This window comes from Elephas maximus, chromosome 17 (assembly GCF_024166365.1).
Source record: "Elephas maximus indicus isolate mEleMax1 chromosome 17, mEleMax1 primary haplotype, whole genome shotgun sequence".
Classification (NCBI taxonomy): domain Eukaryota; kingdom Metazoa; phylum Chordata; class Mammalia; order Proboscidea; family Elephantidae; genus Elephas; species Elephas maximus.
In genome coordinates, this window is record NC_064835.1 from 28,114,381 (window position 1) to 28,258,559 (window position 144,179).

Genomic DNA, 144,179 nt, shown 5'->3' on the forward strand with positions numbered 1-144,179 from the left:
GAATGTGAGTGTATATATGTGTCTGAGTCATGTCTAAGAGTAACAAACACTGTTAAAGCAAGGAGATTGTAGGTTCGATAATAGTCTGGACTGGGGAAAATGTCTAATTTTACCAAAAGAACAAACACTTCAAAAATGATGAAGCTGCAGAGACCTTTTAAGGGTGAGAACAAATGATTTGAGCTGTAGTATTTTGACTGGACATTACAAACTTAAATGAATACAAGGCATGTTACTGGAAGTGGGGCTAGGAGAGGGGAAGGTTACAGGACATCTCAGAAACAGCTTGCTGAAGTGAAATTTTTCTTGTCAGCAGTTGCCTAGGAAACCTAGATAAGAGTCAGCATCAAGGTCTTCTTTCTGGGACACTGTTTCAGGAAGGCTCTTGATAGCTCCTGTGAAACAGGCCACGGACTCTATGAAGTGGCCATTTTAGTCAAGTGCCTCAGTTTACTTGCTCCTACTCAGTAGTGATGGTATTGGCTGCTGAAACTTCCTCCCCTCCCCTTTCTCAGCAACACTGTGCGTGAGCGTGGCATTTTGTGTCAAGGAGAGATGCAAGTTAGGGTAGGGAAAGCAGCTCTCTTTGGCAGGTATCTTACAAAGGGGTAGGCTGATGAAGTGTGGCAGGACTGCTTCCTGCTTCTCCTGAGAGAAGCCAGTCCACTGCTGGTGAGGAAGATTTTGGTTCTACTGCATCAGTTGTCTTTTAGCTGGGCAGTGAAGAGTCTTCTAGCTTAACACTGACAATCACTTTAGGCCTAGGAATACTCATTCACAAAGTCAGGGATTTAAGAAAGGGTAAAGCCTCATGATATTAATGATATTGTGCGAGAATTTCCACATTCTGCTGGATCACCTTTTTTCGGAATGGGCACAAATATGGGTTTCTTCCAGTCAGTTGGCCAGGTAGCTGTCTTCTAAATTTCTTGGCATAAATGAGTGAGCACCTCCAGTGCTGCATCTGGACTCAGAAGAGAATGAGGAATATCATTGCAGATGTCAGATGGATCTTGGCTCAAAGCAGAGAATAGCAGAAAGAGATTTACCTGTGTTTTACTGACTATGCAAAGGCATTCAACTGTGTGGATTATAACAAATTATGGGTAACATCGTGAAGAACGGGAATTCCAGAGCACTTAATTGTGCTCACGCGGAACCTGTACATAGACCAAGAGGTAGTTGTTTGAACAGAATGAGAGGATTTTGTGTAGTCTAAAAACAGGAAAGGTGTTTGTCAGGGTTATATCCTTTTACCATACTTATTCAATCTGTATGCTAAGCAAACAATCCAAGAAACTGGACTATATGAAGAAAAACGAGGCATCAGGATTGGAAGAAGACTCATTAACAACCTGTATTATGCAGATGACACAACCTTGCTTGCTGAAAGTGAAGAGGACTTGAAGCACTTAATGATGAACATCAAAGACTACAGCCTTCAGTATGCACTGCACCTCAAAATAAAACAAATATCCTCACAACTAAATCAACAGGCAACATCATGATAAATGGAGAAAATCTGAAGTTGTCAAGGATTTTATCTTATTTGGATCCACAATCAATGCCCATGAAAGCAGCAGTTGAGAAATGAAACAATGTATTGCATTGGACACATCTGCTGTAAAAGACCTCTTTAAAGTGTTAAAAGCAAAGGTGTCACTTTGAGGACCAAGATGTGCCTGACCCAAAAAAAAAAATTTTTTTTATTTATTTATTTTTTACCCAAGCTATGGTATTTTCAATCTCTTTATATGCATGTGAAATCTATACAATGAATAAAGAAGACTGAAGAATTGATGCCTTTGAATTATGGTGTTGGCAAAGAATATCGAATTTACATACCACGGACTGCCAAAAGAACAAATAAATCTGTCTTGGAGGAAATTTTGGAGAAAGTACAGCCAGAATGCACCTTAGAAGAGAGGACTGGTACTTTGGCTATGTTGTCAGGAGGGACCAGTTCCAGGAAAAGGACATCATGCTTGGTAAAGAACAGCGTCAGCCAAAAGGATGAAGATCCTCAAGGAGATGGATGTCAATGAGCTCAAAGATTAGTAATACTGTGAAGATGGTGTAGGACCCGGTAGTGTTTCATTCTGTTGTACATAGGGCCCCTAAGGGTCAGAGCTGACTCAGACACCTAACAAAAATAACAATGCCCCGTGAAATTCGGGCTCTCTTGTCCATCAGAGTTTATAGCGGAGCATTGTAGAAAACAGCTTTTGAGTGAATAACCAGGCAAAAACAACAAAACAAAACAAAAACCAAAAGCCCAAACCCGTTGCCGTCCAGTGGATTCCCGATTAGTTGCTATGAGCATCAGACGAATCCTCTACCAGATATAACGGTCTGGACCAGGAAGCGTTTGCATTTTCATTGAGAATATATATAAAATTTTCCCCTCCTCTCCCTTAATCTTATATTAGATAACAGTCAATTTCTTCCTACCACCCCCCAAAAAAACATTCCCTGAAAAACGGGCACGATAGCCTTCTCCGCCATTTTTATTTGGGGGGATTTGTACTTCCTTACTGTTTCCCGAGCTAGTCACGTGACTTCGGACACGGCCACACCCCCCCCAATTGCGACTTCTTCCGGGTCCGCAGAGCGACACGTCACTGCTCGGCCCTCAACCAAACTGCTCGGAGCACGTTCTTTCTGCGTTCTTCGCTCTCACACGCGGGCCTATGACTGCTCGGCCGGAGCACATGTCCCCGCCTCTAGACCTCTAAATGACACCTTTCTTGTCCAGTGAAAAATGGAGAGTGCGGTATTATTCCCGCCTCCGGTTATGACAGACAGTAACACTAGCCTATCGCCTTCTAGAAGTGCCGCATCGGCACTGAGCCGGCCAATGGGGAGCGGTGCCGGGCGCCGCCAGGTTTGTGTGCGCCGCTGAACCGATGGCAGAGGGCGCGGAGTAGATTCCTGAGAAACGGCGGCCAGGTGAGAAGGCGGTAGAAGCTGACTTGAGCATTAGCGGCAGTACAATCTAGAGCGTTGGTAGGGCTGAATGAAGTGCAGGCGGTCGGTCTCTAAAGGGAAGGAGCCGAGCTTGGGCCCTTGCAGGGGAGGGGGTGTGGGGACATCCTGGAATGGAAAGATGTGAAAATCTGGGAAGGGAGGGTAGGGTGGAGAGTGGGATGGGGCTTACGTTTAGGCCAGGAGGGCATGGGGAACATTGGACTCGGGGCCTAGTCTCGCAGAGGAAAGGGCTTAGGATGCTGAGGCGGTGGGGTGTTCCGCGGTGGGTGTTGTCAGAGGTATTCTGTAAAGGTGGGAGGGGGACGGACCTGCAGGAGAGCAGAAGTGAGGGGCGTTGAGGGGCGCAGGGGTGTGAGAGGGTGTGGGAAGATGGCTAGGAAGTGTGGGGGGTAGGGAAGTTGCAGTCCTGGGAACTAGAACTAGGATGGGACAAGGATATCACAGCTTGCGGGTCACGTTCGAGGAGGAGAGCAGATGGTACGTGTTTTAAGACAGGTGTTTTTGCCCTTATTTGCTTTCCCCGTGCGTGAAAATTACCAGAGAGCACACGAGGAAAGCTCCCCTAGGGCCCTGCCCTAAATTACCAGCTTCTTCACTAAGCTTTCAGGTAGAAGTTCTAGTGCTCTCATTTTCTCTGCTGCCCTTCCAGGTGTGTGGCTTATACCAGCTCAGTGGTGTTAAATTTGTTTCCATCTTAGTCTTTCCATAGAACAGTCACAAACAAACCAGAGGCATGTAGCTGGATTGTGGGCTTCGGGAGTTAGGTGTTTATTATGGATGCAAGATAAGGGTTTCCTTTGGGATTATAATTAAAAACACATATGTAAAACTGGGAAACCGCTCTTCTGGGACAGTTAATTATGCAAAGATGCTTGACTTTCCAGGTTAGAAGATGAGAAAATATTCTTATGCCTTCCACCTTACCCAGTGTTATCCCTCCCACCTTTTTTCTACAGTAACAGTGAAATAAATAAAGGTCAGGAGGATGCATATTATTATTTTTTTCTGTGTAATCTTGAACAGTGCTACCTATTCTTTATTGTATCCTTCATCATTTAGCCCGTGGCTAGTTTATGACTTAAGAAGGTAGAACTGTATTATACAGAAGTGGCTAACTTCCTGAGCATTTTATTTTATTCTATGCCCCACCTCCCTGACCGCCCAGCTTTCTCTGCTTCAGTGGGAAAAATTTATTTTCTCCGCCCTCCAGATTCTCATCTGGTGCCATGAGCCATCTCTGTGTCACGGAGCAGTCTTTTAAATTAGCAGTGTCAGTTACAGAGATGCCTAGAGACAGCTGATCGGAAGAGGGGCTAGATGGCAGCAGTGGTTACAGTGTGATATATAGGATTTGAAGTGTAGTGATCTCTGTATGTACGTTTCCCCGTCTTTTTTAGCGCATGATTATAAATGGGTTAGTGAGCATTCATGCGCTTTAGTTGACCCTGCAACCCCACTGGAATTTGGAATAGAAGGAAGCTTGTAGCCAGTCAGTTGAAGCCTAAATTTAGGGCTGGAAATTGTGCTGATTCAGCTGTGACTTCTGTTTTTTCTGTTTCTGCTGTGACATCTATCCTCAATATTTATTCCTTCCTTTCTTTCATACCTTGCTGGCTTTTTCCAAGTGCTTTCTTGCTCCATTTTGTTATTTCTTTCTCTGTTTCTAATCTTATTGTATTTTCTTTGCATCCCTTCTCCCTACCCTCTTTTTCCTATTCCTGTTTCTTCTTTACTTCTGTTGCACCATACTGTTGGCAATTGTGCTTATATATACGTGTTAGCTATGAGAGAGTGGGAAACGGAAATATGGGTGGTGAATTCTGATCACTCCTTTTTAGTCCTGACACATAGACCTGACTTGTGCCTACTTCCCTGCCAGTAGATCATACTTAAGACAAGGCTTAGGTGCTAGTATTTGCCCTGGCCCTCCTTGGTATATTGGCTAGCTCATGTCTCTTTCTGGTGCTCTGCCACCATAAAATATGAAAGTTAATTAGGTATTTAAAAGGCGTTCAGTATCCTATCGTCTTGACTTTTCCTTTTTAGCTGTTTGAGTGTCATCTATTGCCACCCATTGATGTCAAGATGACTAAGCTGGGATTTTTGCGGTTGTCCTATGAGAAGCAGGACACGCTTCTGAAGCTTCTCATTCTGTCAATGGCTGCTGTGTTATGTGAGTGTGCACCTGGGCCTCTCTCTTTGGGAATGGAAAGGAGAAAATTTTGAATTTGACGAGAAGGGCTTTTTAAAAAATACCTGGTTCATTTTCAACAGGTTATTATGCTTTCTTTTTACCATACCCTATCAGTATAATTTTGTGAAGGCAAAGTAAGCACAAGAAATGTAAAAGTAAGGGCTAGTGATCCCCTGGAAGAGAATGGCAGGCATGCTGTGCTAATTCTGTTTTCTCAGAGACCTGAAAGAGGTGCTGAGGACCCTTGGATACTGATTTTTGTAAAGGATAATTGTCTTCAATTTAGATGCCTACCTTAGTATTTATAAATATATGGAGCCCTGGTAGCGCGGTGGTCTGCAGATTGAATCCACCAGCTGCTCCAGAAAGTTGGCATTTGGAATCCACTAGCTACTCCTTGAAAACCGAATGGGGCAGTTCTCCTCTGTCCAACAGGGTTGCTGTGAGTCGATGGCAGTGGGTTTGGTTTATATGTATGTATATATCTATTTAATTTTATTGTGCTTTAGGTGAAACTTTACAGCACAAATTATCTTCTCATTTGAAAATTTTATACACAAATTGTTCAGTGACACTGGTTGCAGTCCCTGCAATGTGTCAGCACTCTACTCTTTTCCACCCACGATTCCCCATGTCCATCCAGTTTTCCTGTCCCTTCCTGCCTTCCTGTCTTTGCTTTTGGGCAGGTGTTGCCCGTTTGGTCTCGTATACTTCATTGAATTAAGAAGCACATTCCTCACGTGTGTACCTTAGTATTTTTGAAAGTCTCTTGAGAATTTTATTTTTTAGATTTCCTGGCTCTTCGTGAGTCATAAGTATAGTCTTGATTGCCTTACTTCTGAAGTTTACTCCAAGGTTAAGGTCAGTTTGGTAGGGATAGTAGTCAACATATATAAAAGGTGACCATGTAAGTTGAGTGAAGTGTTAGTAGGTGGATATAATGTTATAGGCCTTGTGTAAGTAGTTAAATGTGTCCTAGTAGGTAGGCAATACAGATGTCATTGTCAGGGGAAAGCGAAATTTGTTTCCTCCATGTGGGGAGGGATGGATAAATACCTTATTCAGGAATCATTTTATATTTCCAGTGACCTCTTTACTGATAATAGTATTATCATTGCTCTTTCATTGCACATGGCCCTTAAAATGTTAACTCTCTGGTTTTTGCAGCTTTCTCCACTCGTCTCTTTGCTGTCCTGAGATTTGAAAGTGTTATCCATGAGTTTGATCCGTGAGTACCTTTGATTGGTCTGGTATGACTTCCTTTGGGGAGGGCCTTCAGGTTCATGGATTTCAGATTCAAATTTTAATTAGCTCTCAGTGATGGAGATGTGCTTTCAGCAAATTTAGGAGAAAAAACCCTGAAGTTTTCCAGAGGAGATGGTTTCTCCTTTGGAAACATTTTTGTTAGAATTGGCCAAGTGATTCTCTCAAACTCATAAAAAACGTGAGAGGCATTGCTGGTATGCGTGCCTCAAGGTCTGGGTTGGCTAAGGGAGGACTGGCTTCTCCACTTGGTCAGAAGTTAATGATGTACATCCAAGGAAATGGTCCTGGTGAGTATTTAAAATTCAAAAGAAAAACCACAAGTCATGAACTTGAGATCCCTAACACGGTGTTTTGTTGTTTTTTTTTCCTTTGAACAACTTATATGATAGGAATTGGGCTTATCAGTTAAGTTTTAAGGCGTTGAGGAAATTCGAAAGCTAGGAATTTGAGTAGAGTTTTTGTTAGATAAAACAGATATAGGTGAAGGTTTTCAGCAGTATTAATAGCTAACATTTACTGAGCATCCATTTTGTTCCAAGCACTTTTTCTTATTTCTTACAGATTATCTCTAAATCCTTATAGCAGCCCTATGAAACGTAGGTACTCTAATTCCCTTTTTACAGATGAGGAGAATGAGGCCCAGAGAGGCTGAATTGACTTATCCAAGGTTACACATTTAGTAAGTGGAGGAGCCAGGGTTTGAATCTAGTTTTTCTGACTCCAGAGACTAGTCTCTTAATCACTGTGTTATATTGCCTAAAGTTAGGACTTAATAAAAAATTGGGAGGGACAGAATTACAGGTTCTTTTTTTAAATTGTGGTAAAGTGTGTATAACAAGACACTTGCCATTTGAAGCATTCAGAATTACAGATTCTTGAAGTATCATTGAAACCTTAAAAATAGCATGTTCAGCTTGTGAAGCATTAGTTCAAAGGCATAATACCTAACATATATTTGCAAATTTATCGTTTTGTGTAGACATTTGAAAGCACCTTGGAGACATGCAAGTATTTATTTTGAGGTCCCCAAAATCAGTTTATATTTTTTCTCCCAAATGAGGAGATTTATATCCTTTTGTCCCTTTGTCACCAGTCTGTTAAGGCTTCTTTGTCAGACTCTCTGAATGAACAAATATTGAGGGGAGGTGATCAGGGGAAGCGAGAATATCACTGTCTGTAATCACAGAGCGGGAAGGACTGTAAAGATCATGTGACTTGACACTTCATTTTGCAGAGGAGGAAACTGCAGCCCAGGGTGTTAGTGAGTTGCTTAAGATTTAGTGACATCTGGGACTAGAGCCCATGTTTCATTATCCTATTTCAGACCTATTTCCACTAACTTCTACTTGCTCTTTCTCCTCTTTCTCTCCTGTTGTTAGGTAAAGGACACAATTCTGACACATGTTGAGTGCCTGTTCTCCTTATTCTTCCTGTCTCTCTGGCAGTTACCAAAATAACATTTGTCAGTGACAAATAGGACAGAGATTTCTGCTATCTGCTGCTTCTACTTATTTCCGCTCCTAAAACTTGACTGACCAAGGAGGAAATAGGGCTGGGAAGGGGATGAGGAGGGAGGGTGGTTAGTCATGATTATCTCTAGTAATTAAAGTGTCCTTAGCTTGAGACCCTTTTACTGATTTTTTCCCCCTTTCTTCCTTCAGAGAAGGGGTTACATAGCTTTGGACCTAAAGAACTATCTGTTTCCATGTATAGCTCTAAGCATTTTATCTCAGGAGTTTTTTGATCTACCACCATGCATGGTAGCATTCAGAAATACTTTAAATAACAATGTGAGTGGACTCATAAGTTTAAACTCTCATTAAGAAGTTAGTTTTGTGGATTAAAAAATTTTCGTCTTGTGTGTAACACGAGCCTGAAATTATCCCTGTGTTCTTGCACATGGTGCAGAAATACTCTTTTATATATTCCTGTCATTTGAAAGGAGCCAAAAATCCATTGTTGCCCACATCTCAGCTGTCTTTTCATTTGAGTGCTTGACTAGTCCTAATGCGTACCACATGGTGGTTTGGAATATCCTGCTTATTCCTTTGTCGTAATGTTAAGACTTCAGTTTCATTTCCTTATGAGAGAGGTGGTACTTTCGTTGAGACAAGTGTGGCACTAGACGTGAGGAAACCTCTGGTAATGTAAGATGATTTTCGTGGTTGGCATAATATTTGGTACCAAACCAAGTTTCATTAGAGTAACGGTTTAAGTGGGCCTTCTGGAAGAAGGGTCCTCAGTGACGTAACCTGCAGTGCCAGATCTGCTGCAGATTGGCTCAGGTATCTGAGTGTGAAGAGGCGGAGACGCAAATCTTTTCCTTTCTTGCTGTAGATACTTTAATTATCGGACTACCCGGTTCCTGGCTGAGGAGGGGTTTTATAAATTCCATAACTGGTTTGATGACCGGGCCTGGTACCCTTTGGGACGAATCATTGGAGGAACAATTTACCCAGGTAAGGGGAACAGGATTTTTTTTTTTTTTTAAAACATTTGTAGAGTGTTTTAAACAAATTGGTATTTGTATATTATAGAACAGTTTTTTTCATTTCAGTACGTTCGTTTTGAGACACTTGTAATTTTTATCCTGAGTACATGGGGTTGCCATGAGTCAGAATTGATTGGACAGAGACTAACAACAACAGCACAGATTGCTAAAAGTGGATCTTGTACAGATAGGAGAAATGGGTGGGACACTGGGAATGGGTGGTTTTTATACATCCTGGAAGTCTTCTTGAATCCTTAGGAGAGAAATTTGTAGGCCTCCTGTATTTGCTGTGTTAGTGTTTCTGGTGCTTTGTCCAGACCTGCACAGTTACTTTCTTGATAACTGGATTCACCTTCTGTCTCATGTAAGTTCCTTGTCTTACTAGGTCAGCCTAATGGAGTTTCTCTTCCTGTTACAGGCCTGATGATCACCTCTGCTGCAATCTACCATGTACTCCATTTTTTCCACATCACCATCGACATTCGGAATGTCTGTGTGTTCCTGGCCCCTCTCTTCTCTTCCTTCACCACCATCGTCACGTACCACCTCACCAAAGAGCTCAAGGTGAAGGATTTGGGGTGATAGGAGGCTTGGGAATGAATGTTGTTGACCTTCTCTAGTAGAGGCTAAAGGGTGGGGGATTGAGAACCTTGAGAAGGGCAGGGAGACAAAAAGGCAGCTTTTGCTGGGCAGAGTCATTGGATCCATTCTCACCCCTCCCTAGAATGTGTAGTTTTTTATCATTAGGAACTGTTTGTCCTTATGAGAGAACATTTGAAGATCAAATGTAAATTGCTACATCTAAAAGAAAACTTTTTTAAATGTACATGTAAGGTTTAGATTTTGAAGTCCTCACGATCTAAGGGAAGGAAGAAAAAAACGATGGGAAACTCTCCAGAGTGATTTGTTCTTTTCTCTTCTAGAAGTAAGCACTTAGCAATTGTTTGTTGTTTTTTTTTTTTTACATTTACTTTAAAATTCTTAAACGGTTTGGTTTTATAGTGGATTCCATAGTGCTGACTCTCTTTCCGCATTTCAGCATTGCTGACCCTGTCTCCTTGGATGCTATTCTTAGGTTATAGTGTCAGGGAGATACCTGAGAGGTGATAAACTTTTAGGAGAACTTGGGAAATCTCATTTTAGTTTGGAGGCCACTTCAACCTTCTCCTTGCTGTCCTTGTCGCAGGCTTGACTCTTAGCAACAGAGAAGTCCTCACTCTTGGACTGTAGTTACGTTTTGTTACTTCTTTCTATTGAGCTCACAGACTGCCTGTAATAGTCCAACTTCATTCCTTCAACTCCCGGCACCTTCAGTCCGGGTAGGTTATCGCTCTCTTGGTCATCTAGTGCTGCTATAACAGAAATACCACAAGTGGATGGCTTTAACAAAGAAAAATTTATTTCTTCACAGTGAAGTAGGCTGAAAGTTCAAATTCAGGGTGTCAGCTCCATGGGAAGGCTTTCTTTCTCTGTCGGCCTTCTCGTCAGTGTTCCCCTGGACTAGGAGCTTCTCCACACAGGGACCCCAGGTCCAAAGGGCGTGCTCTGCTCCCAGCACTGCTTTCTTGGTGGTATGAGGCCTCCTCTCTCTGCTTGCTTTCGTTTCCTTTTATCTCTTGTAAGATAAAAGGTAGTGCAGGCCACACTCCCGGGAAACCCTCTTTACTTTCGATCAGGGCTATGACCTTAGTAACAGTGTTACAATCCTATCCTAATTCTCTTCAACATAAAATTACAGTCGTAAAATGGAGAACAACCACGCAATAGTGGGAATCATGGCCTAACCAAGTCGACACATATTTTGGGGGACATAATTCAATCTATGACAGTCACGTGCCTTTGTTGCCTTTTTAGCACAAATAATAATTCTTTTCTTTTGTCTGTCTTTGCATGACTTTCAGAGGTGTGACTAGTGTTCCTGTGATTTAGGGATAGTACTGGACCGATGAGCCTGGCACACTGACAGCCGAACAGCGCATTCTGGGGCAGTTTCTGGTGTGTGACAGCTCACCTAGTTTGTCTGTCTTCAGCATATATGTACTCAGTTTCAGATTTGATACCGTGACGGGGTGTTGGTTGTGAACTTTTTAGCTTTCTTGTGCTGTGAGCTTTCCCAGTCATCTTACACCTACCTTGGAAGTTGTTGAACTGTTCTCTGGGCCCAGTACAAACAGAATGGACTAGCTGGATCCTCTCCTCTGTGCTCTTATAGGTGTATTGGTGTTGATAACTCCCTACTGTCCCTCTTGTTATAGGATGCAGGAGCTGGGCTTCTTGCTGCTGCCATGATTGCTGTAGTTCCTGGGTATATCTCCCGGTCTGTGGCTGGCTCCTATGACAATGAAGGTAAGACTTCAAAGTAGATCTGTTCACTTTGCTATCCAATACAGCTTCATGGAGCACAGTAGAATCTGGGTTCAAATCTGTTGCTTAGCAGTAGCAAAAATGGTATCCGGGTGAGAAAAGTAGAAATGGCAAGGAAGGAAACCTTATATAAATTTATATTCTCTCCCTGGCATTCCGTTTAGAAAGGTAGCTGATAATCTACAGGCCACTGGCTCGTTTCTAGACTCATAAAAGGAGAGTTAATTTTTAGTGTTGAAAGGCAGTATTGTTTTAACATTGTAATCATTTGCTTTCTTTTCCTAGATAAGGGCAGTGAATGTCTTTAAAACTGTAATGATTTCTTGGGCTTATTTTCAACTCAGCATATATTTATTGAAAGTTATTGACAAAACACAGTATTAACTATTATAGAGGTAGTTAATGAATATAGTTTTGTCGCCTTAGAATTTATTTAGGAAGGTAAATACGTACCTATAAAAATAACCCTAATAACAGTCAGATAATGTGTACCTATAAAAATAACCCTAAGAACAGTCAGCCAGATAGTAGTATGAGCCATACTATGAACTGAGTACTTTGGGAATGTGGGGAAAGGAGAGATTAATTCAGATTTGGGGATCAGGGAAGACTTTTTGGAAGTCCCTGAAGTTGGGACTTCATTAGGCAAATATTGAAAAGAAGGGCATTCAGGGTATAACGACCAGCTTGTGTTAAGATGTGGAGGCAGGATGGTGCATGATAGGATGGGATGTCTGTAGGGCTGTCCTAGTGGGGAATTTAGTTCTTGGAAAGAGCAATAATAATAACGGCCAGCACTTGCTAAGTGCTTACGGTATGCCAGGTACTGTTTGAAGTGCTTTACACGAATTAGTAACATTGCCTTCATAACAGTTTTATAAAGTAGGTACTGTTAATTGCTTTCTTTTTATAGGAACCTGAGACAGAGAGATAAAAATAATTTGCCTAAAATTATACCACTAACAGGTAATAAGGAGCCCTGGTGGTACAGTGGATAAAGCACTCGACTGCTAACTGAAAGGTGGGCAGTTCAAACCAACCAGCCACTCTGCGGAAGAAAGATGTGGCAGTCTGCTTCTGTAAAGATTTACAGTCTTGGAAACCCCATGGGGTGGTTCTACTCTGTCCTTTAAGGTTTCTGTGAGCCAGAATTGACTTACTGGCAACGAGTTCGTTTTTTTTTTTTCCCCATAGGTAGTAGATCTGAGATGGAAATTCGGGCAGTCCGATTCCAGTACAGTGTTCCTAACTACCATGTTAGCATGATCTGTTCTTGAATATTGGTGTGTTCTTTCTGCAGGGATTGCTATCTTTTGCATGCTGCTCACCTACTACATGTGGATCAAGGCAGTAAAGACTGGTTCCATCTACTGGGCGGCCAAGTGTGCCCTTGCTTATTTCTACATGGTAACTTTTCACTCCTTCCTTCCAGGAGTCTCTCTAAGTCTGTTGGGAGCAACTGATAGAAGTTGGAAGTAGTGCTTGGCCTTTGAATTCATTGACTAGAAGCTAGAAGTCTTTATTGTCTCTTGTCTCCACATAAAGCCTATTCTAAGGCAGGCATGGGTGTTCATTGTGTAATAGCAAGATAGAGATAATATTTTTAATTTTTAAAGTTCTTCAAATATTGTGTTTAAGTAAATATTGATTAGCCAACCTTCACTTGCACCTTCTTCCTTAGCTGCTTACATTTGTTCACCTTTCCTAGATGTCCCTAAATCCTCTGTGTGACCTTCAGAGTAGACTGATGTCTTATCTAGACTAACCTGCAGGGTTGAGGTCTCTTGTTATGTGATCAAGATTTCAGTAGCCACAGGGAGCAGGGGCTTAAATTATGGTAATGGGAGCCACTTGGAAGATATAAAGTTTGTAGTTGCTGTGGAGAGAGGTACTTTTATTAAGTCACAGGTGATGTCCTAGGGTAGAGTGGCATGGTCTGGAGGAGTGCTCAGAACCTGTTCTTCCCTGTCCTGTCCTAGGTCTCTTCATGGGGAGGCTATGTGTTCCTGATCAACTTGATCCCTCTTCATGTACTGGTGCTGATGCTCACAGGCCGCTTCTCCCACCGCATCTATGTGGCCTACTGCACGGTGTACTGCCTGGGCACCATTCTTTCCATGCAGATCTCCTTTGTGGGTTTCCAGGTGAGTCCTAGACTGAGTGGGTTAGTAGCTTCCTCCACTTTTCCTGAACAGCTCCAAATAGATTAATTGATCTTGAATTCTGATAGAAAGATGTAAACTTATCCTCAGCTCTGAACTTGGACTGCTTGTGTTAACTAAGGCAAGGGACTCATTGGCCAGTAAGTCGCCTTCAGGAATGTGTTACTATTTGCTCCATGAAATTTGAGATTAATGACTCTTACTCTGTCTTAGGTTTGTGGGAGGGGGGTGGATATTTTGGTTGAGCTGAGTTGATAACGCATGATCAAAGTTATTAATACTAGTCCTTTTTGATGTTGTGACCCCTAAACTTCTTACTGGGGTTCAATATAAGTCCTTTAGGAAGCAAAGCACAAACCTTTTAACCACATGACCCCATAGGGTTAACACAACTATTAAAACAGAGAATGTGGTATGTTTGATTTCTCATGCAAAATTCTCATAAAAGTGGAATCCTGCTTCAGAAGGTCAGCAAGTATTTCTTTACTGATCACCTACTGTATGTACTTTATCAATCACTGTGAAATGTAAAAAAGCATAAACAATGGCCCTGGTTTTTAAGGAAGTTACAGACATATTGGGGGGAAGAAATCCACGAAGCCTATGGTATAGTGGTTCTGCAGATGTCGTTCCTGGACCAGTAGCATCAGCATCATCTGGGAAGTTGTTGGAGATGTCCCATCACAAACCTACTGAATCAGAAACTCTTGGGATGGGGCCCACCAATCTGTTTCAAAAGGCTCTCCTCACTCCCAGCCTGTGATTGTGATACCCATTGGAGCTTGAGAACCATGGCGTAAGGCAAAGAATGATTACGTGCTAGAGGAGATACAAAGTGCGGCAGAACATTCAGGAGGGAGTGGTCGATTCCGTTTTGGCAGATGAGGAGGAGATGGTCTTTGCATTGGGTCTTGAAGGATGAGAATTTCAGTGAATGGAAATGAAGGAAAAATTGCAATCCAGGCTAAGGAAATAGCCTGAGCAAAGGCCAGAGATGGATAATGATAGTATATGATATGCTTTTGGGAATGGCAAGTGATCTTTGGAAAATGTGGCAGGTAAATTAGAACCTCCCTTAGAGTGGTGCTGATTTCATGGTGGCCTTAGAACTCATTTGACCCTTTGGTCTCAACTAGGTGAGGAAAATTCAGGTCTGGACTGGATCCATTCGTTTTTTTTGCCTCTACATTATTTCCATAAATATGCTTTCACCTGCAGCCTGTTCTTTCATCAGAGCACATGGCAGCCTTTGGAGTCTTTGGTCTCTGCCAGATCCATGCCTTTGTGGATTACCTACGCAGCAAATTGAATCCACAGCAGTTTGAAGTTCTTTTCCGGAGCGTCATCTCTCTGGTAGGCTTTGTCCTTCTCACCGTGGGAGCTCTCCTCATGCTGACAGGTAGGGAAGACTCACGGTGTTTAGTATTAAATGCACATGGGTGTGGACATAGAATAAACTCCAAAAAGTCTGGGTATTTCCTGACCAAAGAAAAATGCTCTCTTTGCTTCCTGTTTCTCTTTTCATTTCAAGTATACAAAATACCACTTCTTCACATTCAGTTTGACACTGACCCTAACCATGTGAATTCAGCCTAGCAGAGACTGTTTTGTTAGAGCAGCTCCTAATCTCAGAGGAACCACACCTGGTGAAAGAACTTTGCCTTACCTTTCTAACCAATCTCTTCTTTATTTCTTACATATTGGTAGGGTGGGAGAAGTCTTAATGTTTGCTGTTCTCTACAACGTCACGTTCTCGTAACCCTTTATAGACTAAACCATGGCTGTCTAGTTTGGGCATGTCACATTTTCTCTCTTCTCCATTTTTGCCAGTTCTGCTTTTCAGAAGTGAGTTTGATTTTGCCCAAGTCTCTACGTATTGGCTAATTCAGAATAGCACTGGAAGACCAAGTTGACTTAGTTTCTGGAGTTGGCCTTGGACTCACCAGATTTGACTTAAGACCCCTCCAGGAGGCATGTCTGCCTCCATTCTTCTGAGTTTTACATGCAGCCTGACTTTTTTCTGCTGGCTGTGCTGATAAAAAAGCCTCTCAAGTTTCAAAGAAAGGAAGGAGTAGACCTCTGAAAGTATTGGTGGCATTTAAACAAAAACTTAGCCCTTCTTTTGTTTCTGAGAATCTTCTTAAAATGGAAAGCTGTGATTAGTTAGGATTAGATGTTAGTTTGTTTCTGGAGTGTTGGTGAAATATGTGTTGTCTTTGCTGCCAGGAAAAATCTCTCCCTGGACGGGGCGTTTCTACTCACTGCTGGATCCTTCATATGCTAAGAACAACATCCCCATCATTGCATCTGTGTCCGAGCATCAGCCCACGACCTGGTCCTCATACTATTTTGATCTGCAGCTCCTTGTCTTCATGTTTCCAGGTCTGTGTTCCGATGTGGCCCGCTTCGTGATAATCACCATTTCATTCAGAATACTTCAACTACCCTTATCCATGTTGTTGTTTGTCCGTTTATCCTATGCAGTATGAAGGATGGCTAAGCACGTTTTTCTAATATTTGAAGCAGAGTAGAAGTCAGAAGCCTAACAGTTGTAGATACTGGCAAGTTCAAAGCCTCATAGTTAATCCTGTTTGTTTTTGTCATAATTTAAAAGTCAACTCTAATTTTTATAAAAAAAATTTTTTGTAAAGTACTTCTAGCGTTCTGCCCTCTCCCCATTCCCCTTCTGCACACACAGACAGACAGACACACACACTGTCACTCATTGCTCCTCTTGGCAGTATGGAAGTTCCTGATTAGGCATAACTGATTGTAAATTGTAAAACCTCTTTGTCAAAGAATCTCCTAGCTAATCCAGAAATTCTAAAATCCAAATTTTAGAATTTACTGGTGGTAGTGGTCTTTTTCTCTTATAAAATAACTTAGTTATTTTAAATCAAACCAAACCCAGTGCCGTCAAGTCGATTCCATATGAGTCGGAATCGACTCGACGGCCGTGGGTTTGGTTTGGTTTTAATAACTTAATTATTTTTATTATTGTTATTGTGAAAGGAATTTAACTATTCCAAAAACTATAGACAAGTGAAAAAGAAAAAGGTAAAAATTTTAGACATTCTCACCACCCATCTGTAGCCACGTTTTGGTGTATAGTCATCCAGTTATTTAATGAATAAAAATGAGATCATACAGTTTTCTTCCTTGATTTTTTTTTTACGTCATAAAAAAATCACAGTAATTTTCTGTCATTTAGAATTACTTTATGGTAATAATATTTAAGATATATATTTTCAAGAAGAGGCAAATGGTCTATAATCTCATAGAGCAGTATTTTAATTAGTAGTATATATTCCGTTTTATAAATATAATAAACCAGTGCCTTACTGTTGGACATTTAGGTTGTTTCTAATTTTTTGCCATTTTAAAGAGTGCTGTAGCACACATCTTAGGATCTCAGTCTTTGCATGTGTCTGTGATTGTTTTTTCAGGATAAATTCCGGGAAGTGAAATTGCTGGGGTAAATTTGTGGAATCACCCACACATATAGTGAAGATGCTTTTTGTTGTAGGTTTCTACCTACAGGGCTCAGCTGCTTACTTCTCCTTCCCTCTTTTGTAGTTGGCCTGTATTACTGCTTTAGCAACCTGTCGGATGCCCGGATTTTTATCATCATGTATGGTGTGACCAGCATGTACTTTTCAGCTGTTATGGTGAGAAATGCCCCCAGTCCTAGCACACCTTTCCCTCCTTAATTCTGAGGTGCTTTTTCCTGCCTGGCATGATTCAGAAAGTACTGATGGTTGTGCAGATGGTTCCCTCTGAGCATTTGAGAGGCTGAGTTGTAAAAGCTGCCAGATAGTGTTGATCCTTCCCAGGAATGTAGGAGACACATGTACATTCTGGTTGTGGGCTTACCTCTCTTGGATTCATAATGTTGTGATACAGAGGCTCTTTGGCACTTTGTTGCGAAGAATGTGACCTCAGGCGTGTTACTTCCCCTCTCCTTTTCAGTGTCTTTTAAAGGGAGATGTTTTTTCTTGAAGCTCTTACCCAGTGCCAGATTATTAAAAAACAGAAGGGATTTTCTATATTGTAGTAAGACATTGGAGTCCCTGGATGGTACAAACTGTTAACATGCTCCACTGCTGACCAGAAGGTTGGAAGTTGGAGTCTACCCAGAGGCACCTCGGAAGAAAGGCCTGGTGATCTACTTACAAAAAATCAGCCATTGAAAACTCTATGGAGCACAGTACTACTCTGACACACATGGGGTCACCATAAGTTGGAGTCCACTTGAGGGCAACTGATTTAGTAAGACAGTGTGTTACAAACTGTTTTGATCCTTAGAGTTAAAAAATACATCTTGTATCATTATTCAGAATACACATATAGGAAGTATATAACTGAAAGCAGTTTTAAAACATATGTACTTCCGTTACTTTAAATGCATCAAGTATATTCTGTTTTTTTCCAGTTCATTGAAAAATCATGTTGGTTGAAACCCCCTAAGTTGATGTCACGATCTACTAATAAGTTGCAGCCTGTAATTTGTAAAACACTGATTAGAATGCGATCATGCCTCTGTCTCTTTTAGGTTCGTCTAATGCTAGTATTGGCGCCTGTCATGTGCATTCTTTCTGGCATTGGAGTCTCCCAGGTGCTGTCCACGTACATGAAGAATCTGGATATAAGTCGTCCAGACAAGAAGAGCAAGAAGCAACAGGATTCTACCTACCCTATTAAGAATGAAGTAAGAATCAAGCAATGCTAAGAACAGGCTTGGGAGACTCTTGTGTGTGTTTGTGTGTGTGTGTGTGTGTGTGCATGTGCACACAAGCATGTAAAGTTTTTTGGGCCGGGAAGTAGAGAGCTGTCATTAATGGTCATAATTAAACGGTCATACAATTTTTTTTTTTTTTACTTGTATAGCCCCTGACTTGTTTTGATTCATCTCATCTTTATTAATGTGAGAAACTGTCCTGTGTTGTGTAAATCTAGTTGGCTTACTACACAATTCTTCCTTGTTTAGGTGGCAAGTGGGATGATCTTGGTCATGGCTTTCTTTCTCATCACCTACACCTTTCATTCAACCTGGGTGACCAGCGAGGCCTACTCTTCGCCCTCTATCGTGCTGTCTGCCCGGGGTGGGGATGGCAGTAGGATCATTTTTGATGACTTCCGAGAAGCATACTATTGGCTTCGTCACAATACACCTGAGGTGAAGATTTGGGAGTGGTGGGGAAGAAGGGAAGGGGGAGACATTTGATGTTATAGTAAGTCATATAGCTTTTAGATGGTTGCAAAACTTGGATAAATTGCAACTATAGAACTCTGCTCTTGAAAGATCCTTAAAGGCCCTGTAGCCAATCTCTACACAATTTAGGGATTTCATCGATAGTGACCTTACTCTGAAGGAGCCCTGGTGCACAATGGGTAAAAGCTCTTGGCTGCCACCCGAAAGGTCAGCAGTTTGAACCCAGCAGCCTCTCCGAGGGAGAAAGGTGTGGCATTCTGCTTCCGTAGACATTAACAGCCTCAGAAACCCTACGGGATCTCTCTGAGTTGGAATCGACTTGGTGGCAGTGGGTTTTCTGATAATCATCTGGACTCTGCCTGGACATTTGTGTTGACAGGATGTGATTTTTTTTTTTTTTTAAGTAATTTTTATTGAGCTTCAAGTGAATGTTTACAAATCAAGTCAGTCTGTCACATATAAGCTTATGTACACCTTACTCCATACTCCCACTTGCTCTCCTCCTAATGAGTCAGCCCTTCCAGTCTCTCCTTTCATGACTGTTTTGCCAGCTTCCAACCCTATCTACCCTTCCATCCCCCCTCCAGACAGGAGATGCCAACAGTCTCAAGTGTCCACCTGATACAAGTAGCTCACTCTTCATCAGCATCTCTCTCCTACCCACTGTCCAGTCCCTTCCATGTCTGATGAGTTGTCTTCGGGGATGGTTCCTGTCCTGTGCCAACAGAAGGTTTGGGGACCATGACCACCAGGATTCCTCTAGTCTCAGTCAGACCATTAAGTATGGTCTTTTTGTGAGAATTTGGGGTCTGCATCCCACTGATCTCCTGCTCCCTCAGGGGTTCTCTGTTGTGCTCCCTGTCAGGGCAGTCATCGGTTGTAGCCAGGCACCAACTAGTTCTTCTGGTCTCAGGATGATGTAAGTCTCTGGTTCATGTGGCCGTCTCTGTCTCTTGGGCTCATAGTTATTGTGTGACCTTGGTGTTCTTCATTCTCCTTTGATCCAGGTGGCTTGAGATGAATTGATGCATCTTAGATGGCCACTTTTTAGCATTTAAGACCCCAGGCGCCAGATTTCAAAGTGGGATGCAGAATGCTTTCATAATAGAATTATTTTGCCAATTGACTTAGAAGTCCCCTTAAGCCATAGTCCCCAAACCCCCTCCCTTGCTCCGCTGACCTTTGAAGCATTCATTTTATCCCGGAAACTTCTTTGCTTTTGGTCCAGTCCATTTGAGCTGACCTTCTGTGTATTGAGTATTGTCCTTCCCTTCACCTAAAGCAGTTCTTATCTACTAACTAATCAGTAAATAACCCTCTCCCACCCTCCCTCCCCCACCCCTCGTAACCACAAAAGTATGTGTTCTTCTCAGTTTATACTATTTCTCAAGATCTTATAATAGTGGTCTTATACAATATTTGTCCTTTTGCCTCCAACTAATTTTGCTCAGCATAATGCCTTCCAGGTTCCTCCATGTCGTGAAATGTTTCACAGATTCGTCACTGTTCTTTGACAGGATGTGATTTTATCATAAGATAGACCATCCCAATTATAAAAGCTCTTCTTAAAAGAAGAAAAAAGTTAAGTAATACACGTTCATTGTGGGAAATTCAGAAAATAGAAGAAAAAAAATCTGTAAGAGATCACCTAATGAAAACCACTTTTAGCAGTTTATATCTTTGAGAATCTAAAGTGATTAGCTTTCCCTTGCAATAGTTATTGGGAATGTTAGGTGCCATCAAGTCGATTTTGACTCATCGCGACTCTGCGTGACAGACCAGAACTGCCCCATAGGGTTCTCTAGGCTGTAATCTTTATGGGAGTAGATTGCAGGCCTTTCTCCCGCAGAACCACTGGGTGGGTTCTAACGCCAACCTTTTAACTAACAGTTGAGTGTTTACCCATCACATCACCAGGGCTCATTCTACTGGGACTGGCGCTTTTACATCAGGTATTTTAGGAGTCAAACTTGAAGAACTTTAATCCTTGTCCATTGTATTCTATGATTTGTGTTTTCCCCCTGCCCTTATCATAACTGATTTTTGTGATAATATTAAAAAGTCGTTTTATTTAATAAAATTATCTGATGCTATTGGGCTGTTTATTTGGAAATATTGCACAGCCTCTTACATTATGCTTGTTTATATAAAGTGAGTTTGGAGGGAAGTATTGGGGATACTGAATTGTCTAATTTATACCAAGACTTGGCGATCGTGTGTAAATGCAGGACCAGGTGCAGAGATCTATCTTTGGTAAAGTGTGCGTTACTCTGTGAAGAAGCTGATTTAATTGGCCATGCCTCAATTCTTATCAGTTCAAAGATGCCCGTTCTCTCCTTGCATTTGCTTTTTGACGACAGCAAGTACCCCTTATTTCCATTTCCCATTCTTTCAGGATGCAAAGGTCATGTCATGGTGGGATTATGGCTACCAGATTACAGCTATGGCGAATCGGACAATTTTAGTGGACAACAACACGTGGAATAATACCCACATTTCTCGAGTCGGGCAGGTGAGGTGAAGTGTATTTGTGTTTTGAGTGTTTGGTGCATAAAGTCTAGTGGGAAATATTCTTCCCTGGGGGAATCATATGACCTGGGATTTGCTCTGAGAAACATGCATTTATTTTTCTAGGCAATGGCATCCACAGAAGAAAAAGCCTATGAGATCATGAGGGAGCTTGACGTCAGCTATGTTTTGGTCATTTTCGGAGGCCTCACTGGCTATTCTTCTGATGGTAATGTACTGGTCTCTGTGTCTAGCTAGAGAGCTTAGATTGTAAGAAAACTAGATGAATCTCCTATCTCTCTTGCCTTTTACTAACATCAAGATATTTTGTCAGTTGGGGCAGTTTCTAAGTATTGCAACTTGAAGCTCATTACTTTTTTTTTTTTTTTGATTTAATTTAAAGGCTTTTATTTTCTTTCTCCAGGTAGGAAGGTTACAAAGTTAGAAATTTTACAAAGACTTAATAATCCTTGATTCTTCAGAGAAATGGGCACAGGCTTTTCAACTCTGGATAGTCCTCAAACTGAGCACAGAGTAGCCCTAGTGGGAGTTGCTTGGAGATTATGCTATACTTTTGGATTGTTGAAAACATGATGATTTGACAATTACTCTGATCTAACTATGAAAGCTAGATTTTTTTTTTAAAGGAGTAAAAAATAACCAGTTACTGTTGTGTCAATGCAGACTCATGGCGACTTCATTTGTGTCAGAATAGAACTGTGCTTCGTAAGCTTTTGTGTTTTTTTTTAGTAACAATTTTATTGGTATAATTCACATAAAATCCACTCATTTAAAGTGTACAATTCAGTGGTTTTTAGTGTATTCATAAAGTTGTGCAACTGTTGTTAGATGCTGTCAAGTTAGTTTTGACTCATAGCAACCCTGTGTGATAGAACTGCCCCAGCTGTTTTTTTTAAATAATTAATTTTGTTGTTGGTGAGAATATATACAACAGAACATACACCAATTCAACAATTTTTACATGTACAGTTCAGTGACATTGATTACATTCTTTGAGTTGTACAACTGTTCTCACCCTCCTTTCCTGAGTTGTTGCTCAGAAACTCACTGCCCCCTAAGGTTCCTACCTGATCTTTTGAGTTGCTGTTGTCAATTGATCCCATCTAGATAGATCTTAAAAGAGCTCAGTGCTCAAGGCAGACATTATTTACTAGTTAAGCTATTGTTTGGTTTTGAGAAGACTTTGGGGAACATTTTTTACTTAAGGTTGAAAGATTATCTCAGGGCAGTAGTTTAGGAAGTTCATCCAGCCTCTGTGGCTCCAGAAAACCTGGATTTCATTAGGGTATGAAATTCTATTCTGCATTTTCCCCCTTTTGAACAAGGTTCTGTAGAATCTTTGATCAAACCATAGGGTTTTCTAGACTGTAGCCTTTATGGGAGCAGATCGCCAGGTCTTCCACAGAACCACTGGGTGGTTTCAAACTGCCAACCTTTTGGCTAGCAGCCTAGTTCTTAACCATGGGGCCACCAGGGCTCCTCTGTAGGGTTTTCATTGGCTAAGTTTTTGGAAGTAGATCATCAGGCCTTTCTTCTGAGATGCCTCTGGGTAGACTCGAACCTTCAACCTTTTGGTTAGCAACCGAGTGCATTAACTGTTTGCACCACCCAGAGACTCCTTTAAAGAAGGTTGTTTTGTGCCAATGAGTCAGTTCTGACTCATAGCGACCCGTAGGACCGGGTAGTACTGCCCTGTAGGATTTCCTAGGTTATAATCTTTGTGGGAGCAGATCACCAGTCTTTCCTCCGGTGGAGCAGCTGGTGGGTTCGAACCACTGATTTTTCTGTTAGCAGCTGAGCATTTAAGCGTTGCGCCACCAGAGTTGAGCCATCAAAACAAAAGTGCAAAGCACTGTCAACTATCTAGACCCATGAAAATCACAGAAGATGACAGTACTGATTTTTTTTCTCATATTGAGTGTATTTCTCAAGATCAAGTTGTTAGACTTTATTACGTAGGAATTCTGAAGAATTTGAGAGATGCCGTGCAATCAAAAAAGCGAAAGGAATGAACGCAGAGCCTAGAGGTGATTATTAGTATTATTTAATCCTGATAACATTCCAGCGGGTGCCTTCTGTGAATAATTTTGACATTTTAAAAACATACATACATACCTAGGCACACATATATGCACACACACAAATACACACACACATACACATGAAAGACACACACATAGGTGCCTAAAAAAAAAAACTAGATTTCCTTGATCATCCTCCCTCCCCCAACTTATCTGCAGTCATTATTCTTGACTGTAGATCACTTCTGGCTCTTTCAAAAATTTAAATCTACTCTAAAAGAATAAAGATTTGCCTCTCCTGAGTTTACAAAAATAAAAACATAAATTGGGCTCTGAAGGCATTTCCAAATGAGAATTCCAAAATGTCTTGGGCATTTTTATGCTAAATGATACACGCTCCAAAAATGACATTTTCTAAGGGGGTTAAACAGGCATTTGCTTATAAAAATTCAGTTTGTATTTATGTTTCTGGAATGTCCCGAATTTAGCTTCCTTTGAATGTTAGGACAAGATTTTGCCCTTTTGCAAGTCATGTTTATTTCATGTTAATAAATTTCTATTAAATGCTTACTTGAATCTACATTAATATATTTAGATCTGATTGTAGTCTAGGTTGTCTTATACCAGGGTATGATACAGTATTACACTTCTTTAGCTTTTTTTATTTTGTAGCCTACATCTTTGAACAGAAGGGCCTCTTCCACATAATTTGTTGCTTTCCACTCCCCCGTACTTAAAGCTTGCCAGGTTTTTGCTTCAGACACATCTGTTAGGAAGCTACAATACACAGGTCTGTGATAGCTGAGCTGGTTCTCAGGAGTTTTGTTTTCGGTTGTGTTTCTGGCTGGGTGGCCTGGCCAAGTCATTTAATCTTGTGTCTCAGTTTGTCCATCTTTAAGATGAAGGTGAAAGTGCAGACCCTACATGAGGATAGTAATATTATTTATTGGATGCTTCGTGACAGGCAGTATAGTCAGTTCTTGTTGTGCTCTCACTCATGTAATACCATAGCAGCCCTAGTGTTGTAGATAGTCTTATTTTTCTAATTTGATAGATTTGGAAACTGAAGCACAGAGAGGTTAAGTAACTTACCCAAGGTCACTCAGCTAGAACTGACAGTGCTGGAATTCCAGCCTAGGCAGTTTTGATCCAGAGTCTGTGCTCATAACCACTGTGATACCCCCTGAAACCATTTGCAGTAGTGTAGTAGGAACCTTATTCTTCTGGGTCTGTAATACTTAAAAAAAATTTTTTTTAATTATTGTGCTTTCAGTAAAAGTTTGCAAATCAATTCAGTCTCTCATACAAAAACTTAAAAATACCTTGCTATGTACTTCTAGCTGGTCTCCCCCTAATGAAACAGCACGCTTCTCTCCACCCTGTATTTCCCGTGTCCGTTCAACCAGCTCCTGTCCCTCTCTGCCTTTTCATCTCTTATCTAGACAGGAGATGCCCACATATTCTCATGTGTCTACTAAAGCCAAGAAGCTCACTCCTCACCAGTATTGTTTTCTGTCTTATAGTCCAGTCCAGTCCCTGCCTGAATAGTTGGCTTCAGGAATGGTTTCAGTCTTGGGCTAACAAAGGGCCCGGGGACCATGACCTCTGGGGTCCCTCTAGTCTCAGTCAGACCATTAAACCTCGTCTTTTTATGAGAATTTGAGGTCTGCATCCCACTGTTCTCCTGCTCCATCAGGGATTCTCTGTTGTTTTCCCTGTCAGGGCAAGTCATCGGTTGTAGCTGGGCACTGTCTACTTCTTCTGGTCTCAGGCTGATGTAGTTTCTGATTTACGTGGCCCTTTCTGTCTCTTGGGCTCATCTTTACCTTATGTCTTTGGTGTTCTTCATTCTCCTTTGCTCCAGGCAGGTGAGACCAATTGATGCATCTTAGATGGCCGCTTGCTAGCATTTAAGACCCCAGACACCACTCACTGAAGTGGGATGTGGACCGTTTTCTTAATACATTTTGTTATGCCAACTGACCTAGATGTCCCCTGAAACCATAGTCCCCCAAACCACTGTCCCTGCTGAGTAATACTTTTTATATTAGCCATTTAGTGAATCATATAGCAAACTGATTTCCCCAAAGCCTGTGGTTAGGTGGAGGCAATACAGAGAGTGACATATTCTAAGAAAATATCCTGAGTTGATGGTGGTATCAATATCAGTGGAACCTGATAGCGTGTTTGACATGGAAATGTTAACTTCTCATATATATGCTTCGGCAGGTTTATAACTTCTCAGCTGTCTGTCTTTGTGGGTCCCTGTGTTTTTGGTAAAGCTGCTACTCTCTAGATCAGTGCTGTCCATAGAAATATAATGAGAAACACATACGTAATTTTAAGTCCTCTAGTAGCCACATTAAAATACATAAAAAAGAAACAGGTGAAATTAATTTTAATAATTTTACTTAGCTGAATATACCCAAAACATTATTATTTAACATGTAATCAATATTAAAAAAATTACTGATATTTTACCTACTTTTTTTTGTTTGTATTGGGCGAAGGCTTAGAAATCTGCATGTATTTTATACTCACAACACGCCTTAATTTGGTCTCTGCATTTCACGTGCTCAGCAGTCACTACATTGGACAGTTCAGCCCCAGTGAATACTTAGGACTAAGGAACCCTGGTGGCATAATAGTTAAGTGTTGGGCTGCTAACCAAAAGGTTGGTGCTTCCATCCCACCCAGTGGCTCCGAGGGAGAAAAGACCTAGTGATCTGTTCCTGTAAAAATTACACCCTGGAAAACCCAGTAGGTAGTTCTACTCTGTCACATTGGAACGCAATGAGTTAAAAATCAACTCGACAGCACCTAACAACAATACTTAGGACTAATTTCAGTTGTGGCTTAAGCCTGGACAAGTAATAATAAGGTTTCAGGAGTCTAATCTATAGGAAAAGTTGTACATTTTGAGGAAAAGACTTGTGTCCACACATTGTCAGGGCTTTGAAACATAGTATCCTCTCTTTCCTATTTTTGCAAATTAGACTTAAAAGGTACCATTCTCGATTAGAAAAATATCTTGAGAAATTTCCTTATAGTGACCTTTTCCTTAGGTGATTTAGCTCCCGCAACCTTGGTGATACAGCAGTTTTTTGTTTTTTTTTTTAATTCATTTTTCGTTGTTTAGAGTATACACAGCAGAACATTCACCAATTGAGCAATTTCTACAGGTACGATCCAGTGAGCAGTTTCTTTTTATTCCTAGATATCAACAAGTTTCTGTGGATGGTCCGGATTGGAGGCAGCACAGACACAGGCAAACATATCAAGGAGCACGACTACTATACTCCAACTGGGGAGTTCCGTGTGGACCGTGAAGGCTCTCCAGTGCTGCTCAACTGCCTCATGTACAAGATGTGTTACTACCGCTTTGGGCAGGTCTACACAGAAGCCAGTGAGTGACTCATGATTGTGTCAGTAACAGCACTGATAGCCAACACTCATAGAATGTGTCTCCCTTGTGCGAGGCACAGCTGTTAACTGGTTTAGTCCTCACAGCAACCCGAAAGGCAGATACTGTTATTATTCTCACTTTAGACGTGAGGAAATTGAATTACAAATAGGTTAAGTAACTTCCCAAAGTCACACAGCTTGTGACAGAGCCAGGATTTAAAGTCAGGGATTCTGGCTTCAGATTCTGTGCTTTCAACACTACTTTTTATTGCCTCTCAATAAAGGGCATTGTAAAGGGGAATGGAATGAAGGGGGATGGAATGAGACAAAGGACTTTCAGTTCTTCAGATGACTAGTTTGAGAGTAATTTGATCAGGTCAGGTCTTTTCCTTCTGACTTTAATTTCTTGGTTCTGTACTAGGGAGAATTTCTGAAGTGGATTCAGGCCTTTGATCGCTGCTAGTTTTTCTCTGCCCTATGGAAAGGTTACTAGTAGGTCCTGGAGGCCTCTGGATGACAGTCCTCAGGAATAGAGGGGCTTGGGTGTCAGCTACTATCTCGTAGAAGAGATAAGCTCCATGGCTCCACCAGGCATCATCTTGGAGAGATTGTGAGTTAGGCTAACACTTGATTTGCTCTTCCTACCTGACATCCTCTTCTGCACATCTTACTCTCCAACCAAACTACTGACTGAGGAATAGCAGGCCAATTAGTAGCTGATGTACTGGATTGATTTACCATCTCCTTAGGAAATCAGCACTGTATAAAGACGTGTGATTCCTTTTTTGGCCCCCTCTAGAGCGTCCACCAGGCTTTGACCGTGTCCGAAATGCTGAGATTGGGAATAAAGACTTTGAGCTTGATGTCTTGGAGGAAGCATACACCACAGAACATTGGCTGGTGAGAATATACAAGGTGAGCACATGGTACCCGATCTCAGAAAGCAGCTCTTGTGTTTGCAGAGTGGTTCTGATGCTTGAAAGATGGGACATGTAATTTCTCACATAGGAACGTATCTAATGACACCTGTGCCTGAAAAGTAGCTTGTAACTTAGAATTCTACAGTCTTTATTTTAGATTGTTCTTTAACGTCCCATTTTGCTGTCATTTTAGTAGTTGCTCCAGTGATATTTTTGTAGTTCGGGCTTGACTCAGTCTGTTCCAGTGATTAACAGGCCTGGGGTGGGGCGGAAGAAAGTGTGTGCATCTGTGTTTTCAAACTACGTTTTCTTCTCTCCCACTGAAGAATTGATGCTATAGAGAGCCATATAGTAGCGTGCAAAAAAAAAAAAAAATTTTTTTTTTTTTTTTTTTTGTGTGTCTCTTGCAGAAGAAAAGATTGAAAATCCTTGGTTATTTGGAGGGTAGATTGTTTACACTGTTCCTCAAGAGGGACTCCAAAAGGCTACGCAGAGAGTCACTAGCCTCTAACCAGTGCTGGTTCAGTCACAAAGCCAAACCAGGCAGCAGTATCCAGCATAAGCCCTTCCCCTCGGGTGAACCTAGCTTAGTGGCAAAGCTTTCCTCAAAGTTGAGCTGACTCAAGATCCTAACCTGACATTTTTATATTGCAGGTAAAGGATCTGGATAATCGAGGCTTGTCAAGGACATAAATGTCACATCACGGCCAGCTGAGTTATGCCTCACACTGAGTGCGTCGTGTTTAGGACGCTGAAGATGTTTTTTATATGCAGTTTATAAGACCAGAGCACGATGTGATTAAACTTGTCTGGAAGTTTTGCCCACGGCAGTAAGGGCTGGGCCAAATGAAATGGTTTTTATAATTCTGAGCAGGTTACCAAATGAAATGCCATGGCTTTACTTTGGTCAATTAAAGGGGAGATTTTTTAAAAATGTGCCTTATTTGTTTTGACTTATGGTGACTGACTTCAGGAAGGCTGATAGGAGAAGACAGTGACCGTCTCCATGCCCTTAGCTCCCTAAATGAGCCAAGTAGGTATCTTGTCTTTCAAATCAGTAAAACTATCAAGAATTAGCTCAAATTCTACATACACAATTTTGTCAGCCTTTCTGCATTGCGGCACCTAGTACAATGCCTAGCTCATAGTGGGTGCTCAGAAAATTTTGTGGAATGAATAAATGTTTGTAAGACCATGGGAGTTTCATTTCTTGGCAGGAAAGTTGCCATGTTACATACCATCATGTCTTGTTCTCAGTGTCTCTTGTTCTTAGAGACTCTTGACTTAAGAAGGGGCAGAAGGTAGCTAGCCAGACTTGATCTCACAAATACTTTATGGGACTAGCCAGGTTTTTTTTGTTTTGTTTTGAGCAAGAATAAATCAAGCATGACTAAATCAGCAGTTTAGAAGACTCCAGGCAAACAATTAAATTATTCTCAATGGAGAGGAAGAAACTCCAACACTATGTAGAGAGCTTGATGGTCATACATTTTTGAGTAAGCTTAAATATAATCATACGTATCTATTTAAAATTCAGCTTTTCAGTACGCTCACCCATGAGACAGTAAATGGCACTTTGCTCATTTCCTGTAGACTGCACTAAAACTCTTGTAGTCATTCAAAGGTGAGCTTCTTTATCCTTTCGCCTGTTGTATACCACTAGCAAGCTTGATTACCTGGTTTTGAAGCCCTTGCCAAATAAGCTACAAATTAGAAGGGGGATGAATTGCAATTAGCAAGTACCTAGAGAACTGTGCCAGTCTGGCTACAAGAAAGGAGAAGAGAAACTATAAAAAAATTTAAAGTACAGTGATCTCATGCATATTTAATGTCAGGACAAAAAGCCTTATGCTCACCAGTATAGAAGGATGTACATATTTTACAACATAAGACATGTATCACTGATATATACAAATCCTGAGTCATTAAAAATACATAAGGTAACTGTTCCATGTTACCTGCTTAAGAAAACGAGGAATTACATGGCTTTTAGATTATAAGTCAAAATGGTGCTTCTTAAAGAGTATGCTTGGGAATACTGGTATACCCAGAAAACTTGGCCTTCCAAACCAATTTATATACCAAGTGCTGTGGCTGAGATTTAGATTTGATATAAAATTTGATTTACTATATGTAAGTACATTATTTATATACAGAATTCCTTCCTAGTGGAAGAGGTTACCCTGGGTTTTATTTACTAATATGAGTTACACCAGTCAGAGATCATTAGTGATCTGTTCTCTGTAGTATCAATGGGATAACCCTTTAACTTGTTACTGTAGCTATTACTGTTTGAATTTTATCATTTTCTAGGGTACATGAAATTTTTACTTTTCATTGCAGCTAGTGTAAAAAAAAATAATTCTAAAAAGCAACACCATGCTTTCCATTCCCCAGTGGCAACCACTTTCAACTCTTTGCTGATTCTTATGTTATTTACTTCCATATTGTTATTGTGCTCTATTTTGCTGCTTCTTGGTTTTTCAAGCTTAGGTGTTATCTATGGACTTTCTGGTGTGGAAGTTGAGGATTTTGCTTGTTTTCTACCCTGTGGATACACATAGTCTTACTATCTTCCCAAAGTCTTTTGTAGCTATATCATAATTTAGATTAGATCAGTATTGGGGTTTTACCTTGTGACTGTTTGTAGCTAGCCCATGTTATATACTGTTATTGCATAACTTTTTTTTTTTTAGTTTATTGCCTTTTTTTAAATTTATTTTTTGTACTTGCCACACATTTCTTCCCAAACTCTTAATTTGTGCCAGCCTCCTTTTAATATGTTCAAACACATAGTATTCATTCTTCACACTGTCTTCTCTTCTGATATGTTCCAGTTTGGATTAGTTTACTCTAGGTTGCTGCACCCCTCTTGCCTTGGTGTATCCCTTCAGTTTCATACTGAGCAATGTTTTTGTTCTTTCTTTTTTTGGTTGAACTGATTGTGTGTGTGTATATAAATGTGTGTGCTAATCCCTAGAGAAAGTGCGTGTAGGAGGTGTATTTTTTTTAAAGATCTTGCATGTGTTTTCCTCATACTTGATTAATAGTTTGGGTATGGACTTACAGGTTGTGAATAATTTTTCCTTAGAATTATTTTGAAGGCATCGGCTCATTTCCTATCTTCCAAATGTTAAGAAACGCAGTGCTATTCTGGTTCTGAATTTTTTTGTATGTATTCATTTCCTCCCACCCTAGACCTCTTAGGATCTTTTTGTAATGTTCTAAATCTTGCCAATAATGTATTTTGGAGTGGGCCATCCATTGTCCTGGTTACTGTGGACTTTTCAATACGGAAAGTTCTCCAGTTCTGGGAATTTTTCTTGAGTTATTTGTGGATTCCTCCAACCCCCTTGTCTCTTTCTGAAAATAACAATTATTTGGATATTAGACTTCCTGGGTTACTCTCCTAATAGTATATTTACTCTCCTGTTTACTATCTTCTCTTCTTCCTTGTGGGAGATTTCCTGAGTATTATTTTCTAACCTATCTACTTTGTTTTGTTTTTCTCTGCTATCGTATTTTTAATGTCCAAGACCTTTTTTGATTGAATATTCCTTTGTTTTGACATCTTACGTATTAAAAGCTTTCTCAAATTCTTGGCTGTCTGCTCTTTTTTACGAGTGGGACCCTGAAAAACTGATTGGAAGATCTATTGGGGAGTAGGGTAGGAGGGAGGTTACTGACTGTGGGACTCCACTGTGATCTGGCTGGGTTGTTATAATGGGGAATACATTCTTCAATTCTTTTCCCTTACATACGGAAGATTCCCCTGAGAAGGCTTGTGTATCCTCTGTAAGCCAGACTGCCAGTTTTCTGGAAGTAGTGTGGGGAAGGAAGGCTGAAGACTCTCAACTTTCAGTGCAAAAACTTAAATAATCCTGTTTTCAGTAAGGTACCCAAGCCTTTAACTGTGCCTGATGTACCTCAGTTTAGATACCATCCGTTTACCTTCTGGAGTCCTGCCAGCTTTGGGGCAGGGCGGTTCTTTGGGTGCTTGGAGGAGGGAGAGCATCTAGAGGTCTTTGTTTCTTATGCAGCCTTTCAGTTTACCCTTTTCCTTAGCCCCGCTTTCACCTCCACCTAGTTTCCTAGTGTCAACAATTCTAGAGCTTTTTGGGAGTTCTGTGATGTAAATCACATTGCTTTTTTGCTTTCCCAATGCTGGCTTTGGGATTCAGCTTTCTTTCACCTAAATAAGTTACTTTTCATTTTCCAAAATTTTCTCATATTTTATTCTCACCCTTTACTATTATTTCAGTAAGGTTTTGGAAGGGAAGGAAGGCCACTGTGTACATTCGTTCTCCCGTATGCTATCTTTAACTGGTGTTCTGCCTGAAATGTTTATTTTTTTCAGGCTAAAAAATATAATCTTAATTCCATTCATACACAGCCTTTTCTTCCTTTGTTCATATTCTTTGCAGCACAGTGAGGAAACCAGAGAAAGAGGGGTAAAAAAAAAAGACCCATAAAATTTGCTTGATTACATGAACCCCTGTGATGTCATGGTTATAACCTCAGGTATACATGGTTTGAAGTGTTCTGTTCTTGATTTCTATGCCTGATGTTGCTTCTTTAAAACATATGTGCATTTTTGGTGTAGTATATTTTACTCTAGTATAATCAGTAGCTACTTCTGCTAAGTGCATGTGGCCCAGTTTTGAGAACTGGAGAATATAATGGAAATGATGCTGCCTGGGCCCTGAGTTTGCAGTCTACTGTCGAGGCATTACCTATTTTTTTCCAGATTACTGGTTCTCAAGCAAGTCCCCTCGCCCGGAATTTACTTCCCTGCTCAAATTGGCTACTCTACTTTTTTTCATTTGCGTTGTAAAATGAGGCCTTTTTGGCTTCTACCTACCTGTTTCTTAACACATTAAGGATGAGAAAGGGGGTAGAACTAAGCTATGCAGATGCTCTTCCTTCAAAAAGTTTTGAGCTAAACTTAGGTCTTGTTTTGGAACGTGTTCACAGACAAGGCAAAATTGTTTCTCCTGACATTGCCTCAGACTACATTTTTGATGCTTCTCATGCCCACCACGATGTTCGAGTCATTCTTCACAACATCAATTCTCAACAGCTGTTCCTAGCTTCCCAGCTCTAGTACTGTCTGAAGAGCAGTTTATAAGGTTTAGGAAGCGCTTTGCAGTCCTGACTGAACAGGATCCCCGCAGTCCTGTCAGGCAGCTGGACACGGTGCTCAGAGGTCAAGGGCTGGTCGTTTACAAAGGTATCCGTCCAGCCTTTCCGGCCACGAGCGACCTCGGGGCGCTGCCCCAGAAGCGGGCGCTGGTTCCCGAGACAGGTTTCGGTGCACTGGCTCCCCTTAGGAGCGCCCAAGGGCGGCCTGCGGAGGTTCACACCGGACGCCCATTTCACTTGAGCCCTCGGAGATCAGTTCACATGGATGCGGCCAGCGTTCTTAAACCTCTTCAGCCAGGAACCCCCCACCCCCGACTCCAAAGTAACCCAGGTCGGACCGGCTCAAGCGAGGGAAGAGGCGGCAAATCCGCTCTCTCCTCTCCTGAATGGCCAACCTTAGAGCCGGACACGGGGACGCGCGCGCTCTTGCTTTACGGCTAGGGACGCGCGCGTTTGCGACAGCGTGACGCCAGCGAGTTTTGGCGGGAAAACTGCTGCCTTTGGATTCGTGTGGTGGCGGGCACAGGACAGTCTGGTGAGGAGGGGCGGCCGGTAGGGTGGGAAGGAGTCTGGACAGGGAGTTCGGGGTCCCCATTCGTAAGGAGGGGCACGCTGAGGGAAAGTTATCGGTGAAGGGCGAAGGGGTCAGGGGAGACTCCCGCGGAGGAGTGGCGTCGCGGGCGGCGGAGCGTGGTACCAGAGTCCCCGTTGAGAGGGGGACAGGGGAGACCACCCTTCCGCAGGTTAGGAACGCCAGAGGTTTGGGGGCCCCGCGTCTGTTTCCCAGCCCTTCCTTCCGCTTCTTGGGGCGTTTTGGCCCCGCCCCGGGCTCCTCCCGGCCCTTCGGACCTGGTGGGGGTGGGAATTGAAGCTGAGCAAGGAGGGGAGGAGAGCTGTTCTTTTTCCCGCCACTGGCTCACACCCTTTATTCCGTTCCCTGTCACTCCATCATCCCGTTACTCAGTCGTTCACCATAAAGCATTTGCCCCTTTCCTCCCCCCATACCGCAACTTCTCAACACAACTCATTGGATTTCCCCTGGGGCCTAAAAGAGGCGGAATTCTGACCTTCAGATTGCGTGAGGATGGGAACTGATTTACACAACCGAATGCCTAAATATAGGAAACTTGCTTGTGATTTAAAGACCTGGATGAAATAGGAGTGGGATGTAAGGAGAAGCCAAGAGTTGTTATTTGTATTGGGGAATCATGGCAGAGCTCAGTGAATTTGCAGGTGATTGAAGCTTGCACTCATCCCCCTTCCTTTCTGGTACCCTGCCTTTTACAGCCAGCTGTTTAGTGGAGTCATGGCAGTGCCCTTTGTGGAAGACTGGGACTTGGTGCAAACCCTGGGAGAAGGTGCCTATGGAGAGTGAGTTCAGTCTTTTTACCCCACCTGCACACTTGCTTAAGCTTTCTTTCTTTTTTTTTTTTTATTGTACTTCAGATGAAAGTTTACAGAACAAACTAGCTTCTCATTAAACAATACACATATTGTTTTGTCACATCGGTTGCCAACCCCACATGTCAACACCCTCCCTTCTCAACCTTGGCTTCCACATTGCCAGCTTTCCTGTCCCTTCCTGCCCTCTTGTCCTTGCCCCATAGCTGGTTTGCCCCTTTAGTCTTGTTTTGTTTTATGGGCCTGTCTAATCTTTAGCTGAAGGGTGAATCTCAGGAGTGACTTCATTACTGAGCTAAAAGGGTATCCGGGGCCATACTCTCAGGGTTTCTCCAGTCTCTGTCAAGCCAGTAAGTCTAGTCTTTTTTTTTTTTGAGTTAGAATTTTGTTCTACATTTTTCTCCAGCTCTGTCCAGGACCCTGTATTGTGATCCCTGTCAGAGCAGTCAGTGGTGGTAGCTAGGCACCATCTAGTTGTACTGGACTCAGTCTGGTGGAGGCCGTGGTAGCTGTGGTCCATTAGTCCTTTAGACTAATCTTTTCTTTGTATCTTTAGTTTTCTTCATTCTCCCTTGCTCCCAATGGGGTATCTTAGATGGCCACTCACAAGTTTTTGAGATCTGAGATGCCACTCACCAAAGCAGAATGTAGAACATTTTCTTTATAAACTATACTATGCCAATTGAGCTAGATGTTCCCTGAGACCATGGTCCCCACAGCCCTCAGCCCAGCAATTCAGTCCTTCAGGGAGTTTGGATGTGTCTATGGAACTTCCATGACCTTGCCTTGTACAAGTTGTGCTGGCTTCCCCAGTACTGTGTACTGTCTTACCCTTCGCCAAAGTTTCCACTTTGCTTAAGCTTTCTGTCTGTTGTCTGAGTACACATATTCATTGTCTTGGAGTTCTTTATCCTAACGCAGATATTTGCATTTGAAATCCAAAACTTTTGGGAACTGACACTGCAAAATCTTTTGTAAGGATTAATATTTTTTTCTTTCTGTCTTTTACATTTTGTTTGTAAAGAGCTGGAAGAAACCTTTGAAGTCGTTATCTTGTTTCCCACATATTCCTTCCCTGTGTTTAAGCATAGTGGTTAAATGAGCAAATGAACAGACTTTGGAGACAGATTACCTGGTTTCAAATCCTGGATGTATCACATGCTTCCTTTTTTTTTCCAAATAGACTATTTTTTAGAGAAATTTTAGGTTTATAGAAAAGTTGTGCAGGAAGTACAGAGAGTTTGCATTTATCCCCTCCCCCGATGCATATTGTTTCTCATATTAACATGCATTCCTGTGGCACATCGTTACAATTGGTGAACCAATATTGATACTTTATTATTAAGTAAAGTTCATCATTCACATTGGGGTTTGCTGTGTTGTACAGTCCTGTGGGTTTTGACAATGTCATGTGTCCACTATTAGAGTATCATACAAAATAGTTCCACTGCTCTAGAAATGCCCTGTGCCCCACCTATTCATGCCCCCTACCATACCGTGGAACCTTTCACTGTCTCTATAGCTTACCATTTCTAGAATGTTATGTATTTGGAATCATACAATATGTAGCTTTTTCGGACTGACTTCTTTTGCTTAGCAGTATGTATTTAAGGTTCTTATTTTGTGATCTTAACCAGGTTTCTTAATGTGTTTTTGTGCCTCTATTTCCTCATCTGTAAGATGGCAATAATAATAATACCTCCCCCTAGGTGCATAGAACAGTAGTCAGAGGCATATAGTATAGGATTTATAAATGTTATATAATTTTAACTAAAATGAACAGAGCCTGTATATAGGTGATGTGGGGGTAGATTTGCTTTTACCCAGATTTAGTTTATTTAATCAAGCTTTTATTAAATGACTTAAGTGTACAGCATAATGATTTCTTTGGAGCATTGGGTATATCACTTCACATTTCAGAAAGGAGTCGTGTCTGCTGAGAACATGGCAGAAATCATTTCCATGTGTTCTTTTTGGTGGAGAAAGTAATAACGGCAAAATGGTTTTGGATTGAGTCATGTTTAAGTTTTGAGGTTTTGAAAGAAAGAGAATTCAAATGTCTGGAGTGTTATGATGCTTCTTTTTTCCTTTTTAGAGTTCAACTTGCTGTGAATAGAAGAACTGAAGAAGCAGTTGCAGTGAAGATTGTGGACATGAAGCGTGCCATAGACTGTCCAGAAAATATTAAGAAAGAAATCTGTATCAATAAAATGTTAAACCATGAGAATGTAGTGAAATTCTATGGCCATAGGAGAGAAGGCAATATCCAGTATCTGTTTCTGGAGTACTGTAGTGGGGGAGAACTTTTTGATAGAATAGGTATGGAAAAAAAAAGTGTTCCAAGTCAGTGTTCTAAAGATTTAAGATAATTATTCTACTCACAAGTTTCTAAATTTGTTTTGTAATCTTGGGTCTGATACTGGGTCATTGTTCACAGTTGCTTATGCAATAGTGAAATTGGAGTGAATTTTCTTTATTTTTGCAACTTTATTTTTATTGAGTCAACACATAAAAGCATGTGTAGAGTCATCCAAAGAAAACTTTTTTTCTCAAGTTATATGTGGTTTTGATTGACATTGCTGTTTTAGAGAGTTTAAAAACGATAAACTGTAGTTTCACTATAAAATATCATGATTACAGTGTATTGTTTGCCTACATAATTTTTTTTTTTGCAAACATTCTAGCTACATGAAATCATTGCATATGTTTACAGATCCAAAAGAATAGCATGCTGCTACATGTCTTTGCTCAAGTGAAATAACTGAGAATTTTATGGAATATTTAAAATATAAATTAAATTGTCTGTTGGTACATCAGTATTCAGTGTTGATTCAGAGGACTGATACTACAAAGCACTGAGAAGTATGTAAAATGTGTTTTCTGAATCTAAATTTATTACTTGAAGCTATTGTATTAACAGTTAAAAACCAATTACTGGAAGGTACAATATATATCTCAGCAAACAGCTGAGAATAAAAGATATCAAGAGTTAATGAGGGAGATCAAAACATTAAAGGATAACTGACAACAGACTATTTCTTAGTAAAATGTTATTTTTTCAAGGAACTTCACAGGCATTCATGGCTTTGTAGTGTAAGTCATCGTGTGAAGTTTAAATCTGGTGTTCAATTTTTAGTGAAATAGGCTTAAATCTGCCCAGGCTTGCACTTTGGCAGTTATATTTCAGGAGTGAGGAAACTATTGGCATATTATTTAGAAGCAATTAGGGGAGAAGTTGAAGGGGTACCAGGTAAATCAGGGTTATTAGAGGAGTAAGCCATGGCTTGCATTCTTGGTTTGTTATTTCTCTGCCATTTCCCTGTGATGTGTGAGTTCATTTTTGCCATTTTATGGATGGAAAAAATGTGAGTTATTAAATACCATGTATGTAAGTGAATTACTGAGTCTTTTAATTGCTAACATAAGCTTCTGTTTGCTAAAGTGCAATGGCAAACATACATACTTACAATTGAGAGTTGACTATGTGGTTTCTACTCTGATTATATTTATCTGGTAAACTAACTTTCATAATTAATTCTTACAGAGCCAGACATAGGCATGCCTGAACAAGATGCTCAGAGGTTCTTCCATCAACTAATGGCAGGGGTGGTAGGTACAGTTGAGGCTTTCTCTTTTACTGAAACTTGGTACAGATGAAGTAAGTCACCAAATTCTGGTGTGTTTTCCCCTTTACTTCCCCTTAGGTTTATCTGCATGGTATTGGAATAACCCATAGGGATATTAAGCCAGAAAATCTCCTCTTGGATGAAAGAGGTAAGTTTGGCATTTTTTTCACTGCTACCTAAATTGTATTAACATAGCCATACAAAGCAGAATTGAGGCTCTTGCATTACTGAAATTTCAGGGCAAAAAAATCTGAGAAGGCAAAGAAATTTGAGAGAGTCAGTGTATTTAGACTTGACAGGATCTTCATGGTATAGTTGTGGATGAGAGAGAAATCTGACTTGGATGCAAATGTAGCTCACTAGATGAGTAACTATAAGACTAGTCTTTTTTTTTCTGATTTCTCATATAAAAACTTATACACGTTTTGTGGCATTAGTTGCAGCCCCCACAATGTGACAGCACACTCCCCCTTTCCACCCCTGGTTTGCTTTGTCCGTTTGACCAGTTCTTGTCCCTTCCTGCCTTCTTATCCTGCCTGTGGACAGGAGCTGCCCACCTGGTCTCGTTAATCTGATTGAACTAAGAAGCACATTCTTCACGTGTAGTATTTTTTGTTTTATAGTCCATTCTAATCTTTATCTGAAGAGTGGGCTTTGGGAATGGTTTCAGTTCTGGGTTAACAGTGTGTCCGGGGCCATAGTTTTGGGGGTCCTTCCAGTCTCTGTCAGACCGTTAAGTCTGGTTATAAGACAATTAATTGGGAAATTTCCATTGGAATACTGTGGACCTCAGCCGTGTCCTAATTGCTCATTTTTATATGAGTTGGCTGAAGATTAGTTATATTTAATGGATGTCATAAAACTGAGAGGGATGGTTGGTGAAAGTGGTAGCTTATAGAATCAGGATCAAAAAGCTGATGGGAATATTAGCTGCATGGGGTAGAGATTTTTGTCTGTTTTGTTTAATGCTTTTTTCCCAGGGCTAGAAGTGGCAAATAGTAGGCTTTCAATAAACATTTGTTGAATGAATGAATCATAGCAGATTAGAGAAGTGGGTAAAATCCAACAAGTTGTTTTCTAACAGGGAAAAATTTAAAGTCCAGTATTTGGATTGAAATAAGCTAATCAAATAGTTACAGCTGAACGGTATGGCCTTGGCAGCAAAACAGGTTAAAAAGACTTTTAGTAGGCAACAAAGTTAATATTAGTCACCAGTGTGATTGGTCATTAAAAAACTAAGGTGATACTATCCAGAATGAGGGAGATAGCAGTCCAACGCTACTCTGGTGAGGCCACACTGTAAAAGGTATGTAGACCATTAAATATTTTTATAGGAGAGTGGGAAACCCTGGTGGCATAGTGGTTAAATTCTACGGCTGCTAACCAAAAGGTCAGCAGTTCGAATCCACCAGGCGCTCCTTGGAAACTCTGTGGGGCAGTTCTACTCTGTCCTATAGGGTTGTATGAGTCAGAATCAACTCGACGACAGTGGGCTTGGTTTGCTTTATAGGAGAGTGATCAGAATGATGAAGAGGCTACAAACTGTGTCAAATAAGGAACAGTTGAAGGAACTCAGGGGAAACCTGATAGTTGTTCAACACTGTTCTTTAGCACATACGGGTGAAAACTGTATGGAAGCAGTTTGGATCCGTACAAGGATAATCCCATTAATGCATCTGTCCAAAAGTAGAATAGGTTGCTTTGGAACGGAGTGGGTTTTATAACACTGGACTCAAAGACTGGGATTATTATCAGGAATGTTATGAAGGGAATTTAAACATTGTTTGCCTAGTTGGACCAAAGTACTTTTAAGATCTTGTCCAACCCTGAGGTAGTGTTTCTGGAAGTATTGTCAATATGACAACTAATGGTGTGTTTTCTTATGATTTTCCTTCTGACCTCTTCCGGAGTTAGATAATTGACTTTCACATAGGGGGTAAATTAAGAAAAGCTTATTTAATAAATAACAGAGATGTAAATGTCTGGAATATGAAGAATTTTGTTCATGAAGTAAAAATATTGCTCTTTTTCTCTTCATAAAAGTAAAAGATAATCATGCAGAAAGGTTAAATATATAAAGAAGAAAGTAAAAAAATTCCCCAAAACCCACCATCCAGTTAACTACTGTTAATATTTTAGTGAATAGCTTTCAGATGTCCTTTTATTAAACAATCTACTCACCTAACTGGTGGTGCAGTGGTTAAGAGCTACAGCTGCTAACCAGAAGGTCAGCACTTCCAATCCACCAGCTGCTCCTTGGAAGCTCTATGGGACAGTTCTACTCTTACAGAATCATTATGAGTTGGAATCAAGTTGATGGCAACAGGTTTCGTTTTTTTTTACTCACCTGTCTAAGCTCCTCCCTTGGTTATTTAGCCTTCTGCACATCGTTCTGTTTAAGACACATAGAAGAATTGTAGGTATTTAGAAAATTTGGTCTATGGGAAAAAATTAACTGTGGATAATCCATTGATGAATTCTGAAAAGTGAGAGCACAAGCTGTGAGAATTCCTTTGCTTCCAGCTTTCATGTGATTTCCATTACTTTTTGAGTGTTAATAGCCTTGATGATATCACAGTCAATTCCTTTCCTTCCTCCTCTACAACTTAAGTCATTTTTTATTAAATGCAGGGTTCAAGTTACAAAAACTGGAAGGAAGGATTGCATGTCTCTACATAGGGGAGGTAGTATAGTGTAATGTAAAGAGCTTGAACTTGGGAGTCATTTGAACCTAGATTTAATTTAGGTACTAGGTATGTGGCCTTGAGTAGATTGCTTAACTTCTCTACCCCTCATGTTCCTCATTTGTAAAATAGGGATAAGAGAACCAACTTAGAATTGTAAGGATAAATATGTGCAAGTAACTATCATTCTGAATTTTGTTTTATTATGCTCTTACTTTTCTTTGTGATTGCTTCTGTGTTTATATCCGTAAACAATATAGCTGGTTTTATATATTTTGAACTTCATATAAATAGAATATATGTTTATATATATTCTTAAAGTATCTGCCTGGCACCTAGTTGATACTGAAAAAATAGCTATTATTATCATATAAAATATAATGTAAGTTGGATCACAGTATACATGTTTATTTCTTAGGTGCAGGCAGATTTTATTTTTTATTCTCTTAAATCGTATTTATACAGCATAAAAATCTTTAAAACTTAAAAAAATTCAGGGACACAAAAATTTGTATAAAATATATAATACATAATATAATAAAATAAACACCTGTGTACCCATCTAGCTTAAAAATGAAAACATACACATATAAGAATGTTCACAGCAGTGCTATTTATAATAGCAGAAAACTGAAAACAACCCAAATATCTGTCAATAATAGAACATATAAATTAAGAAATGGAAGATTTATATCTGTAAGTTACAACATGGGTGAATTTTAGGAATATAATGATGTGAGCAAAGAAAGGAAGTTGCAGAAGAATTTATATACTATGATTCTGTTTATATGACATTCAGGTGGGTGAATGTTGATTTTATTGTTACTCTGTCTTATGTATTGTATAAATATTTTTTTGTTTTTACTGAGCATTTAATAATAACTAAAAATACATAAAACATTACCAGTACAATCAGAATTCTTCTAAAATATATTCTCCTTTTTTTTTCCCGTGGTAACCAAGCTCCTAAATTTGGAATTTATTATATGCAATTCTCTAACCCAGCTATTATGTTGCAGACATAATGTTAACAACAAAATCTAAGGAACATGATGGTTATCATTAGTATTTTAAGTCATAATAACTACTTATAAATAACTCAGAGATCATTTTTGCTTTTTAAATAATTTTATTGTGTTTTCAGTGAAGGTTTACACAGCAGTTTAGGTTCCCATTCAGCAGTTTATACACAAATTGTTCAGTGACATTGGTTACATTCTTCAGTGTATAAACATCTCCTTATTTCTGTTCTGGTTGTTCTGTGTCCATTAATCTAGTTTCCCTGCCCCCTTACCTTCTTATCTTTGTTTTTAAGTAATTGTTGACTGTTTGGTCTCACATAGATGATTTTTTAAAGGAGCACAGTACTCAGGGGTGATATTCTTCATTTTGTGAGCCAATCTGTTATTTAGATAAAAGGTGGCCTTGGGCTAGTTGCCATTGAAAGTTTAAAGAGTATCTTAGGGCAGTAGTCTCAGGGAGTTCTCCAGTCTCAACTGGTGATAACTTGGAACTCATAATCTCAATGGTTTATCAAGATTGTGTCATATAGAGCTATTAAAAGGGTAATCAAAGTAGTCATCTCCAAGTCAAATATAGGTAAACATCATTAGTGGCTTACATAATGTATGGGTGTTGTTGATTTTTAAAGAATCAGCCCCATATTTTTGATCATTTAAGTTGTCCCTAACTAAAAAAATAAATATAATAAGAGTAGGGATGACTTCAATAAATATCTGCACAGGCCCAATTATAAAAATTGAGTCATAATAGATATTCATCATGCCACTAGCCTTTCTCCCTCTACTTATAACCTATTCCATGTCAATATATATATATATATATTTTTTAAACTACTACTGTAGTTATGCTCCTAGAGATGGAATTACTGGTTCAAATGTGAGTATTTCACATTTTGACATCTTTTATCAGATTACCCTCTAAAAAGAAACCAACTGACACCTCTGGTAATAGAGGGCTTTCCTTAGTTCCTAAGACTGGGTTGGATTCACTTGCTATAAGATCCTGTAATGTTCTGTATTTTCATAACCTCTGCAACACTTTATTTATTATTAGTCTTTTTCACTGATCCATCTACCTGTGTTGACTAGCACAGTGCCTGTCAGTTACAGTGGAAATTCAGTAAGTGTAAGTTAAGTTGAAAGTCCTGCCTGCAAGTTTGTGTGTGTTGAAGATGCTAAGTGAGTTTTGAAGTTTGCTCTTCTGGTTTGCTCTTCGTATGGGGTTCCTCCTCCTTTTTTTGACTTAGCCACTTTGACAAGAAATTCTAGTGGTTTGTAGTTGTTTAGTTTGGTGTGGCTTTGCATATTTTCTTCCTGCCAGCTAGTGTGCTACTGAGAAAGTTATGCCTAGCAGATTTTTGATATCTCCTTGCCCTGTGCGTAACCGAGAAGGGCTTAGAACTCGTCTCAGCCCACTTTTGAAGTGCTCTTTTTTAGGACAGCCCCTTTTGACTCCAGCATCTTTCTTTAACCTGGTGCCAACTGTTTGTGTTCCAATGGTGTTTCCCTAAGTTGATAGAATGAAACCTTTTTCTAGTTTTATCATAGACGATGGTGTATTTGCCGGTTTTATTTCTTTTTGTTTATTTCAAGGTAGAAAAGTTCTACAAATCTTAAGTAACATCACTGATTTTCCAGTACAACTCAATTCCTTTAAGTATTTTTTTTTAACAAAACATTTTTACCCATTGCCATCTTTTTTTTTTTCTTTGGTTTAGATAACCTCAAAATCTCTGACTTTGGCTTGGCAACAGTGTTTCGGCATAATAATCGTGAGCGTTTACTGAACAAAATGTGTGGTACTTTACCTTATGTTGCTCCAGAACTTCTAAAGAGAAAAGAATTTCACGCAGAACCAGTTGATGTTTGGTCCTGTGGAATAGTTCTTACGGCAATGTTGGCTGGAGGTAAGAGCTATTTAATCGTGATAAAACCCCTATCCTGTGGATAGTCAGGTTTGTTATATCAAAATCAAATAAACTAAGAAAATCTGTTTTTATATAATAGTTTTTAATAGTGACTGTCATTTATAAGTAAGTTATAAATTTTAGGAGCCCTGGTGATGTGGTTAAGATCTCAGCTGCTAACCAAGAGGTCAGCAGTTCGAATCCACCAGCTGCTCCTTGGAAACCCTCTGGAACAGTTCTACTCTGTCTTATAGGGTCATTATGGGTCAGAATTGACTCGACAGCAGTGGGTTTGGTTTTTTTTTTTTTTTTTTTTTTGCTTTCTATAGCTATTATATGAAAAATCTCTAAGATTCGTGTCAATACTTTTGGAAAAATTAGGGCAGAAGGCGCTTCATTCCTCTTTGAAGTGCCTCTGAAGTTTCTGTGATTTGGCATTCTTACTGACAACCATATTAATCGGAGGACATTTCCCCCCTCAAAATCATTACTATATAATGATATGAACAGTCAGAAAACTGGGACTTTTTCTCTTTTATAGAATTGCCGTGGGACCAGCCTAGTGACAGTTGTCAGGAATATTCTGATTGGAAAGAAAAAAAAACATACCTCAACCCTTGGAAAAAAATTGATTCTGCTCCTCTAGGTAACTGGGTTATCTTGATTGAAAGTACTAATTTCTCAGATTATGAAGTCTAGTACTATTTGAATATTTTTCTTGAAATATTTTTTTCTCTTTCACTTTTAAAAAACTTCACATAAATAATCCATATTCCTTGTAGATGAGTTAGAAAATATAAATTAAAAAAAAAACCCCTATAATCTTAGCACTCAGAAATAGCTTCTTTTAATAATTTGGTATGTGCTTCTGGACTTTGTCCTATAATATATACTAGATATATGTACTTGTTATATACATTTATTATTCATAAGTGTGTGTATGTTTACAAAAAAAGGGGTGGTACTATACATGCTATTTTGTAACTTGTTTTTTCCGTGACTGTAACTGTAGGTCTACATAATTGTTTTTAAAGCTGTTATGGTATTCTGCCATGTAGGTATGTGATATTATACTCATCTAACGCACTTTGTTGGACATTTAGAGTTCTTCTAATATTTTACTATTATAAAGGAGATAACAGTGAACATCCATGTGACTTAGTGTTTGCACATGTCCTTAAATTATTTACTTAAAAGCATAGAAGTAGAATGCAAGGTCAGTAGTATATGTCGTTTTTAATTATTTTGGCTTATTTTTGCCAAATTGCTTTTCAGAAAGTTTTTACTGCTTCATCACATGCATGCACACACACGCACACACGCGTACATTTTTTTTGCTAATCTCAAACAGACCTATAAAAAAAGATACTTTTAAAAAAATTGTGGTTAAAAATAGATATAGTAAAACATTTGCCAGTTTAACAGTTTTTACCTGTGCATTCAGTGACATTATGTTCATCATGTTATGTATCCATTATCCCTTTTTATTATTTTAAAATGGAGAACCAGTGCAGTTGTATATAGCCTTTATGTATTTTTGTGGATTGTCTATTTTACCCATTTTTGGCAAAGAGGTTTGTTTTTCTTATTACTTTGTATAAAGAGTTTTTTTAATAAACATTACATTTGTTGCATGTATTTTCCATTTGTCATATTCATTTTTTATACACTTTTCAGATACATAGAAATTTAAGTGTTTTTATTTATTCCACTCTATCAGTCTTGTCCTTGTGGTTTCTGATCCTCTTGTCATATTTAGAAAGACCTTTTCTACCCTAATGTTATTTTTTTAAAAAGCTCTGTGTTTTCATTTAGTATTTTTATGGCTTTATTTTTACACATAAATCTTTGGTCTATTAGAAAATAATTTTGGTGTTGGAAGATTATGAATTCTTTATCAAGACAATTAAAATACCTTAGAGTGATGTCTGATTGTATTACCATCCTTTAAAAAGTTATTAGACTCAGTAACCAAAAGACAAACAACCTAATAAAAAATTGACAAGGATTTGAATAGTCATTTCTCCAAAAAAGAAATGGCCAATAAGCACATGAAAAAATGGTCAACATAATTAGTCATTACCAAAAACCAAACCCAGTGCTGTCGAGTCGATTCTGACTCATAGCGGCCCTGTAGGACAGAGTAGAACTGCCCCTTAGAGTTTCCAAGGAGCGCCTGGTGGATTTGAACTACTGACCTTTATGGTTAGCAGCCGTAGCACTTAACCACTATGCCACCAGGGTTTCCGATAGTCATTAGGGAAATGCAAATCAAAACCACAGTGAGGTACCAAATCATACCGTTAGGATGGCTGTTATTTAAAAAAAAAAAAGAGGAAGTGGAAAATAACAAGTATTGGAGCAGACGTGTAGAAATTGGAGCCCTCATCCATTGCTGGTAGGAATGTAAGGTGGTACAGCCACTGTGGAAAACAGTTTGGCATTTTCTCAAAAAGTTAAACCTAGAGTTACCATGTGACCCAGCAGTTCTACTTCTGGGTGTATCCCCCAAAAGACTCAAAAAGCGGGGACCCAAAGAGGTACTTGTACACCAATATTTATTTAGGCAGTATGCACAGTAACCAAAAGGTGGAAGCAACCCAAGTGTCCATCAACAGATGAATAAATAAAGAAAATGTACATACATACAATGGAATGTTACTCAGTCATCAAGAGAAGTGTTCTGATACGTGCTGTGATGTGGATGAACCTTGAAAACATTATGCTAAGTGAAATAAGCCAGACATAAAAGGACAAATGTATGATTCCACTTACATGAAGTATCTAAAATAGACAAATTTATAGAAAGTAGATCAGAGGTTAATGGGCTAGTGGGAGGGGGAATGGTGAGTTATTGCTTAATACGTACAGAGTTCCTGTTTGGGTGATATAAAAGTTTTGGAAATATATGTAGTGGTGAAGGTTGTGCAACATTGGGAATGTAATTAATGCCACCTAATTGTTTTTTTAATTGTTTTTAGTTGCCGTTGAGTTGACATAATTGTTAGGAATGGTTAAAATGCAAAACTTGATGTTTTAGATATGTATATAAAAAAAAAATGTATATACACATATATATATATTTTACCACAATAAAACTAAAAATACAAAATAGCTATAAAATTGGAGATTTAGCATGGCAATGGAGCAATGAAATTTGGTATTAAAAAATGCAAAAGAGACTTTTATACTTTTTTGTTAATGTTGTCTTGTGAGAGAAACATTTCCTCCTGGTTACCGTTCTGCTTATTTGCAAACAATTGAGAATCAGAACTGTAAGGAATATTCTAAGATTTAGATAGCGTTAAAGAACTGTATGAAATGAAAGCAAAAGTATAGTAGCTTTATTCTTTTCCTTCTGTAAAAATAATATTTGGACATAAGGAGGCCAGTAAAAAATATGTCCCTTACCACAGACGCATAGTTGTTAGTTGCTGTTGAGTTGGCTCTGACTCATGGCAACCTTATGTGTATCAGAACAAAACACTGCCCAGTCCTGCTCCATCTTCATGATGTTTGAGCTCATTGTTGTGACTGCTGTGTCAATCCATCTTATTGAGGTTTTCCCTCATTTCTGTTGACCTTCTACTTTACCAAACAATGATGTTCTTTCTAGGGATTGGTCTTTTCTGATGACATGTATATCTAATCTGCATGACTCTTCTGTGAATGTTGTCTTAATTTTTTTTCCAGCTCTGCTGCATAAAATCCTAGTTGAGAATCCATCAGTAAGGATTACCATCCCAGACATCAAAAAAGACAGATGGTACAATAAACCACTCAAGAAAGGTAACTTCCTTAAAATACCAAATGCTTTCCTCTATGAAAGAAAAGGTACTTGTAAAGGTGAAATCACAAGATAGGCGTGGTCTCTCTGCTAGTGGATATTTTAATATCTAATAGGCAAAACAGAAATTATAAAAAAAAAAAATTTATTAGTAAGGGGAAGTCAGGGTACTATAGTTAAGTGTTTGACCAAGGCTTAAGGCTTAAGGGACAGGGAAGGCTTGCTACCCTGAGGAACTGACATTAAATCTAAGATTTGAAGATTAAGGGGAAGGTAAGTAGGCAAGATGAGTGGTATATCTGATTCTGAGTAGAGGACACAACATTTGCAAAGTCTTGGCATTTTGAGAGCTTGGTGCATTTGAGGAACTGAAAGAGGCCAGTACAGCATGAAGCATGTCTGTTTTTCACCATTGTATCACCAGTGGAAGGCATAGTGTATGGTATATCTTAGACATTTAGTAAATATTTGAGTAAATGAGTGAATAGAGGAGGAGGAGAGAGATTTGTCATGAGAACATAGAGGTAGATAGTGGCCAAATTGTGGGGGAGGGCCTTGTAAGCCACTTTAAGGATTTTGAGTTTTAATCTCAGGCCATTAGGGAGACCTTTGAGAGATTTTGGAGCCATGGCGACCCAGTGGTTAAGAGCTTGGTTACTAACCAAAAGGTTGACAGTTTGAATCCACCAGCCGCTCCTTGGAAACCCTATGGGGGCAGTTCTACTCTGTCCTATAGTGTTGCTATGAGTTGAAGTCAACTTGGTGGCAATGGGTTTGGTTTTGAGAGATTTTTAAGCAAGAACTGACATGATCATATATTTGGCTTTAAAAGATGTTTCTTGCTGCAGTTTTTTCTGTTGTTTTTCATAGGAAGAGGTTAAGAGTGGTGTAGGCTTTTATACTATGTATATGAGGAGGAAAGGATGGTCAGGGATGAAAATGTATTAGTAGATTTGGCAGTGGCAAATTGAGGGAGTTTCTATCTAGTGATTTTATTTTCTATATGAAGTGGGGGATGACATCAAGGACATCACACATGAAGAAAGCAAAGGGTCATTAAAAAGACAAGAAAGGAAGGACCAAAATGGATGTCAAAAGAGACTCTGAAACTTGCTGTTGAACCTAGAGTAGCTAAAGCGAATGGAAGAGTTGATGAAGTAAAAGAACTGAAGATTTCAAAGGGCATCTCTAGAAGACAAAGTATTATAATGACAATGTGCAAAGAGCTGGAGATGGAAAACCAAAAGGGAAGAACGCACTCGGTGTTTCTCAACCTGAAATAACTGAAGAAAAAATTCAAGCCTCGAGTTGCAATAGTGAAGGATTCTGTGGGGAAAATATTAGATGACGCAGGAAGCATCAAAAGAAGATGGAAGGAATACACAGAATCATTATACCAAAAAGAATTAGTCGATGTTCAATCATTTCAAGAGGTGGCATATGATCAGAAACCGATGCTACTGAAGGAAGAAGTCCAAGCTGCTCTGAAGGCATTGGTGAAAAACAAGGCTCCAGGAATTGATGGAATATCAATTGAGATGTTTCAACAAACAGATGCATTGCTGGAGGTGCTCACTCGTCTATGCCAAGAAATATGGAAGACAGCTACCTGGCCAACTGACTGGAAGAGATCCATATTTCTACATATTCCCAAGAAAGGTGATCCAATTGAATGTGGAAATTAGAGAACAATATCATTACTATCACACCCAAGCAAAATTTTGCTGAAGATCACTGAAAAATGGCTGTAGCAGTATATCAACAGGGAAATGCCAGAAATTCAGGCTGGTTTCAGAAGAGGATGTGGAATGAGGGATATCATTGCTGATGTCAGATGGATCCTGGCTGAAAGCAGAGAATACCGGAAGGATGTTTACCTGTGTTTTATTGACTATGCAAAGGTATTTGACTGTGTGAATCATAACAAACTATGGATAACATTGCGAAGAATGGGAATTCCAGAACACTTAATTGTGCTCATGAGGAACCTTTACATAGATCAAGAGGCGGTTGTTCGGAAAGAACAAGGGGATACTGATTGGTTTAAAGTTAGGAAAGCTGTGCATCAGGGTTGTATTCTTTCACCATACCTATTTAGTCTGTTTGCTGAACAAATAATACGAGAAGCTGGACTATATGAAGAAGAATGGGGCATCAGGATTGGAAGAAGACTCATTAACAACCTGCGTTATGCAGATGACACAACCATGCTTGCTGAAAGTGCAGAGGACCTGAAGCACTTACTGATGAAGATCAAAGACCACAGCCTTCAGTGTGGATTGCGCCTCAACGTAAAGAAAACAAAAATCCTCACAACTGGACCAATGAGCAACATCATGATAAACGGAGAAAAGATTGATGTTGTCAAGGATTTCATTTTACTTTGATCCACAATCAACAGCCATGGAAGCAGCAGTCAAGAAATCAAAAGACGCATTGCATTGGGTAAATCTGCTGCAAAGGACCTCTTTGAAGTGTTGAAGAGCAAAGATGTCACCCTGAAGACTAAAGTGCGCCTGACCCAAACCATGGTATTTTCAATCACGTTGTATGCGTGTGAAAGCTGGACAATGAATAAGGAAGACCGAAGAAGAGTTGACGCCTTTGAATTGTGGTGTTCGCAAAGAATATTGAATATACCATGGACTGCCAAGAGAACAAACAAATCTGTCTTAGAAGAAGTACAGCCAGAATGCTGCTTAGAGGCAAGGATAGCGAGACTGCATCTTACATACTTTGGACGTGTTGTCAGGAGAGATCAGTCCCTGGAGAAGGACATCATGCTTGGCAGAGTACAGGGTCAGCAGAAAAGAGGAAGACCCTCAACGAGGTGGATTGACACAGTGACTACAACAGTGAGCTCAAGCGTAACAAGGATTGTAAGGATGGCACAGGACCGGGCAGTGTTTAGTTCTGTTATGCATAGGGTCTCTATGAATCGGAGCCTACTCAACGGCACCTAACAACAACAGCAACTATAACACAGGGAAAAAATTGAATAATGCAGAAAGCATCAAAAGAAGATGGAAGGTACAGAGTAATTGTACCAGAAAGGATTGGTTGACATTGAACCATTTCAGGATGTAGCATGTGATCAAGAACCAATGGTACTGAAGGAAGAGGTCCAAGTTGCACTGAAGGCACTGGCCAAAAACCAGGCTTCAGGAATTAACGGAATACCAATCAAGATGTTTCAACAAATGGATGCAGTGCTAGAAGTGTTCACTTGTCTATGCCAAGAAATTTGGAAGACAGCTCTCTGGCCAATCGACTGGAAGAGATCCATATTTATGCCCATTCCAAAGAAAGATGATTATCGAATGTTATCATTGATACCACATGCAAGTAAAATTTTGTGAAAGATCATTCAGAAGTGGTTACAGCAGTACATCGACAGGGGACTGCCAGAAATTCAAGCTAGATTCGGGAAAGGATATAGAAAGAGTGATAATCATGGCTGATGTCAGATGGATCTTGGCTGAAAGCAGAGAATACCAGAAAGATGTTTACCTCTGTTTTATTGACTATGCAAAGGCATTCAACTGTGTGGATCATAATAAATTATGGATAACATTGGGAAGAATGGGAATCTCAGAACACTTAATTGTGCTCATGGGGAGCCTGTACATAGACCAACCTATACCTAGACCAAGAGGCAGTTGTTCAGACAGAACAGGGAGGTATTGTGTGGTTTAAAGTCATGAAATGTGTGCATCAGAGTTGTATCCTTTCACCATACTTATTCAGTCTGTATGCTGAGCAAATAATCAGAGAAGCTGGACTATATGAAGAAGAACACGGCATCAGAATTGGAAGAAGACTCATTAACAACGTGTGATGTGCAGTTGACACAACCTTGCTTGCTGGTAGCAAAGAAATCTTGAAGCATGTATTGACGAAAGTCAAAGAGTGCAGCCTTCAGTATGGATTACACCCCAACATAAAGAAAACAAAAATCCTCACAATTGGACCAATAAGCAGTCTTATGATAAATGAAGAAAAGATTGAAGTTGTCAAGAATTTCATTTTACTTGAATTCATAATGAACACCCAAGGAGGCAGCAGTCAGGAAATCAAACGATGTATTGCATTGGGTGAATCTGCTGCAAAAGACTTCTTGAAAGTGTTAAAAAGCAAAGATGTCACATTGAGGACTAAGGTGCGCCTGGCTCAGGCCATGGTATTTTCAATTGTCTCATATGCATGTCAAAGCTGGACAGTGAATAAGGAAGACTGAGGAAGAATTGACACCTTCGAATTATGGTGCTGGCAAAGAATATTGAATGTATCATGGACTGTCAGAAGAATGAGCAAATGTGTCTTGGAAGAAGTATAACCACAGTGCTCCTGAGAAGCAATGATTGCATAACTTCGTCTCGTGGATTTTGGACATATTATCAGGAGGGACCAGTCCGTGGAGAAGGACATCAGGCTTGGTAAAGTAGAGGGTCAGTGAAAAAGAGGAAGTACCCTTGATAGATTGACATAGTGGTTTCAACAGTGGGCTCAAGCATAACAGCGATGGTGAGGGTGGTGCAGGACTGGGCAGGATTTCATTCTGTTGTACAGAGGACCTCTATGAGTCAGAACTGACTCGATGGCACCTGACAAGAACATGAAATGGGGGATGGTGTCTCATATTAAGAGTAATGAGGTACTGGAGCATGGTCGGAAATTTGAAGAATGTAGAAGTTTGAATTAGTCATTATGAAGGAAGGAAAAGGAAATTGAGTAGAGAAACAGGATTGACTAGCAGTGTCAAGGGTACAGGTGAAAGTAGTAACCATGAAAATGTATATATATGTGTCTGCGTGCATATAAAAAACAGAACCATAAATATACCGATTGCTGTCAAGTCAATGCCGACTTGTAGTGACCCTATAGGACAGAGTAGAACTGCCCCATAGGGTTTCCAAGGAGCAGCCCATGGATTTGAACTGCCAACCTTTTGGTTAGCAGCTGAACTCTTGACTGCTATTCCACCAGGGCTCCAAACATGAATATATTGGCATATTTTCTATATAAAGATTATTCTTATTACAGCTTTTCCAGGAGAGCAGAGAATACTGGAAGTAGCAAATTCATAATCTTTGTTGCCATTATCATGAATTATTTTTATTTTAAAAATTTCTAGTCCTTAAACTTGGTCTGTCCCTGTCTTTATAGAACATTGTTCTGTTACCATGGATCATGCCATTAAAATTACGGCTTTACCATGATTCTCCACATTTGGAGCATACTTACATGTCTTACACTTTGTGTTACATAAATGTATTTAGATGTCGTGTTACTTCTTCAACATGATATTTGGGTTAATTAAAAAAGATATGTGCATAGAAGACTTGAAAGCATTTGTATTTATCTTTTTTTAGGGACAAGGAGGCCCCAGGTCACTTCAGGAGGGGTATCAGAATCTCCAAGTGGATTCTCTAAGCACATTCAATCCAATTTGGATTTCTCTCCATTAAATAGTGCTTCAAGGTGAGACCAATAAAGCCGAATACAGTATTCCCCCGTGAAAAATAATACACGTATGTATTTTCTTCTTAACGAATGTAATTTCCATCAGTGTGAAGATGATAGTGTGATATAAGAAAGGTCTGATGGATTTTACTTAAAACGTATTTTTGCCCTATCTTAATGCCTCAGTGAAGAAAATGTGAAGTACTCCAGCTCCCAGCCAGAACCACGGACAGGCCTTTCATTATGGGACACCAGTCCCTCATACATTGATAAACTGGTACAAGGGATCAGTTTTTCCCAGCCTACGTGTCCTGATCACATGCTTCTGAATAGTCAGTTACTTGGCACTCCAGGATCCTCGCAGGTAAAGGAATTTAATTTTTCAGATAAATAATGGAAGCCCTTTATTTTATATTGTTTTAAAGTCTTCAAAAAACTTGTAGAAATCATATATAAGAATCTTAATAGATCACAGAAAAGAATTTTCAGACTAAATACCTATGATAGGACTGCTTTTGGTCAGAATGGATTTCTTCATCTTTCTTTTATTTGACATGCAGAACCCTTGGCAGCGCTTGGTCAAAAGAATGACACGATTTTTTACCAAATTGGATGCAGACAAATCTTATCACTGCCTGAAAGAGACTTGTGAGAAGTTGGGCTATCAGTGGAAGAAGAGTTGTATGAATCAGGTATGTTTTATTTATTTTTATTATATCTTTTCCTGAAGACAAAGTTAAATATTTGAGTAAAGACTATCATTATCAGAATATTTTAAAAATACCAAAAACCAAAAACCAAACCCAGTGCCGTGGAGTCGATTCCGACTCTTGGCGACCTTATAGGACAGGGTGGAACTGCCCCATAGAGTTTCCAAGGAGCACCTGTTGGATTCGAACTGCTGGCCCTTTGGTTAGCAGCCATAGCACTTAACCACTTTGCCACCAGGGTTTCCTTTAAAAATACAAGGGTAAGTATTTTTACGTTAAGTATATTTACGAGGGTAAGTAAATATTACTACTAGGGTTCTAGTTCATATATGCATGGGTTATTCTAAATAAAATGTGTTTAAACATGTGTCTTGGTTATCTAGTGTTCTTTGTCTCTTCAGCTTCTGCTTCCTGGTTTCTTGGCCTCTGGGCTTCTCGGGCTTCACACCTGCATCTGCCCTGCTGGGGCAAGTGTTCAAAGCTCAGTAGCTCCACCGATAAGTGCCCGGAGGCACCCCACTTCTCCAGGAAGCCTTCTGCGCATAGGCACTCAGCTCTTTTGCTCTGTGGGTCGGCTCCAGTGCTGTCTCGCATTTGTCTCCTGGGTTTGCTGCTGTTGGTTGTCTGCTGTTGCCACTTCTCTGCTGCTGCAGGTTCTCTGCTGTGCTGGTCCTCTGCTGCTGTCAAACTCTATCCATTCAGTTTCAAAACTGCTTCCACATTTTAGGTATCTGTTAGAGTAGCACCCCACTCTCCCGGTACCAAATTCTGTCTTAGTTATCTAGTGCTGCTGTAACAGAAATACCACAAGTGGATGGCTTTAGCAAAGAGAAATTTATTGTCTCACAGTCTAGTAGGTTACAAGTCCAAATTCAGGGCATCAGCTCCAGGAGAAGCCTTTCTCTCTCTGTTGACTCTGGAGAAAGGTCCTTGTCCTCAATCTTCCTTTGGTTAAGGAGCTTCTTAGGTGCAGGGACCCCATATCCAAAGAATGCGATCTGCTCCTGGGGCTGCTTTCTTGGTGGTATGAGGTCCCCAACTCTCTGTTTGCTTCCCTTTCATCTCTTGAGAGATAAAAGGTGGTGCAGGCCACACCCCAAGGAAACTCCTTTTACCTTGGATTAGGGAGGTGACCTGAGTGAGGGTGGTGTTACAATCCCACCCTAATCCTCTCTACGTAAAATTACAATCACAAAATGAAGGACAACCATACAATATGGAGAATCATGGCCTAACCAAGTTGATAACACACACTTTTTGGGGGACATAACTCAATCCATGACAACATGTCTCTGTGATCAATGGATAACTGTAGACAAGTTCTGTTAGTAATATACTTGTCTTAGTCTTGTTACGGTGCCTTCAACAACAACAAAAATAAGGATACTTTTTGTGCCATGGGAAAAAACAATTTTGAGGTCAGGGCTTATACCAGATCTTTAACAAAAGTCAAGTGGACATCTTCCCAAATCATTGAAGCTTTTTAACGAGTTTATGGGAATGCTACCTGTCTTACTTACCTAGTGCTATTATAACAGAAATGCCAAAGTGGATGGCTTTAACAAAGATAAATTTATTCTCTCACAGTCTAAGAGGCTAGAAGTCCAAATTCAGGGTGCCAGCTCCAGGGGAAGGCTTTCTCGCTCTGTCGGCTCTGGAGGAAGGTCCTTGTCATCAACCTTCCTCTGGTCTAGAAGTTTCTCAGTGCAGGGGCCCTGGATCCAAAGGCTATGCTCCCTTCCTCCCTTCTTCATTCTTAGTGGTAGGAGGGCCCTCTTCTTTCTGTGTGATTCTCTTTTTTATATCTCAAAAGAGATTCGCTAAAGATACAACCTGATCCTGTAGATTGAATCCTGCCTCCTTAACATAACTGCCTGTTGTCCTGCCTCATTAACATCATAGAGGTTAGGATTTACAACACATAGTTTAATCACATCGGATCACAAAATGGTGGACAACCACACAATACTGGGAACCATGGCCTAGCCAAGTTGACACACATTTTTACAGGACACAGTTTAATCCGTAACACTGCCCCACATGAAACAACAGTTTTTAGATGGATCAAGGGTTTTAAGGAAGGTCGAAAAGACCTCAAAGAATAACCCAAAAGAGAGAAGACGGCTCATAAGGTTATGATGACTGTTTTTTGGGATCCTAAGGGGAAATCTTGATAGGCTTTCTTGAAGGACACAGGACAATCATGGGCACTTACTATGAAGAAGTCTTAAGAAAACTGAAAACTGCACTGGTGAGAAAAAGGCCAGGAAAGTTGTGCTGAGGAATTTTTTTCCATTATGACAATGCACGTGCTCATTCTTCAAGGTTAGCAAGGGCGATCCTAGGAGAATTTCATTGTGAAACCTTACCCCATCCACCCTGTAGCCCTGATATTGCCCCTTCAGACTTCTTTTTGTTCTCAAAGAACATTTAAAGGAATACAATTTGAGTCTCTTGAGGATGCCCAATCTGCCATTTTGATATGGTGTAAATCAGTGCAGAATTCTTTGGCGAAGGGTTAGAGAGATGGAAATACCGCCTTCAGAATTGTATAGACCTTGATGGAGGATATGTTGAGAAATAGTAGCTTCAAATTTTGATATTTTTGTTTAAAAAAGCTGTGATTTTATAGCAATAATTTTTCTTGTGTTTTAGGTGAAAGTTTACGGCTTAATTTCTTATTCAAAAGTTTATATACATATTGTTTGGTGACATTAATTGCAATCCCCACAATGTGCTGGCACTCTCCCCCTTTCCACCCTGGGTTCTCTGTGTCCATTGTCTAGTTCCTGTCCCTTCTTGCCTTTTCATCCACTTTTGGACAGGAGCTTTGCATTTGGTCTTGTATATTTGATTGGACTAGGAAGCATATCCTCGTGTGCATTACTTTTTGTTATATATGCCTGTCTAATCTTTGTCTGAAAAATGAGCTTCGGGAATAGTTTCAGTTCTGGGTTCTGGGGGTTCCTCCAGTCTCTGTCAGAACAGTAAGTCTGGTGTTCTTTTGTGAATTTGAATTCTGTTCTACATTTTTCTCCCACTCTTTCTGGAACTCTGTTGTGATCCCTGTCAGGGTGGTTGTTCGTAGTAACTGGATATCATCTAGTTCTTCTGGTTTCAGGCTGGTGGAATCTCTGGTACGTGTGGTCTTTTAGTCCTTTGGGCTAATATTTTCCTTGTGCCTTTGGTTTTCTTCATTCTCCTTTGCTCCAGGTGGGATGGGACCAATAGATGTGTCTTAGATGGCCACTTGCCAGCTTTTAAGACCCCAGATACCTCTCACCAAAGTGGACTGTAGAACATTATGAACTATGTTATGCCAGTTGACCTGGATATCCCCCGAGACTATGATCCTGAGGCCCCAGCCCCAACTACTTGGTCCCTCAAAGAGTTTGGATGTGTCTAGGAAACTTCTTAGATTTTGCTCTGATCCAGTTGTGTTGAGTTCCTTGATAATGTGTGTTGTCCTTCCCTTCACCAAAGTTAACACTTATCTACTATCTAGTTAGTGATTTCTCCTCCCTCCCCTTCCCCACCCTTGTAACCCTCAAAGAATGCTTTTTTCTGTGTGTAAGCCTTTTCTTGAATTCTTATAATAGTGGTCTCATGCAATATTTGTCCTTTTGTGACTGGCTTATTTTACTTAGCATAATGCCCTCCAGATTCATCCATGTTGTGAGGTGTTTCAGGGATTCATCATTGTTCTTTTTCATTGCATAGTATTCAGTTGTGTGTATGTATCATAATTTGTTTATCCATTCATCTGTTGATGGGCACTTAGGTTGTTTCCTTCTTTTTGCTTTTGTGAATAGTGCTGCAGTGAACATGGGTGTGCGTATGTCTATTCATGTGATGGCTCTTGTTTTGCTTGGATATATTTTTAGGAGTGGGATTGCTGGATCGTATGGTAGTTCTATTTCTGTTTTTTTTAAGAAAGTGCCATATCGTTTTCCAGAGCAGTTATATCATTTTACATTCCCACAAGCAGTGCGTGAGAGTTCCAATCTGCTGCAACCTCTCCAACATTTGTTATTTTGTATTTTTTGGGTTAGTGCTAGTATTGTCAATGTGAGATGGTAGTAGCAATACTTTTTTTTTTCTTAAACTAGCAAAGCATTTTTTAAATTGTGCTTTAGAGGAAGGTTTACAGAGCAAATTAGTTTCTCATTAAACAATTAATACACCTATTGTTTTGTGACATTGGTTGCCAACCCCATGACATGTCAACACTTTCCCCTTCTCAACCTTGGGCTCCCCATTATTAGCTTTCCTGTCCCCTCCTGCCTTCTTGTCCTTGCCCCTGGGCTGGTGTGCCCATTTAGTCTTGTTTTGTTTTATGGGCCTATCTAATCTTTGGCTGAACGGTGAGCCTCAGGAATGACTTCAGCACTGAATTAAAAGGGTCTTCTGGAGCCATACTGTCAGGGTTTGTCCAGTTTCTGTCAGACCAGTAAGTCTGGTCTTTTTTCTTTTTCTTTTTTTGTGAATTAGGATTTTGTTCTACATTTTTCTCCAGGTCTGTCCAGGACCCCCTATTGTGATCCCTGTCAGAGCAGTCAATGGTGGTGCCTGGCACCATCTAGTTGTGCTGGACTCCGTCTGGTGGAGGCTGTGGTAGTTGTGGGGTAGCAGTACTTTTGATTTATGCTCGTATAAAGTAATTAATTTAATTTGTAAAAGAATCTATTGAAATTTAAGGAATTTAAGTAAAGTGTTCTTTACCACAAGAATATTTCTGAAAAGACCTCTCTAAGGTTATTTTGAAAACTATATCTGCTTAAATTGAGACCATAGCAATTGACTCCTGTCTATCAAAAATGAGTACACTAGCAATTTCACACTTCCTCCCATCTCGCCTGCTCCCTCATTCTAGTGTTCATTGTGTTACTATAGCATATTTATAACATTGCCATTCTAACCTGTCTTTAGATTTTTCAAAAATGTTTATGTCATGAAAGACAAGTAAGAGGGGGATATTCTCTATTAAAGGAGAACAAAAGAGGCCTGATAAGTAAATGCAGTGCATGATCTTTAACTAGAACATGGATTTTAAAAACTATAAAGGACATTACTGGGGAAATTTGAATATGAACTATATATTAGGTAATGTTTTTGTGTCAGTGTGAAATACCTTGGGTGTGATGATAATATTGTGGTAAATAGGAGAATGTCCTGTTTGTAGTAGAAACAAGCTGAAGTCAAGTGTCATCATAGCTTAGTTAAAACTGTAACTTAGTTTAAAAGCTATAAAAACAGACAAGGAAAAGGCACATATCTAGATTAAAAAAAATAGATAAGGCAAATGTGGCAGAATGTTAATAATCGGAAGGGTATATGGCTATTAATTTTACTGTTTTTCTGGAGATTTATAAGTTTTCAAAATAAAAAGTTAGGGGAAATTGTTACTATGAAGAAATCTACCCACCAGCCGGATTTTCCTGTCATTCGTATAGATGATTCACTTACTTTTTTCCACTGAGGTAAAATTTACATAACATTAAGTTTACCACTAACTGTTAGTAGGCAAAGTAAAGACACAGGGAGTCCTGGCGGTGCAAGTGTTAAGTGAAAGGTTGACAGTTCAAACCCCACCCAGAGGCTTTGTGGGAGAAAGACCTGGTGATCTGCACCTGTAAAGATTATAGCCTAGGAAACCAGTTCCGCTCTGTCACATGGGATAACTATGAATCAGAATCAACTTGATGGCACCTAACAACCCAGTAAAGACAAGCCTTTTGGGCTGGTCTTCCAGGGAGCCACCAGACAGATCATCTTAGGAAAATATGTGAATGAGGTCCATTCTGCCCCCTCCTATACTTGTGCCTGGAATATGGGCTGGTAAGGCTGGGGAGCAAGGGATGGGAATAGGGTAAGCTGAAACGCCATAAAGCTCATGCCTCTTTCTGAATTTTAGCTGTTTTCTTGAATAAGTGTTCCTTGAGTTTCTGCAAGCTTTTAGTCATTTTTCAAGGTTTTGAAAAAGTTTATTGTGACTTTTTTTCCTGGTTTTTATGGAGGGGCCGACTTTTGGAGTTTCTTATCCACCATTTTTGCTGACATCCCTCTTTGATTCACGTTCCTTTCCGCCTAAATTTTTGAAGAATTTTGTCTTTGAACTTTTAGAGGTTAATTTAGCTGTGTTGAGTATCTTGTATTAAATTTACCCAGAACATAGTGTATTCTTCCACACTGTTGCACAGTCGTGGGCGATGGCTTTAAGATGGCCTCACTGACTTGTTTGGAGTCTTGGTGCTGGCTGTTGGCTGGGCCTTTCTCTCCCCACTGTCACTCATCTAGCCAGAGCTTCTTTACAGGCCACAGGAACATTCTAAAAGAGTGAGAGTGGGAGCTGCAAGGCCTCTTAAGATTTTCGCCACCTCCTGACTACCGCTGCAGCTTGTCAGCCACAATTCTAGCCTCCTTTTCCCTTCTTGTCTTTTATAGACTTGTTTTCCCTCTCATTCTGTTTTTTTCCTCCTCGATTGTTTCTTTTTGCAGTTGCAATTTGTAAAATACTAAATTTCGTTTGTTACTGGGACTCCACATGAACTCAGTGTCTGGGAGGGGAGCTGCACCCTGTTTCTAGCGTGGTCTGTATTGGACACCCACAGCCGTGGGAAGGAGGCACCCTGGAGGGAGTGAGATTCTCACCACTACTCCTGTTGGGACAGAGCCCCACACACTTCTATCCCAGAAGTATCACTGGCCTGAGACTATAGCTTTTGTTAGGAGCATTCCTTACTCACACATCTGGCCTAACTTTCTCTTTACTGCCTTAGGTTACTGTGTCAACAACTGATAGGAGAAATAATAAACTAATTTTCAAAGTGAACTTGGTGGAAATGGATGAGAAGATATTGGTAGACTTCAGACTTTCTAAGGTGGGTAGAACAGCAACTGTTTTTTTTTAAAAGCATTTTTTGCTATTGTTAAAAAAGTATAAAAACTTAGAAACTTAAAAATTATAAAAGAGTATAATTAAGAAAATTAGAATCGAGCTTGATCTTGTCTCCCAGGAATAACACATTTATTTTTGATGTATCCCATTATATTATTCTGTCTGTGGAAATACTTACGTATGGAGATTTTTAAAAAACGGTATTATATTTATAATCATACGGCATTTATAAATATACGATAACTTGCTTTTTTCATTTAATGTTATGAACATTTTTTCTCATCATCATTCTTCAAAACATGAAGGAAAATAAAAATAATCCTAAATTATAGTGCCCAGTAGTAATCACCCATTACAGTTTGAAGCACTCCAGTCTTTTTCTTAATGCATTAATATACGATACCTTTTTTAAAAAAAATTAGGATTTGTCAAAAATGTTTGCACATTATAACTTAATGAACCTTTTATCTATTACAAATCTGTGGTTTGTTATACATAGATTTGTGTCTATGTTTCTGATTATTTCCTTAGAAATTATTGGTTCTGAAGTTACAGTTTTAAAGCCCTTATATGTAAGACCAAAATAGCATTTTCTCTATTTCCTAAGAGTTCTCCCATGGCTCCAAAGAAGTTTGGAGGAGTAGGGCACACTTTTAAACTGGCAATCTACTGCAGTACTGTTGTACAGATGCTTGCTATGGAATTCAGTTATTAAGATCCCAGTGTAATGAAATCCTTCTTGTCACTGAGTCTGCTGGCTTTGTTGCCACAGTGTTATGGCAAGACTTTAGTGTAGTTGTATAGCGTATTTTTTTATTTACAAACCCCTACTGCCTATAGAAAACAATTACTTAGGGCCAGAGATACTAACGCCAGAAATGGACAGGATGCTGTCTCTTTTTTCTGCTCTCTGAGCTCAGTGTGGTAGGAGCGGTGATTAGCATGATACCTGGTCAGAGTTATGTATGTAGCCGCTTCTTCAACCAGGATTTTTGTTCTTCACAAGAGAGCCCGAAGGGAAGTGTTACTGGACATAATCTAGGGATGTTTGTCTTCACTTAAACCACTGAAGTTTGATTTTATAGTGTAGTCTTTTTTTTTTGACATTATTTTTGGATATTACTTCTCATATAGGGTGATGGACTGGAGTTCAAGAGACACTTTCTGAAGATTAAAGGGAAGCTGAGTGATGTTGTGAGCAGCCAGAAGGTTTGGCTTCCTGCCACATGATAGATCTGTTGGCTCTGGGGTTCCTGGTGAATATAGTGCTGCTATGTTGACTTTATTCTTCCTAGAGAAGATTACCCTGTTCTGCGCACTGCAAATCTAAAACGGTAGTTCCTGAAGAGATCTCTTCCTCCTGCTATCCACACATCTTCCACTTCTTTTTGTATGTTCTGTATACAGATAATACCTATGTCATAATCGTAAATAAAGCTTTGGGGAAGGGACAGGTAGAATTCCTTGGCTATTTCTTCAGCAGTGTTTACTGGCCAAATTTGAGACCCGCCTGGTGGAAACCAAGTTTTGCGAGTACGTGAGTTTACAAGGTTTCACACCACCGTCATGAAAGAAGATGACCTTGTCCTATTTTTACCAAAACATTTAGTTTCATCCAAAAAGTATGTATTTCCTCCACGCTGATCGTTAACTTTAAGGGTGAATTAGTAAAAACACAATCCTAATGATTTTGGAAATAGACTTATCAGTTTGTGGAGTGAGGCCAGCTTCAAAAAATGTATCCCCCAAATTTGTACTTATATTTTAAAAAGTGCTTGTCTAGGCATGTAAACCTGTTTCTGAACTGTAACTACTAATTAAAACTGCAAGAAGGTGTGTTTTTCCTGGTGAATTTGATAATATATAGTATCCTGGTTGGTCTTTCACATATAAGTTGAGCATAAACTTTAGTGCCTAACTAACTGTACTCTAAAAATTACTGTTGCACGTCTTAAATAATTTTCTATATTATTTTCTACCATCACAGCTATATTTTAATTCTCTACTATAGAAATAAATTCTATTTTGAACACAAATACATAAGAATTCTGAATTCATTGATGAGCAGGTGGTCCCCCAGTGCCTCTGGCAGGCCCCCTGCACTGCCGTGGTCCGGCCTGCTTATGGCATGCCATCACCTGTCCCTTCGCAGCAGCCGCCTCTGGGCCTCTTGCTCTCAGCTGGGGTTTCTGCTGCAGCCTCGCTCCCTAGTGGTCTTGTCTGCTTCTGGTGCTGTCGCAGCCCTAAGTGTGCTACCTTGGCCCACTCCCCAAGGTGCCGGCCCTCCCCTGAATGATCAAACTCTCAGCCCGGGAAGCTCCAGTGAGTCTCCAGCTTCCTAAGCTTTCACTGGCCTCACCACAGGCCTCCTGAGGCTTAGTTAGCATCGGCCCCCAGGGGATCCCTCTTAGTTGGCCTCAGTTGTGGTCCTACTCTCAGAACCAAGACCAAAGGCCAAATTGTTCTATGCAAAAGGTTCCATACCCCACAGCCAGTAAACTCTCAAATGTGGGAGAAATTTGTCCTTTAGAGTTGTCTCCTGTGCTGGGAAGTGGATTCCTATGCATAGTGACCCTGTTGGACAGAATAGAACTGCCCCATGGGGTTTCCAAGGCTGTAAATCTTTTTCAGGGGCAGACTGCCAAATCTTTCTCCCACGGAGCGTTGGTGGGTTCCAGCCGCAGACCTTTCAGCTAGCAGCCAAATGCCACCAGGGCTCCTTTGAATATGTAATAGGTATCTCAGACTTCTCTGAACAAAAACAATGTTTGATTTCTGCCCTTCAACCTGTTCCTCTCCTAGTTTCCCCAATTCAGTAAATAATATTTCAACTCCCTGGTTCCTTAAGCTGTAAATCATCCTTGATACCTTTCCACCTTACATTAATACATTCATTCCAGTAAATCCTGTGAGCTCAACATTCAAAATACATCCCACTTTTCGCTTTTACTACCATCACCAGGTAGAGGTTCTATTATCTCTCTTTTAGATGACTGCAATAGCCTCTCAGTTGGTGTTCCCCCTTTGTCTTGTCCCTCGACAGTTTACTTTCCAAAGACTCAGCCAGAATGATCCTTCTAAAATGTAAGTCAGGTATCCCTTCCCTGCTGTCATCTCTCATGGCTTTTCATCACACATAAAACAAAATTTAAAATTCTTGCCATGCAGAACACAATTTCAAATGGACTCCAGACTTTCTGGAGCTATAGAAGCTGGCTGAAGCCCCTAAAACCAGCGCCCTGAGATAATCTTTAAACCTTAAACCAAAAATATCTCCCAAAGTCTTCTTATAACCAAACAGTAGTTTTGCTATTTTTAACTAGGAAAAATTGTCTGCCTTGAGCATGATAGAAACCCTAGTGGCATAGTGGTTAAGTGCTACGGCTGCTAACCAAAGAATCAGCAGTTCGAATCTGCCAGGCGCTCCTTGGAAACTCTATGGGGCGGTTCTACAGGGTCACTATGCATAGGAATCCACTTCCCACATCGTAATAAATGGAGAAAAGATTGAAGTTGTCAAGGATTTCACTTTACTTGGATCCACAACCAACATCCATGGAAGCAGCAGTCAAGAAATCAAAAGACACATTGCTTTGAGCAAATCTGCTGCAAAGGACCTCTTTAAAGTGTTGAAAAGGAAAGATACCACCTTGAAGAGTAAAGTGCGCCTGACCCAAACCATGGTATTTTCATTTGCACCATATGCATGCAAAACCTGGACAACGAATAAGGAAGACCGAAGAATTGACGCCTTTGAATTGTGGTGTTGGTGAAGAATATTGAATATACCATGGACTGCCAAAAGAAGGAACAAATCTGTCCTGAAGAAGTACAACCAGAATGCTTCTGAGAAGCGAGGATGGTGAGACTGTATCTTACATACTTGGGACATATTGTCAGGAAGGATCATTCCCTGGAGAAGGACATCACTCTTGGTAAAGTACATGGTCTGTGGAAAAGAGGAAGACCCTCACTGAGGTGGATTGACACAGTAGGTGCAACAATGGGCTCAAATATAACAACAATTGTGAGCATGGGCAGGACTGGGCAGTGTTTCATTCTGTGGTACATAGGGTTGCTATGAGTCGGAACTGACTCAATGGCACCTAACAACAACAACAGGTCAGGTTATAAATTTTTGGCAGGGAGCCAGCTCAAATGATAAGGTGTTCTCCATTATTGCTATGATTGGATTATTTTTACCATTTAGCTTTTTTTTTCCCCTACCATTTTTCTGTTTGGTCCAACTAATTGTTCTTCCTTTTTTAGGTTAATTAAATAATTTTTTTTTTAATAACTTTTATTAAGCTTCAAGTGAACGTTTACAAATCCAATCAGTCTGTCACATATAAGTTTACATACATCTCACTCCCTACTCCCACTTGCTCTCCCCCTCTTGAGTCAGCCCTTTCAGTCTCTCCTTTCTTGACAATTTTGCCTGCATCCCTCTCTCTCTATCCTCCCATCCCCCCTCCAGACAAGAGTTGCCAACACAATCTCAAGTGTCCACCTGATATAATTAGCTCACTCTTCATCAGCGTCTCTCCCCCACCCGCTGACCAGTCCCTTTCATTTCTGATGAGTTGTCTTCGGGGATGGTTCCTGTCCTGTGTCAACTGAAGGTCTGGGGAGCATGGCCGCCGGGATTCCTCCAGTCTCAGTCAGACCATTAAGTTTGGTCTTTTTATGAGAATTTGGGGTCTGTATCCCACTGATCTCCTGCTCCCTCAGGGGTCCTCTGCTGTGCTCCCTGTCAGGGCAGTCATCGATTGTGGCCAGGCACCAACTAGTTCTTCTGGTCTCAGGATGATGTAGGTCTCTGGTTCATGTGGCCCTTTCTGTCTCTTGGGCTCTTAGTTGTCGTGTGGCCTTGGTGTTCTTCATTTTCCTTTGCTCCAGGTGGGTTGAGACCAATTGCTGCATCTTAGATGGCCGCTTGTTAGCAGCAAATAATTTTTTAATATTTCATTTTAATTTCTCTATTGGTTTTTGAGCTATACTTCTCTGTTCTTTTAAAAATTTATTTTTCTGTATTACTATATACTATCACAGCTGAGTTAAAGTTAATATTGTGCTACTTCACTTGAAATGTAAGAACCTTTCAACAGTATAGCTCTAGTTACCTCACCTGTTCTTTGTGCTATTACTGTGATATATATCTACAGAAATTAAATATATTTTTAGCTTTAAGCAGGCCATGATTTTAATATTAAGAGAAGACAAGAAATAGTGTGGATAATGTTATATTTACCCACATATTTTCTGTATCTGGTGCTCTCCATTCCTTCCTGTAGATTAGAATTTCCACTCAGTATCATTTCCTTTGGAAACCCTGGTGGTGTAGTGGTTAACTGCTACAGCTGCTAACCAAAGGGTCGGCAGTTCGGATCCGCCAGGCACTCCTTGGAAACTCTATGGGGCAGTTCTACTCTGTCCTATAGGGTCACTATGAGTCGGAATCGACTCGACGGCACTGGGTTTTTTTTTTTTTTTTTTTAAGCCCTCTGTGACTCCCTTCTCTACAGGATTACTCCCCTAATTTTACAGCTCTTTTCTAGGCCCAGTCTGTGTCACCTGAAACTTCAAACCAGTGAGTGTCTTTTTGCTTCCCTAGAGTGCTGGATTGGGAAGTACCCTCAATAAAGCCACCAACGTGCAGATCACACCCAGGGCAGCTGCTGTCTTTTGAGGGGTGGCTTCTATGTTTTTGAGGTTTTTGTTAAAGTAGTTTTTTTTTCTCATATTTTGTCCAGAGTTTATAATTGTTATTGGCAAGAGGGTTAGTTCAAACTACTCCACCATTAATTGAATCTAGAATCTCCCTACCCTTAAATTTTAACAACATATCTGAACCTATGTTTTCTCCTCAGTTCTTATAGCCAATAGATACTTATCCTCTCTTCTCCAAAAAAAAAAAAGAAAGAAAGAAAGAAAGAAAAAGGCGTCAAGAATGTTAGCAGGCTTCCATTTCTCTTCTAGCCCTTCTGTAAACCATACCTCAAGTTGAAAATTCATCTGGGTTTTTAGTTCCAGGTTTCTTGCCTTTTTTTTTTGAATGCCTGTTTATTTAGGAATAGACATATTGTTAAAAGTAACTTTCCTTCGTAAATTTGAAGGTAGGTTCCATTGTCTTCCAGCCTACAATATTTGGAGAAATATTCAATATTGCCAGTGAGGAGTCTCTTACCAATATGTTTTTGCTTTTTTTTTTTGGGGGGGGGGGTCATAATGTATATATATTTTAATTATTTAAAAGAATTTACATACAGTAAAATTACTTTTTTCTTAGTATAGACTTGTAAGAGTTAGAGATAAAACCAAAAGCCTTATCCTTAAAAGAAAAAAATTGACAAATGGGACTTCTGAAAAAGACACTGTTAGGGCCACCCATCTGATATCAGGAGCCTTCAGATGGAGGCATGTGGGAGCCATGACTAAAAGGAGATGAACTTGTATAGGAGGAGAGGATTGATTTAGCCTTGAAAGAGCCTTTCTGGCTAATACAATGTGATAAAAACAGCTCAGATTGAGATTATGCAAATTTGGTTTTTGATCTAGTTCTGGCTCTCTGTACCCAAGGCAAGTTTGTAATAGTAAAGAAAGAATAAATAAAACATTCCTATGTCACATTTCCTTATTCTTAAAATAAGGATGATCATATATTTCCTATCTACCCTCCTAAGTTATTATGTGAGAATCAGATGAGACCATATTCGTGAAAACACCTTAAAGAACATGACACTGATGTAAGGACTATTATAGTGTTTCCATTTGCCCTTTTATGCTAAGAAGATGACCCAATAACTTTGTGTGTGAAAAAAAAAAGATCTAAGCATTATGAACCACTACTTATTTAGCAAATAAATAAATATGTAAGGAATCATGTTAAGAGTGAACTGCTATAGCCTGAAACTCTCAAGAATCAAAGAAGGGTGGAATTTTTGACACATGGTAGGCTTAAGGGGTGGGGGAAATTAGGGATGGAAAAGTGGAGGGTCAGAGAGAAGGACCTGCAATATTATTTGAGGTGTGTAAAGTGTTCACCTGCTTTGCTGCCTCTTTGTTGTCTCTGCCCTAGGGAACCTGTCTTAGTTATCTAGTGCTGCTGTAAGAGAAATACCACAAGTGGATGGCTTTAACAGGAATTTATTCCCTCATAGTTTAGGGGGCTAGAACTTTGAATTTAGGGTCAGCTCTAGGGGAAGGCTTCTCTGGTGGCTGGGGGAGAAGATCCTCATCATCAATATCCCCCTGGGTCTAGGAGTTTCTCAGTGCAGGGACCCCAGGTCCAAAGGATGTGCTCCACTCCTGGCTCCTCTTGGTGGTAGGAGGTCCCCCTTTTTCTGCTTGCTTCTCTCTCATCTGTTGTTAAGATAAAAGGTGATGCAGGACACACCCCAGGGAAACTCCCCTTCCATTGGTTCAGGGCTGTGACCGGAGTAAGGGTATTGCATTCCACTCTAATCCTCGTTAACATGATCTAATCATGTCTCACTAGCATAATGGACAGTCCGCTCCCAAATGGGACCATAACCACAGGCATTAAAACAAACAAAAAAAAAAACCCATTGCCATGGAGTTGATGCCGACTCATAGTGACCTTATAAGACAGAGTAGAACTGTCCTATAGGGTTTCCAAGGAGTGGCTGGTGGATTTGAACTGTTGACCTTTTGGTTAGCAGCGGTAACATTTAACCACTGCACCACTGGGGCTCCAACCACTGGGATAGAGGCTAAGGTTTACAATAAATCACAAAATGTAGGATAATCAGATCACAAAAAGGAGGACAATCACATAATACTGGGAATCATGGCCTAGCCAAGTTGACACACATTTCTGGGTGACACAATTAAATCCAAGGCAGGACCTTTCACTTTCACCATATGGAATGGTTCCAAAATGCCGTGAGGTGTAAGGAGGCTCAGGCTGACCCTGAAACTGATAGGAAAAATCTGTCTGGAGTCTGTGTTCTTTAGTCATGGAATTTATTGAAAAGAGCTGTTGGGAGATGGGGGAAGGGAGCAGGGAAGACAGAGAGAGAAGTAGATAACGGAATGAACAGGTGTGGGAAGATGAGATAAATGAGGGCTTCTGTATTTGAGCATCCTGTCTGGGACTCTGGCAGAGGCAGATGTGATTAGTTGTTGACTAGGGAAAACATGAAATATAAATTGTGCCCAGTAGAGGGACGGAGGAGGCCTTTTGCTGCCTGAGTCAGAGCAAGAAGCAAGGGAGGGAAGGGCACAGACTTTTAGATCTTGTTGCAGAAAGATTGATTCCGACAGCATATAATTTGCATCCTGGTTCCATGGGAGAAGAGGTTCATAGATGGGCACATGTTCTCACACCCCTGAACCATGAACTGGAGTTTTCCACCTGTAAGGCAGAGACAGACTGTAGTGAGCAGATGGCTTCTTCTCCCAACCCTGGCCTTCATCCATGGCCCCCATGTCCCCAGCAAGCATGGTGAAGGCCTCCACTTTTTTACTCTTCCTTGCCCTTCCCTTCGCTCTCCCTCCTCAGAGACCTTCCATGCATAAGCAGCCCACTCCCCTCATATCTTCAGTCTCTTCCTCTCTACTGGATCCATTTTGGTTTACCAACATACTCAAGTTTCTCAACCTCAAAAATACTTCCTCCTGACCATACTACTTTCCTATGTCTTTCTTTCCATTCACCATAAATATCTCCAGAGAGCTGGCTGTCCTCATTATCTTTACTTCCTTCCCATTTACATCTTGGCCCCTGGCACTCATAACTCAACTGTGCTGAAACTCTCCTCTCAAAGGTCACTAGAGGTTTACTTATCAAATTCTATAGCCTTTTCTTGGGACTTTTCCTCTGACCTCTTTGCAAGCAAGTAACTGACCAAACTCTTTCTTGAAGCTCTCTTCTCCTGTTAAGGTGTTCCCTACTGTTCTGTCCGCACCTCTTCTGGTTTCAGTTATCACTGCACTCTCAAATTGAATTCTTATATTTTCACTTAATGGATGGGCATCTCCATGCAGGTATGCTAAGAACATCTAAAACTTACTATGCTTAAAATGAAACTTATTACTTTCCTCTCTAAATTTCATTTTCCTGAGTTTCCCTTTTATGTTTTCTATCCTAGTTTCTCAAAATCTCTGTCATCCGATTCTTCCCCTGCCCCTTTCATCCAATTGGTTGTGAAGATCTGTCAATTCTACTCTTATAATCTGTGTTCTTTGTATTGTTCCATTTTCATTTCATCAAACATTTAAAGCCTTGTTTATGCTGTATTAGCAAATAAAAAGTGATTAATTTTGATATTTTGATTGTGGGGAACATAGAATCAATGAAAGTCTTAGGAAGGAAGTGGCGTTGAACTGGGCTGTGAAGAATGGGGAGTATTTAGATAGGTACGGAAGGGAGGGAAGATCACTCCAGGTTGAAGCATAGCAGGAGAAAATCCATGAAAATATGAAATGGTGACTTACATGGCTGGATTAAGTGTAAGGTGTAAGGACAGGTATGGAGTAAATGAAAGAACATGGAGAGAGAGGTGTAAGTCTTCATTCTCTTGCTACTACCTTAGTATCAAGTTCCTGTCCTCTCCCTCCCCACCTTTTTTTCCCTCATTCGCGGCCTTCCTTGGCATTTTTTAAAAAATCGTGGTGAAATATATATAATACATTTGCCATTTCAGCTATTTTCATGTGCACAATTCAGTAACATTAATTACGTTCACCGTATTGTACAACCAGCATCACCACACATCACCTTTTGATTGAAATATTGCAATAGCCCTTTAACAGTTCTTCTGTCTCTGTTGTAACCTACTTCCAGGTGATCTTCCTTAACAAGTGGTTTAGCCAATCTGAGTGCTATACTGGCTCTGTCCTTTCCTAGTTATCTGTCTTCAGGCAAGCTATTTCAATTTTCCGTTCCGTTAACAAGAAAAAAAAAATCCTACTTTGCAAAGTTACTGGGAGGATTAAAATAGAAAGGGTATTTTAAAGTGTCTAGCTAGTGCTTGATACCTTGCAGGGGCTTAATAAAGGGAAACTATTATTATTGTTAACATCCTCATCAAATCACTGTTGTTCAAAAATCCTCAACTCAAACTCCTTAAGGTGATATCAAATGTCTTGTATAACCTGGCTCTAGCCTATCTTCCCAAATTTATCTTCTTACTCCCCAACTCTCCACCCCACAAAGACTCCTTGCTATTTCCTCTCTCTGGCTGCACTTTTCTGCCTTTTACTTCCATAATTCCCTATCTGTGAATATCCTTTCTTACTCATTGCTGTATAACTCAATCAGTGGTTCTCCATCTTGGCTGCATGTTGGAATCACTGAGGAGCTTTAAGAAATATTGATGCCTGGATTCCACCAAATCAGAGGTTCTGATTTATCTGTTTGGTGTACCCTCAGCACTGGGATGTTTTAAAACTTACCAGGTGATTCTAATATGGAGCCAAGATGGAGAACCACGGACCCAAATCCAACATGTTTCCCTAAAGCCTTTTCTGAATACCACCTACTCCTGAGGCTTCCCTGTACCCCTAATCTTTCCCTTTCCTGAACTTCTGTGCCTTTCTTATGATGTCTTACCACTTTCTCCTTTGTCGTATTTGTTATTTATTTGTTATATAAAGCCATAATGTCTTTGTACCCAGTCTATGTCTGATTCATCTTTCTGTAAGGGCTCATGGTATATGTCAGTAATGTTTATTGCTGCATGGTGAATGAATGCACACATGTAGAAACGTGGGGACAATGGTATTTCTAGTGAAGGACCAGATAAACCACAAGGGGAATCACGGGATGGAAATAACTCCAAGATGCCTTATTTTAGGGGTAAGGAGCAAGTGTAGGAAAGATGTAGGAGTGAATACAAGACTTATAATTGTTTATTAGTTTATTCATTTTCCAACATTTACTAAATGCCTACCCTGAAATGCCTATAGTGGGCCTTGTGCTAGGTACTAGGAATATATAGCCATAAACAAGACAGTCACAATCCTGAGCTTACAGTAAGTGTCTCAAGGGGCAACTCACACATTTCTATAATAGGTAGGAAGGAAGAACTTCCTTCTTCATCCTAACCTTCACAAATATACCAGTTTCTAGAGCCCACTTACCTCCCGCACCCAGTCTCGAGGATTTTGGTGTCCCATCATCCATTCTCATCCTGTGAACTCCATGGCTGCTAACAGCCTTTGGTCACAAGGATGACTGAGAACAGAGGGAGCCCAGATGCAGGACTTTGCTGGCTTGTTACTTCATCTCTGCCAGCCCTACCTCTTTTTGAGAATTCTTGGGTCTGTTAAGGGCCTCTACTACTCCACTAGTAGCTGAGATTCTACTCCTAATTCTTGAAAGAATAAAGTTCTCCTCAATTTCCAAGCTTCTGGGATATCACAGGCCAATTTCTCTCCAAGCCCCTACCACCCTTTTGTCCCAATTAGTGTTCAAGTTTGTTGATGTGTTCTCTGGCAAAGATTGTCTCATGAAGTCCCCACATACCTTCAAAGATCTTCTTTAACATGCACTGCTGGGAATTCTGAGTGACACAGACTCCCTCCCCACGAAGACATTTTCCTTGCTCATTCATGTAAGAACACGTATGGCAGTTTAATCCTGTGCCTGAAAATTTAAGATAAGCCCGATGAAATTCCCTCATGAATCACGTGTGTAGCCTTGAATCATACATCTGAAGAGGGACGATAGGCAAGGTAAGTAGCCGGGCTACAACACACTCATTTCTTGGTTCTTGTTGGGGATCTGAGGTCCTTGTGTCTGATAGAGCATAGTTTTTCTTCTGTTCCAGAGGAAATTATTCTTATCACTTCATCTGTGACCTTCGTTAATGATGAATCCCAAATTTATCTAATACAGACTTTTATTCCAGTCCATATCCCCATGGGTTCCCGGACATTTGGAAATGCCCTTCTGTCATGTCTAACTCAATAGGAACAAAAGTAAACTTGTAAAACGACTCCTTTTCATACTCCCCATCATACTCTCACTAACCAGCAAGGCACAAACCCTCGGAGTCAAATTTGATTAATTAGCTGTGTTAGAATGCTATAATGTCGCAAACCCTGTGAAGAGTCTGCGTCATTCTCCATTTTCAAATAAGGTCAGTTTTTCACCAAAGGGCGTTCCCTTTGAAATGCTTCCATATTGCCTCATTTACTCTCCCCACTCTCAATCACTGAGTTCAGGAACCATAAAGAAGTGCAAAGCGTATGGGCTTTGGTGTTAGGCAGACCTGGGATTGAATCCAAGGCTTGCCACTTTTTAGCTGTGTGACATTAGGCATACTACTCATGCCTCACTGCTCTCATTTGAAAATTTAGGATAATAATACTTATGCAGTGGAGTGAAATATGAATTATTTATGTCTGGTAATAACTTGAAGCATCAAACCTTGAATAATCCTATTTTAGTAAGAGCCACCAAATTGCAGTTGTCCTGAGAACTTATTTCTGGATCTCACAGTGTCTGCATGGTTTACTTAACATGTTCAAAAACAAACCATCAGCTACTGTGCTAAGCATCTCTTCACAGGGTTTGCAAAGTTATAGCATTCTAACTGAGTTTGTTAAGAAGCAGATTTATCATGAAGCTAATAAAGTTTAGTCGTCAAAATTCTGCACCTCCATGGGCTGCTTCTTGGGGGAGCCATGAGCATTTCATATTTGTCATTTCTTATGTAGAGTGGAGTTGGAGGGGCTGCTGGTATTTTGTTTTCGTATTATTTTTCTTCAAGAGGACTTTCTAAATAGTTTATGTTTTAGGGCACCACAAAGCCTGAATCCTGCCTCCTGGTATTATTGTAATTTGCCCTGCATGTAAAGAAAACCAGAGAAAGTCTTTGGGAAAGCTGTTTCCTCTACACTCCTTCCCTAAAACTCTGGACATGTTCCTCACTTTCCACCTGAAGTCAAGGACTGGTACCGATCCAAACGTGTCTTACCTGAAGATGGCACGACTGAAGTGAGTGTGCCTAAAGGTGGTTCACTTGAAGGCTTTTCACTGGAAGCCTGTTCACCAGAAGATGGTTCACTTGAAGGCTGTTCACTAGAAGACTTATCACCTGAGGGCTTTTCGATCAAAGACTGTTCACCTGAAGGCTGTTCACCTGAAACCTTTTCGACTGAAGTTTTTTCACCTGAAGCCTGTTCACTGGAAGACTTTTCACCTCCAGCCTGTTCACTGGAAGACTTTTCACCAGAAGTCTTTTCACCCAAAGATTTTTCACCTGAAGCCTGTTCACCTGAAGGCTTTTCGCCTGATGCCTGTTCACCTGAAGACTTTTCCCCAGAAGCTTTTTCACCTGAAGGCTTTTCACCTGAAGGCTTTTCACTGGAAGATTGTTCAGCCAAAGTCTGTTCACCAGAAGCTTGGTCACCTGAAGAGTTCTCGCTAGAAGAATGGTCACTTGAGGAGTGCTCGCCTGAAGAGTGCTCACTTAAAGAGTGCTCACCTGAAGTGGATTCATATAAAGCCTCTGCATCCGATGGGTTTGCAAGTGAAAGGTACTCACCTGGAAGTTGCTGAATTGAAGCTCGATGATCAATAGAGCCAAGAGGCTCATCAGGCTGACCTGATGCTCCTAGGATAGGGAAGGAACAGAGGAGAGATGGTGAAGGGGAGAGAATGTCAGGGGGAAAGAATATTTTCCTAAGAACTGAGGCTAATGTGGGGTTCCTAGGTTTTCTGTGGGCCTAGATAGGCCCCCGAAGATAGTGCAGATACTGGGGGAAGTCAACTAATTACCCCAAGAGACCGTGAAGGACAGAGATGTTAATGAAACACACAGAGACCACCTTGGGGATTGAAAGAGAGAATACTGAGATCTACAGTATTAAGAACAGGGTTTGCAAAGTTATAGCATTCTCACTGAGTTTGTTAAGAAGCAGATTTATCATGAAGCTAATAAAGGTTAGTCTTCAGGATCCTGCATTTCCATGGACTGCTTCTTGGGGGAGCCACGAGCATTTTGTATTTGTCATTTCTTATGTAGAGTGGAGTTGGAGGGGCTGCTGGTATTTTGTTTTCGTATTATTTTTCTTCAAGAGGGCTTTCTAAATGGCTTACGTTTTAGGGCCCCACCCTCCAAAAGCACCTGAAGGGAAATGAATATGCCTCCCTGACAAAGCTAGCATCAGGAAATCAATGTACCATCACTCCTTCGATCAGAAATCCACCTCCAACCCTCCCCACATTTCTCTATGGGTAAAAGGCTCAAGAAGAGTGGAGATAGAAGAGGAAGAGAGAAAGCAAGTAGTTTTCCATAGCTGAATAATTCTAGCCTGAGTTGATGGTGAAAGATTTTTAATCTTTGGACAGGTATAAATTTTAATCTAGAAGATGATGATCATAAATATCTAATAAACCCAGAAGAATTACCAGAAGCAATTAAGACATCTTTATTTGGTAAGGTCTTTCCCAAACTCGACTCCCAATCCATGTGGGTGGGGATTCAGAAAGCAAAATTGCTATCGATTATTAAGAAAAAAAAAAAAAATTCTTTGCTCGTGTGTCTCTGAGTTGAGATTCCTTGAGACATACTCTTTACACCTACTTCCTAGAGCTGTCCTGAGTATTCAGTAAGATACACTGTGAAGCACCTAGCCCAGTGCCTAGGTGCGCATTTAATTTTAGTTTTCTTTCCTCCCCATGTTACACAGGGAAATAAGAAAACCCGTAGCTGGTCGTCCTCTTCTGACCAGTCTCTTTTACCTTTAATCCATCCCATCACTGACTGCCAGACAAGTATTTCTTCAGTATGACTTTCATTTTAGTTGAATGGAAGCACCAGACATTTGATTATTTCCCTTTCATTAGACTGAGCAACCTAGAGGGGGGCAAGTGGACTACAATGACTGAGTTAATAACCTTAGCCAAAAGCTGAGAGAGGAGTTTCAGGCTCTTTGAGGCCAAGATGGTCTAAGGACCCAGAGTACTTCAGCTTGTAAGAGCTCTGCAACAGATGCGTATTCTGGGTGCATCACAGTCCTTATAATTAATGTCTTCCTGAAAGACCAGGTTAGAATATGTTGATAAAGATAAGATTTAGTTAGGTTTTTATTTTAAAAACTTGTTCTAGAAATATCTGCCTTGACTGATTCTTTAATAGTTTACTTTTTAATAAAGAGATTTTTCTTATAGAATGGAAGCTTGGAAAAACATGCTAACCTCTTTTCTCAGTCAGCCATTCTTAGAGTTTATTACTCACTGCTTTACCATGTGACTGGCACATACTACCATCTGGTGGCTACGTGGGTCAACTTTTGAAAGTATAACAAGCAGAAAACAAAATTTCTGGGAGCCCATTGCAGAAAAGAAAGACTTTTTCATCTGACAGACAGCTCAGAGCTCACGGCCTGTCTCTTCTATAGGAAGCAGGCAAGAACACAGCTTACCAGGAGCGGGGATCCTGAAAGAGGAGATAAGACAGCAGAATGGATAGAACACAGCCACAAAGGAGAGGCTGGTAAAGTCTCTGGCCCATGGCCCTGCTGTGTTCTACAACAGCTTTCTGGGCCCATTCTCAACCCCTGTATCTTCCCTTGGCACATTGACTACGTGAGGATCCCTCGCACTCAGCTGGTTGGGACAAACCTTCATTGGACTTCTAGAGAACTCCAAGGCCTATCCCCACCCATTTCACAGAGCATGGGGCCCAAATGTTAAGTGGCTGAAAGCTGTGCCAGGCCAGTGGGCCCCTCTGACTGTAAAGCCTGAATCAGCTAGTTCAGGAGCTCTCAGAGGCGGGCTTGCTTAGCTATTCCAGATTCGGAGTCACATTGGCTTGGGTAACTAAGAGATGAGTATTCCCTCTCCAAGCGATGAAACATTTTAAGGGAGGCCCCTTATGTATCCACCCAGAGCCTACAGAGAGGACTCACCTCCGGCAGATCCGAGCAGGTAAATTAGTAAGAGAAGCTTCATCTGGATTTGGGGAAAGTGGGAGCCCTGGTGTTGGGCACCCAAGAACCCTGAACCAAACTGTGAGCAGAAGCTCCCAAAGCTGAATAAGAGCTTCTGAGAATTCTAGAATCACAGAGTCATCTCCATTTCCTCACAATGGGCTGTGCCCTGAGATTCTCAGGGAGCCTGTTCAGGCAGGTTGGCCCTCTAACAACCCATGGCAAATCCCACCAGTGAAGGCTGATAAATGTTTGCTATGTGCAATGTGGTGTGTTGGGATTATCTGCCCTATCTTTAAAAAAAAAAAAAAATCTTATTACCAAAATAATAATACTGTTTGTAATAAATTTAAAAAGAGACTCTCTTTTAAGGTGTTCTTGAGAGGAAGGGATGATTGGCTGTTTATTTTCCATTTGCCTCACCAAATCAGCCTTTCTTTGCCCTGTTACAAACCCAGATGGTTGACCTCTATGTACTTAATCACCTAAGAGCTGTTTGTGTTTGGCTTCAGACTGGGTTTAGCCAATGGAAGACTGGAGGGTAGGAAGAGACAGAAATTGAGATTCACACACACACACACACACACACACACACACACACACGTTGAAGTACACATTCTTCTTATTTTCTTGCTGCCACAGTTTTGACAGTGGCTGGGTCTTTATATGACAAAGTTTCTGGTGGCTGGTCTCTCTTCCATAACTCCAGCTTTCAACTAGGCTATGGTAACATGTTTTCTTCCCCTTTTCTCCTGTCACGGATTAAATTGTGTCCCCCCACAATATCTGTCAAATTGGCTAGGCCACGATTCCTAGTATTGTGTGATTGTCGACCATTTTGTCATCTGATGTGATTTTCCTATGTGTTGTAAATCCCATCTCTGTGCTGTTAATGAGATGGGATTAGTGGCAGTTATGTTAGTGAGGCAGCCAATGAAAACGTTAGGATTCACAGTGGTTCGATTCCATTGTGCATGGGCATGAGTCAGGGCTGATTTGACAGCAGCTAACAAGAAGCTAACAACTTTTGTTTAATATCCGTCTCCCCATTAGACTCTAAGCTCCTCAAGAGCAGGGACCCTGTCTGTCTTGATCACTGTTGTAGCTTCAGTACCTAGCAACACACTTACCACATAATAGATACTTAATAAATTTTTCCTGAATGAAGGAATGAACGAATTGCCTTTTCTGCGCCTCTCTCTGCCTCACAGAGGACAATATGTAGAGCCCTTAGACTGAGCTGGCTGAAGGTCCCAGGTTGGTTGGAGAAATCAGGATCACCAGTGGTCAAAAGATACAGAGGGAGGTCTACTCTACACGGCTTGAGTTGGAGGATACAAGTAGGATCTCTGGGCCAGAGTCTGGGCTCCTTGGGAGTAGAGGAAGGCTTGAAAGAGTGTACTGTCAATAGTCCCTTTACTTCATGGAGAGTGAGTTTGAAGAAACAGCTATGGGATCACACTGTGTCAGACTTTTGTTGATAGAGGCAGTGGAAATTAGTGAAAAGAAAGAGAGGTTATCACCTGCTCCCAATACCCAATAAGTTGTTTAAAACTTGACAGCACCCTTCTTGGCAATTATCACAACTTTCTGGGACATCCCGGCCTTACCCCTCTCCAGGAGTCACAGCCAGGACTTTAAGGCCTGGATGTTCCATCTTTAGATCTCATTCTGGAATTGTTGCCTCTCTCCCTCTGTATTTAAGGTTGACTTTAGAGGACTATATCCCAGTCCCACCCAGGCTGGATTTCTCTGGGCTCTTCCTTAGGAATCTTCTCTGTGCCAAGGAGTTTGGCACTTTAAAGTCAAACCTGCAAGCATCTCAGCACACCATATAGAAAGATGTGGTGACAGAAAATTCTCTTTAGAACTGGAGCTAAGACAGTTCCAGAGGCATTCAATCTCTACCTCCTTCCTCTGCCAATCTCCTCCACCCTAGGTGAGCTGATGTTCCAGTTTTTAATGCCCCTGCATGAACCACAGAATCAGCTAGCTCAGTGCCTGTGATCTTTGTGGCCTGGCTGAAAAAGGTGAGCCGAGACAAAGAGAGTCTTGTGTCAGGAATTTACAGTTGGAACACAGAAAGAGACAACTAGCTATGGGAGCTGAGTTGAAAGGTCATTTAGACCAACGTGTTTAGACCACTATTTGGGGCCAAAGGGAGAATGAACAAGCCAAGAAATCCAGGAGAGAATAATAAAGAGAAAAGAACACAAGTGTGGAGATGAGAGATACCATGGCTCACTCAGTTTAATCTTAAATAATGGGGAATTATATAGATATACAGAGGATTGGTGGTTCAGTGGTAGAATTCTCACCTTCCTTGTGGGAGACCTGAGTTTGATTCCTGGCTGATGCACCTCATGCACAGCTACCACCTATCTGTCAGTGGAGGTGTGTGTGTTGATATGATGCTGGGCAGGTTTCAGTGTAGCTTCCAGACAAAGACAGACTAGGAAGAAAGGTCTGGCACTCTACTTTCAAAAATCGGCCACTGAGATAGCACAGGGATAGTCAGTAAAACTGGACTAAACCAAAATCAAAGAAGTTCCCTGAATACAACCAATGCTTCAAAGACCAGAGTAGCAGCAGTGGGGGTATGGGGACCATGGTTTCAGGGGGCATCTAGATCAATTGGCATAACAAAATGTATTAGGAAAACATTCTGAATTCCACTTTGGTGAGAGGCATCTGGGGTCTTAAATGCTAGCAAGTGGCCATCTAAGATGCATAAATTGGTCTCAACCTACCTGGAGCAAATGAACACCAAAGATACAAGGTAAATATGAGCCCGAGAGACAGAAAGGGCCACATAAACCAGAGACTCCATCAGCCTGAAACTGGAAGAACTAGATGGTGCCCAGCTATCACCGATCACTGCCCTGACAAGGAGCACAACAGAGAATCCCTGTTGAAGCAGGAGAACAGCGGGATGCAGATCTTAAATTCTTGTAAAAAGGCCAGACTTAATGGTCTGAGACTGGAGGGACCTGATGGTCATCGTCCCCAGACCTTTTGATAGCCTAAGATGGGAACCATTCCTTAAACCAACCACAGACAGGGTATTGGCCTAGACTATAAGACATTCAATGACGCTGGTGAGGAATGAGCTTCGTGGCTCCAGTAGACACATGAGACTATGTGAGCTACTCCTGTCTGGTGGTGAGATGAGAAGGAAGAAGGGGACAGGAGCTAGTTGAAGGGACATGGGGAATACAGGGTGGAGAGGGGGAGAGCAGCTGGGAGTGCACAGCAGGTTGTGTAGGTCTTTTTGTATGACAGACTGACTTGGTTTGTAAACTTTCACCTAAAGCACAATAAATAAATTAAAAAAAACAAAATCAGCCAATGAAAGCCCTATGGATCACAATGGTCCAATATGCAACTGATCATGGAAATGGTGCAGGTCTGGGCAGAGTTTCATTCCATTGTGTATGGAGTTGCCATGAGCTGGGAGTTGACTTGATGGTAGCTAATAACAGCAACAAATATAGATATACATGTAGGAATACACCCCAACTAGGCCTCACTGAAAAAATAGCAGCACTCATATTCCTGGCCTTATGGACACTTGAACACAGCCTGTGACCTGAAAGGTGGTTCTAGATGCATGGCAGTTGTAGTCATCTAGTTATCTTGTAGGCCTTAGTTTCTTCTAGTCTCCCTCGCTGCCTATGCACCTACTGCTCTTTTTCTGGACTTACTTTCCTCTGTTCTCTCTTTTGTGACCCACACGTACTCATAACTTCTACATATTTCTAACTTCTGCTTACTCATCAATTCTGAATGTTCATTATTTCCGCTTAGGTATGACTTCTGCTGGTGCATGCCTTTCTCTAGCTTTTGGCTTCGGTTCCTAATATGCACAGTGGATTCTTCTCAAACTCAATGTTTTTAAGTGATAGCACATGAATGGCGTAACCTCTCACTATCATCCGTTTTACACAAAATTCTAATGTCAGGCTACATCATAGGCCTTTTATGCAATTCAGGAAGGCCAGAATGGAGGGGTTATGTGATACCTAGAGTAGAATCTATGTTAAAGAACATAGGAAAGGGGCCATAGGTGTCATAGCTATTCTGAGCCCTCCCCAAGGGAGGGCAGTAAGAATGGAAGGCATGTTGTTTTATCCATTCTGTGCTACAACCAGTTGAAGTCATCCAGAACTTTCACAGTCTATTCCATTTACTTACTCAGTCTCATCTTTCTGTTTCTCTCCTTCCCTTCTTACATCTTCATCCCGGGCTTCATCCCAAGCTTTATCCGTATACAATTTCTAATTATTCTCTGAATTATTCTCTGTATTTGCATGCTTTTCCTTTTCTTCCTGAAATGAACTTCTCACCTCCTCTTCCTGATGAGAATGATTTCTTAACTCTTCAGACTCTCCCTAGGAAGTCCTATCCATGTCAATCACCATCTACAAACTGAAGACTATCCAAACCTACCTATCTGGCCCACAGACCCCTTACCCCTCAGTTCGAACCATATCTACAACTACCGGCTGGACGTTTCTATCTGGATGTCCCACAACATCTCAGACTCAACATTTGTAATACTGAACTCAACATTTGTACCCTAACTCTCTTCCTGGTACCTTTAGCTCAGTAACTGACAGTGTTATAAACTCACATACCCAAACCAAACTCCTGAGTGCCATCCTGCCCTCACCTCACACACGCTATCAATTCTAAACCTGACAAGTTCTTGGATTTTTCAGCTCTTCTCCACTCCCACTGACATGACTCAAGTTCAGGCTCTCATCTTCTTCCTGGACCACTGAAAAAGCTTCCTTCTTGGTCTCTCTTGTCCTCATCAGATCATTCCTTTATTCTGTTGCCAAAACTGACCTTGAGGATTACTGAGTCCTTGGGACTAGGTCTTTTAATTATATTTGGCAAATTCAGATATCTTAGATGAAAAGGCCATGATCACCTCTTGACAACAATCCTACATCAGACTTTGTTATTGTCAGCTCATAGTACATAACTGGCAAGCCGTAAATGAAACCTTATGCTTTAAAATTCCTTGCTCTCTTTTATAAATGTTGGCAGTTAGCTTACCAACAGAGGCAAAAGTAGGCTTGAAAATGATTAAAGTCAGTTGTATAGGGGCATTGGACTGTTTTTCTGAGAGAAAAAGAAACATTTAAAAAGAAACAGCCTCTGTTGTAGGTTGCATTGTGCCCCCAAAAATGTGTGGCAGTTTGGCTAGTCCGTGATTCCCAGTATTGCGTGACTGTCCACCGTTTTGTCATCTGATATGATTTTCCTATGTGTCGTAAACCCTACCTCTATGATGTTAATGAGGCAGGATTACAGGCAGTTATGTTAATGAGGCAATACTCATTCTACAAGATTAGGTTATGTTTTAAGTCAATCTCTTTTGAGATATAAAAGAGGGAAGAGAGCAGAGAGACTGGGATCTCTTACCATCAAAAAAGAAACACTGGGAGCCGAGCATGTTCTTTGGATCTGGGATCCTTGTGCTGAGAAGCTTCTAGACCAGGGGAATATTGATGACAAGGACCTTCTTCCAGAGGTGACAGACAGAGAAAGTCTTCCCCTGGAGCTGACACTTGGAATTTGGACTTCCTACATATTAGACTGTAAAAGAATAAAATTTTCTTTGTTAAAGCCATCCACTTGTGGTATTTCTGTTACAGTAGCACTAGATAACTAAGACAGCCTCTCAGTTCTGCTACTTGTAAAAGTGAATGATTTTATAAGAAGTGGGTAAAAGGTACTTTTCAATGTGAAAACAAACAAAACTGACCCCTAAAACTAGAATTTGTTAGAGCACAATTTTTCATAGTAATCTGATATGATTCTTTTAATTTCAGTTGGGTCTGTAGTAGTATCGCCCATCTCATTTCTTATTCGGGTTACTTGCTTCCTTTCCTGCTTTTCTTTTGTCAGTTTGGCCAATGTTTTATCAATTTTGTTGATTTTTTTGAGAACCAGCTTTTGGTCTTGTTAATTCTTTCAATTGTTTTTCTGTTTCATTTAGTTCTCTAATTTTTATTGTTTGTTTTCTTCTGGTGCCTGAGGGTTTCTTTTGTTGTTCTCTTTGTATTTGTTCGAGTTGTAGGGATAAATCTTTGATTTTGGCCCTTTCTTCTTTTTGTATGTGTGCATTTATTGATATAAACTGACATCTAAAACTAGAATTTGATTATATATTACAAAGTTTCCGGCATGCAAGGGATATTGGACTCCCTGATAATTAAAAGAGGGTCTCAGGCTTCTTCCTCCAACCAACTCATCAGTATTATACAAGAGACTATAGAATAAAGCTTCCAGTTGTATTGAACTAGGAAATAGATAAAAGATCCATCTTTGAGAATGAATGAGTATAATATCAGCCTTGGAAAAGGAAGGACAACATTAAGATGTTAATTTTGTGAAACAACATTCTTCTTTTAATGAAACAAGGACATAGCTGTAGGTTTGAAACCACATTATGTGAAGCATTAAAGGGGCAGAGAGATATCAGTGCAGGTAGGAGTGCAGAAAAAAGTCAACCAAGTGCCTATAGAGGGGAATAGCGGTAAGAAGCAAGCTGGTGTGCCTCTTCTGAATTACACTAAGGTTTTCACTTCTACTCTTCTAAAGAAACCTTTCAGCCTTTTTGTCAAAGTTTTATTACCTGAAAAACAAAGAAGGCAGGAGTTAGAACTTCTAGCCTAGATAAAGAATTGCTTGGTGCCTGTTAAGAATGTTTGTGCAGCTGGCCTCAGAGAAGGCGTCTTGATCAGCCAGAGGTAGCAGACAGAACTGATATGTTAAATGAAGATACCCACTGTTGTTGCCAATTCCAACTCATAGAGACCCCATAGAACAGAGTAGAACTGCCCCATAGAGTTTCCAAAGAGCGGTTGGTGGATTTGAACTGCCCGTCTTTTGGTTAGCAGCTGAGCTCTTAACCACTGTGCTGCCAGGGCTCCTAAATAAAGATAACCCATTGCCTTGAGTCAATTCTAACAGCAACCCTATACGGCAGAGTAGAACTGCCCCATAGTGTTTCCAAGGAGCAGCTGGTGGATTCAAACTACCAACCTTTTGGTTAGCAGCCGTAGCTCTTAACCACTGCACCACCAGGGCTCTATCAAGTCATATTGTTCCCATTTGTTTCAAGGAGGCTGGAAGAAGTACAATTTTTTTTAGTTTTGCTTGGAGGTGGGGAGACTGGCTTGTCTGTGAGATCCTGCATCTCCTTGGTTTTTCTGGCTGCCACCAGACAGATTTGAAGAATCTGACACAACAGACCATCAGCAAGACCTCAGTCCATTTGCCACTTTCTACAGCCAAGGGAGCAGCCATCTTCCAAAATCCTTGACATAGATGAGTGAGCGCTTCCACTGCTGCATCCATTTGTTGAAACATCTCAACTGGTATTCTATCAATTTCTGAAGGCTGTTTTTCGCCAGTGCCTTCAGTGCAGCTTAGACTTCTTCCTTCAGTACCATCTGTTCTTCATCATATGCTACCTCTTGAAATGGTTGAATATCAACCAATTCTTTTTGGTACAGTGACTCTGTGTCTCCCTTTCATCTTCTTTTGATGCTTACATGTCGTTCAATATTTTACTCATAGAATCCTTCAATGTTGCAACTTGAGGCTTGAATTTTTTCTTCAGTTTTTTCAGCTTAAGAAATGCTGAGCCTGTTCTTCGCCTTTGGTTTTTTAACTCCAGGTCTTTGCATATTTCATTATGATATTTTACTTTGTCTTCTTGAACTGCCATTTGAAATTGTCCGTTCAGCTTCATTTCTTCCTTCTGCTTTAGCTACTCTACATTCAAGAGCAAGTTTCAGAGTCTCTTCTGACATCCATTTTGGTCTTTTCTTTCTTTCCTGTCTTTTTAATGATGTTTTGCTTTCTTTGTATGATGTCTTTGATATTACCCCACATCTCGTCTGGTCTTTGGTCATTAGTGTTCAATGTGTCAAATATATTCTTGAAATAGTCTCTAAATTCAGGTGGGCTATACTCAAGGTTGTATTTTGGCTTTCTTGGACTTGTTTTAATTTTCTTCAACTTCAACTTGTACTTGCATATGAGCAATTGATGGTCTCTTCTTTTTTTTTTTTTCCTCAGTTGGCCCCTGGCCTTGTTCTGACTGATGATATTGAGCTTCTGCATCGTCTCTTTCCACAGATGTAGTCAATTTGATTCCTGTGTATTCCATCCAGTGAAGTCCACATGTATAGTCACCGTTTATGCTGTTGAAAAAAGGCATTTGCAATAAGTAAGTCATTGGCCTTGCAAAATTCTATCATGTTATCTCCAGCGTCATTTCTATCACCAAGGCCATATTTTGCAACTACTGATCCTTCTTCTTTGTTTCTAACTTTTGTATTCCAATCCCCAGTAATTATCAATGCATCCGAGTGCATGTTTTATCAATTCCAGACTGCAGAATTTGGTAAAGATCTTCAATTTCTTCATCTTTGACATTAGTGGTTGGTGCATAAATTTGGATAATAGTCATATTAACCGGTCTTCCTTGTAGGTGTAGAGATACTAGTCTATCACCGACAGAGCTGTACTTCAGGATAGATCTTTAAATGTTCTTTTGATGATGAATGCAGTGCCATTCCTCTTCAATTGGTCATTCCCGGCATAGTAAACCATATAATTGTCCGACTCAAAAGGGCCAATACCAGACTATTTCAGTCCACTAATGCCTAGGATATTGATCTTTAGGCATTCCATTTCATTTTTGAGGACTTCCAGTTTTCCTAGATTCATACTTTGTACATTCCACGTGCCAGTTATTATGGATGTTTGCAGCTGTTTCTTCTCATTTTGAGTCATGTCACATCAGCAAATGAAGGTCCTGAAAGCTTTAGTCCACCTGTGTCATTAAGCTTGTCTGTACTTTGAAGAGGCAGTTCTTTCCCAGTCATATCTTGAGTGCCTTCACACCTGAGGGGCTCATCTTCTGCCACTATACCAGACAATGTCCCAGGGCTATTCGTAAGGTTTTCACTGGCCAGTTTTTAAAGAAGTAGACTGACAGGTCCTTCTTCCTGGTCTGTCTTAGTCTGGAAGCTCAGCCAAAACCTGTCCACCATGAGTGACCCTGCTGGTATTTGAAATATCAGTGGCATAGCTTCCAGCATCATAGCAACACACAAGCCACCACAATACAACAAACTGACAAATGAGTGGTGGATTATATATATATGTATATATATACACACACACACACACACATACAGACAGTGACAGAGAGACTCCTTTGGACCGGAGGTTCCTGCACTGAGAAGCTCCTAGACCAGCGGAAGATTAATTGCAAGGACCTTTCCCCAGAGCTAACAGAGAGATAAAGCCTTCCCCTGGAGCTGGCACCCTGAATTAGGACTTCTAGCCTCTTAGACTGAGAGAACAAATTTTTCTTTGTTAATGCCATCCACTTGTGGTATTTCTGTTGTAGCAGCACTAGATAACTAAGACATCCCCTTACAACTGATTACATTCATGGAGATGATTATATTATATCACAAAATGGAGAATAATTACATAATACTGAGAACCATGGCCTAGCCGAGTTGACACACAACATTAACTCTCACGAGTGGGCTACAGGGGATATTTGTCAATGAGGAGATATTTTTGGTTGTTACTAATGAGGCAGGGAGGTGCTACTGGCATCTTGCGGGTAGACACTGGCGATGCTGCTGAACATTCTACAATTCACAGCACAGCACCCCCTCACCATAGAATTATATGGTCCAAAATATCAATAATGCTGAGGTTGGGAAACCCTAAATGAACACATTGTTTTCCCCACAATACTGACCTTTCGAGGTATGAACCTGGAGGGGGTGGAATTCTGTCTGTGAGGTTGGTTGGTCAGGACTTTCAATGCCTCTTCTGCATTTCTCATGATGATAACAATGATGTTACATGGATGGCAGTTTACATGTATCGGGCTCCTCTTTGCCAGATGTTCCACACATACATCACAGAGGCCCTAAGGGTACAGGCTTTGAATTATATCACCTGTGCTCCAAACCTAGCTCTGCCACCATTTAGTCACTTGGGTCATGACTTAGTTGTCTAGTGCTGCTATAATAGAAATACCACAAGTGGGTGACTTTAACAAACAGAAATTTATTTTCTCAGAGTTGAGGAGGCTAGAAGTCTGAATTCAGCATGCAGAATCTAGGGGAAGGCTTTCTTTGTCGGCTCTGGAGGAAGATCTTTTTCTCTTTGGAGCTTCTGCTCCTGGGCAATCTTTCATGTGGCTTGGCATCTCTCTTGCCCCGTCGCTGCTTCCTTATTTAAATCTCTTTTATATCTCAGAAGAGATTGGCTAAAGACAGACACATCCTGCACTAATCCTGTCTCACTAACATAACAAAGGCAACCATTCCCAGAGGGAATTATACCCACAGGCATAGAGCTTAGGATTTAAAACATATTTTTTGGGACACAATTCAGTCCACAACAGGTCATTTACACAACTTTTCCTGAAAAACCTGATTAAAAAAAAAAATCTGTAAAATAAGAATAATAATACAACATACCTTATAGGGTGGTTATGTAGATTATAAGTGATAATGGATATTAAACACCATATATTGTATGACACATTGTAACTCAATAAATATTATTATTATTATTTAAAAACTTCCATTATGGAAGTTGTTGAGAATACACAAACGTAGAGGAAATACTGTAATGAATACCTCTGTGCTCCTTACCCAGTTTCACCACTTCAACCATGATCAGTATTTTGCTTACCTCGTTTTATCTCCTCTCAGCACCTTGCAAATCACAGGCACCATGTCATTTCATCCATAAATGCTTCAGTATTTAGCTAGAATTATTGTGCGTTCTTTTAAGTAAGATACATTGAACACCTACTACATCCAGGACTCCAAGCTGGTTGCTTGGTGTAAGGAGTGGCAGGGACCTGGTCCCTGCCCTCATAGTGCTTGTCGTTTAATGGGGAGTTAGACAATGTATTTGTTTCCAAGGGTTGTCTTAACAAAGTACCACAAACTTGGTGGCTTAAAATAACAGAAATGTATTTTTTCACAGTTCTGGAGGCTAGAAGTCTGAAACCAAGGTGTTAGCAGGTCCGTGCTCCCTCCAAAGTCTCTAGGAAGGAATGCTTTCTTGCCCCTTCCGCTTCTGGTGGCCCAGGTATTCCTTGGCATATGGCAGCATAACTCTAATCTCTCCTTACCTCTCTCTTCACATGACCATTTTCTCTGTGTGTCTCTGTGTCCTCTCCTCTTCTGATAAGGACACCAGGCATTGCATTTAGGAGCTGTGGCGTTGCAGTGGTTAAGTGCTTGGCTGCTAACTAAAAGGTTGGTGGTTCAAATCCACCAGCTGATCCATGGAAGAAAGATGTGGCAGGCTGTTTCCATAAAGATTACAGCCTTGGAAAATTTATGGGGCAGTTCTACTCTGTCCTGTAGGGTTACTATGAGTTGGAATCTACTGGATGGCAGGGGCTTTGGATTACTGGTCTAAATCCAGAATGATTTTACCTCAAGATCCTTAGCTATTTACATCAACAAAGACTCTATTTCCAAATTAGGTCACATTTTGAGGTTCTGGGTAAATATCAAGTTTTGGGTGACACTATTCAATGTACTATAGATAATAAACAAGAAAATGTTTAAATAGCTATGTGATTGCCTTTTGCATACGAATTGAGGTTATACATTGAAAGCGATAGAGGCCAAGGATTAGCAGCATAAAGTTGTGGAAACTGGCCTCAGGAAATTAGAGTTCGGTTCTAAGAAAGAAATGCCGTGATCTCTGTGTTGTTGTTGTTAGGTGTTGTCAAGTCAGTTCTGACTCATGGTGACCCTACGTATCACAGAACAAAACACTACCTGGTCCTGTGCCATCCTTACAATCATTGTTACGCTTGAGTCCATTGTTGCAGTCACTGTGTCAATCCACCTCGTTGAGGGTCTTCCTCTTTTCTGCTGACCTTGTACTTTACCAAGCATGATGTCCTTCTCCAGGGAGTGATCCCCACTAACAACATGTCCAAAGTATGTAAGGTGCAGTCTCGCGATCCTTGCTTCTAAGGAGCATTCTGGTTGTACTTCTTCCAAGACAGATTTGTTCATTCTTTTGGGAGTCCATGGTATATTTAATATGCTTTGCCAACACCACAATTCAAAGGCATCAACTCTTCTTCGGTCTTCCTTATTCATTGTCCAGCTTTCACATGCATATGATGTGATTGAAAATACCATGACTTGGGTCAGGGGCATCTTAGTCTTCAAAGTGACATCTTTGCTCTTCAACACTTTAAAGGGGTCCTTTGCAGCAGATTTGCCCAATGTACTGCGTCTTTTGATTTCTTGACTGCTACTTCCATGGGTGTTGATTGTGGAGCCAAGTAAAATGAAATCCCTGACAACTTCAATCTTTTCTCCATTTATCGTGATGTGGCTTATTGGTCCACTTGTGAGGATTTTTGTTTTCTTTATGTTGAGGTGTAATCTATACTGAAGGCTGTGGTCTTTGAGCTTTATTAGTAAGTGCTTCAAGTCCTCTTCACTTTCAGCAAGCAAGGTTGTGTCATCTGCATAATGTAGGTTGTTAATGAGTCTTCCTCCAATCCTGGTGCCCCGTTCTTCTTCATATAGCCCAGCTTCTCGTATTATTTGCTCAGCATACAGATTGAATAGGTATGGTGAAAGGAGACAACCCTGAAGCACCCATTTCCTGATTTTAAACCAATCAGTATCCCCTTGTTCTTTCCAAACAACTGCCTCTTGACCTATGTAAAGTTTCCTCATGAGCACAATTAAGTGTTCTGGAATTCCCATTCTTCGCAATGTTATCCATAATTTGTTATGATCCACACAGAAGAATGCCTTTGCATAGTCAATAAAACACAGGTAAACATCCTTCTGGTATTCTCTGCTTTCAGCCAGGATCCATCTGACATCAGCAACGATATCCCCGGTTCCACTTCCTTTTCTGAATCTGGCCTGAATTTCTGGCAGTTCCCTGTTGATATACTGCTACAGCCACTTTTGAATGATCTTCAGCAAAATTTTGCTTGCGTGTGATATTAATGACATTATTTGATAACTTCCAAATTTGGTTGGATAATCTTTCTTGGGAATAGGCATAAATATAGACCTCTTCCAGTCCATTGGCCAGGTGACAGTCTTCCAAATTTCTTGGCATAGATTAGTGAGCATCTCCAGTGCTGCATCCATTTGTTGAAACATCTCAATTGATATTCTGTCAATTCCTGAAGCCTTGTTTTTTGTCAATGCCCTCAGTGCAGCTTGGACTTCTTCCTTCAGTACCATTGGTTCCTGATCATACGATACCTCTTGAAATGGTAGAATGTTGACTAATTCTTTTTGGTATAATGACTCTGTGTATTCCTTCCATCTTCTTTTGATGTTTCCTGCATCATTTAGCATTTTCCCCATAGAATCCTTCACTATTGCAACTCGAGGCTTGAATTTTTTCTTCAGGTCTTTCAGCTTGAGAAATGCTGAGCATGTTCTTCCCTTTAGGTTTTCTATCTCTAGCTCTTGGCACATGTCATTATAATACTTTATTTTGTCTTCTTGAGAGGCCCTTTGAAATCTTCTGTTAATTTCTTTTACTTCATCATTTCTTCCTTTTTCTTTAGTTGCTTGATGTTTGAAAGCAGGTTTCAGAGTCTCCTCTGACATCCATCTTGGTCTTTTCTTTCTTTCCTGTCTTTTCAATGACCTCTTGCTTTCTTCGTGTGTGACGACCTTAGTGTCATTCCACAACTCATCTCTCGTCTCATTGCATTCGGAATGGTAGGTCTGGGGAGAATGTGTGGCTTATTTTAATTTTCCACAAAAAATAGAAAAGTCAAAATGACAGGCAAGCAAACATTTGATCTCAGACATTTTCTCTAAAGGAGATAATTCTAAAAACAACAACAATAATAATGATAATAAAAACTTAACCAGAGTCTTCCACAGAGCAGACACGGAGTGACTAGATATCTGAGGCTAAGGATGTCTGGTAAAGACGGTTTTTGGGCCCGGCAAGCCTGCGTGACGCCCACCTGGGCTGTGATGGCTCAGCTCTGGGCTTCTCTCTGCTTCTTTTCCTCGTCATCCTTTGCATCATCCACCTGTGTGTGAGCTGGTGTTGCTTACAGACTGGGTACAAATGCTCTGACCTCATCTTTCCTCACCACACCTGGAGTGCACATTTTTGTCACCTGCTTGTTTCTTGTGTTCAGTTTTGGGCTGATATAAGGCCTCAGCCCCTGGGAACGTCTCTTTGTGTACATCTGAGACGAAAGGGCATCCCCTAGTTGTCCCAGGCACAGTTGCTTTAGGCAGGCACTACAGCCCCTCCTATGGATACGTCCCCATCCACTGGGTGTTGCAGCCTGTTATGGATTGAATTGTTTCCCCCTAAAATATGTGTTGGTATCCTAGCCCCCATACCCTTGGATGTTATCCAGTGTGGGAATAGTTTTTGTTATGTTAACGAGAAGGTTTCAGTATAGTATGTGTTCTAAACCAAATTACTTCTGAGTTATAAAAAAGAGTAGATCAGACATGGCAGCAAGCACACTAGCTGCCATGGAGTTGGATACCATGTGTGTCAAATTAGAACTGTGCTCCACAGTGTTTTCAATGACAGGTTTTTTTTGAAGTAGGTAGCCAGGCCTATCTTTTGAGGCACCTTGAGGTGGGCTCAAACCTTCAACCTCTTGGTTAGCAGCTGAGTGTCTTAACCATTTGCACTACCCATGAACTCCAAGCACAAATGGGGGGAGGGAGGAAAATAGATGATGATTGGGGATTACCCAGGAACTGAGGAACGCCGGGGCTCCAGAAACGGAAAGAGAAAATGATCTTCCTCCAGAGCCACAGAGAGACAGCCTTGCCTGTAGTTAGTGCCCTGAATTTAGACCTCTTGTCTCCTGAACTGTGAGAAAATAAACTTCCGTTACAGCAGTAGTAGGTGATTAAGACAGCCTCTTGCCCAGCACCACTGCTGCACTCAAGCTCGTGTGCAGGTGGCTGGGGCAGAGCTAGGAGAGTTTCTCCCCTTTGCTTTTTGTTCAGTTAGGGGGCCCCACAGCAGGTCTGGTTGGACCCCAATGTCTAAAGAGTCATTAGAGGGACAGTTCTTTCCATTTTTACCTGTGGCCTCTTCTTCTTAAAGTAGACTTAAGTCGTTGAGGGTGGGCAGGGTTCAGAATCACCCCTCCCTCCAACAGCTAAGCAGCATTACTGGGCCAGGCTTTCCCACACTAAGCCTTCTTTTCTCTTAAGATACCAGTTCCACAGGGAAGTAGATGTGGGATATCTTTGCCTCACCAGCTGCCAATCAGCTAGGATCCTCTGAGGCAATCTCATACCTCTATTCTTTGGGGCTTGGGCAACTGGTAGCCATCCTAAAAGGAGCCCTGGTGGTGCAGTGTTTAAGTGTGTGGCTGCTAACCCAAAGGTTGGCGGTTTGAACCCACCAGCTACTCTGCAGTAGAAAGATTTGGCAGGCTGTTTTGTAAAGATTACAGCCATGGAAGCCCTATGGGGCATTTGTAATCTTCCTATAGGGTCACTATGAGCTTCCCTAACACATTTCCTCTGTGAAAAACTCCCACTACCATCCTGTCTGCACTCCTTATAAAAACACATTCAGCTCTTCCCCTCCATCATTTTCCTCCTCTTCTGCCCAATTGGAGTCTACAGCAGAGATGCTAGAACACACAGAAGACAGGCCAGGAGGATAATTTAAGAAAACAAAATGTTCAATGCATGTGAAGTTTACGGTGAAAGGAAAAGGGGAAACAGAGAAGTGTAGAAAAAATAGAGACTGAGACGGTCCATCATCCCATCATGAAAGAAATCAGCAAAAGAGCCTTGTCATGTCAAAGGGTCCATGATGGGCAAATATGCCCAGGGCCCTGCCAACTTTCTCCAAAAACCGTGACACCCAGAGCCAAAGAGCCTTCAGGAACCCTCATTTTGGGAAGACAGTAGGAACCAGGAAAAATACAGCAGAGGGAGCTAAAGCCCATACCAAAATTCAATGCAGAAATCTTTATCTTGGTGGCGTCTGATATTTGCAATAATGCCCTCCTTTTGAAAGCTAATAGGTCTGGAACTCTTCTGACACCCCAGAACGGCAATTTCTTCGTTTTCTAAGTTGGACAGAAATCAATAAGCTCCGTTCACATCCTTGGTTCCTTAGTGTTTCTTCTCTTACCAAACCCTACCTCAGGCACTTCTCTCTGTCTGGAATCTTCTATTGTGATCCCTCTCAGAGTGGTTGGTAGTGGTAGACGGGCACCATCTAGTTCTTCTGGGCTCAGGCTGGTGGAGGCTGTGGTTCATGTGGTCCATTAATCCTTTGGTCTAATATTTTCCTTGTGTCTTTGGTTTTCTTCATTCTCCTTTGCTTCAGGTGGGATGGGACCAATAGATGTATCTTAGATGGCCACTCACAAGCTTTTAAGACCCAAGACGCTACTCACCAAAGTAGGATGTAGAATATTTTCTCTATAAACTATGTTATGCCAGTTTACCTAGATGTCCCATGAAAACATGGTCTCCAACCCTCAGTCCCAGTAACTTTGTCCCTCAAGGTGTCTGGTTGTATCTAGGAAGTTTCTATTGTTTTGTTTTGGTCAGGTTGTGCTGACTTCCCCTTTATCGTGTGTTGTTTTTCCCTTCACCAAAATTAATGCTTGTCTACTATCTAGTTAGTGATTTCCCCTCCCTTCTTAGGCTAGGTTCTCTGGAGAAGGAAAATCAGTGAAGGGTACACGCACACATATATACATATATATATGTATATATATATAGATATATATATGCTGCTCTGAAGGCATTGGCAAAAAACAAGGCTCCAGGAATTGATGGAATATCAACCTAGATGTTTCAACAAACAGGTGCAGTGCTGGAGGTGCTTACTCGTTATGCCAAGAAATATGGATGACAGCTTCCTGGCCAACTGACTGGAAGAGATACATATTTATGCCTATCCTCAAGAAATGTGATCCAACCAAATGGGGAAATTATAGAACAATATCATTAATATCATGTACAAGCAAAATTTTGCTGAAGATCATTCAAAAATGGCTGTAGCAGTATATCAACAGGGAACTGCCAGAAATTCAGGCCAGTTTCAGAAGAGGACATGGAACCAGGGATATCATTGCTGATGTCAGATGGATCCTGGCTGAAAGCAGAGAATACCAGAAGGATGTTTACCTGTGTTTTATTGACTATGCAAAGGCATTCGACTGTGTGGATCATAGCAAACTATGGATAACATTGTGAAGAATGGGAATTCCAGAACACTTAATTGTGCTCATGAGGAACCTTTACATAGATCAAGAGGCGGTTGTTCGGAAAGAACAAGGGGATACTGATTAGTTTAAGGTCAGGAAAGGTGTGTGTTAGGGTTGTACTCTTTCACCATACCTATTCAATCTGTATGCTGAGCAAATAATATGAGAAGCTGGGCTATATAAAGAAGAACGGGGCATCAGGATTGGAGGAAGACTCATTAACAACCTGCGTTATGCAGATGACACAACCTTGCTTGTTGAAAGTGAAGAGGACCTGAAGCACTTACTAATGAAGCTCAAAGACCACAGCCTTCAGTATAGATTACACCTCAACATAAAGAAAATAAAACCCCTCACAAATGGACCAATGAGCAACATCAGGATAAATGGAGAAAAGACTGAAGTTGTCAAGGATTTCATTTTACTTGGATCCACAATCAAGAGCCATGGAAGCAGCACTCAAGAAATCAAAAGATACATTGCATTGGGTAAATCTGCTGCAAAGGACCTCTTTGAAGTGTTGAAGATCAAAGATGTCACCTTGAAGACTAAGGTGTGCCTGACCCAAGCCATGGTATTTTCAATCACATCATATGCATGTGAAAGCTGGACAATGAATAAGGAAGACCAAAGAAGAATTGATGCCTTTGAATTGAGGTGTTGGCTAAGAATGTTGAATATACCATAGACTCCCAAAGAATGAACAAATCTGTCTTAGAAGAAGTACAACCAGAATGCTCCTTAGAAGCAAGGATGGTGAGACTGGGTCTTACATACTTTGGACTTGTCAGGAGGGATCACTCCCTGGAGAAGGACATCATGCTTGGCAGAGTAGAGGGTCAGCAGAAAGGAGGAAGACCCTCAACGAGGTGGATTGACACAGTGGCTGCAACAATGAGCTCAAGCATAACAACGATTGTAGGGATGGCTCAGTACCGGGCAGTGTTTTGTTCTGTTGTACATAGGGTCGCTATGAGTTGGAAGCAACTTGAGGGCACCTAACAACAACAACAACATATATATGTATGTATATATATATATAGAGAGAGAGAGAGAGAGAGAGAGAGAGAGATTTGTATCAAGGAAATGGCTCACAAGGTTGTAGGGGCTGGAAGATCCCAAGTCTGTGGGTCAAGCTAGAGGCTCTTCCTGACTCACACAGCTGCACAGGCCGGTGAAGGGTAGGCTCATCTCTCTTGGAGAAATTTAGGAGAGAAGGTGGTGGCTCTCCAGACTAGAGATACTGTGGGTGTTTGGAAGGAACTAGGTGGTCTTGGGCCTGGGTTGTTCTGGAAGGATAGGTAATTCTTTGCTGGATTTACTTTTGGGCTATTAAGTAAGGGTTGACATTGGATTCAGAGCTCAGATCGCTCCTCAGTTGGAAGACCCCGAACCAATCCCATTCTTTTTATTAAGTAAGGAATATATTCTTTGGAACCAGCAGGAGATCACGCAGAGTGAGTCTTTCATATTCCCTCCATCACTTGCCCCCACATCTCACAATTATATAACAATTTTCCAAGTGCTTTCTTGGAGAAATCTCATTGTATAAAAAAAACTTTTAACTTTTTTTATTTACAGAAGAGTTGTAAAAATAATACAAAGAACTCCCATGTACTACCAAATACTACCAATTAACATTTTGCCCCATTTGCTTTGTCTCTATCTCTCTCTGTATGTTTATATATATATTTGTATGCATGTGTGTGTGTGTGTGTAGACACACAAGGAATTTTTTCCTGAACCATTTGAGAATAAGTTACCCTTACTTATAAATACTAAGAATAGGGATATTCTCTTACAGTACAGTTATCAACTTCAGAAAATTTAACATTGATTTAACATTTTAAACTAATCCATCAATGCTATTTCAATTTTGTCATTTGACCCAACAATTTCCTTTATAGCATTTCTATTTCCTCCAGAATGGATCCAGTCTAGGATTTCATATTGCTTTTAGCAATAATGTCTCTTCAGTCTTCTTTAATCTGGAATAGTTACTATGCTTTTCTTTGTTTTTTAGACATTGATATTTTTGGAGAATACACTCCCCCCTTTAAATGTTCCTCCTTGTGGCTTTGTTGGATGTTTCCTTATGGTTAGGTTTACATTGTGCATTTCCAGCAGAATACTCTGTATGTGCCGTGGTGTCCTTCTCAAAGTATTGCATTCAGGCACACATGTGAAGTTCATCTGCCACTCATTGGTGATACTAGTTTTCCTCACCAGGCCAAGATGTTGTTGATGACTGTATAGTTGTTATTTTATACCTTCCCACTACTAAGCAATCTATGAGGAGACACTTCTGAGAGCGTGCAAATATCCTGCTCCTTTTACAAAATTCTCCCTAGATTTAACATCCGTGTATAATTTTGTCTGAACCAATAAAGATTCATGATTTTCCAACTCTAGCACTGTCTCCACATTTATCAGTTGGTACTAGGCATTTACCATAAATGAGAGCCTTGCTTCTTCCCCCTTTGTTTTTTCATCTATTTTCAATATGTGTTACTGGATACCTAATTTCTTCAATAGTTTACAATTTATTAGCATCCTTAGTTATTTTGGAACACAAATTATCTCAGATTTAGCCTATGGTAGCCACTTCCAGCTGGCTCCTGTGTCCTTGTGATATGGCTCTGCATTTTTATGAGAACTTTTTTACTTTCTGGCATAGAAAGATGTCCTTGGTTTATCTCGTACCTTCTTTATACCAACCTTAGCCACTTCCCTTTAGTGTGGAATGGTATTAGAATCATTTGGGCATTAGGTGTGTTCAATGGCTATTGGGCTACCTTTACTTCTAGGCCTTTTCATGGACAGAGCATATACATACATACATATATATAAACACACATACATGCGTATACACATATACATGCATATTTTAGAAATATGAGTTAGACCATTAATTTCAACTTATCCCCCCAAAATCTCATATTAATTCTTGCCTAAATTCTTCAAGTTAGGTAGTAATGATCCCATTTTAACTGACGAGGAGACTCAGAGAAGTTCATTATATGAGCAACAACATACAGGTAAATATTTGTGAAATTTGAACTTTAATTTAGGCTTTCTGATTCTAGATTTAGAATCACTGACTACATGCAGATTGCTTTCTGTCATTATTTCTTTCTTCATCCAACACAAAACATCCCTGTGCTGGTCATGGGCCTGTTTGCCAGCAGATCCATGCCTTGTCTTTCCTCTGTCCTACCCTCATGGTAGCTTCCCAAGGCTTCTGGGTCATCTGGCTGACTGTAGCCCCTGGAAAGTATTGGTGTAGGAAGCAGGAGGGAGGGAGAAGCTGGAGTATTTACCCTTCTCCCTCTCTGTCTTGAGTCTTATCTATGATAGAGGTTGTGACTCAGGGATGAATTAACCAATAGGCAAGGTACATGTCATGGATTGAATTATGTCCCCCCGCCAAAATGTGTGTTTCAATTTGGCTGGGCCATGATTCCCAGTATTGTGTGATTTTCCTATATGTTGTAAATCCTGCCTGTGTGATGTTATTGAGGGAGGATGGGCAGCAGTTATGTTAGTGAAGGAGGATTCAACCTACAAGACTGGATTGTGTCATGAAACAGTCTCTTGAGATATAAAAGAAAGAAGCAAGCAGAGAGACAGCAGGACCTCATACCACCAAGAAAGCAATGCCGGGAGCAGAATGCATCCTTTGGACCTGGGGTCCCTGCTCAGAGAAGCTCTCAGTCTGGGGGAAGACTGATGAGAAGGCCGACAGAGAGGGAAAACCTTCTCCTGGAGCTGCCACCCTGAATTTGGGCTTCCAGCCTACTTTACTGTGAAGAAACAAATTTCTCTTCGTTAAAACCATCCACTTGTGGTATTTCTGTTATAGCAGCACTAGATAACTAAGAGTTATCTAGTGGGCTTACTTGTTCTTGCTTACTAATCTATAGTGCACAATTTTACCTGTTTTTCATCACATCGCAAATGTGGTGAAATCCTGCACTACAGATTAGTAAGTAAAGATAATTAAGCCTATGTGTGTACTTTGTAAGCCTGTGTGTACCTTGCTTACTGGTTAATCCACCACTGAGTTGTGTCATTCAGTGGCTCCAGTCTACTGGACAGGCTCACTGAGGTTTTAGCTTCTGCTATTTTTTTTTTTTTTATGTGATCCTAGCTCTGGGCTCTGGCAACATGGTCTCTTTTCTCTCTCAGATAGTGTTAATCTTTGGGTTGCTTAACCTTTTGGCTGCACTGCCTCTTCCACTGCATGTGTAATCAATATTCTGACTTAAAGTGTCCTATGTTTTTAAATACTCCAAGTGTTTTCTGTTTTCTTAGTTAGATATGGATCCACTATACCTGTTTTCTTCTTTAGCGCCTGAAAATAATTTAGATTTAATGACCTTGGTGGTTGCTTGACTAATTACTATGTGTACAGATTGAGAGGAATCCTGAGAATTGAAAAGAAATTATGTTGGATTCCAGACCTAAAGAGACCTCTATCCACATAAGAGAGAACGAACAGGATCTATTTCCATACTGGAACGCTTGGTGTTATTTACAGAAATACATCCTGCATCATGAACAAAAAGTTCACACAAAAAAATTGGTGAACTATTGAAAAATTGTGAACTTGCTCTAACTGGAGGTTGTTGTTAGCTGCTGTCAAGTTGGCCCCTGACTCATGGTAATCCTGTGCACAATGGAACAGACCCCTGTGCATCCCATGCCCGGGAAACCCGTGCCGTTTCCATGGTCAGTTGTGGAGATGACCATTGTGATCCACAGGGTTTTCATTGGCTGATTTTCAGATGTAGATTGCCAGGCCTTTCTTCCTAGGCTTTCTTAGTCTGCAAGCTCTGCTAAAACCTGTTCAGCATCGTAGTAACACACAAGCCTCCACTGACAGATGGGTGGTGTCTGAGCATGAGGTCCATTGGTTGGGAATTGAACCTGAGTTTTCAGCACGGAAGGTGTAAATTCTTCTAGTGAACAACAGCACTGCCTTCAAATTGGGAGTAGAAGTGGCTAGAAGAAAAAGAAGAACAACAATAACACTGACAGATCTAACAGAGAAAGCCTAAAAAGTATGGTCCATACTATATTCTTAAGGTTTTCTGGAGAATCCATAAACAACTAAAATAATTTTCTTTGATGTCCCTAGTCTGCCTGTTCAAGGATTCACACTGACTTGCCAGGTGCCAACTGGCCAGTGGCCCCCAAATGTCCAAATCAGTTTAATCTTCCAAAACTCCTCAGAGTATTTTTTTTTCTTTTTATAATTTATTTATTTTTGCTGTTATTGTTGAGAACGTACACAGCAGAACTCTAGAGTATTTTTAACTCTTCCCCTTTCTCCTCTTTTTCTTATAAATCCCATTTTCCCCTTTGTTTCTTGACAAAGGTTATTTTCCTCCATGTTAATAAACAATTTTCCTGCAAAATAATTAACTAAATGCCTCAGTAATTCTCTAAAATGTAAAACAGAAATACATATTAAACCCACATAGAGATAATGATTTTTTCCAACCGATAGATTGGTAAAGTTAAAAAAGTTTGATAGCACAGTGTGTAGGCAAAGGTGAGAAGAAACAGACACTCTGATAGATTGTTGGTGAGAAACAACTTTTTGGAAGACGATTTGGCGATGTTTATAAAGACTTTAAACGCAAATACTGTTTGACCCAGTAATTTCATTTTCTAAGAATTTATCCTATTCTGTTACTCACACATGTTCACAAAGAATTATGTACATGGATATTAATTAAAGCTTTGTTTTTAAAAGGAAATATGTGGCTAGTAAAATGAATTATGGAGTCCCTGGGTAGTGCAAACAGTTAAACAGTTAAACTTGGCTGCTAACCAAAAGGTTGGAGGTTTGAGTACACCCAGAAGCACCTCAAAAGAAATGTCTGGGGATCTATTTTGAAAAATCAATCATTGAAAACCCTATGGCGTACAGCTCTACTGTGAACCATATGGGGTCACCATGACGAGGTATTGACTCAATGGCAACTGGTTTTTATGATTTAAAATGAATTATAGTACCAGAAGTTGGGTCTTTGTAAGATCAGTAAAATTGACAAATCCTTTAGCTAGACCAACAAAGAAGAAAAGATGGAAATAACCAAAATAAGAAATGAAAGAGGAGACATTACAACTGACCTGACAGAAATAAAGAAAATTATGACAGAATATAATGAACAACTGTGCAGCAACAAACTGGATAACCTAGATGAAATGGACAAATTCTTAGTAGCACACAATGTACCCAAACTGCCTGAATAGGAAATGGAAAGTCTCAACAGACTTATAACAAGTGAAAAGATCGAATCAGTGATCAAAAACCTCCCAAGAAAAATAAAAGTCCTGGACCAGCTGGTTTCACTGGGGAATTCTACCAAACATTTAGAGAAGAATTGACACCAATCCTGTTCAAACTCTTCCAAAAGATAGAGAAGGAAGAAATACTCCTTAATTCCTTTTATGAAGCAAACATAACCCTGATACCAAAACAAGACCAAGACACCACAAGAGAAGAAAACTACAGACTAACATCCCTTATGAATATAGATGCAAAAATCATCAACAAAATACTAGGAAACAGAATCCAACAGCATATTAAAAGAGTCATACACCATGACCAAGTGGAATTTATCCCAGGAATGCAGAGATGGTTCAACATTAGAAAATCAATCAATGTAATACACCGCATCAATAGAACAGAGGAAAAGAAACACACAATCATTTCTATGGATGCAGAAAATGCATTTGATAAAATCCAATACACTTTCTTGATGAAAACCCTAAAGAAGATTGGAATAGAAGGGAAATTCCTCAGTATGATTCAGGGCATATATGGAAAGCCAACAGCCAACATTGTACTTAATGGAGAAAGACTGGGAGATTTCCTCCTGAAACTGGGAACAAGACAAGGATACCCTTTCTCACCATTTTCTATTCAATATTTGGAAACACTGGTGGTGCAGTGGTTAAGACCTATGGCTGCTAATCAAAAGGTCAGCAGTTTGAATCCACCAGGCACTCCTTGGAAACTCTGTGGGGCAGTTCTACTTTGTCCTATGGGGTCGCTATGAGTTGAAATCAACTTGACAGCAATGGGGTGGTAGTGGTGATTGTATTAGAAGTCCTAGCCAGAGCAAATAAGACAAGAAAAACAAATAAAAGGTATGCAGATTGGAAAACAAGAAGTAAAAGTATCTCTACTCATGAATGACATATTCCTATATGTAGAAAATCTCCAAGAGTCCATAAAAAAACTTCTAGAGCTAATAGAGGAATTTAGCAAAGTTGCAGCGTACAAGGTTGTCATGGATTAAATTGTGTCTCCCCCAAAATATGTGCCAACATGGTTAGGTGATGATTCCCAGTATTGTGTGGTTGTCCTCTATTTTGTGATTTCTCTATGTGTTGTCAGTGATAATCTCTGCCTGTGGTTAAAGAGGAGTAGGGTGGGATGTAACGCTCTTGCTCAGGTCACATCCCTGATCCAATGTAAAGGGAATCTCCCTGGGGTGTGGCCTGCACCACCTTTTATCTTACAAGAGATAAAAGGAAAGGGAAAGCAGAGTGTTGAGAACCTTATACCATCAAGAAAGAAACACTGGGAGTAGAGGGCATCCTGTGGACCCAGGGTTCCTACACAGAGAAGCTCCTAGTCCAGGGTAATATTGGCGAGAAGGAACTTCCTCCAGAGCCGACAGAGAGAGAAAGGTTTCTCCTGGAGCTGATGCCCTGAATTTGGACTTCTAGTCTACTAGAATGTGAGAAAAAAGAAATTCTCTTTGTTAAAGCCATCCAGTTGTGGTATTTCTGTTATAGCAAGACCAGATGACTAAGACAAAGGTTAACAAACAAAAATCAGTTGTGTTTCTATACACCAGCATTGAGAAATCTGAAAAGGAAAGTAGGGAAATGATTCCATTTACAATAGCATCTAAGAGAATGAAATAACTAGGAATAAACAAACAGGGATATTGTCACGGATTGAATTGCACCCCCCCAAAATATGTGTCAACTTGGTTAGGCCGTGATTCCCATTATTGTGTGGTTGTCCTCCATTTTGTGATTGTAATTTTGTGTTAAAGAGGATTAGGGTGGAATTGTAACACCACCCTTACCCAGGCCACATCCCTGATCCAATGTCAATGTGAAGGAAGTTTCCCTGCGGTGCGGCCTGCACCACCTTTTATCTCTCAAGAGATAAAAAGGAAAGGGAAGCTAGCGGGGGTGGGGGGCACCTCCTACCACCAAGAAAGCTGTGCCATTTGCAGACCACATCCTTTGGATCTGGGGTCCCTGTGTGGAGAAGCTCCTAGACTGGGGGAAGACAGATGAGAAGGTCGAATGAGAGAGAAAGCCTTCTCCTGGACCTGACGCCCTGAATCCGGACTTTTAGTCTACTTTACTGCGAAGAAATAAATTTCTTTTTGTTAAAGGTATCCACTTGTGGTTTTTCTATTATAGCAGCATAAGATGACTAAGACAGATATGAAAGATATAAATAGTAAAAATTATAAAACACTGCTGAAAGAGATTAAAGAAGACTTAAATAAATGGAAAGATGTTCCATGTTTATGTTTTAGAAGACTTTATATTGTTAAGATGTTGATACTACCCAAAGCGATCTATAGATTCAATGCAATTCTGATAAAAATTTCAACAGCCCTCTTTACAGAAATGGAGAAAAAAAAAAAAAAAGATCTTCAAGTTTTATATGGACTGGCAAGAGGCCCTGAATAGCTAAAGTAATATTGAAAGAGAAGAACAAAGTAGGAGAACTCATACTTCCTGATCTTAAAACATATTATATAGCCACAGTAATCAAAATAGCCTGATATTGTTATAACAATAGACACATAACACCATTGCCATTGAGCTGGTTCAGACTCATAGCGACCCTAAAGGACAGAGTAGAACTGCCCCATTGAGTTTCCAAGGAGCACCTGATGGATTCAAACTGCTGACCTTTTGGCTGGCAGTCATAGCTTTCAATCACTATGCTGCCAGAGTTTCCAATAGACACACAGACACATAGAATTGAGAGTCTGGAAATAATCCTGCACATCTATCGTTAACTGATTTTTGACACAGTTGCCAAGTCTGTTCAATGGGGAAAGAAGAGTCTCTTCAATAAACGGTGTTGGGAAAATTGGATTTCTACACGCAAAAAAATGAAACAGGATCCATGCCTCACACCATACACAAAACAAATTCAAAATGGATTAAGGACCCGAATGTGAAAACTAAAACCACAAAATTCTTAGAAGAAAATGCAGGGTCAATGCTGTCGGGCCTAGCTGTTAACAATGGATTATCTAATATAATAACAAAAGCACAAACAGCAAAAGACAAACCAGATAAATGAGAAAATGAAAAAATTTTCTTCATCAAAACACTTAACCAAAACAAGTGAAAAGACATCAACTAGAATATCTTAAGAAATCATATGATTATGAGTCAGAATCGACTCGACAGCAGGAGGTTTTTTAGGTTTTATAAGAATCTAATAACCAAAATACATATAAAACTTTGATGACTTAAAAACAAAAAGACATATAACCCAATCATAAAGTGGGGAAAGGACTTGAATAGACATTTCACCTAAGAGGACATCAAATGGCCACCAAAGACGTGAAAACATGCTGAGCATCATTAGCTTTCAGAGAGATGCAAATGAAAACCACAATGAGATACCATTTACTCCCAGTAAAACAGAAAAAAAAAAACAAACGTTGAGGAGGATGGAAGGAAATTGAGAGCCCTTATCCGTTGCTCTTGGATATGCAAAATGGTACAGCCACGTGGAAAACAGTGTGGCAGGTCCTCAAAAAACTAAAAATAAAGCTATCATATGACCCAACAATTCCACTTCTAGGGTATGTACCCAAAAGACTTGAGAGCAGAGACTCAAATACTTGTACACCAATGTTCATTGCAGCACAATCACAGTAGGTTAAAATGTGGAAACAACCTAAATGCCCATCAACAGATGAACAGATAAACAAAATGTGGTACACGCATACAATGGAATACCACTCAGCCAGTAAGAGAAATGAAGTCTTGATACATGCTTCGGTATGGATGGAGCTTGAAGACATTATGCTGAGTGAAACAAGTCAATCAGAAAAGGGCAAATATTATATGACTTCACTTACATAAAAAGACAAGAACATGCAAATATATACAGATGAAAGTTTATGAGTGGTTATCAGGATCAGGAGGGAAGGGGGAAGGGGGGCTCTTACAGAGTACTGGGTTTCAGTTTATGGGGACGGAAAAATTGCATTGATAAAGGGTAGGGTAGCACAGCTGATTATTGTAGTTGCTGCCAATAAGTTGTACACCTGGAAAAAGTTGAATTGGCAGAAGCCATGTGATAGATATATTTACAAAAAAAAAAAAAAAGAGAGTAGCTGCTGTGTCTGCTTATGTACCTTGGCTTGGGGGTTTAGGGTCATTGTTTCATGGGACATCCCAGTTAATTGGCCTAATAATGTGTTTAGTGCTTCTGTTTTACATCCTAGATTGTTGCATAGTGCCTGGGGTATTAAAAGCTTGCAGATGGCCATCCAAGGCACAACAATTGGCCTGTCTTCACCTGGAGAAACAGAGGAAGGAGAGTCAGGAATAGTAGGAAGATATGAAATGTGGAGCTAATTGCCTTCATGAATAACTGCCTGCTTTGCCATGAGACCTGAAGAACTGAATGGTGCCTGGCTATCATCGCTGAATATTTTGACCAAAGATTCTACAGAAGAATCCTGATCAAAAGGGGGAAATTGCAGGACAGAATTTAAAATTTTCTTGGAATCCAGATTGTTTGGAGCCATGGAGGCTGGAGCAACCCCTGAAAATATTGCCCTGAGGTGATCTTTAAACCTTAAACCAAAAATATCCCCTGAACTCTTCTTAAAACCAAATGATAGTTACGTTAACTAATAAAGAACATCTACCTTGAACATTGTGCTCTTTTAAGATCTACCTATATGGGACCAAATTGACAATTGCAACTTCAAAGATTATATAGGAAACATAGGGGGCAGTGCTTGATGTTAATGGCGGAAAAACAACTCAGAAAAGGAGGGTGATAATGGTTGCACAATACGAATGTAATCGATTTGTACATGTATATGTAAAAACTGTTAAATTCATGTATGTTTTGCTGTGTATATTCTCAGCAACAACAACAACAAAATAAAATAAATTACTAAAAGAATGAATTATAGTGTATCCATGCCATGGAACATTAAGCAGTCATTAAAATAACATGGCATATATTTATGTACTAATGTGGGAGAATCTCTAAGATTTATTTTAAGTGAAAAAACAAAATGCATGACAGTGAGTACCATTGTGTGATACCATTTGTGTCAATAGTAAGGGTACATCCACCTGTATGTTTGTATATGCATGAATCATTTTTTGAAGGATATACAAAAAAAAACCTTGAAATACAGGTAGCTTCCATTTTTTTCCAGAATGGGGGCTGGGAGTTTGGGATGACAGGGAGATTTCCTTCTTAGTATATAAAGTCTTTTGTACAGTTTGATTTTTTTTAAACTGTGTGAATTCATTATCTATTTCATCTATTGATAATAAATTGGTAAAAAAAAAAAAGCTATATGTAGGAAATGTTTATTAAAACATTCTTCTCTCAGAAAAAAATGGAAACAATCTAAGTATGTAACAATGTTAAATCAATGTTGGCACAGCTTTTTAATGAAATATTACCAAACCAAACCCACTGCTGTCGAGTCATTCCAACTCATAGCGACCCTCTAGGACAGAGTAGAACTGCCCTATAGAGTTTCCAAGGAGTGCCTGGTGGATTCGAACTGCCGACCTTTTGGTTAGCAGCCCTAGCACTTAACCACTACGCCACCAGAGTTTCCCAATGAAATATTAAAAAAAATATTAGGCCACCTTAAATTATGATTATTATCTTTTACAAAGCCCTGTAAAAAATGACATAGGAATCAGACTTTTCTACTTTTGGCTTAAAAAAAAAAACGTTACCCTTGAGTCAACTCCAACACGTAGTGACCCTATAGGACAGAGTAGAACTGTCCCATAGGGTTTCCAAGGAGTGCTTCATGGATTTGAACTGCCGACCTTTTGGTTAGCAGCCATGGCTCTTAACCACTATACCAACAGTGTGTTGGCTAGTGGGGTTCAGTTTATCAGTGCTAATGTTCCTGAACTAGCCGAAGGAGTTGGGTTTCTGAACCTCCTTGGATGAAAAGGCAGAGGAAAAAATGGCTGAAACATAAGAAACCAGGAGAAGCAGAATTCAGAGACGAAAAAAGAGAAGAAATGGAGGTGGAGAGGAAGGTAGGAAAGAGACAGAGGCAGAAGGGAGTGGTAGCAGAAAGAGAGGAACATGGAAGGGAGCCAGCTGAACGCAGTGGTTAAAAGCTCAAGCCTGGAGTCCCTGGGTGGTGCAAACAGTACTCTTGGCTGATAACCAAATGGTTGGAAGTTTGAGTCCACCCAGAGGCACCTCAGAAGAAACGCTTGGGCAGTCTATTTCTGACAGATCATAGACATTGAAAACCCCGTGGAGCACAGGTTTACTCTACACATGGGCTCATCATGAGTTGGTGGTGTATACCTCTCAAACATCTCTGATAATCCCTAAGAAATAAAATAAAATAAAATAAAAAGCCCAAGCCCCATGACAGTAAGACCTGGGTTCTATCTCTGGCTCCACTGCTATTTGGCTAATTACCTCCTACCTTGAACCATCAGTGATCTCATCTGTGAATTTCATATTTATGTTGACCATTCATTCCACAAATATTGATTGCTTACTATACCAAGCCACTATTTTAGGTGTGGGAGTTCTTCAGTGAAAAAACAGACCCCTTAAAAGAAAAAAAATCACCACGACAAAACAAAATAAAAACCTTGCCTTCATGAAGCTTGTATCATAATGGGAAGAGACAGACAATAGACAAATGCATAACTGATACGTACTTTGGAGAAAAACAAAGTACATACCCCTAGGGAGGAAGGATAGGGAGTGCTGAGGAAGGGAAGGGGGAGTTGCAATTCTCAAAGTCAACAACCCCGAGAAGGTGACATTTGAACTAAGGCTTGGAGGGAGAGGCACAAGCCACAAGGAGCTCTGGGGGAAGGACATCCTTGGAAACTCTACAGTTACTTGTAACACGTGTGAAGTGCTCAGCACATCGCTGACCTATGATACCAGTTACAATTGAGTTTACTCCACTCATGGCAGCCCCATGTGCTACAGAATACAGCTGTGCTCCATTGGCTTTTCAAGGCTGTGACCTTTTGAGAGCAGATCTCCTGGCCCTTCTTCCGAGGTGCCTCTGGGTGGCTTCAAATCACCAACCTTTCATTTAGTAGTTGAGTGTTGAACTGCTTGTGCCACCCCAGGACTGCACTGATAATGCTCAGTAAATGGTAGCATGCATAAATGGTAAATGGGTTGAAGAGAAGACAGCTTAAATCTTAGTTACTAAATAGATACTTGGCTTCATAGTTGTGGGCAGCTTCATTAGGGAATGATCAGAAGCCACACTGTATTAAACACAAGAGAGTTTATCTAGCTGCCTGAGAAAACAAATTGTTGTTGTTAGATGTCGTCAAGTCGCTTTTGACTCGTAGTGACCCTATGTAAAACAGAACAAAACACTGCCCAGTCCTGTGCCATCCTCACAGTTGTTGTGCTTGAGCCCATTGTTGCCGCCACTGCGTCCATCTATCTGGTTGAGGGTCTTCCTCTTTTTCACGGACCTTCTATTTTACCAAGCATGATGTCCTTCTCCAGGGACTGGTCCCTCCCAATAACATGTTCACAGTTTGTGAGATGTAATCTTGCCATCCTTGCTTCTTCCTAGTCTCTCTTAGTCTGGAAGCTCGGCTGAAACATGCTCACCGTGGGTGACCCTGCTGGTATTTGAATACCGGTGGCACAGCTTCCAGCATCACAGCAACATGCAAGCCACCACGGTATGACAAACCGACAGACTCATGGGGGAGAAAACAAATTAGAGAATGTTTAACAGAGCTATTCACTAAAATCAATTAACTTTCAGTGCTATTCCAGCACATTTTTTGTCTTAAAATATGTCTTGTCTTTATTTATTTCAATTTAGTCTACACAGAGACAAGTGAAAATAGGTTTTAGAAGAATATTTTGATTTCTTTGACCAGTAGTCATCCATCTGAAAAGCTGATATTTGTTGCTAAAACACAGTTATATTTTTAGCTTGAGTTAATTAACATTCTCTTTCTTCTCAGAATAAAAACGTTTAAACTGATTTTCTAACTCAGTTCTTCAGCTAGCTTCCTGACAGGCTCTGTGTGCATAGTGTGCAGATAAAAAGTTCTAGAATAGAAGATGGTACTCATTCTGGCCCTCGGATTAGACAGATAAGGTACATAGTGAAGTTTCTATATAATCCCTCTTCTTGTGATGCTTAAATTATCACTTACGCAAAGAGAAGTTGTGATCCCCTATGGTAGGCAAGAAAGTTATAATGGCACATTTCATAATGCTGTAATGGTTCCCAAACTTCATATTAAGTTAAAAGATATATACTGAATATTGTAATTTGTAAGATAGGAACATTGGAAAGGTACTGGCAATATTTTCCTAGACACAAATCTATTCTAACCCACGAGAGACACTGTGATTCTAACAATTCCATAGCTATAACCCATTTGTATAGGGTTCTTATTCCCAGTTAACAAGGTTGGACTCATATAAATATTTGGCTGAATTATTTAAGCACCATTATTAAGGGAGAATCCAATTTTTTATATGTTGTGGTTCCATCCACCGAGTCGATTCCGACTCATAGCGACCCTATAGGACAGAGTGGAACTGCCCCACAGAGTTTCCAAGGAGTGCCTGGCGGATTCGAACTGCCGACCCTTTGGTTAGCAGCCTTAGCACTTAACCACTACGCCACCAGGGTTTCCCGTGGTTCCATAATGCCGTCTTTTTTGTGTGTGCTTTAGGTGAAAGTTTACAGAGCAAATTAGTTTCTCATTAAACAATCGAGACATTGGTTGCCAACCCTGAGACATGCCAACACTCTCCCCTTCTTGACCTTGGGTTCCCTGTTTCCATTCGTCCAGCTTTCCTGTCCCCTCCTGCCTTCTTGTCCTTACCCCTGCGCTGGTGTGCCCGTTTAGTCTCACATACATGGTTGAGCTATGTGTATTATTGTTTGTTTTATGGGCCTGTCTAATCTTTGGCTGAAGGGTGAACCTCAGGAGTGACTTCATTACTGAGTTGAAAGGTTGTCCGGCAGCCATACTCTTGGGGTTTCTCTGGCATCTGTCAGACCAGTAGGTCTGGTCTCTTTTGTGTGTGAGTTTGAATTTTGTTGTACATTTTTTTCCATCTCTATTCAGGACCCTCTATTGTGATCCCTGTCAGAATAATTGGTGGTGTTACCCAGGCACCATCTAGTTGGATTCCAGCACATTTTTGTCTGAGGAAGTTGTGAGCAAGGGACGTTGTAACTAATTGATATGAGCTATTTTTATTTGCATAGCTGGGTTGGTGGGAGGAACAGAAAGAAAAACAAAAAGCAAAGGAGGCTGGCGCATCCTCACTGTTGGAAAGCAGCCCTATCACTTTGGTAATGTAATACCGTTTTGTGCCACAGTGCCATTGCAATGTTTGTGAAGGGCCTGGAGTCTTCTGACCTGTGCTGTCTTTGGGGCTAACAACAACAACAAAAAAAACAGTTGCTGAGGAGTTGACTCTAACTCATGGTGACCCCATGTGTGTCAGAGTAGAACAGTGCTATGTAGTATTTTCAATAGCTGATTTTTTGTAAGTAGATTGCCAGGCCTTTTTTCCAGGATGTATCTGGGTGGACTCAAACCTCCAACCTTTTGGTTAGCAGCCGTTTGCACCGCCCAGCGATAACAAGGGAGGTGAGGTGGGAAATGACCAAATAATCAATTCAATTTCTGGTTCTTAACTTCCCACCTTCCCCCCAAAAATAAAAGAAAAAGACATAGAAGAATCTTACGTGATTATTAGTGTTTGTGTTTACTCAACTCTTTACCTTTAAGATAATAATGAGAATCTACAAACCAGGGGCCAAATTCATCCCTTGACTTTGCCCAGATGTTAAGTGCTTTGCTCCATGATGCTGCCTCCTAGAGGTCAGAGTTTTATTCTAGTTTTTCATTTCAGATTAGCCCCTTCAGAGAAGAATGAGTCGCTTTTCATTTAATAGACCTTTCAAGGGGAAAGATCCTTTCTAGAGGATAATCTATAAAAGGTGTCCCCCCTGAGGCCCAGGCTGAATGAAACCCTCGCAATTTCTCTTCATACCCCACTGCATATTTAATGCCAGACATCGAGTGAGTGCTGGAGATTCACAGAGGAGTAAGACTCATTCTTTGCCTTCAGTTAGGCTTCTGTATGTTTAAGAAGACTAACAGAAACAATCTCATTACAGTGTGCTATGTGTCAGGAGAAAGGTAAGCACAGGGGGCTATGGGAGTACAGACCAGGGGCACCTAAGCTGTTCTGGGGGTGCAGGAAGGTTTGTAAGAGGTGATGGCTGAGCAAAATGTGGGAGGATTCAGACATTCCAGAAAGAAGGCACTTTAAGATCAAAGACATAGAGCTGGACAAGGTGAATGTGAGCAACCACAGGTAGTTCAGAATTACTAGAGGGTGGAGTGAAACGCAGGAAAGAGTGGGAGAGGAGACTGAAGAGGAAATAGGGCCAAGGCCAAGGTCATGGGTACTTTGTGTGCCAGATTATTAGGATTGTATTAGTAAATATGGAAGGGAGATAGCAGGTTTACAAGATGTTTAGTAGGTGAAGTCTTAGTGATTGATTTGATGCGCTGGATGACAGACTTAACTTCTAGATTTCTGGTCTGGAAGTGATTGGTGGCATTTAGATGGGGAATTAAAAGGAAAAAATTTTTTTTTTTTTGCATGGAAGGATGATGCCTTCCTCTTTTAGACATACCGAATCTGATGGGAAAGAGGAAAATTCAGGTGATGATGTCGACAGGAAGTTGATACAGAAGTCCGAGGATTCAGAAAGATGTTACCCATTGCTGTCAAGCTGGTTCCTATTCATAGCAATTCTATAGGACAGAGTAGAACTGCTCTGTATGGTTTCCAAGGAGCAGGTAGTAGATTCTAACTGCTGACCTTCTGCTTAGCAGCTGAATGCTTAACCACCAGGAATAAAAGACCAAGAGTACATGATAGCTACTATTATGAGACTCCATCATCCACCTGACAATTTGTGGTACTGTAGTAGCTTATATGTTGCTATGATGCTAGAAGCTATACCACCAATATTTGAAATACCAGTAGGTCACCCACGGTAGGCAGGTTTCTGTGGACCTTCCAGACTAAGGCAGACTAGGAATAAAAGTCTGGTGATCTGCTTCTGAAAATTAGCCAATGAAAACCCAGATCACACAAAACATTGTCTGATATAGTGCTGAAAGATGAGCCCCCTAGGTTGTAAGGAACTCAAAATGCACAGTGGCCATAACAATGGACTCGAGCATACCAACGATCATGAAGATGGCACAGGACCAGGCAATGTTTTGTTCTGTTGTACATGGGGCTGCCATGAGTCGGAGCTAACTGGAATTAATGAGACATTTCAGTGAACTGTGTGAAAAAAGCTGCATGTGTACCACAGCATGTGGTTGTGAATGCAACTCTTCCTTAGGTAGCCAACTGATTGCTGTAATACTGCAGGCCTTGGCTTTATTCCAAGCCTATGGAGAGTTGAGGTGACACCCTGGCTTTCCAAACTCTATGCATCCTTCCCGGCCCCACTCCAGATAATTTCTCTTAGTGGGGGTGGCTTGAGGTGATGAGGAAACCTGCACTCTTGTGGCCAGCCCACTCCAGCGCCTACCTCCAGCCTGCAGAGCAGAGTTGCTCCCTGCATCAGTGGGTTGTCCATTGCCCTCAGCCCTCAGGACCTGTGTTTTCCCAAGTAGAGGACCTGTGAGTCCACAGCCTCGTTCCCTAGGACCTTGGTTCTGACCGACTTTGAAAGCACCAGGGACCAGTATGACACAGGGCAGTTTTTCTCTCATTGTTCTCAGAGGAATTAGATCAGTTTCCTTACCTCTTCCAGAAACAGAAAGAAGGGACAAGAGGGAAGGTGGAAAGTAGTTCACTCCTGAGAGGCTTTCAACAAAAGGAATTTGCAGAGCAAATCCATTCTTTCTCCAGGATGATTGGACAGTGACCCCAGGGGAGGGGTGTTCTTGGTACACTTATACTGTTTGTCCAAGACAGGGCAGGAAAGTCTTACGTACTGACATCAGCTGGAAGCCCAAATCAAAGAACCAGAACCTTGATTCTTCAAGGCTCTCATTTGCTTCTTTCTGTAGGGAATACTTCTCACTCAACTGTATCTGGTCATCTGCCCCACCCTCATCCCTTTCTCCACATACCCAACCACACCCTTGTGTGCAACAAGGAGACCAGGATGCTATGGGTGGGGTGTGTAAGGTAATGTGGGGACGGAGCTGGGCAAGAGAGGTCTGGGGGCTAAGATCAGAGGAATTAGGTGGCTACCACCCTGCTTGAGGCTCCTCCATTAGACCACATCCTCTACTTGGCCTGTCTGAGTCCCTCTGTGACCAGGTACTGTAAGGGGGTGCTATTTCCAATGGTATAATTTGGGAATTGAAGATCCCCTGGCCTGGGCCACCTGCTTATCCTCCATATAGCAGCATTCTCCATCTTTTCACCATCAGGAACTGAAGCCATCTCCATCTCTTCCTTTGGCTCTGGTGGGGTTGCTCAGGGCAGAACACGTGTGAGAGGGAAGAGCATGAGATGAGATATGCAGTCCTGGGGTTAGGCCTGCCCTCAGGCTGAGGCAAACAGGGCTTTACTCCCTGTGATGTGAGGGAAACAAGGTGTCGCTGTGTGGGGGTGTGCTTATTTACATCAGGGAAGGAACTGTAAAGGAGAATTAAAGTGCACAGGAGAAGCTAGTGGACGGTTACCACCCTCGGTCTTTATCTCCTTCTAAATCCCAATTTTATCTGGGACTTGTCATGGCTGGGACAAAAAGTTAACAATGGTAAGATGAATAAGAATACAGATACACACTGAACACTTAAAATGCATCCTTTCTTTTAATTCTGGTAAAACCAAGCAGGTAGTTCCTGTTATTGTCCTCATTTTGCTTTCAGAAGAGGCCAGGGGCACCAGCTAGCAGGTGCTGGAGTCAGGATTCCGTTCCAGATCTGGATAATTACAGAACTTGTCCTCTTGGCCACCATGCTCCAATCTTTGGTCCCAGCCTGAACTCATTGCTCTGGTCTCATAGGGATCAGAGTAGGCCTGGAAGCTCAGGGCAGCCTGCTCAAGTAGAGGTTGCAGTTAGGAAAGGACAGGGGAGGTGGCCTCTGAACTCAGAGAATGATTTGGCCCAATGACCGCCTCAGGTCCCAGCTATCTTTCAGAGTCTTGGAGGCCAGGATAATCTTCTCTTTCTATTGCTACTATCAAGACTCATTCTCATCCAGCTCATGGATCTCCCAAGCTTTCTTTTTTCTTGAATTGCCTGGAAAACTCCATAGCATTCTAGGCCCTGTATCATCCAGTCCTACTCAATCGTCTAAGTGTGTCTCTCAGCTTAGACTAATGAGAGACATGGAGAGATGGTGTTCAGGGTGCTTGGAGTGTGGGGCAAGGTTGGAGGACCCAAGACCAGTTGGAGTCTGGGGAATTATTCTGGGCTTGGTGGTAATGTTGACAGATCCGGGTAGGGTAGCCGTGGGGGTATGTCGTATGAGTATGAGCTGAGTGCTCATAGAGTATCAACGATTATAAGCTGAAAAGAATTGTGAGGAAAACACGTATAAGAAGTGACAGATGAGATGCAGAAAAGAAAGAGGAGGATTAATGACCCATCTTTTTATATCCAGAATAAAGTGAAATAGAAAAAAATGATTAATAAAAATCTTCTTAGCTTATATTTTTTGAGGGCTCATGTGTCAGGTACTTTTCTAAGCAATTTACACTAAACACTCCCAACTGTTTTCACTGCACTCTCTTGGTAAATGAGATAGTAATGCCTAGGGAGGTTAGGAGTCCCTGGGTAGTGCAAACTCGGCTGCTAACCAAAAGATTGGAGGTTCAAGTCCACCCAGAAGCACCTTGGAAGAAAGGCCTGGTGGCGGTCTACTTCTGGAAGATCACAACCATTCAAAACCCTATGGAGTACAGTTCTACTCTGACATAAGCTGGAGTTGACTCGATGGCAACACCTGGTTTACCATTTTGAGTATCTTTTAAGGGAAGATAGCAGAAAGAAAGTAGGAATTTGGGCTTTCATTGAAGGAGGTTATGTTTGTTCCATTTTGGATATGACTGAGAAAAGACAGGAGAGTCCTGTAACATGTGAAATTCTCTTTAGAGCTGTGGACTTGACATGTTCTTTTTGTTGTTCTTCTCCCTGGAAGGCTAGGTCTGAGTAGAACTCCTCCCTTGGCAGTCCCAGCCAGGAGAGTGTGATGTCATGGCAATCACGGGGAGTGAGGGCTTAAGAAGGAGGCAGTGGTCAGCTAGGACAACTGCCACTGAGGGCTCTGGAGTTGTGGACAGAGAGGTCACCATTGGACCTGACAACATGAAGTCACTGGTGAGCTTCTCTACAGCAGTTTCAAGTGGAATGGAGGGGTGGCAACTGGGAGTAGGCCAAACCCAGAAGAGAATGAGAAGTCGATAAGGGCTGGTAGACATGATAGAGAACTTTTTAAATAAGTTTTGCTGGGAAAGTAGAAGGAGAAATGGGGAGGGATAGCTGTAGCAGAATGAGGATTACTGTAGCTTTTTTTCACCTCCACCATCACCATCATCTACACCTCTGCCACCATTATCATCACTGCCAACATACCATTGCATTGAATCTTACTGTGATTGGTCAGGACCTGGCTGAAATGCTCTGTAAAGAGATGGGAGAAAGACAAGAGGAAGGAGAAGGACCCAAACTGCTCCCGTTTGGCCAAGGTACAAGGAACCCCTGAGAGGCAGAAACCTACAAAATTCCGTATGGTCAGACTGGCCTGAGGCCAAGTGGGTAGACAGATGGTGAAGTGGGGGAAGTAAGACCCAGAAGACTAGGCATTTCAGCATAAGCCCTAATTAGACCAGGGACTCCAGTCCTTGGGCTCCTGGGTGCTGGTGTGGGCTCCTCACTAGGATGGGCTCTCCACTAGACGGGTGTGTATTGAGTCTGGTCAAGCAGCATGGCAACCACACATCTGATGGGGTTTTAAGAGTATGGGTAGAGACAACAGTGGTACTGTGTCTAGTGGGCCAAAGGGTCTGATTCTGAGCACATGATCCTGGTATGGGAGGTGGGGAAACACCCACAGGCCTGTGTCTAAAAGGAAGCTTCTGCCCACAGGCTGGGAGCAATTGCAGCTGGTTCCCTCTGCCTCCTTACAGTCTACATTGTTGCCTCTTCTCCAGGTTTAGGTCACCTCTTCTAGCTGTTGCTTCCCCTCACCACACCTTCCTGCTATCCTCAGAAGAGATGGACAAGTTCCTGCTGCTGTTCCTGATGCTAGGAGCCTTCCCTGTTTCTTTCTTCCCACCAGTGGGTAAGATCCTGGGCTGGGCTGGGGCAAGGAGAGAATAGCCGAGGATGTAGGGAGGTGGGAGTAGGGGGTGGAGGGTGGGGGAAGGTGTCTGATCCTGGGCTGATGTGATCAGGAGTGACAGGAGTCACAGGGATGGTGTGCTGCCTGGGCCTATCCCTGACATGGTTGCTGCCCTCTCCTATCTGGGCAAGAGTTTAGGATCTGCTCAAGGGCTCATTGTGGGCAAGTTACTGGCTAGAGGCAGGACTGAGATAGTGGCCTTTTATGCTTTAGGATTGGTGGGGCTACAGTAAGAGACAGTGGTTGTTTAATCATTTCCATATAAGAGGGTTTAGGGGCAGCAATCTGGTTGGGAGGTGACCTCAAAAGACGGGTGTTGAAGCTGCATTTCAATAGCAACACATTGATTATACTTAGATTACAAGTTTTTTATTCCTTCCTGCAGAAGGCTAAGTCTTGATCATCAGGGAGTCGAAAACTTAAGTCTCCTAGCTCCAGGGTAAACCATGGTGCCCCTAGTCAGTGGCTTGGTGCGCTTAAGCTTCTTCATTCACTCAGAGATCCCTGGGTTTGCAGGCACCGTATTTTTAGGCAAATAGCACTCAAGTGCTACATTTTTTTGCCAGCCGTGTCCCTCCTTCTCCCCCAGTTATTTTCATAAGCATGCTATGTTGCTGTAAAAAAATTAGCATAGCACACTTATTAAAATACCTCCTGGGAGAGGGCGTGGTTGAAAAAAATAAAAGGAAACTGAGTGCATTATTTGCGTAAAAATACTGGACTCACATATTCAACTCTCACTTGTCTTCTCCACGTGCTTATCTGAAATTATGATTATCCGGTAGAAACCTTGTCACTAACCTTCTTTAATCCTACTCAGGGTTATTCATATTTAATGGGGGTGGGTTTAATCTCTGTGGAAGCCCCAGAAACATTCATGTCTCAATGGAAGCAATGTATCAGAAGGATTTCAGGCACCATAGTATGTAGCGGGGAATTATTTAGGCTCATTCCAGGATCTTTGAAATGCTTGTCTTATACTCTGGCCTAACAAGCTGGGTCCTAGTCCACCTGCCAAGTGCTCAGCTCCCGTGTCTCATCTCTCAGGCTCAACCACGGTGTGCATGGTTTGCAAAACATTTAAAGATGGCTGGTGTCAGGAAGAGAAAGGAAACTGCACTGTGAAGGACAAATCAGTTTGCAGAACCCGGAGCGTATATGTTGAGAATAAAAAAGGTAACACTGTGCTGAACCTGAACCCCTGTTGGCCTGATTGGGCTGCTTCTGTCTTGGTCCAGCATAAGGAGGTCCCATTAGTAGGAGGTTATGGGGGGAGGTCATGTCAGGAGACATTTGGAAGCTTTAAGTTTGAATACCCCTTCACTCCATCCCTTTCTTTCCCTGCAGCATGGCTCTATGACCACACAATATTGGACTGTTTCACGTTCTGCAATCCTGGCATCACGCTTCTTTCTAAGGCAGTCATGGTTGAAGAACACTGCTGTACAGGTGGAGACTTCTGCAACAAACACCCAGGGAAGCTAAAGAAAAGAAACTTTTAGGCTGCCTGATTTCTAAGTCTTTTCAGAAGCACTGGGTTAGTCACTCATTCCTCTCCTACCCAACTGTGGAGGAATTCAAAGATCAGAAGCATCATCTAGTCTCATTCCTTCCAACATGTGCTCCTGATAAGCCTGCATCATCCTCCCACTTCATCTGAGAGATTCTTTTCACTTTAGGGCAGTTTCCTTGGCCACTGGCTCCTTTCAGTGTCCACAAACACACTCGGTTTCCCCTGTTCTATCTCTCTGATTATCCAAAAAATCATCTACACTTGCTAGTTTGCATTTTTTGTCTCTCACTCTTGTTTTAGCTCCTCTATGAACCTGCTGCTTCTTTCTAATCACACAATGAAGAGGAGATAGTTTCTCAGCAGAGACAATGAATTCATTATTGGCTATGTAGAAAATGGTGGACTACGTAGATGGATAACGAGGTGTGAAGGCTTAGGACAATTTCAAGGCTGGATGGTAGCTTTGGGATCATAAATAGCTACATGTAGACAAAGGACATATGTATTGCTAAAATCATGAGAGTTAGGTGGTTGTTCACTGAACTGAGTGATGAGTGACAGAGAAAGCTAAGGATTCTAAGGAACACTGTCATGGATTTAATTATGTCCCCCCAAAATGTGTGTATAACTTGATTAGGCCATGGTTTCCAGTACTGTGTTGTTGTCCTCCATTCTGTGATTGTAATTTTACGTTAGAGAAGATTAGGGTGGGATTGTAACACCCTTACCGGGTCACATCGCTGATCCATGTAAAGGGAGTTTCCCTGGGGTGTGGCCTGCACCACCTTTTATCTTACAAGAGATGAAAGGAAAGGGAAGCAAGCAGAGAATGGGGATCTCATACCACCAAGAAAGAAGCACTGGGAGCAAAGTGGGTCCTTTAAACCAGGGGTTCCTGTGCAGAGAAGCTCCTAGTCTAGGGGAAGATTGGCAAGAAGGACCTTCCTCCAGAGCCAACAGAGAGAGAAATGCTTCTCCTGGAGCTGACGCCCTGAATTTGGACTTTTAGCCTACCTTACTGTGAGAAAATAAACTTAGCTTTGTTAAAGCCATCCACTTGTGGTATTTCTGTTATAGCAGCACTAGATGACAAAAACAAACACTGGCATTAAATTGTTTAGGAAGCAGCAGGTTTCTGTTTATGGTGATGAAAAATTTGGCAGTGGATATTGGTGATGATTGCACACCATGATCAATGTAATTGGTCTCACAGAATTGTACATACAAAAAATGTTGAATTGACAAATGCTGTCCATATTTTCACAACAACAACAACAAAAAGGGTTGGATGGAGGAAACACCTATAGAATGAGGGATGCTGGTCAGGAAGACAAAAAATAACCAAAAGTAATAGAGTCCAGAATTCAAGAGAGTCAGGGTTCTATGAGGCAGTGATGAGCTAGCATTATCCAAGGACTTGGTTCAATAATACAAGGATGACCATGGTGACTATTGATGACTCTGGTCAGAGAAGGGTCAGATGAAAAGTGAAGGTAAGAGCTAGATTACAGTGGACGTAAGAGTTTATGGATAAATCCTAGGAATATATTCAAGAGAAGGCAGGATGGCAAATAAAAACCTGTACACCAATGTTTACTGCAGCGCTATTCACAATAGCCAAAAGGTAGGAACAACCTAAATGTCCATCAACAATGAATGGATAAACAAAATGTGGCACATGCATACAATAGAATATTAATGAGACATAAAGAGAAGTGAAGTCCTGATACATGTTACCACATGGATGAACCTTGAAAACATAGTGAGTGAAATAAGCCAGACACAAAAGGACAAATCTTGTATGATCCCACTTATATGAAATAGGCAATTTTTTTTATAGAGACCAAAGCTTATTAGTGGTTACCAGGGGTGGGAGGGAAGCCCTAGTGGTGCACCGGTTAAGAATTTGGCTGCTAATCAAAAGGTCGGCAGTTCAAAACCACCAGCCACTCCTTGGAAGCCCTATGGGGCACTTCTTCTCTGTCCTACAGGGTGGCAATGAGTCAGAACCAACTCAGCAGCCATGGGTTAGGTTTTTGGTTTGGGGGTGGGAGGGTGGGGAATGGGGGAATCATTGCTTAGGGGGCCCTGAGTTTCTGTTAATGGTGGTGGAATAATTTGGAAAGTGATAGTTATGATGGTTGTAGAACATGATTAATGTAATAGGTGTCACTGAATTGTGCATGTAACAATTGTTGAATTGGCAAATGTTTTGTTATATATAAGGATCCCTGCTGGCGCAGTGGTTAAGCGCTTCGTTGCTAACTGAAAAGTTGGTGGTTTGAACCTACCAGCTGCTCTGCAGGAGAAAGGTGTGGCAGTCTGCTTCTGTAAAGATTTACAGTCTTGAAAACCCTGTGAGGCAGTTCTACTCTGTCCTATAGGGTTGCTATGAGTCAAAATCAACTTGACAGCAGTGGATTTGGTTTTGTTATATAGATTTTAACTATGATTGAAAAAAAAAAGAGTTAATGGATAGAGAGGAAGTGGAGGTTCTGAGTGTGGCCACCTCTAAACAACTTTGAGAAGAGAATGAGATACAGGAGTGGTAGCTAGAGGGAACGCAGAATCAAGGGGCAGCTTTCTTAGGAAGAAAGATTTTCGTTTGTTTTGAGGCAAAAGCAGACTCCTGTCATCTCCTTTTCTTTCTTTGCATTAGTGCAGAAAGCCTGTCTCATGAGTTTAGGAATCTCTACTTTTGTCCATCTTTTTTTATCCCTCGTGTCTACTTTTCATTTTTGTTTCACTTTCCCCTCTCTCTCTATATATCTTGATCGTGTTTCATGTCTTCCCTATTTCTCTTTTTCTTTTCCCGTTTTCCTCCTTCTGTGCCTTCTTTCTCTTTCTTTTAACAGGGCTTGATGTGAAAATGGAGGATTTTAAAAACTATCTTATGATCAAGTCTGTTTTTTATCTTTCCCTATGACGACAAGACTTCGTCTCACATACTTTGGACAAGTTATTGGGAGGATCCAGTGTCTGGAAAAGGACATCACGCTTGGTAAAGTAGAGGGTCAGCAAAAAAGAAGACCCTCAACAAGATGGGTTGACACAGTGGCTGCAACAATGGGCGCAAACATAACAATTGTGAGGACGGTGCGAGACTGGGCAGTGTTTCTTTCTGTTGTAAGTAGGGTCGCTTTGAGTCAGAAGTGACTCAACTGCACCTAACAACAACGTTTTAATTGGAGGGTGCTTATAATTAAACCATTTTCTTTCTCATAAATAAGCATCAACAAGTGTATATTTAATGATAAGATTGTTAAGGTTAAATATGTTTTCTGTGGATTTATTTTATGAGATTGAAAAGCTCAAACGTAAGTCAGATGAGTCTGGCTAGGTCAGGGTGTGGTTACTTTCACGCACCAACACAACATCACCATTGCAAACAGAAACAATGACCAAACACAGATCCTTCAGCCTATTTGTCAGTTTGGGTCTGGTTCTAAGAGAGTCAGGGATAGGTCAAGGATAATGAAGGCAGGACCAATGAATGGAATCTGTATTGTTTCAAAATGACTTTCCTAATTGCCCTAGCTCCCTTGTTCACAAATTAAAACTTGTCACTGTAGGTTATTTAAAAAATACATAAAATCATGCAAAATAAAATGAAAATAACTAATACTCTATCAACCAGAGTTAATCAATGTAAGTATTTTAGTCCATATACTTCCAGACTTATCCTCATGTACATAAATGTATAACTATTCCAATTTGTCTGGGAACGAGGGGATTCTGGGATGTGGGACTTCCAGCACTAAAACCAGGAAGGTCCCAGGGCAAACCAAATGACACAGGGTCACCTTGATGTAATTTTTTATATTTTATCTTTTTAGAATATATTTTATGAAAAGATAACAAAAATGTAGTACATGGCTTTCTTCCTTGGGAGGCCAGGGGTCAGGGGTCAGGGGTCAGGACTACACTGAACCAGTTTAGCTCCTTGATTGTCATTAACTGCTCACAGACCCCTACGCTAAGCGATCCCCTTGCCCTCCCAGCACTCACCACTCAGAAGGCAGAGCAGAGCCACACTCAGTACCAGCAGCTTGTCCATCGTATATGCAGGAAGGGGGTCCTCTCAGCAGGCTGTAGCTCCAAAGCCCAGTTCCCTTGAGGCTTTGGCCTTACTTGTCCCAGGTGGGGGCAGGGACCAGTTGTTGGCAGAGCAGTCCACTGTTGGTATCTTTTGATGAGCTTGGCACTCTTCTCCATGGACTCCCCGCTGCTGGGAGCATTTCAGGCTGGGTCACACATTCTCTTTGCAGGAGCTTCTCAGAGTAAAGCCCCAGTTTACAAAACTGTTTTTGTTTGTCCAGGGTGGTAGGGGAATCTGGGGGAATGGTCTCTGAACACGTAGTGGGGAGAGGGGTGCTTTTTGAATGCTGTTAGCACTTAGCCTCAATATGGTGCTCAGAGGGAATTGTATACCAATGATAGCTGCTGAGAACCTGACACACCCAAAACTTTGAATTCCCTGAGCTCCTTCCCGCCTTACTCCATCCCTTCTCTTCCCCAACCCATCTACTCTCAGATATGGCTAAAGCCTCACACACAACTTGGAGAAAGGCCAGACTGCAGAGCAAGGGCCAAATGAAGGACACCAGGTTGATCATATTCAGAGAGGTGGTGGTGCTGATGGAGGAGGTGATAGAGGTATGTGCGGTCATCCATCAGGAGAGTAATAGGGATTGGGGCCAGGCAATTGTACAGATGGGGCAGATTTCCACCTGCCTGAGGAGGATCTCTGCCATCAGAGGACACCTCTGGTTAAACGGACACACCTGAGGGCCACACGAGCAGGCGTTGTAAGTAGATGCCACATCCACTGGTGTAATCAGGGAACTTATGAAGAGCATTTGTCATGGTAAACGTGTTCATTAACCCACATTACATCATTCTCCATCCTAAAGCCATCTGGAAATAGAGTGCTCTCCACCTTGTCCTTTGGCGCTGGACTGAGATGGTGACTGCTCAGGGTACAAGAGAGTGGGAGGAGAACTTGAGATGGGAGAGGCTGGGACTTTTAGGCTGAGGCAAAGAAGGCCAAGTTCCTTGTGTGGTGTTGGGGGAGGGGAAGCATTTGTCTCTGATAAGGGTATATTTCTGAATGAGTGTGTGTGGTGGGGAGCATTGGGAGGGACTGTTAAGAGAAGCAAAAGTTCACAGAAGAGAAGGGATGTCCCTGTATTTAGACTTCCTAAATTCTGGTTCTAATTTTAAATATGATTTTTTCTGGAAGAATGATATGAAGAATAGGACCAATACTTATTTTGTCCCAAATCTGTATTAGACAATGATAAGAATCTTATGTGCAAGAGTCTCATTTATTTCTGATAACTTATGATTAAGGTGTTATCCTTTTCTGGTGATGGAGAAACTGAGGAATACAGATTAATTAACTTGCCAGAACCTCATAACCAATAAGTGCTGGAAACAGGCTTCCAACCTAGATCTGTCCGATGTCAGAGTCTGTACTCTGGCCAAGGCACTCTGCTTGTTGGGCTCAGCCCAGACCCATTACTGGAAGAGCTGATGGAGATGTGTGTGGGCCTGGAAGCTTGTGGTGGTTCTGGACGCCCAGTCTGGGAGGCTGCAGAGGAGGAGGTTTCTGCTCTGGGAGAGACTAGGCCTGAGGACCTCTAAGTGGGCTGACCATATCCTTCAGACAGTAATTCTTTTGATACTAAAAAGGGGTGGTAGTTGTTGTTATGTGCTGTCAAGTCAATTTTCAACTCAGAGTGACCCCACATTACAGGGTAGAGCTGCACCATGGGGTTTTCTAGACTGTAATCATTACAGGAGCTGATCACTAGGTCTTTCTCCTGTGGAGCTGCTGCATGGGCAGCTGGGCACTTAATCGTTGCCAGCAGAGCTCCTAAAAAGGGGGTACTTTCACTAATTAAGTTTGGACTAGAGCACTAAATTGGGACTCTTAAACCTCTGTCAAGTTTGGGATTCTGGGAGGCAGGACATCATGGGGGTCAGGATACATAACCCCCCCCCAAAAAAACAAAAAACCCAAAGACCTGTTGCTGTCATGTCGATTCTGACTCATAGTGACCCTATACGACAGAGTGGAACTGCCCCATAGGGTTTCCAAGGAGTGGCTGGTGGTTTTGAACTACTGACCTTTTGGTTAGCAGCCGAGCTCTTAACCCCTGTGCCACCAGGGCCCCCTTTCTATATTTGGCATCCATCAATCTCCCAATTCCTCATGGACCTCTCAAGGTTCCCCTACTTTTGAATAGCTTGGAGACCCTCATAATTAGTCACTCAAGGCCATGCACCATGCAGCCCAACTCCCGCATCTAAATTTAGCGTGCGCAGCTTCATGTAGAGATACTATGAGATTGTGTTCAGAAAGTTTTAGGGGCAAGAGTAGATGGAAGAAGGCTGGTCAGGAATCTGGGGCAGTATACTCTGCTCTGAGGTGATCATGACCTTTCCTGGGATGATATGGTTGGGAACAGGGAGGGCTGAAAGGACCTGAGTCGAGAGGATTTGCTAAGAAATTATGTATAGATAGGGTCTTGTGACTAATGATATGTCACAGTGAGGGAGAATTATAAGGAGGTTTAAAAGCTGATCTGAAGCTTTTATGCTGAGATCCCTGAAAAATAACAAGCAGAAGTTTATTCTCTCACAGTCTAGTAGGACACAAGTCCGAATTCATGGTGTCAACTCCAGGGGAAGGCTTTCTTTCTCTTTCAGCTCTGGGGGAAGGTCCTTGTCATCAATCGTCCCCTAGTCAAGGAGCTTCTTAGGGCAGGGATTCTGTGTCCAAAGGACGTGCTCTTCTCCCAGCACTGCTTTCTTGAAGGTATGAGGTCCTCATGTCTCTCTGCTCGCTTTTCTTTTTATATCTCAAAAGAGATTGTCTTAAGACACAATCTAACCTTGTAGATCTCATCAACATAACCACTGCTAATCCCACCTCATCAACATCGTAGAGATAGTATTTACAACACATAGGAAAATCATATCAGATGACAAAATGGTGGATAATCACATAATTCTGGGAATCATGACCTAGCCAAATTGATACACATATTTTTGGGGGACACAATTCAAATCCATGACACCTGTTGATGGACACTTGAATTGTTTCTGCCTTTTGACCATTATGAATAATGCTGCAGTGAACATTGGTGTACAAGTATCTGAGTCCTTGCTTTCAGGTCTTTTGGGTATATACCCAGGAGCGGAATTGCTGGGTCATATAAGAGCTTATTTTTATTACTCTGACCCCTTCACAGTAGATGCCTCCTACACGTGTATTTCCTTAAATAGGAAGCAGCCACCCAAGTGATTTCCTTTAAACCACCTGGATACTTAATTTGTTATCTGTCTTAAAAATAATTTGTTAAACATATAAACGTGCTTAAGACAGTGTCAGGAACATATAGTTAGAGATATCTACTGAGATAATACAAAAGGATGGTTGTCAAATCAGACTCACAAGAATCAGAGATCTTAATATCAAATTTTCCTAATAATGCTAAGAGCCGATAATCACAGCAGGCAGATAAAGCATGGCAAAATCTGAGCCTGCAAGGTGATTCCCCAGGTACTTCTTCATAGCATTAGGATGCACCCTGTTACAGATTTGGAGTTCCTAGGTGGTGCAAATGGTTAAGCACTGGACTCCTAACTGAAAGGTTGGTAGTTGGAATCCATCCAGAGCTGCCTTTGAAGGAAGGGCTGGTGATCTATTTCTGAAAAATCAGCCACTGAAAAACCTGTGGAGCAGTTCTACTCTGACACACATGGGGTTGTGCTGAGTTGGAATCAACTTGATAGCAACTGGTTTGTTATAGATTTAATTTACGAGGTTTCTAGGTGTTTTACTCACAGGGCTTCCAACCAGTTCCTTCCAGTCGAAACCCCTGCTGAGAACTTGCATTTCCACCCCAGATATACTGAATCAGAATCTACAGTTTGACAAGACCCCCAGGTGATTCTTATGTAAAGTAAATTTTTAGAACCGCTGCTGTACTAGTGGTTCTCAGAATTGGTCTCTAACCAGCAGCATTAGCATCACCTGGGAACTTGTTAGAAATGCAAATTCTCAGTAGGGATTCAAACTGGAATGAACAGTTTACGTACGATAACAGTTACACAAAAGGAGTTATTTCATTCATAAAATCTCTCTATTTTATGCTTCTGTAATTAGATACCCCCACGTGTCAGTTTGTCCTATTGTGGGGGCTTGTGTGTTGCTGTGATGCTGGAAGCTATGCCACCGGTATTCAGATACCAGCAGGGTCACCCATGGAGGACAGGTTTCAGCTGAGCTTCCAGACTAAGACAGACTAGGAAGAAGGACCTGGCAGTCTACTTCTGAAAAGCATTAGCCAGTGAAAACCTTATGAATAGCAGCAGAACATTGTCTGATATAGTGCTGGAAGATGAGCACCCCAGGTTGGAAGGCACTTAAAAGATGCCTGGGGAAGAGCTGCCTCCTCAAAGTAGAGTCGACCTTAATGACGTGGATGGAGTAAAGCTTTCGGGACCTTCATTTGCTGATGTGGCACGACTCAAAATGAGAAGAAACAGCTCCAAACATCCATTAATAATTGGAACCTGGAATGTACGAAGTATGAATCTAGGAAAATTGGAAATCACCAAAAATGAAATGGAATGCATAAACATCGATATCCTAGGCATTAGTGAGCTGAAATGCACTGGTATTGGCCATTTTGAATCGGACAATCATATAGTCTACTATGCTGGGAGTGACACCTCAAAGAGGAACGGTGTTGCATTCATCGTCAAAAAGAACATTTCAAGATCTATCCCGAAGTACAACGCTGTCAGTGATAGGATAATATCCATACACCTACAAGGAAGACCAGTTAATACGACTATTATTCAAATTTACGCACCAACCACTAGGGCCAAAGATGAAGAAATAGAAGATTTTTATCAGCTGCTGCAGTCTGAAATTGATCGAACATGCAATCAAGATGCATTGATAATTACTGGTGATTGGAATGCGAAAGTTGGAAACAAAGAATAAGAATCAGTAGTTGGAAAATATGGCCTTGGTGATAGAAACAATGCAGGAGATCGAATGACAGAATTTTGCAAGACCAATGACTTCTTCATTGCAAATACCTTCTTTCACCAACATAAACAGCAACTACACACATGGACCTTGCCAGATGGAACACACACAAATCAAATTGACTACATCTGTGGAAAGAGACAATGGAAAAGCTCAATATCATCGGTCAGAACAAGGCCTGGGGCCGACTGTGGAACAGACCATCAATTGCTCATATGCAAGTTCAAACTGAAACTGAGGAAAATCAGAGCAAGTCCATGAGAGCCAAAATATGACCTTGAGTGTATCTCACCTGAATTTAGAGACCACCTGAAGAACAGATTTGATGCATTGAACACTAGTGACTGAAGACCAGACTAATTGTGGGATGACATCAAGGACATCGTCCATGAAGAAAGCAAAAGGTCACTGAAAAGACAGGAAAGAAAGAAAAGACCAAGACGGATGTCAGAGAAGACTCTGAAGCTTGCTCTTGAGCGTCGAGCAGCTTAAGCAAAAGGAATTGATGAAGTAAAAGAACTGAACAGAAGATTTCGAAGGACCTCTCGAGAAGACAAAGTAAAGTATTATAATAACATGTGCAAAGAGCTGGAGATGGAAAACCAAAAGGGAAGAACACGCTCGGCGTATCTCAAGCTGAAAGAACTGAAGAAAAAATTCAAGCCTCGAGTTGCAATAGTGAAGGATTCTATGGGGAAAATATTAAACGACGCAGGAAGCATCAAAAGAAGATGGAAGGACTACACAGAGTCATTATACCAAAAAGAATTAGTCGATATTCAACCATTTCAAGAGGTGGCATATGATCAGGAATTGATGGTACTGAAGGAAGAAGTCGAAGCTGCTCTGAAGGCATTGGCGAAAAACAAGACTCCAGGAATTGATGAAATATCAATTGAGATGTTTCAACAAACAGATGCAGTGCTTGAGGTGCTCACTCGTCTATGCCAAGAAATATGGAAGACAGCTTCCTGGCCAACTGACTGGAAGAGATCCATATTTATGCCTATTGCCAAGAAAGGTGATCCAACCAAATGTGGAAATTATAAAACAATATCATTAATATCACCCAAGCAAAATTTTGCTGAAGATCATTCAAAAATGGCAGTAGCAGTATATCGACAGGGAACTTCCAGAAATTCAGACTGGTTTCAGAAGAGGACATGGAACTGGGGATATCATTGCTGATGTCAGATGGATCCTGGCTGAAAGCAGAGAATACCAGAAGGATGTTTACCTGTGTTTTATTGACTATGCAAAGGCATTCGACTGTGTGGATCATAAACTATGGATAACACTGCGAAGAATGGGAATTCCAGAACACTTAATTGTGCTCAAGAGGAACCTTTACATAGATCAAGAGGCAGTTGTTTGGACAGAACAAGGGGATACTGATTGGTTTAAAGTCAGGAAAGGTGTGCGTCAGGGTTGTATTCTTTCACCATACCTATTTAATCTGTATGCTGAGCAAATAATACGAGAAGCTGGACTATATGAAGAGGAACAGGGCATCAGGAATGGAGGAAGACTCATTAACAACCTGCGTTATGCAGATGACACAACCTTGCTTGCTGAAAGTGAAGAGGACTTGAAGCACTTACTAATGAAGATCAAAGACCGGAGCCTTCCTTATGGATTACACCTCAACATAAAGAAAACAAAAATCCTCACAACTGGACCAATGAGCAACATCATGATAAACTGAGAAAAGATCGAAGTTGTCAAGGATTTCACTTTACTTGGATCCACAATCAACAGCCGTGGAAGCAGCAGTCAAGAAATTAGAAGAAGCATTGCAGTGGGCAAATCTGCTGAAAAGGACCTCTTTAAAGTGTTGAAGAGCAAAGAAGTCATCCTGAAGACTAGGATGCGCCTGACCCAAGCCATGGTATTTTCATTCGCAGCATATGCATGTGAAAGCTGGACAATGAGTAAGGAAGAGTGAAGAAGAGCTGATACTTTTGAATTGTGGTGTTGGAGAAGAATATTGACTATACTATGGACTGCCAAAAGAACGAACAAATCTATCTTGGAAGAAGTGCGGCCAGAATGCTCCTTAGAGGCAAGGATGGCGAAACTGGGTCTTACATACTTTGGACATGTTGTCAGGAGGGATCAGTCCCTGGAGAAGGACATCATGCTTGGCAGAGTACAGGGTCAGCGGAAAAGAGGAAGACCCTCAATGACGTGGATTGACAGAGTGGCTGCAACAATGAGCTCAAGCATAACAACGATTGCAAGGATGGCGCAGGACCAGGCAGTGTTTCGTTCTGTTGTGCGTGGGTTCGCTCTGAGTCAGAACCGACTCGACAGCACCTAACAACAACAACAACATAATTAGATAACTGTCATGGACATTTTTAATTGGGGCCAAGTCCCGTAAATCCTTATTTCATACGGAACCAAGGCAGAACAGGGACATCGTGCTAGAAGTATTTGATAGTAAAGGACTCTCCACTATCCTCTCCTTAGGTAACCTCATCCAGAGTTTCAGTGAGCATAAATCTCCACAAGAAGATTTGACCAGATCAGTATGCTCCTTTTTAAAATTTTTCTTTTCAGATTCCCCAGCAACTAACACTTCCCTTTAAAAATCACATTATGTATTAATATTACTATTATTAGTAATAATATTTTTTTTTTTTTGCACAAAGGGACTGGTCCTGTGGGAATGTTTCCTGGGCCTGGGATGTGGTCAAACACCCACGGGCAAGTATCTATAAGGAAGCTTCTGCCCACAGCCAGGAGCAGCTCAGTGCGGATTTCTCCAGCCTTGTCTCCTCCCACCCCAAAGCAGCCTTTCTCTGCCCTGCATCTCCCTGCCATCCCAGACTGAGATGGACAAGTTCCTGCTCCTACTACTGTTGCTGCTGCTGGGAGCCTTCCCTATTGTGTTCTTCCAAGGAGTGGGTGAGGCCCTGGGCTTGGCTGGGGCAGGGGTCGAGGATAAAGAGGTGGTGGTAGGCTTGAACCAGCCCTGGAACGTTGGTCTAACTAGCTTGAGCAGTGGACATGGGGAGCAGAGGAGGTCCAGGATGAGGTCTGGGATGATCTGACAAGCAAGGGTCTGAAGCCTCTCTGTGGTGCCCCCATCCCAACTCCTACCAGGGCCAGAGGTCAGGTCTGTTCCCAAGGGCTCATAGTGGGGTCAGTCACTCTCCTGGGACAGATGGGGATAGGAGACCCTTCTCCAATTAGGGTTATTGGGGCTGAATGGGCTCCCTCTAAGAGGAAGAGCCAATGATTGCTCAAGACTTTCTGCACAGAAGCAGCCCAGGAGCAGCAAACTTCAGGAAGAGGTCACCGAAGGGCTTATGCTGAACCAATATTTCCATACCAAGTACACTAATCTCATTTAGATACTTTTTTTTTTTTTAATACCTTGGAAACTCTATGTGGCCGTTCTACTCTGTCCTATGGGGTCGACATCACTGGGTTATACTGTACTTTGGAAATTTTGTGCTGCAGACCCTTGGGAGACTGAAACCTGCCTTCCCATCTCCAAGCCAGCACAGTCTATGTCACTTCCATTTGCCCAGAGACGCCTAGGCTCAGTGGCTGTGTGTAGATGCTCTGGTTGTGCTCTGCACAATGGCACAACAGCTAAGGGGATCCCATTCACTTTGTGGGCTTCTAAATTTTATGAAAGTGGGAGCACAGGGCTGGGCCTAGGACATGTTTATCTCTCCTAAATTTTATAAGAATATGAGCACAGGCTGAGCCTAGGGCGTGGTAAGCCAGGCTCCTAAGGGCTATATTTATGAAGGCACACTCTCACTCTCTAAAGTGCTTGGTTGAAATTGTGCTTCCCCTGTTTAAAAAAAAAAACAAAAAACCTACCTCTTTATTCCTTATCTCTTACCTCCCAAGCATTTTCCCTTCCACCTAGCAGCTAACACTTCATATTTTTTTTAAAAAATATTTTATTGTGTTTTTGGTGAAGGTTTATACAGCAGTTTATGTTCTCATTCCACAATTTCTACACAAATTTTTCAGCGACAGTGGTTACATTCTTCACAATGTGTGAACATTCTCAATATTTCCATCCTGGTTGTTCCATTTTCATTAATCTAGTTTCCCTGCCCCCTTATATTCTTATCTCTGTTTTAAAGTAATTGTTGACTATTTGCTCTCGTATAGTTTTTTAAAGGAGCACAGTCCTCGCGTGTGATATCCTTTGTGAGTTTTATTTTGGGGGCTGGTTTAGGTTCAAGACTTAGAGTATTTCAGGGCAATGGTCTTGGGGAGTCCACTAGTCTCAACTGGTCCAGTAAGTCTGTTTATATTAATAGGAATTTGAGGTTCTGTTCCACATTTTTCTCTCATTCTGTCATGATCCATCTCTTGTGGCCCTGATCAGAATGGTTGGTAGCGGCAGCTGGGTACAATCTAGTTCTTCTGGTCTCAGGATGGATGAGGCTGTGGCTCGTGTAGACTATTAGTCCTATAGACTGTTTTCTTCTTTGAGTCTTTGGTTTCCTTCTTTCCCTTTTGCTCCACGCAAGTAGAGACCAATAGGTGTATCTTAGATGGCTGTTCACAAGCTTTTAAGGCCCCAGATACTACTCACCTAACTAGGATGAAGAACATAAACTTTATGAACTATATTATGCCAAGTGACTGAGATATCCCATGAAACTATGGTCCTGATCCTTCAAGTCCAGTAATGTCGGGGTAAGATGGTATGTCATTGTGATTTTGATTTGCATTCTCTGATGGCTAGTGATTGCGAGCATTTCCTTATGTGTCTGTTAGCCACCTGAATGTCTGTTCATATCCTTTGCGCATTTTTTAATTGAATTATTTGTCTTTTTGTTGTAGAGGTATTGGATTTTCCTGCAACACTTTGCATTCTTGCTGGACATTATTCTTCCTTAAAATTAAAGAAAAAAAAAAAAACAGCTTTATTGAGCTATAATTCATGTACCATATAACTCACCCATTTAGATTGTACACAAAGGTATTTATTCTTCACGGAATTCAAGATTCCTGCTTCAAAGGCCCAGATACTTAAAGACCCTCTGGACACAGTCTTGTGGGGACATTTCCAGCCCAGAAGATTATGGAGGATAGGGAGGTATTTAAGGTCATGCTTTGCCCCTGGTCTCCTGGGCCCTGTCTTTGTCCTAGTCCACCTTGGTTCCAGGGCTCAACTTTCATGTCTGCTTTCCCCAGCTCAGGCCACATTGTGCGTGGTCTGCAACACTTTTAAGAGAGGCCGATGTATTAAAGGCTATGGCAACTGCACCACCGAGCAAGTGCGAGGATGCAGAACGAGGGATATCTTCATTTTCCATAGGAGAGGTAATTCTGCCTGAGCCAAGCCCTGTTGACTTGAACTGGCCCCTCTCCCTGGCACTGACTGAGGGGCTCTTGGCATGCCTTCCAGTCTGAGGAGCTCTTTGTGGGAGGTGGATGTGTTCCTTTCCTGCAGACTGGAGTGGGTGTGGGTGGGGAAGGTCCTTTAACTTTGAGTTCCAAGCATTGTGTTCTCGGGCACTGAGTGTGAATGTCCTTCTTTTCCAGACGGATGGTTATACAACCACACTGAATTGGACTGTTCTAATGAGTGTAGGGCTTGGAAGTTGGTTTATGGGTACCTGAAGATTTCCAGTTTCTGCTGTGATGGTAAAGATTTCTGCAACAGATATCGAGGAAAATTAGTGGAAAAAAAGCCTCATTAATTCTGTTGGCAGTGGTGGTTCACTCACTCATCCTCTCCTGTCCCTGGCATCTCTGGTCCTTTTTTCTGGCACAGGTGCCTCTGACTGGCCTGCAGTATCTTTCCATCTTCTCCAAGTATCCCTTCTCACTTTCTCTACTGGACACTGGGTCCTTCTCTATCACCAAGCATCCTCAGTTAACCTTTGTTTCATCTCTCTGCTTCTCTCCACATCTGCAAATCACCACTTGCTTCTTTGCCTTGCATTTCCTTGTCCCTTACAATAACCATTTTTGTGGCCACTGACAGCCTGGCTTCCCATCCCATCCACTGGGAAGTGACTGCAGTGTGCCCAGAAAGGTGATGGGTCCCATTTTATTCATAGGGAGTCAATGGAGCCCCTGGGAAACTTAGGAAGGCATGTCCAATTTGCAGATGGACAGGAAGTTCTTAAAATCCAGGGAGATATCAAGGCCTGAGGCAGGTATGTTGGCATTATCAGTTTTTGATGCTTTATGTATACCTAGAACCTACTGATAGCTAAAATTATGAGACTTAAAGAGAAATCATTGAAACTAGAGACCACTAAAATAAAAACTGGGTGAAAGTGAATCCTAAAAAAGATTCAGGGGTGGTGGTAGAGTTGTAGGAGGGGAAACAAGGACAGAAAGTGCCATTGTCTCTTTTATGTGGCAACTGGTTTATGTGGTATTGGGAGAGCAGGTTCAATGGAGTCAGAAACCACATCGCAATGGGCTGAGTGATGAATGGATGTAACAGGACTCCTCCTCAGTAAGTATAGGCAACTCTTTCAAGAAGTTCGGGACAAATTGAGCAAGTGGAGTTAGATCTTTTTTTTTTTTTTTAAACTGAATTTAGTATGTTCTTAGGCCAAGAAAGATTCATGTCTTCTTTTTTGTGTAAAATATCTCCCTCATTATAACTGTAGGAAACTCTGCCACCATCTCAGTTTCTCTCTCAATATAAAAAAAACAAAAACAAAAACTCTTGTATATGTAAACACATATAGAAGTGCTCCTTGGTCCTCTCTCACTTTTTGCTTTTATTCCACTTTTTCCATTCATATCCCTTTCCTTTATTCTCATTTCCTTACCAGTCTTGATGCAAAAATGGAGAACACTATCAGCATTTAGAATTACTTACTGAATGTATTTCCAATCATAATTGAAGAAAGTAAATGGAAAATCTTATATGTCTCTTGGAAAGACTAATAAAAAATAATTAAAATTACTTTTGTGTGACTTTCACTTAGTTAAAAAATTATCAAAATCATAAGAAAAATCTTAAGAATTTACATTTTTTTACAATGTCAAATTTAAATATTTTCCATGGATTTTACTACCCCTTAAAATTGAGCTGAGATAGAAGATTAAAAGGCAGGCAACCTTGGGGTTATCCGTGGTTGCGTGTAACCTAAGCCAGAGCCTCATTGCTGCAAGCTAAAAGACCAACAACAGCCTCAACAGCATCAAGGGCGACATATCCCAACCCAAGTATTTCAGTGTTAAGTTATGCTGGTCTAGTTAGGTCTCATCCCAGAGAGAACAATAAATGGGTGATGGTGATGGAGGAAGAAACAATTAGAGGGTTTTTTTTTTTTTTTAACTTGAGTTAAAAAAATTGAAAATACACACAATGTGCTACACTTAGTAACTTGCTCTCGAAAAGTTCAATACGGAAAGCAGGAAAAAGTAACTTCATAGTGGAGAAAGCTGCAAATGCTACCTCCGCCAGGGGACCAAGGTTAATGCTATCAGTGATAAGTCAGGTTGGTGCCCTTGATGTGATGTTATGAGAATGGTACATCACCTGTGTGTTCTTCTTTTCCTGATCTCATAGCCCCAGGCTGACCATGAGAAAAACATCAGAAAAACCCAAACCCAGGGGTGTTTTTCATAACGCCTCTCCAGTACTCCTCAAAATTATCAGCATCATTAAAAACAAGTGAAGTCTGAGAAACTGTCCCAGTCCAGAGGAGGCTATGGAGACATGCTGTTACATGAAGTGTGGTATCCTGGATGGGGACCTGGATGAGAAAAAAAAAGACATTCTGCAAAATTTGAATACAATAGGAAGCTTGGTTAATAATATCTTATTAATATTGGTACATTATTTGTAGCAGATATACCTTAGTAATAAAAGCTGTTAATAGGAGAAACTGGGTGTGAGATATGCCAAAATTCCCTGTACTATGTTTGTAATTCTTCTGTAAATCAAAAACTTCTCTGAAATAAAAAAAATTAATAATAAAAAAACCCCCACCAAATCAATCATTAGAAGTAAATATTGTTATCTTTTGATGTATACCCTGCAGGGCTTTTCATGATTTTTATATATATGTATATATAAAATACATATTATATATGTATGCATATGAATATATATAAACACACATATACATACATAACACATAATATGTATACACATACATACATAATACTTACATATATACGTATGTGTGTATATATATATATATAAAAAACCCATTGCTGTCAAGTCAATTCTGACTCATAGCGACCCTACAGGACAGAGTAAAACTGCCCCACAGCGTTTCCAAGGAGTGCCTGGTGGATTCGAACTGCCAACCTTTTGGTTACCAGCCATAGTACTTAACCACTGTGCTACCAGGGTTTCCAAATATATATATATATATATATATATATATATATATATATATATATATATATATATATATATATATATATATATATATATATATATATATATATAAACCCAGCGCCGCTGAGTCGATTCCGACTCATAGCGACCCTACAGGACGGAGTAGAATGTCCCATAGAGTTTCCAAGGAGCACCTGGTGGATTTGAACTGCCAACCTGTTGGTTAGCAGCTGTAGCAGTTAACCACCATGCCACCAGGGTTTCCATATATGTACATGTATACATGTATATATGTATATATATATATACACACACACACACGCAATGATTGTGACACTTGCAGGACTGGGTAGGGTTTTTTCTGTTGTATATACGGTCACTATGAGTCAGAATGGACTCAACAGCACCTAACAACTACAATACATATATATTAAACAAATTATCTTTTTCAAGAGGAGGATAACCCATAGAATGTGGCTATTGAATGTTAACTGTTCTTTGGTAGCCAGAGACAAAGCCACAGACAAATGTTCAAACTCCTGATTTATCTCAGATCGACTTAAATTATAGGCCAACCTACCCTCCAGTTCATCTCCTTTACAGAAGGGACTGAAAGGAACCAGGAATCCTACTCCCAGCCTCTCTCTCCCCCAAGACTCACTACTCAGAAAGCAGAGCAATCACATAGCAACACCAACAGCTTGACAGTTCATTGTTTCCAATTCTTCTTCTTTTTTTTTTTTAATAACCATCTGAACCAGATTTAAGACTTTTCAATAGTTAAAGAATAGAGTTCTTAAATGGGCTAATAATATTAAAAGTTTGAAATAGTAGTGAAAGATCCTCTTTAAAAAACCATAAAACAAAACTGCAAATAGGTTCTGGTGGCTTTAAATGTGAGTTCTTCCAATCTTTCAAGAATAGTTCATCTTTATTTTTGAGAGTTTTTCTATGAAACAGAAGCAAAGAGTTACTCAGCCGATTTGATTCTAAATTCAGAGGATTGTAACAGAAGATATAAAATTATGGTTCATTTTTTTATGCAAAATACCAAACAAAACATTAGCTACAGAACTGAAAAAACAATTGCAAAATAATGCATCGAGATGAATGAGGGACTAACTAGATAGTAGACAAGAATCATTTAGGTGAAGGGAAGGACAGCACACAATGCAGGGGAAGTCAGCATAACTGGACTAAACCAAAAGCTAAGAAGTTTCCTGAATATGACCAAACGCTTCGAGGGACAGAGTAGCAGGGTCTGGGGTCTAGGAACCATGGTTTCAGGAGATATCTCTGTCTATTGGCATAACAAAGTTTATTAAAAATGTTCTGCTTCCAACTTTGGTGAGTGGTGTCTGGGGTCTTAAAAGCTCGAGAGCAGCCATCTAAGATGCATCAATTGGTCCCAACTCACTTGGAGTGAAGGAGAATGAAGAACACCAAAGACAGAAGAACATGCTAGCCCAAGAGACAAAATTGCCACATAAACCAGAGACTCCATCAGCCTGAGACCAGAAGAAATAGATGGTGCCCAGCTACAACCAATGACTGCCCTGACAGGAAACACAACAGAGAGTCCCTGACAGAGCAGGAGAAAAGTGTGGAGCAGAACTCGAATTCACATAAAAAGACCAGACTTAATGGTCTGATAGAGACTGAAGGAATCCTGGTAGCCACGCCCCCCCCACCCCCCCGGACTATCTGTTAATCCAGAATTAAAACCATTCCCGAAGCCCACTCTTCAGGCAAAGATTAGACTGGACTATAAAACATAAAATAATACTCGTGAAGAGTGTACTTCTTAGTTCAGGCAGACACACAAGACCAAATGGGTGGCTCCTGTCCTGAGGCAGGATGAGAAGGCAGGAAGGGACAGGAGCTTGTTGGAGGGACACGAGAAACCCGGGTTGGAAAGTAAGAGTGTGCTGTCACCTTATAAGGATGGCAGCTAGTATCACATAACAATATGTGTATAAATTTTTGTGAGAAACTAACTTTCAGCTAAAGCACAATAAAATAATGATAATAAAAAAGATGCATGGGGGATTATACTGGAAAGCCAGGATGGTTCACCATTAGAGGATCTGTCAATCCATTCACAGTACGTTAACATCCTAAAAGAGATAAATCACACCGTGATCTCAATTGATGAAATGTCATTTTATAAGGTTCAAAACTGCTTACTAGTAACAACAGTAGCAACCAAAACCTCTTTGGCAAACCAGAAATAAAAACACATTAATTGGTCAGAGGTAAGGATTATAACCCCCAGTCACTGGCCCCCCACCCCCCGCCAAATATTCCTACAGCACACTGTGGGCTTAATAGAGGATAGTTTTGATCCATCCATTTAATTTGAGAAACAGAAGAAGGGTCCCAATGAGAAACCACCAGAATGCATTTCGAGTTCGAATTGCCAAACTCACAAAACAATTGACTTATTCAGCAATAATTTACTTAGAAAGAATATAAAACAGAGAACATAGTAGCATGCACACCAGCAGCACCCAGAAACCTGAACCTCAGTGCGGCATCTGATGTCCCAATCGACCACGTATAAGACATGCTTTGGCCGTGAAGGTGATGTGACACTGACAAGAGTTTGGGTCATAATAGCACAGGGAAGCCACTAGGTCTGTGGTCCCTCAGCTTAAATACCTCTGTCTACACTGTCCCTGTAAGAATCAATGACCTGCTCACATTCTGTAGGGTAATCACAGTCCACAACTGACAAGTTTCACAATGGGCTATCATGACAGCGAAGTACAATGAATTAATGAACATTCTTGGATGGATAATAGCACATGGCAGGCCCTACTGGACCCTCTTCTGTCTTCAGAGTTGATGCAGCAGGGTTCTCTGCTAGGAGTCTCACAAGACTGAAATTGAGGTTTCTGTGGGCAAGTCTCTTGTCTGGAAACTGGAGAATAATCTGTTTCCAGCTCACTGAAGTTACTTGTGAATGTAGAACTGAGGCCCAGTTTTCTTGCTGGCTGGCTGTTGTAGGTCACTGGCAGCCACCGGAAATGGCTCTCAGGTCCTTTTCATGTGGCCCTTCCATCTTCATAGGCTATTACGGAATATCACCTTATGTTGAATCCTTCTCACTCTTTGCATCACTCTGAATTTCTCTATTATCACCAGCCACAGAAAAGCCTCTGCTTTTAAAAGGCTCACATCTTTAGCCCACCCAATCTCCCAAATTTACAGCCAACTGATTACAAACGTTATTTAGTTCTGCAAAGTTTCTTTTGCCATTAATACAATATAATCATTGTAGTCATACCAAACTCAAAACCAAACCCACTGCCGTCAATTCTGACTCGTAGCAACCCTATAGGACAGAGTACATCTGTGCCATAGGATTTCCAAGGCCAGTAAATCCATATGGAAGGAGGCTGTCACATCTTTCTGCCTCAGAGTGGCTGGTGGATTTGAACCCACAGATCTTTCAGTTAGCAGCTGAGTGCCTAACAGCTACACAGGGTGGATTCAAGCCACCATAGTCACACCAAAAAAAAAAAACCAAACCGTTGCCAAGGGATGGATTCCTGCTCATAGTGACCCTGTAAGACAGAGTAGAATTGCTCCATAGGGTTTCCAAGGAGCGGCTGGTGGATTCAAACTGCTGACCTTTTGGTTAGCAGCCAACCTCTTAACCACTGCACCACTGGGGCTCCATCATCACACCAAACAAAAAAAAAAAAACCTGTTGCCGTTGAGTCGATTCCAACTCATAGCAACCCATAGGACAGAGCGGAACTGCCCCTTATTGTTTCCAAGGAGAAGCTGGTGGATTCAAACAGAGGAGTGGGAATCAAGGGGTATTGTAGCTTTCTGCTTATCATAGCCATTGAGAGATCTCCTAGTGTCTTAGTTTCTTAGTGCTGCTGTAACAGAAATATCACAAGTGGGTGGCTTTAAGGAACAGAAATTTATTTTCTCACAGTTTAGAAGGCTAGAAGTCCGAATTCAGGGTGCCGGCTCTAGGGGGTGTCTCCCTCTGTCCATTGTGGGGGGAAATTCTTAGCTTTTCTAGTGTTCCTGGGAGATTTTCACATGGCATTAATCTCCTCCCCCCTCCCCCCGATTTGTGCTTGCTTGCTTCTGTGTCTAATCTGCTCTTTGTATATCTCAAAAGTGGTTAGATTGAAGACATGCGCTACACTGGTATGATCTCATTAACATAACAAAGAAAACCCTGTTCCCACGTGGGATTAAATCTACAGGTATAGGGGTTAGGATTTATAACACATATTTTGGGAAGACACAATTCAATCCATAACACCAAGCGCACCTCGACACTCACCAACTAGAGGAGTGCCACACTCAGCACAGCAACTTGTCTACCAGCCTCAGGAAGTAAAGGTCCTCTCATCAGGAAGTCTACTCCGTGGTCCAACTTTCCCATGGCCTTAGCCTTTTACTGCCCTAGCGGGTGACAGAATGAGGCATGGGCACAGCAGTTCGAGCATCCCTTTTCTTTGTTATGGTAAGATTAGAACACGTTGACCACTGAGTCCCTGAATTGGGCTGTGTGGCCAGTCCTTTTACCAAGTGGGCCCTTAGGACTATTGTCCAGTGGAAGCCCTTCTGTTTTGTTTAACCATTCATCTGTTGATGGGCATTTAGGTTGTTTGTGGGGTAGTTAGGGGCCAGAGAATGATGTTATAGGAGATTGTAAACGGAGGGGAAGCTCTGGAGAACTCTTGCTGCCTGGCCCTGATACGCCAGAAAGAGATTTTATTTTATTTTATTCTATTAATTTACTTTGTTATTGTTGTTGAGAATATACACAGCAAAATATACACCCACTCAACTCTTTCTAATGTACAATTCAGCGACATTGATTACATTCTTCGAGTTGTGCAACCCTTCTTAACATCCTTTTCTAAGTTGCTCCTCACCCATTAACATAAACTCACTGTCCCCCAAGATTCCTGTTTAATCTTTTTAGCTGCTGTTGTCACTTTGAGCCCATATAAATAGTTCTTAAAGGAGCATAGGAGCCCTGGTAGCACAGTGGTTAAGCGCTTGGCTGCTAACTGAAAGATCAGCAGTTCGAGTCTAGCAGCTCTTTGGAAATCCTACGGTGCAGCTCCACTCTGTCCCATAGGGCAACAGGTTTGGTTTTGGTTTTTATTGAAAGAGGATAATGCTCAACGCAGACGTTTTTTAATGTTGTTGTTGTTAGGTGTCTTCAACCTTTGTCTTCTTGAGCCACCCTTTGAAATCTTCATATTCAGCTCTTTTTTAACTCATAATGACCCTGTGTACAGCAGAACAAAACACTACCCGGTCCTGCACCATCTTCACAACTGTTGTTATGCTCAAGCCTATTATTGCAGCCACTGTGTCAATCCATCTTGTTGTCTTCCTCTTTTTCTCTGACCCTCTACTTTACTAAGCATGATGTCCTTCTCTAGGGACTGGTCCTTCCTGATAACATGTCCAAAGTATGTGAGATAAAGTCTTGCCATCCTTGCTTCTAATGAGCATTCTGGCTGTACATCTTCCAAGACAGGTTTGTTCTTTAGCAGTCTGTGATATATTCAATATTCTTCTCCAACAGTGTAATTCAAAGGCATCAATTCTTCTTTGTTCTTTCTTACTCATTGTCAAGCTTTCACATGCATATAAGGTGGTTGATTGAAAACACCATGGCTTGGGCCAGGTGCACCTTAGTTCTTAAAGTGACATCTTTGCTTTTTAACACTTTAAAGAGATCTTTTGCAGCAGATTTGCCTAATGCAATGCGTCATTTGATTTCTTGACTGCTTCTTCCTTGGTCATTGATTAAGGAGCCAAGTAAAATGAAATCCTCAACAACTTCACTCTTTTCTCCATTTATCATGATGTTGCTCATTTGTCCAGTTGTGAGGATTTTTGTTTTCTTTATGTTGAGGTGTAATCCATACTGAAGGCTGTGGTCTCTGATCTTCATCGGTAAGTGCTTCAAGTCCTCTTCACTTTCAGCAAGCAAGGTTGTGTCAGCTGCATAATATAGGTTGTTAATGAGCCTTCCTCCAATCCTGATGCCCTGTTCTTCTTCATATAGTCCAACTTCTCAGATTATTTGCTCAGCATAAAGATGGAATATGTATGGTGAAAGGATATGCCCCTGAAGCACAACTTTCCTGATTTTAAACCATGTGGTATTCCCCTGTTCTGTTTCAAAGACTGCTTCTTGGTGTAAGTACAGGTTTCTCATGAGCACAATTAAGTGCTCTAGAATTCTCATTCTTCACAATGTTATCCATAATTTCTTGTGATCCACACAATGCCTTTGCATAGTCAATAAAACACAGGTAAACATCTTTCTGGTATTCTCTGCTTTCAGCCGTTATCCATCTGACATCAGCAATGATATCCCCTGTTCCACGCCCTTTTCTAAAACTGGCTTGAATTTCTGGCAGTTCCCTGTCTATGTACGGCTGCAACTGCTTTTGAACGGTCTTCAGCAAAATTTTACTTTTGTGTTATATTAATGATATTGTTCGATAATTTCCACATTCTTTGGGTCACCTTTTTTTGGAATGGGTACAAATATGAATCTCTTCCAGTTGGTTGGCCAGGTTGCTGTCTTCAAATTTCTTGGCATAGATGAGTGAGTGCTTCCAGCGCTGCATCCATTTGTTGAAACGTGTCAATTGGTATTCTATCAGTTCCTGAAGGCTTGTTTTTTGCCAATGCCTCAGTGCAGCTTGGATCTCTTCTGTCGTTACCATCGGTTCTTGATTATATGCTACCTCTTGAAATGGTTGAACATTGACCAATTCTTTTTGGTACAGTGACTCTGTGTGTATTCTTTCTATCTTCTTTTGATTCTCCCTGTGTCGCTTAATATTTTCCCCGTAGAATCCTTCAATATTGCAACTTGAGTCTTGAAAAAAATTTTTTTTTTTCACTTCATTCAGCTTAAGAAATGCTGACCATGTTCTTCGCTTTTGGTTTTCTACCTCCAGGTCTTTGCACATTTGATTATAATACTTGGTCTTCTTGAGCTGCCCTTTGAAATCTTCTATTCAGCTCTTTCACTGCATCATTTCTTCCTTTTGCTTTAGCTGCTCTATGTTCAAAAGCAAGTTTCGAAGTCTTTTCTGACATCCATTTTGGTCTTTTCTTTCTTTTTAATGACCTTTTGCTTTTTTCAAGTGTGACATCCTTGATGTCATTCTATAATTTGTCTGGTCTTCAGTCATTAGTGTTCAGTGAGTCAGATCTATTCTTGAGATGGTCTCTAAATTCAGGTGGGATGTGCTCAAGGGATATTCTCACTCTGGCTCTCGTGGACTTGTTCTAATTTTCTTCAACTTCAACTTCCATAGGAACAATTGATGGTCTGTTCCACAGTCGGCCCCTGGCCTGGTTCTGACTGATGATATTGAGTTTTTCCATCATCTCTTTCCACAGATGTAGTCGATTTGATTCCTTTATATTCCATTCTGTTGAGGTCTACGTGTACAGTTGCCGTTTATACTGTTGAAAAAGGTATTTGCAATGAAGAAGTCGTTGGTCTTGCAAAATTCTATCCTGTGATCTCCAGTGTCATTTCTATCACCAAGGCCATATTTTTCAGCTACCAATCCTTCTTTGCAACTTTCACACTCCAATCGCCAACAATTATCAAGGCATCTTGATTGCATGTTCGATCAATTTTAGACTGCATAAGTTGGTAAAAATCTTCAATTTCTTCATCTTTGGCCTTAGCGGTTGGTTCATAAATTTGAATAATAGTCGTATTAACTGGTCTTTATTGTAAGCATATGGATATTTTCCTATCACTGACAGCATTATACTTCAGGACAGATCTTAAAATGTTCTTTTTGACAACGAATGCTATTCCATTTCTCTTTAATTTGTCATTTATGGCATAGTAGACCATATGATTATCTGATTCAGTATAGCCAATACCAGTCCACGTCAGCTCACTAATGCCCAGGATATCGATATTTATGTGTTCCATTTAACTTTTGACCATTTCCAATTTTCCTAGATTCATACTTCATACATTCCACATTCCAATTATTATTTTAGTTTTTTAAAATTGTGCTTTAGATGAAAGTTTACAGAGCAAATTAGTTTCTCATTAAACAATTAATACACATAATTTTGTGACGTTGGTTGCCAACCCTATGATGTGTCAACACTCTCCCCTTCTTGACCTTGGTTTCCCCATTACCAGCTTTCCTACCTTCTCATCCTTGCCCTTGGGCTGGTGTGCTCGTTTAGTCTAGTTTTGTATTATAGGCCTGTCTAATCTTTGGCTGAAGGGTGAACCTCAGGAGTGACTTCAGTACTGAGTTAAAAGGGTGCCTGGGTGTCATACTCTAAAGGTTTCTCCAGTGTCTGTCAGACCAGTAACTCTGGTCTTTTTTTGTGAGTTAGAATTTTGTTCCACATTTTCTCCAGCTCTGTTTGGGACCCTCTATTGTGATCCCTGTCAGAGCAGTCGGTGTTGGTAGCTGGGCACCATGTAGTTGTGCTGGACTCAGTCTGGTGGAGGCTGTGGTTGTTGTGGTCCATTAGTCCTTTGGATCCTTGTATTTTTGGGTTTCTTCTTTCTCCCAGGCTCCAGATGGAGTGGAACCCGTGGAGGATCTTAGATGGCTGCCCACAAGCTTTTAAGACCCCAGAAGCTACTCACCAAAGAAGTATGTAGAACATTTTCTTTATAAACTATATTGTGCCAATTGAGCTAGATGTCCCCCAAAACCATGGTTGCCAGCCCTCAGTCCAGTAATTTGAGCCAACAGGGAATTTACATGTGTCTGTGAGCTTCCATGACCTTGCCTTGGTCAAGTTGTGCTGACTTACCCAACCTGTATACTGTCTTACCTTTCACCAAAGTTATAACTTATCTATTGTCTAGTTAGTGTTTTTCCCTCTTCGTCCCTCCCCTCCTTTGTAGCCATCAAAGATTATTTCTTTTTGTGTAAACCTTTTCATGAGTTTCTGTAATAATGGTTTCATACAGTATTTGTTCTTTTATGGTTGACTTATTTCACTCAACGTAATGTCCTCCAGATTCATCCATGTTGTGAGATATTTCCCAGATTTATCATTGTTCTTTATTGTTGTATTACATTGTGTGTATGTACCATAGTTTGTTATCCACTCATCTGTTGATGGATACTTGGGTTGTTTCCATCATTTTGCTGTTGTGAATAAAGCTGCAATGAGCATGGGTATGTGTATGTCTATTCATGTGATGGCTCTTATTTCTCTAGGATATATTCCTATGAGTGGTATAAAACCAAAAAAACCAAATCCATTGCAGTTGAGTCAATTCCAACTCATAGTGCTTTTATTATTTTATTTTATTATTATTTTTTAGGAGTATAGGGTTTTTTATAGCTGGGTCATATGATGTTATGGATTGAGTTGTGTCCCCCCAAAATATCTGTCAACTTGGCTAGGTTATGATTCCCAGTATTGTATGATTGTCTACCATTTTATTATCTGACGTGATTTTCCTATGTGTTGTAAATTCTGTCACTATGATGTAATAAGATGGATTAGTGGCAGTTATATTGATGAGATCTACAAGGTTAGAAAGTGTCTTAAGCTAATCTCTTCTGAGAAATAAAAGAGAAGCAGGAAAGAAACACGGGAACCTCATACACAAAGAAAGCAGTGCTGGGAGCAGAGCGTGTCCTTTGGACCTGAGATTCTCAGACCGAGAAGCTCCCAGACCAAAGGAAGATTGATGACATGGACTTTCCTCCAGAGCTGACAGAGAAAGCCTTCCCCTGCAGCTGATGCCCTGAATTTGGACTTGTAGCCTACTAGACTGTGACAGAATAAACTTCTCTTTGTTAAAGCCTTCCACTTCTGGTATTTCTGTTATAGCAGCACTAGATGACTGAGATATATGGTATTTCTATTTCTAGCTTTTTAATGAGGCACTATATTGTTTTCCAAAGTGGTTGTAACATTTTGCATTCCCACTAGCAGCGCCAAAGAGTTCCAGTCTCCCTGCAGCCTCTCCAACATTTGTTATTTTCTGGTTTTTTGATTTGTGCCAGTAATGTCGGAGTGAGATGGTATCTCATTGTAGTTTTGATTTGCATTTCTCTAATGGCTAGTAATTGTGAGCATGTCCTCATGTGTCTGTTAGCCATCTGAACGTCTTCTTTGGTGAAGTGTCTGTTCATGTCCTTTGCCCATTTTTTAATTGGATTATTTGTCTTTTTGTTGTAGATGTGGATTTTTCTAT

The 144,179-nt window shown here is 40.9% G+C and overlaps 3 protein-coding genes across 4 annotated transcripts; 2 read left to right on the forward strand and 1 right to left on the reverse strand.

Annotated features, from left to right (window-relative positions):
- Positions 1 to 2,841: 2,841 nt before the first annotated feature.
- On the forward strand, positions 2,842 to 28,486 carry STT3A (STT3 oligosaccharyltransferase complex catalytic subunit A). The gene is made up of 18 exons (XM_049857333.1): positions 2,842 to 2,949; positions 5,035 to 5,161; positions 6,350 to 6,410; positions 8,786 to 8,907; positions 9,358 to 9,503; positions 11,195 to 11,285; positions 12,604 to 12,710; positions 13,283 to 13,447; positions 14,684 to 14,864; positions 15,692 to 15,847; positions 17,042 to 17,133; positions 18,018 to 18,173; positions 18,453 to 18,641; positions 21,073 to 21,189; positions 21,312 to 21,414; positions 26,445 to 26,633; positions 27,432 to 27,547; positions 28,207 to 28,486. Exons 2-18 carry the CDS (start codon positions 5,074 to 5,076, stop codon positions 28,243 to 28,245), a joined length of 2,118 nt encoding a protein of 705 aa, XP_049713290.1. The 5' UTR covers positions 2,842 to 2,949; positions 5,035 to 5,073; the 3' UTR covers positions 28,246 to 28,486.
- Positions 28,487 to 31,841: 3,355 nt separating this feature from the next.
- CHEK1 (checkpoint kinase 1) lies at positions 31,842 to 62,131 on the forward strand. Of its 2 annotated transcripts, none has more exons than XM_049857334.1 (13): positions 31,842 to 33,229; positions 33,982 to 34,065; positions 36,191 to 36,414; positions 37,640 to 37,704; positions 37,800 to 37,869; positions 43,146 to 43,334; positions 43,876 to 43,980; positions 47,028 to 47,123; positions 52,494 to 52,602; positions 52,771 to 52,948; positions 53,145 to 53,276; positions 60,074 to 60,175; positions 61,327 to 62,131. In XM_049857334.1, exons 2-13 carry the CDS (start codon positions 34,001 to 34,003, stop codon positions 61,420 to 61,422), a joined length of 1,431 nt encoding a protein of 476 aa, XP_049713291.1. In that variant the 5' UTR covers positions 31,842 to 33,229; positions 33,982 to 34,000; the 3' UTR covers positions 61,423 to 62,131. The 2 variants fall into 2 exon arrangements, with proteins under 2 accessions (XP_049713291.1, XP_049713292.1); XM_049857335.1 differs by lacking the exon at positions 31,842 to 33,229 and adding an exon at positions 33,268 to 33,437.
- A 6,313-nt stretch (positions 62,132 to 68,444) lies between these two features.
- Positions 68,445 to 76,120, reverse strand: ACRV1 (acrosomal vesicle protein 1). Its single transcript, XM_049856342.1, has 6 exons — positions 76,078 to 76,120; positions 73,710 to 73,778; positions 73,395 to 73,649; positions 72,261 to 72,272; positions 71,684 to 71,803; positions 68,445 to 68,569 (listed from the first exon to the last, which is right to left on the reverse strand). Exons 1-6 carry the CDS (start codon positions 76,118 to 76,120, stop codon positions 68,445 to 68,447), a joined length of 624 nt encoding a protein of 207 aa, XP_049712299.1.
- Between the last annotated feature and the right edge of the window lie 68,059 nt (positions 76,121 to 144,179).

What these genes read in the sequence shown, in the direction of transcription:
- STT3A (XM_049857333.1), top strand. Translation starts at nt 5,074, where the DNA reads ATGACTAAGCTGGGATTTTTGCGGTTGTCCTATGAGAAGCAGGACACG. An exon ending in GTTATCCATGAGTTTGATCC is followed by an intron (nt 6,411 to 8,785) that starts GTGAGTACCTTT and finishes TTCTTGCTGTAG; the next exon opens with ATACTTTAATTATCGGACTA. An exon ending in CCTTGTCTTCATGTTTCCAG is followed by an intron (nt 15,848 to 17,041) that starts GTCTGTGTTCCG and finishes CCTCTTTTGTAG; the next exon opens with TTGGCCTGTATTACTGCTTT.
- CHEK1 (XM_049857334.1), top strand. Translation starts at nt 34,001, where the DNA reads ATGGCAGTGCCCTTTGTGGAAGACTGGGACTTGGTGCAAACCCTGGGA. An exon ending in GGAGAAGGTGCCTATGGAGA is followed by an intron (nt 34,066 to 36,190) that starts GTGAGTTCAGTC and finishes TTTCCTTTTTAG; the next exon opens with AGTTCAACTTGCTGTGAATA. An exon ending in AGAAGAGTTGTATGAATCAG is followed by an intron (nt 53,277 to 60,073) that starts GTATGTTTTATT and finishes TTACTGCCTTAG; the next exon opens with GTTACTGTGTCAACAACTGA.
- ACRV1 (XM_049856342.1), bottom strand. Translation starts at nt 76,120, where the DNA reads ATGAAGCTTCTCTTACTAATTTACCTGCTCGGATCTGCCGGAG. An exon ending in CCTGCTCGGATCTGCCGGAG is followed by an intron (nt 73,779 to 76,077) that starts GTGAGTCCTCTC and finishes TCCCTATCCTAG; the next exon opens with GAGCATCAGGTCAGCCTGAT. An exon ending in GTTAAAGAAGATCTTTGAAG is followed by an intron (nt 68,570 to 71,683) that starts GTATGTGGGGAC and finishes TCTGCCTTACAG; the next exon opens with GTGGAAAACTCCAGTTCATG.